This window comes from Arabidopsis lyrata (genome assembly GCF_000004255.2).
Source record: "Arabidopsis lyrata subsp. lyrata unplaced genomic scaffold ARALYscaffold_3, whole genome shotgun sequence".
Classification (NCBI taxonomy): domain Eukaryota; kingdom Viridiplantae; phylum Streptophyta; class Magnoliopsida; order Brassicales; family Brassicaceae; genus Arabidopsis; species Arabidopsis lyrata.
The window spans coordinates 20493403-20629820 of record NW_003302553.1 but is presented as its reverse complement, the minus strand read 5'-3'; the positions used below and the strand labels follow the sequence as shown (position 1 = coordinate 20629820).

At 34.3% G+C, this 136418-nt stretch overlaps 21 protein-coding genes, 1 long non-coding RNA gene and 2 pseudogenes across 35 annotated transcripts in view; 10 read left to right on the top strand and 14 right to left on the bottom strand.

The window, feature by feature from the left end:
* LOC9320016 (protein SPEAR1) overlaps positions 1-198 on the bottom strand; it is a 2321-nt gene extending 2123 nt beyond the window's left edge. For both annotated transcript variants that reach the window (XM_021033167.1, XM_021033166.1), the window contains exon 1: positions 1-198. This exon is cut by the window's left edge and continues 324 nt beyond it. The gene's annotated coding sequence lies outside the window, so the exon portion shown is untranslated.
* A 930-nt stretch (positions 199-1128) lies between these two features.
* LOC110229765 lies at positions 1129-3055 on the bottom strand. Of its 2 annotated transcripts, none has more exons than XM_021030589.1 (2): positions 2279-3055; positions 1129-1916 (listed from the first exon to the last, which is right to left on the bottom strand). In XM_021030589.1, exons 1-2 carry the CDS (start codon positions 2458-2460, stop codon positions 1178-1180), a joined length of 921 nt encoding a protein of 306 aa, XP_020886248.1. In that variant the 5' UTR covers positions 2461-3055; the 3' UTR covers positions 1129-1177. The 2 variants fall into 2 exon arrangements, with proteins under 2 accessions (XP_020886248.1, XP_020886249.1); XM_021030590.1 differs by having other exon boundaries at positions 1129-1910.
* Positions 3056-33108: 30053 nt separating this feature from the next.
* LOC110229631 lies at positions 33109-34092 on the bottom strand. The gene is made up of 2 exons (XR_002333005.1): positions 33686-34092; positions 33109-33466 (listed from the first exon to the last, which is right to left on the bottom strand). It is a non-coding gene; the product is annotated as an uncharacterized LOC110229631 (long non-coding RNA).
* Positions 34093-35320: 1228 nt separating this feature from the next.
* On the top strand, positions 35321-39145 carry LOC9320014 (transcription factor bHLH133). The gene is made up of 8 exons (XM_002885955.2): positions 35321-35834; positions 36037-36313; positions 36430-36513; positions 37092-37157; positions 37272-37337; positions 37695-37754; positions 37875-37919; positions 38656-39145. The coding sequence occupies exons 1-8, from the start codon at positions 35533-35535 to the stop codon at positions 38851-38853; spliced, it is 1098 nt and encodes a 365-aa protein (XP_002886001.1). The 5' UTR covers positions 35321-35532; the 3' UTR covers positions 38854-39145.
* Positions 39146-53935: 14790 nt separating this feature from the next.
* Positions 53936-57304, top strand: LOC9320012 (protein tesmin/TSO1-like CXC 6). 2 transcript variants are annotated; one of them, XM_021032328.1, is made up of 8 exons: positions 53936-54464; positions 54545-54867; positions 55061-55138; positions 55236-55413; positions 55501-55848; positions 55974-56059; positions 56142-56584; positions 56682-57304. In XM_021032328.1, exons 2-8 carry the CDS (start codon positions 54590-54592, stop codon positions 56945-56947), a joined length of 1677 nt encoding a protein of 558 aa, XP_020887987.1. In that variant the 5' UTR covers positions 53936-54464; positions 54545-54589; the 3' UTR covers positions 56948-57304. The 2 variants fall into 2 exon arrangements, with proteins under 2 accessions (XP_020887987.1, XP_020887986.1); XM_021032327.1 differs by having other exon boundaries at positions 53936-54867.
* Positions 57305-57419: 115 nt separating this feature from the next.
* On the bottom strand, positions 57420-59571 carry LOC9322066 (protein CONTINUOUS VASCULAR RING 1). The gene is made up of 7 exons (XM_002883898.2): positions 59203-59571; positions 58714-58766; positions 58510-58619; positions 58261-58428; positions 58068-58165; positions 57829-57955; positions 57420-57719 (listed from the first exon to the last, which is right to left on the bottom strand). The coding sequence occupies exons 1-7, from the start codon at positions 59353-59355 to the stop codon at positions 57628-57630; spliced, it is 801 nt and encodes a 266-aa protein (XP_002883944.1). The 5' UTR covers positions 59356-59571; the 3' UTR covers positions 57420-57627.
* A 588-nt stretch (positions 59572-60159) lies between these two features.
* Positions 60160-62645, top strand: LOC9322065 (26S proteasome regulatory subunit 4 homolog B). Its single transcript, XM_021032015.1, has 6 exons — positions 60160-60829; positions 60935-61180; positions 61525-61694; positions 61798-62014; positions 62106-62246; positions 62323-62645. Exons 1-6 carry the CDS (start codon positions 60356-60358, stop codon positions 62404-62406), a joined length of 1332 nt encoding a protein of 443 aa, XP_020887674.1. The 5' UTR covers positions 60160-60355; the 3' UTR covers positions 62407-62645.
* Positions 62646-62737: 92 nt separating this feature from the next.
* LOC9322063 (toll/interleukin-1 receptor-like protein) lies at positions 62738-64318 on the top strand. Its single transcript, XM_002885951.2, has 3 exons — positions 62738-63456; positions 63626-63698; positions 63786-64318. Exons 1-3 carry the CDS (start codon positions 63023-63025, stop codon positions 64200-64202), a joined length of 924 nt encoding a protein of 307 aa, XP_002885997.2. The 5' UTR covers positions 62738-63022; the 3' UTR covers positions 64203-64318.
* Positions 64319-64534: 216 nt separating this feature from the next.
* LOC9320011 lies at positions 64535-67318 on the top strand (annotated as a pseudogene).
* A 2018-nt stretch (positions 67319-69336) lies between these two features.
* On the bottom strand, positions 69337-70070 carry LOC9322062 (SKP1-like protein 17). Its single transcript, XM_002883896.2, has one exon. The coding sequence runs from the start codon at positions 70046-70048 to the stop codon at positions 69578-69580; it is 471 nt and encodes a 156-aa protein (XP_002883942.1). The 5' UTR covers positions 70049-70070; the 3' UTR covers positions 69337-69577.
* Positions 70071-71667: 1597 nt separating this feature from the next.
* Positions 71668-74115, top strand: LOC9320009. The gene is made up of 7 exons (XM_021031902.1): positions 71668-71853; positions 72155-72241; positions 72321-72545; positions 72641-72796; positions 72884-72934; positions 73026-73172; positions 73537-74115. The coding sequence occupies exons 1-7, from the start codon at positions 71680-71682 to the stop codon at positions 73921-73923; spliced, it is 1227 nt and encodes a 408-aa protein (XP_020887561.1). The 5' UTR covers positions 71668-71679; the 3' UTR covers positions 73924-74115.
* A 289-nt stretch (positions 74116-74404) lies between these two features.
* On the bottom strand, positions 74405-81335 carry LOC9322061 (transcription factor PIF1). 7 transcript variants are annotated; one of them, XM_021031895.1, is made up of 8 exons: positions 80992-81335; positions 76747-76856; positions 75933-76659; positions 75736-75819; positions 75576-75641; positions 75426-75491; positions 74927-75262; positions 74405-74840 (listed from the first exon to the last, which is right to left on the bottom strand). In XM_021031895.1, the coding sequence occupies exons 2-8, from the start codon at positions 76848-76850 to the stop codon at positions 74757-74759; spliced, it is 1467 nt and encodes a 488-aa protein (XP_020887554.1). In that variant the 5' UTR covers positions 76851-76856; positions 80992-81335; the 3' UTR covers positions 74405-74756. The 7 variants fall into 7 exon arrangements, with proteins under 7 accessions (XP_020887554.1, XP_020887558.1, XP_020887556.1 ...); XM_021031897.1 differs by lacking the exon at positions 80992-81335 and adding an exon at positions 77009-77092 and having other exon boundaries at positions 74431-74840; XM_021031896.1 differs by lacking the exon at positions 80992-81335 and adding an exon at positions 76977-77075 and having other exon boundaries at positions 74431-74840.
* Positions 77211-78238, top strand: LOC9320008. Its single transcript, XM_021031903.1, has one exon. It carries the CDS (start codon positions 77471-77473, stop codon positions 78221-78223), a length of 753 nt encoding a protein of 250 aa, XP_020887562.1. The 5' UTR covers positions 77211-77470; the 3' UTR covers positions 78224-78238.
* A 4293-nt stretch (positions 81336-85628) lies between the features above and the next one.
* On the bottom strand, positions 85629-93237 carry LOC9322060 (CLIP-associated protein). Its single transcript, XM_002883893.2, has 21 exons — positions 92649-93237; positions 92414-92569; positions 92256-92318; positions 91906-91974; positions 91590-91755; positions 91337-91498; positions 91103-91200; positions 90703-90777; positions 90554-90622; positions 90378-90463; positions 90188-90305; positions 89858-89956; positions 89428-89782; positions 87526-89318; positions 87340-87438; positions 86880-86984; positions 86693-86767; positions 86539-86607; positions 86374-86442; positions 86155-86256; positions 85629-86044 (listed from the first exon to the last, which is right to left on the bottom strand). The coding sequence occupies exons 1-21, from the start codon at positions 92979-92981 to the stop codon at positions 85886-85888; spliced, it is 4320 nt and encodes a 1439-aa protein (XP_002883939.1). The 5' UTR covers positions 92982-93237; the 3' UTR covers positions 85629-85885.
* Positions 93238-95608: 2371 nt separating this feature from the next.
* On the top strand, positions 95609-96305 carry LOC9320006 (defensin-like protein 172). Its single transcript, XM_021033221.1, has one exon. It carries the CDS (start codon positions 96033-96035, stop codon positions 96228-96230), a length of 198 nt encoding a protein of 65 aa, XP_020888880.1. The 5' UTR covers positions 95609-96032; the 3' UTR covers positions 96231-96305.
* A 63-nt stretch (positions 96306-96368) lies between these two features.
* Positions 96369-99941, bottom strand: LOC9322059 (protein NLRC3). 3 transcript variants are annotated; one of them, XM_021033218.1, is made up of 16 exons: positions 99800-99941; positions 99586-99688; positions 99423-99491; positions 99215-99334; positions 99054-99127; positions 98877-98979; positions 98631-98673; positions 98364-98426; positions 98066-98292; positions 97805-97925; positions 97632-97726; positions 97442-97555; positions 97190-97354; positions 96968-97114; positions 96734-96879; positions 96369-96648 (listed from the first exon to the last, which is right to left on the bottom strand). In XM_021033218.1, exons 1-16 carry the CDS (start codon positions 99861-99863, stop codon positions 96494-96496), a joined length of 1809 nt encoding a protein of 602 aa, XP_020888877.1. In that variant the 5' UTR covers positions 99864-99941; the 3' UTR covers positions 96369-96493. The 3 variants fall into 3 exon arrangements, with proteins under 3 accessions (XP_020888877.1, XP_020888879.1, XP_020888878.1); XM_021033220.1 differs by having other exon boundaries at positions 99054-99110; positions 99800-99940; XM_021033219.1 differs by lacking the exon at positions 99800-99941 and having other exon boundaries at positions 96382-96648; positions 99054-99113; positions 99586-99684.
* A 1711-nt stretch (positions 99942-101652) lies between these two features.
* On the bottom strand, positions 101653-102043 carry LOC110229708 (annotated as a pseudogene).
* A 1738-nt stretch (positions 102044-103781) lies between these two features.
* On the top strand, positions 103782-105845 carry LOC9320005 (tetraspanin-18). Its single transcript, XM_021031703.1, has 6 exons — positions 103782-104283; positions 104678-104777; positions 104902-104982; positions 105062-105166; positions 105268-105456; positions 105569-105845. The coding sequence occupies exons 1-6, from the start codon at positions 103988-103990 to the stop codon at positions 105608-105610; spliced, it is 813 nt and encodes a 270-aa protein (XP_020887362.1). The 5' UTR covers positions 103782-103987; the 3' UTR covers positions 105611-105845.
* A 48-nt stretch (positions 105846-105893) lies between these two features.
* Positions 105894-108812, bottom strand: LOC9320004. 2 transcript variants are annotated; one of them, XM_002883891.2, is made up of 4 exons: positions 108613-108812; positions 106825-108356; positions 106630-106735; positions 105894-106551 (listed from the first exon to the last, which is right to left on the bottom strand). In XM_002883891.2, exons 2-4 carry the CDS (start codon positions 108256-108258, stop codon positions 105998-106000), a joined length of 2094 nt encoding a protein of 697 aa, XP_002883937.1. In that variant the 5' UTR covers positions 108259-108356; positions 108613-108812; the 3' UTR covers positions 105894-105997. The 2 variants fall into 2 exon arrangements, with proteins under 2 accessions (XP_002883937.1, XP_020887361.1); XM_021031702.1 differs by having other exon boundaries at positions 108620-108812.
* A 5154-nt stretch (positions 108813-113966) lies between these two features.
* LOC9322058 lies at positions 113967-116843 on the bottom strand. The gene is made up of 8 exons (XM_002883890.2): positions 116566-116843; positions 116420-116497; positions 116185-116328; positions 115957-116079; positions 115724-115810; positions 115515-115620; positions 115381-115438; positions 113967-115303 (listed from the first exon to the last, which is right to left on the bottom strand). Exons 1-8 carry the CDS (start codon positions 116669-116671, stop codon positions 114278-114280), a joined length of 1728 nt encoding a protein of 575 aa, XP_002883936.1. The 5' UTR covers positions 116672-116843; the 3' UTR covers positions 113967-114277.
* Positions 116844-116964: 121 nt separating this feature from the next.
* On the top strand, positions 116965-118056 carry LOC9320003 (photosystem I reaction center subunit IV B, chloroplastic). The gene is made up of 3 exons (XM_002885945.2): positions 116965-117295; positions 117699-117764; positions 117833-118056. Exons 1-3 carry the CDS (start codon positions 117035-117037, stop codon positions 117935-117937), a joined length of 432 nt encoding a protein of 143 aa, XP_002885991.1. The 5' UTR covers positions 116965-117034; the 3' UTR covers positions 117938-118056.
* A 74-nt stretch (positions 118057-118130) lies between these two features.
* LOC9320002 (monothiol glutaredoxin-S12, chloroplastic) lies at positions 118131-119901 on the bottom strand. Its single transcript, XM_021031334.1, has 5 exons — positions 119567-119901; positions 119342-119415; positions 118752-118826; positions 118546-118572; positions 118131-118380 (listed from the first exon to the last, which is right to left on the bottom strand). Exons 1-5 carry the CDS (start codon positions 119839-119841, stop codon positions 118304-118306), a joined length of 528 nt encoding a protein of 175 aa, XP_020886993.1. The 5' UTR covers positions 119842-119901; the 3' UTR covers positions 118131-118303.
* A 1056-nt stretch (positions 119902-120957) lies between these two features.
* On the bottom strand, positions 120958-123744 carry LOC9320001 (zinc finger CCCH domain-containing protein 21). The gene is made up of 8 exons (XM_002883888.2): positions 123290-123744; positions 123038-123122; positions 122808-122948; positions 122621-122712; positions 121838-122029; positions 121614-121744; positions 121419-121521; positions 120958-121345 (listed from the first exon to the last, which is right to left on the bottom strand). The coding sequence occupies exons 1-8, from the start codon at positions 123458-123460 to the stop codon at positions 121142-121144; spliced, it is 1119 nt and encodes a 372-aa protein (XP_002883934.1). The 5' UTR covers positions 123461-123744; the 3' UTR covers positions 120958-121141.
* A 337-nt stretch (positions 123745-124081) lies between these two features.
* On the bottom strand, positions 124082-133519 carry LOC9320000 (myosin-13). 2 transcript variants are annotated; one of them, XM_021032205.1, is made up of 38 exons: positions 133319-133519; positions 132785-132910; positions 132523-132666; positions 132292-132437; positions 132043-132199; positions 131868-131926; positions 131607-131766; positions 131171-131320; positions 130961-131094; positions 130699-130845; positions 130487-130588; positions 130109-130166; positions 129921-130022; positions 129786-129823; positions 129577-129703; positions 129308-129478; positions 129093-129224; positions 128891-129000; positions 128750-128810; positions 128449-128626; positions 128156-128349; positions 127890-128009; positions 127526-127624; positions 127195-127407; positions 126949-127088; positions 126738-126849; positions 126479-126574; positions 126213-126383; positions 125984-126127; positions 125727-125888; positions 125533-125643; positions 125384-125454; positions 125202-125301; positions 125064-125120; positions 124893-124949; positions 124723-124803; positions 124563-124627; positions 124082-124459 (listed from the first exon to the last, which is right to left on the bottom strand). In XM_021032205.1, the coding sequence occupies exons 1-38, from the start codon at positions 133319-133321 to the stop codon at positions 124342-124344; spliced, it is 4416 nt and encodes a 1471-aa protein (XP_020887864.1). In that variant the 5' UTR covers positions 133322-133519; the 3' UTR covers positions 124082-124341. The 2 variants fall into 2 exon arrangements, with proteins under 2 accessions (XP_020887864.1, XP_020887865.1); XM_021032206.1 differs by having other exon boundaries at positions 126479-126562.
* Positions 133520-136418: the final 2899 nt, after the last annotated feature.

Genomic DNA, 136418 nt, shown 5'->3' with positions numbered 1-136418 from the left:
AGAGAGGGAGAGAGAGATATGATTTTTCTTATTTTGCTTTGAGCTAAGAAATTAGAGATCTCTTTCATGGTGAATTGGTGATCTCTTTTTTTATAAGCTCTATTAAAATTAATTTTCATTTTAGTTTTTATAAAAAAAACCTTAGTATAACTACTGCATCGCTGGATCAGATTGTGTCCAGATTTCAATAGATACGCCACGCACACAAATACATACATTACGTAGATTTTATGCCCTTATTTTGATTTTGCAACTTTCTTTTTATTTATTTATTTAATTTACCATTTTATTAATTACAATGATTGTGCAATAAAATAATATTGATGATTAGCTTAATTTTCTTAATTATTTCTTGCTTTTGGATGACTTCCAACACAAAAGACTTGGATGTTGATTCGATCTAATTATTCAGCTCTTTTTGTCTTTGATATAATTAATTATTTTTTGATAATATATAATTAATTATTCATGCTCTCTATTCGAGAAACTCATATTATATAAGATAAAATCTGGTCTACCAAAAAACTATATGATATAAAATGGGACTTATTACAATACTATTTTCATATTGACCCACGTAACGAATAGTTGAGTGTTTTTATAATATTTTCATATAATCTATAATCTACGTTGTATACTATTTTCGATTTTTGTTATCTCCGTATTATTAGGGGTTGTCATAAATTATTTCATAATAGTAGATTATATCAGGATATTAACTGCTAACAATTGGCAAATATATAGCAAAGCATTTGAAAACATTTCTCAGAAAGACTTATTAAGAAACGGAAAGTATTTAAAATCACCACTAGTTTAGATATATAGACAGTATCAAAATTTAATGTTTTGGTTATGGAAAAGGGAAACTTACTAGATTGACCCAAATAATAACTTTAATTACTAGAATGTCTCATAAAAATATGGGGGTTAGATTGGTTATTTTCATGACGATAATACACTTGCTCTCTTTGTTAGGAAAAAAAAAAAAAAAAAAAAAAAAAAAAAAGTCAAATTTACCCTAAAGTTTTTCCGAAAAACGTGGGAAAAAAATTTATAGATTTTTAAAAGTCTGCTGGATTCGTTATGACAGGTTTATTTTAAATGGCAGACTTATTTATCAACGACAGATTTTTTTTTTTTTTTGGTCAAACTGGTTTTATAGATAAATAGACGATTCTTACAAAGCAGAAGTAGTTAAAACAGGTAAAGAAGATAAGGCAGCCTTTGCCAATGCATCAGCTAACATATTAGACTTGCGTGGAACAAAAGGAAACTTGATAGATGATAGCGAACGACTAAAGAAAGCAATGTCATGGAGAATCCCTTGAAGCTCGTTCGTAGAGGTCTCTGTATTTAGCAGAGATATGAGGACTTGCGAGTCCGAAAAAACTTTGATGGAGGTGAATTCCATTCTAGACGCTGCGATCAGCGCTGATCTCAAGGCCAAAGCTTCAGCAGCTAGAGCCGATGGTGTATGGAGGCGAGTTGCCGAGCCCTGATGGATAACTCGATGATCTTGAGTCTTGAAAATCCATCCCATACCGCAGGAGCCAGAGGATGCGATCCAAGCTGCATCCGTGTAGCAAGAAAAAACCTCATCGCGAGGAATTCTGTGAAAAGGAGCCTCAATAAGAGGTAAATTGAGAGAAGGAGCCTCAATAAGAGGTAAAATGAGAGAAGGATCCTCTGAGTGAGGTAGTGGAGTTGGTATATCCTCAATAAGAGGTACAGCTTGTGCTCTGTTCCGCGATTGGCCATGGACTGCAAGGTTTGCCTCCTGCCATTCATTTGCCGCAGTTATGGCTTTCAAAGCAGTGTCCTCCTCAGAAAAAGCACGGTTTTCAAACACCAGTAGATTTCTCGCTTCTACTTCAAGCAGAACAGTCTTGCACTCAATGCTTCCTGTAACACTATCACTAAATACAAGTGAGGTCGTTGGAAAGATAATAAACTCCATAAAGGAGAGATGAGGGCTATGATAGCCCCAATGAACCAGGAAACCTGGTCGGTTTTCTAAACTCAGAGAACTTTGTCCAAGTTGCGACGAGACAACTTTTAACATAGCTAAATCGAGCCAGAATCTGCATACTGCGGTAAATGATCGCATCAAAACGATAAAGGTGCTACAAGAGAGCACAAATGTAGACACAAAAGTATCCAAGCTCATCGAAGACGAATGAGCTATATCAGAATTCCACAAAACAAGAGCCACAAACTCTACCAACATCCAAACCCTTCCAATCTGAGAAGAATTAGAGGGTGAAGAGTAAGAGCATACCTGGGGAAACTTCTGAGGAGGTAAGTTGATGGCGACGACGAGATTATGAGATTGAGATGGCTTGCAGCGGAGTAGGGAGACGAGACAAGAGAAGACACGATAAAAGGAAAAAGGTGGGCTGAGTCTTGGGAAAGTAAGGCCCAATAAGAAAACCCCACTCTTTTGGCCCAATAAGCAACCATGGCCCAATAGAAAATTATCCCAAATTTGGCCCAAATAGTGAAACCCTAGGTTCACGTTTGAGAAATGTGGAGAGAGGAGCAAGTGACGGCGGCGAGCAAGTACGGTGATGGACAGAGGAGCATTCTTCCGGCAAGGTGGAGTAGTTCTCGAGGGCAGCGGAGATGGGCGCTCGGAACCGATGTGACCTCGTTGAAGACCGGTGGGATGTTGAAGGAGAAGCAGCTGAACAAGAGCATCACCGGATGAGGGGCAGAACTGAAGATCCGGCGGATCCGGTGGTTCAGGCGGAGTTGGTGGGGACGGAGGCTCCGATGGTGGTGCTGAAGGAGATCTCAGACTAGAGAAAGAACCCGAAGACATCGGTACGCAACGAGAGAGGCTCGACATCGGGAGAGAGAAGGTAGTCATCTCAGGTAGTAAACTCGCCGGAAAAACCGCCACGTCACCGGAAAAGAGGTCCACCTGAGAGATCTAACCTTATAAGCAAACTTCGCTCACAAGTGGAGGCTGCCGGTGGAGGAACGTCGGTGGAAAGGGCTCATTTCGTTGAGCTTGGGTCTTCTTGGTCTTCGTGCCTAAAATCCTCTGTCTTTTTAGTTTCTTTTTATTCAACGACAGATTTTCTGTGATAGATTTTTTATCTCTCATAGATTTATCAGGGGTTATTGATTCATGGATTTATAAAGAATTATAAATCCAAACAAAAATCATTTGTTATTCAATAATTGATTTTAAAATCCTAATTAAAATTATGTGTTATTGGTTCTATGATTTATAAATACTAGTTAAAATCCTATGTTATTCGTTTAGTCATTTGTTTTTGGATTTGAGAATCCAAATTATGTTTTAAATGGATTTGTATGGAATTGAAAGAGAAAAATAGAAGGATTCAAATTCATGAGTAAACACATGTTATTTCAAAATCCATATATCTTGATTTCATAATTAATAGAGATTTCCAAATCCTATATGGATTTACAAACTAATAAACCAATAACACCCACTTAATTTAACAGGTTGTGACAGACTTAATTTAACACCACAGACTTTCATCACTTTGACAGATTTATTAAAATTAGTGGCAGATTTATGGTCATAGTGGCCTCTGACTTTTAATTTTCATAAAAATATATGTCATCAAGTGACAGATTTGTTTTTGGAAAAATAATTACTAGAATGACTTAGTAGTGATAACAGATTTTTTTGATGTTATGACAGTTTTTATTTTTTAAACAAAAAAACTGTCGAGTGATAGCAGATTTGCATTACAAAGAAAAAAATTGCTAGATTAACATACAATCGCAAATGAAATATTTCTGTGATGACAGATTTTATTTACATTACGACAGATTTAGAATTAGTTCAAAGAAAACTGTCACATTACGACAGATTTAGTGATGAAAAAAAAAATTGTTGGAATGACTTCATATAGTGATGACAGATATGTTTTACGCAATGACAGATTTTAATTTTTATTCATATTATGACAGGTTTTTTATACATATTTAATGAAAGACTTTTCATGATGGACTACATGACAGACTTTTTAAACACGACAGACTTTTTTATTTTGAATTTCCATAACTGAAAAATAATAAATGACGAGATAATCTAACTTACCTTATTTTCCTAGGGTTTTGGGCTATCCTAACCGGCGAAGACAATTGGAGTCAGATTCTTCTCTTCGTCGGAGTCGGGTGAAACAGAGAAAAAAGTTAGGGATTGTGTTTGTCGGGTGAAACAGAGAAAAAAGAAGCTTAAGTCTACAATTAAAAAAAAAATTATGGTTAATGTTTTTGTGTTTTTTTTTTGTTTTTTTGTTTTGAGTTTTTTTTTTTTCAAGACTAAACAAAATTCAAATGGGTTTTTGGTCATTTTACATAAAATTTGTGTTATTCTAATAAACTAGAAAATTAGAATGTTAATCTAGTTATTAATCTCCGGATTTCTGTCAATCTGGGTAAATTTCAGTATGGAAAATCAAACTAACATTTTTCATTGATTATGGAAAAAAAACATAACTATTATTTTTCTTTGGATTTTTTATCACAAAAAAAAAAAACTATTTTCGTTGGTTAAAAAAGCAGAATCCATTAATCAATCAGTACGAAACCAAAATATCTCTAGCATTTTTTTTGTGTCAACAAATATCTCAAGCATTCTTTTTAGGGAAAATTCCCAAAAAAAACCTCAAGTATTTTTTATTTGGAAGTTTAATGCCCAATTCTTTTTGGTTGGAATAAAAATACATTATTTAAATATTGTTGGTCGAAAAATACACCATGTTAAAATTATTGGTAATTTCACACTTGCGACTTAACAGCCGTTAACGGACGTTACAGAATCATTGATGGTGTTAAAGTTTAATCTCATGAATTTAAATAGATATATTAAACATGTTTAGATTACTATAACTACATATCACCGTAGTCTAGTGGTGACGGTTTGGTTTTGTAACTCATATAATCTGGGTTCGAATCTCACCCATTGACATCTTTTCGTTTTTTTTTTCCCTTTTCTCTTTTGCTGTACCATGACTGCTATATCGCTCCTTCTCCTTCTGCTATTTACGCAAATCTCATCGCTGTCGCATGACTTACTTCCTCCCGCCTTATCTCCTTCTTCTTCTTCTTCTTCCTCCTCACTTCTTCAAGACGCTATATCGCTCATTTATGCTAAATCGTGATGTTATGTAATTCGTTTCACCAATTTGAAGATTCAATTGAAGAATTAGCTACCTAATTCACCCATTAATTACAATATTCTCTGGATTAACAAGTTCAAATTGGATTTAATTCCCATAGATTTCACCACTGGTTCACGTTTCCTTTAAAACCATTTTTAAAAAACAAAGGTTTGTTGGAGAAGAAGATAAGATGATGATGAAATCATGTCCTTCAACAACAAAAAGAAAAAGTTCAGTCATAAACGAATCTCAAGCCCTACGGCAACGGTACAGGTTCGAATCTCAAGCTTACATCGGCGGCGATGTTCGCCGTAGGGGTTTTGTGAAGGAGGTGAGAAAGAGAATATAAAAAAAAAAATCGGAGGATCGAACCTGGGTTCTGTGGGTTGCAAAACCAACCTTTCACCACCAGACTACGGTAATATCCTAATAATACTTACCAAACATATTATACATATCTATTAAAATACGAGAGGTTAAAATTTAACACCGTTAAATGATACCGTAGCATCCGGTAACGGCTGTTAAGTCGTAGGTTTGAAATTACCAATAATTTTAACATGATGTATTTTTCGACCAACAATATTTAAATAATGTATTTTTGTTCCAACCAAAAAGAATTGGGCATTAAACTTCCAAATAAAAAATACTTGAGGTTTTTTTTGGGAATTTTCCCATTCTTTTTATTCGTTTAACTAGTTTTATTAACCCCAAACTAAAGATTTGCAGCTAGCATTAATAGTGGAAGACAAATCGTCGTTGAGTTGTTTCATATAGATTGAGATTCGTATGTTTAAGACTCACGATTTAACAAAGTAAAACTCACTTTATTACTTAAGAAACTAACTCAAAACTTAAGCTCTCTTAAACCACAACTCTCATATTTTAGGTCATGACTCAACCTCTCTATTTATAAGATCATACAAATTCTAATCTCACTAGAATTACATATATATTAGATAACTCCTAATTATGTTTGATCTTATCTCTCTAAACCATAACTCAGTTTAATTTTTGAGATTACTTCCGGTTCAAGCTATCTTTTAGCTTACTCCAACATTTCATTTCATGTATGACTCGATTGGCTTACATGCAAATTGTCTTTTCTTTTCTAATTTTATTTTCGAAGTTCTTATTTGCTGTGTCAGGCCAATCTGTTATGCAAATGCAAGACACTAGATGTTAACCCGCGGTACACCGCGGGCCTATATTTTTACTAAATAAAAAAATTAAAATTTTTAAGATAATCTATAGATATATAGTATACCGCATAACGATATTTTACAACTAAAAATCAAAATTTTAAGTTATATTTGTTTTGTTTAGTGTGTAAGATTGTATAATTATAGTTTGATTATTAATTCTAGGATTTTATCCGTAGTATACCATCCCGTATTAATATTTATCCAAATCCCTCCCACCATATAATCTCATCCCGTGAAATTAAACATCATTTTGTAATTTTCTTTTTAATAATAATTTTATTAAAACATTTCCTAAAGTATTATTTGGCTTTTATATGACTAAATATTTATACGAATAAGATACATGTTATTAAATTACTATCCCAAAGTTTAAAACTAAGTAAGTTTTATTAGTGGGATAAAATTTATACTCATTACTTATATAATTTATTATTTAATCTGAATATAATAAAGTTTTCTTTATTATATAATTGTTTGATAATGCTATATAGTGTTATATATGTGTGTTATAAATGTGTTAAAATAAACCAAAAAGACAAAATTTCGAAAGACAAATTAAATTACTCTAATTGTATAAAAAATAGTCAAATAATGTCTCATGCTTTACCTAAGAAAACAGAAAAAAAAAAAAAAAAAACTCGAAAAAAGAAAACTAATTTATGTTAAAGACGTGTAATTATGTATTGGGCCTTAATTAGGCTTCACTTGTCTTTTCTGTATTTTACCCTTTGGACTTTTAATTGAAAAATCTATGAAAAAACAGAAAATGTTGCATTATAAAATAAAATAAAAATCTCTTTTGAGAACCTTCTCGTCTTCTTCAACCGTTCTTATACGTTTCTGATTTTGGAGTTTTTATGTAATCAAGCTACTTTCACACCCAAGAAATGTAAGCTCAATATGATTATTATTGGTTTGAATACAATAAAAAAACAAACATGAATTTTGTCAAATCAAGTATAATATATGAAAACAAATGGATGATACCTTGTTCACTGTGTCTATTGCTTTTAGTAAAATGGTGCATTCACTTAATGCACCTTAGGCTAAGCTCTACTAAATAGTCAAACATAAGATCATTAGCCAAAGTGAAAGTGAAAATATAATAAACGTATATAAAACAAAACATATAAATTTTTTGAGTCAGAAATTTTAATAAAGTACTCCAGCAATGGCTTTAGCTGAAGAATCTGCCTATACAAATCAGCAGCTCTACTAAATAGTCACATATAAGGTCGTTAGCAAATTGAAAGAATAATAAACGTACGTATAACACAACCAGAGTTAGTCAAATGAGTAATTGCCTGTTTTTGATACAAATTGGTGTCTCTATGTTGGTCTTCATCTTTTGCAGATATTTTATACTCTTAATGGCTACAGTCTCAAATATAAAAAGAGAAAAAGATGTCAAATATACTTCTTTTGTATAGCTTAGATATACACTTTGAAACATAAATAGTTTTTCAACTCACAAAATCTGACATTCCAAATCTGTAAGTGGAAAATCCATATTATATAGAAATTAACTTGTTACCAAAGCATCTAGCATTGAGAGTAGTCGTAACTCATCACCAACATGATCGACCACAAAGAATCTGCACACGAACAAAAAAAAAGTTAATAATATCCAAAGACTCTAGCGATGTATATGAACAAAAGAATTGATGAATATAAAAAAAGAATTGTATCTTTTTCCTCAAATTTCATAAAATGATTGACGTAGAAAATTCAAAATAGATTTATTTCTAAACGTATAAACAAAAATTCAAAGTTTAATCGAATCCAATTTCAAGAAATTAAATCAAACAACACATTAAGATTAGAAATTGGAAAGTTAAAGAATGCAACTGGTGTTTTGTGTGTTCAGAAGTAGTAGAAACAATCAAGTATTTATAGAGTTATGATAGGTTAGTAGGGTTTTGTGTTAGAGAATATCCAAAATCTTGATTAGTAAGGCGTTGATATATTCGAAAATCTTTAAATTATCACAAATCTAGAATATGCTACATATATTCCTAACCATTTTAGGATAATATCTTTAAATATCGTTTATCATGAGAAAATTTCCTAAATCTTTTAGGTGGATTGAATACGGAATTAATATAGTTCATTTTATTTAGGCAAGAAATGTGAATTGCAATTATTATATACGGTTAAAATCTGCATATTTATTCAGAGCATTAATATGAAAGATTTTTGCAATTAAAATAGGCTATTTATTAGGAGTATTAATATCAAAGATTTTCCTTTAAATTCATATTCTCGTAATAGTGCATTAATGTTTTACAATCTATTATAGGAATATAATTTTGATAAACCGTTCAAATAAAGAAAGGATCCAAATCTAATTATTTCGAAATATATATAGAGTAATTAGTTTCTTTAAAATCGAGATTTAAGCAATATTTTAGGAACAATAGTTGAGATAAAGTATGTTATAGTAATTAATTTAGATTGTGAAAATATTCGAAATCAATTTAATTTTTGGAATGATAAGCATTTAAGATAATTTCGAAAATATATGTCTAATTAAAGAATTAATTTCGTTATGGTACTCGAATATATTAGGATTATTCGTATTGTTAGTTTATTTAATTCATAAATTATAATTTGCAGATTTAAATGAAGATCTTCTCGAGATTTTTAGGAATATAATCGAGATTTTAGTAACAAATGTGATCACATTAAATTTTTGAAAGATTTGAAAGATTTGTGTCCAAATTGTTAGAAACAAATTAGGATAGATAATTTTTGGTTAGTATATTTTTTAATATTTTCAAATCTTTAGAATTAAACCCATTGACATTATATTGTTGAATTTATTTTTTAAAAATTACGTAATATTAAATAAAAAATTAAATAACTAACTATTTTTATTTGATGGTGTAGACAAATTATTATTATTATTTATGTAATTTAATTACAAATAACAAATATTAATTTTTATAACAAAATAAATTATTTTCGTATGAACAATTTTTTCCCAAATAAATATTTTACAAAATATTTATTTTAATCACATATTCTTTCTATATAGAAATAAATAGTTAAATAATTATGGTTAGAAGTAGTTAAGGTAAATAACAAATATGGTTAGTTTAGATATATTATATATATTTCCAATTTAGGTGTTAATTAAGAATTAATGTGGTTTTAAGACAACATTCCTAAAATTCCTTATCCAAGATCCGGATAGAGTTAATCCCGGATAAAACCCGGATCCAAAAGACTTTTTGCAAAAATCCCCTGTAAAAATGTATATGTAGATGTGACAAGTTCAGTTACCATTTAAATATCATGATTTTCTGAAGTTATATCCTTGCAATGAATAAAAAAATTAAATACTTCAGTATACTTTATATATATAGCAAATAAAATCCTTTTGCCTTTCAGATTTTAAAATTATCCCATGAAATCCTAAAACCTCAGATCAAATCTTGAGATTCTGTATTCATTTAAATATTTAATTAATATTTTAAACATCTGAACATTTAATTTTCTTACAAAAACAGACAAAATCGTCGATTTCACATATTTAATTGGGATTTGTTCTAAGACCGACAGTTTGCTATATTGGATATGCCCTTCGTCTCACTATTAATTTTTTACATCTATGATGAATGGTCCACAAGATTTCAGAAAATTTGTATATAAGCGAGAATTATCGTTTTAGTAGATTAACAACAGTAGTTTATTTTATCGACCACTATATTTACAAATTGATTTGTATATATTACACTATGACAGTAAAAACATGTTCTAATGTTTGTTTTAAAGATCAATAAATTTAAGATTTTATCAAAAAAAAAAAAAAAACATGTTCTAATATTTCTTCTTGTAATCAACAAATTAATTCAAAGCGATTTCTTCTAATGGTTTGTTTTGTTCTTCAAATTTATATGTTCATTATGAAAGTTCTCACAAAAAAATCTTTAAGTTTTATAATTACTTTTTTTTTGTTAATTGTTTTATGATTACTTTATAAGAGCACCTCCAAAAGAGGTTTCTCAAAAGGTGTCTAAAGAATTAAAAAAATAATAATAATAATTTAAAGTAAGAGAGAGAATGAAAAACGTTTCTCATTTGAGAAACTGTGTCTAATACTTGACATCATTTGATTGGTTAAATTTTTTTTAATTAATTAAAATTTAAACAAATAATTCATTTATTACAAAAATATTAAATTATTATATTTGAGAAACTTCTATAGTTTCTCACCGTTGGGGATGCTCTAAGCAGGATTGTGTAAAGTCCAACCTCTAGGTTGTTTGATTGACCTATCACTATCAAAGCTACGTTCAATAACGATCAAAAGAATATTAATATTGTGTAAACACATTTTTTAGTCCAATAAATTCTTTATAAACTTATGTCGTGAATCATGTGATTCTTCGAACATGTCTTTGCCTTAATTAGCTCTCAAGGGAATTCTGTAAGAAATGTATCAACGAGGAGTCAGTTTTTAGTAAACCAATATTTGCAAGACACGTGTCAGTACTGCTGACGTTGAATATTCTTTTTTTTTTTTTTTGTATGACCCTTAGATCATCCTCATTCCTTTTATTTTGAATAAACAAAAAACTTTCATTCACTTAGGATCCCAAAAGAGGGAAGTTCATACAAACTGAATTTGAGATAGTACAATGGAAATAAAGATAAATGCTCCATGAGGTTTCCAAAGAGGTGCTACGCTTACATAAGCTTGCAGTGTTTGAAAATCTATTGAGGCCATAGCGGATTCGACCATGAAGACGGGCTTCGCGAAATCCTCGACCAAACAGGTGGTCATAGACGGCTCGCGCGATTAACGCATACGAGTTTTTGATAGAATGCTCCTCGAAGAAAGCTGCCGGATAGAAAAGGTTGAAAAAGTAAGTGTTTTACATTGACCAATACTGTCCTAAACCTCAAATAGTAAGTGTTTTCCAAATTAATTAATATTAAAATTAAAGACATTTTATAGGAAGACACTCATATTAATTTTTCTTTTAATTAGTTTAAAATTTTTAAGACATCCATACAAATTATGCAATGAGGGTGTTCTTAGAGCATCTACATTAGAAAATCTCCCATAGATGTTTTAATTATATTTGTTTTTGCAAAATAAAGAAAAGAAAAAGAAAAATAATACACTATTACATTGACCAATACTGTCCTGACACCTAAAGTGTTTTAATGTGTCTTAGTGTCTCTAGGGAAAATACTAATGAGTAATGACCAATCTCCCATGTTCCTTCAATTTTTTTTTTTTTTTTTTTTTTAAATCTTATTATAAGTGAAGCCTCCTATTTTATTTGTCTAATAGAGATGGTCTAATATATGTAGGTCTATCAATTCTCGATAACCTCAAATACGATTGATATTTAATTTTATGATACCACGTAAATAAGAATTTAGTTTTTATGATTTTTTATTGTTTTCATCGATTTCTATTACTGTATATGCCAATATTTAAGTATTTAACCAAGCTAAAACTAAGGGCTTGATCGGTTGGTCTGTAAGTCCACCTTACAGTTTTAATTTTTCTTAAAACCTAAATTATATGCCAATCGTATTGTAGTGATTTTTAAAAAGTTACCACCTTTTCTTTTTCTTTAGGCTGTAGCAGAGTAAATTCCTAAAGCCCTATGTTCTTTGCTGTAGAATTTTTAATTCACATTAATATTTGATAAATATGAAAATTAAAAATTATCAACAAAAATTTAAAAAATAAAAAACAAAGATAAGTTCCAAAACTAAAATTATCAAAGAATACGTAGACTTTTGTGTTTTGACTAGGATTTTTAAAAAAATATTTATTGTTTGTATTTTAGTTTTAATTAATAATATAAACAAGTTTATTTACTTTAAAAAGTAAAAATTAAAATTTTATTATAAATATTATATTTTTATTTTAAAATACCTACATCCAAAAACTTACAGCTACAACCAATTCACTTACAGCAAAAGTTCTACAGCAACAAACACTACAGCTACAGTCAACACAATTACAGCAAAATTTCTGCAGCAAAAACTTTACAGCTACAGCCCAACCAATCACCCACTAAATTCATTATATTATCAAATATCAATCGTTATGGTATGGTTTAGACTTTAGATATATGAGGTAAATTCAGTTCATCTGGATTGAAACAAATATAATGGAACGATCGATAATAAGCATATTAAAACGGTATCAAATCAATCTTCTATAAATATGCTTAGCAAAATACAAAATTCTTGATACCAAAAATAAAATAAAAATGCAAACCATTAATTAAAACAGATTTTTCCTACTTACAAGAATATGTTTATATATATATACTATATGATATAACAAGCTGATAAATGTATACAATGTAAATTAATTGTAAGTTCATAATCGCAATGATTAAAATAAATTAGAGACAAAAAGTGTATCAAAACAGGGGATTATGTTGAGATAATAAGTGATTTGAACCGGGCCTTGTGGCCTAGTGGTAAAGGGGTCACAGCTGTGATTTCCGCCACCAGGGTTTGAGGTACGGCCACTGGCAGGTTTATATAGGGGAATTGCCAGCCTCGTGGGATTAGTCTTTGGGCCTAGGAAACTTTTGGGAGACCCACGGTTATTCAAAAAAAAAAAAAAAAAAAGATAATAAGTGATTTGATGAGTAAGTAAGAGAACATAATAACAAAAAAGACAGAGCATAGTGGAGAGAGTATTTATTAAAAATTCATTAGATGCATATTTATATGAAATAATATCTACTGTAGATTGTGTGCACATGCATTTCCCCTACTACATTATATCACACTCTGTCTATTTCTTCTCTATCTTTACTCGTATATGATTTAATAATACTCAAATTTATTGATTTGTTAAGGATTTCACAAAAAAAATTATTTTTCTCGAATCAAATCCCTTTGATCCTGCTACTTACCTCGACAGCCAATAAGACCTAAAATTCCTTTCTGTATATTATTTTATTAAACCTTTTAATTATACGCAATATATAGCTGTTTGAAAATCTAATATATCAATAAAAAATACTCTCCGTTTCATAATATAAGTCGTTTTAGGTAAAAGCACGCCGATTAAGAAAATGTAATATTAAAAAGTTCAATCAATCATAAAAAAGACTGCATAATATAAATAATCATAAAATATTAAAATATTATAAAATTTGCATCGAAACTCGAAAACGACTTATATTGTGAAACAAAAAACTTTTTCCAAAACGCTTTATATTATGAAACAGAGGGAGTAATAATTAACGCTTACTTTGCAAAAACAAACAGATAATATCTCTTTATTTGTACGTAATCCATATAATTCTGAACCGTTAAAAAAAATTATCCTCTTTCAAAATCAATTTTTAAACTAACATAAACTAGTAAGGAAACTAGAGTTTAATAATCTTTTGGGCATATATAAAAATCTTAAATCATTTTTAGGAAAACATAATACTAATTTCGAAACCGTTTAATATACACTACAATTAATATCTGTAAAATTGAGCGAGATAGGGAATCTACAATCTATGACCATAGACGACTCGTTATTTAGTTCTCTCTCCTCACCACTTTTTGACATTTACTGTATATGTCATAATGACAATCTAATCCCTAATGTATCTCTTTTTCTCTTTCATGTCTCTCTTTCTCTTTCATTTCTCTCTTCGGTTTCTACAGCAATTTAAACCCACAAAAATTCAACAAAAAAATTAAAATGGTTTCAGAAACAAAATTGCAGAGAGCCAAAGCTGGCCGGATAAGCAAATTCGTGAGTTGTGTGGTTGACTTGTGACAATGGTAGTTTTAATTCAGCGAAAACAAAAATCAAGGGAGAAGAATAGATTTTGTCGGTAGAAAACGATCAATGTCACATTCGTCATGGTTCAAGCTGTGTTTAAAAAAGATAATGGTCGATTTGATTTTGTGACAGAGAGAACCGGTCGATTTTGGTTGTTCAGACTTCGATTCCATGAAGGTTGAAACCAAGACACAATGGTAGTTTCAAATCTCGGTGGTAATTTCGAAACCCAGCAGAATTGTGGAATGAATAATTTGTTAGCTGGGTTTTGATGAGGTTTATTGAGCAAAAGAGGGAAACTGGTATCATTGGCAGCAACGACCATTGTCTCATTTTTTTGGGTTCGATTTTATTATATGGGTAACAATTTAATTAGCAACACATACAAAAATGCTAACGTATAAGTTAAACGTGATAACTAAATTATCATTATAAATAAGTATGCTAATATATAAGTTAACGGTTATAATTAATTATTAGAGTAAATAAACAGGTTTTTATATAAATTAGTTGATACCAATCAAATAGTCAACGATTTAATATGATAAATTTGAGCATACGTTGTATAAGTTACATGTTAATATAAATATTATCCATATATCGAATATTTTACCATGTTCATACAAATATTATTCAGATATGTAATATGTTAGCACGTTATTATTTTATATTAACATATAATTTATAACTTATCGCGATACTAAATTATTTAGCATGTGTCATCTGCATATTATCGTGTCAAAATGAACAGTGTCACCCACATATTAACCTTATTTTAATCAGTGGCATTTTAGTAATTAATCCAAAAAAGAAAGATATTTTTGGTTTACATTTTCTTTCTCTTTTCTAATTATCTAATTTCAAATTACCATGGATTTAAATCTAATTATTTGGTTAATTATAGATTTAAATTAATATAGCCCAACGAGATAACCATATCTGTAAAATTGAGCGAGATAACCACATATATAATTATAAATAATAAGCAATTTCAATATCGTATCATGATAACAAGATATAAATATGACTTGGTACAGTTTTTCTTTTATCTTAATTTGAATTGATGTTATCCACTTAATTTTTTTTAATGTTTAACAAGATATTTGCGTGATAAAACTCACAGAAATTTATATAACAACAAATATGATACGTAAAATTTAAGATATGCTGCCTAAGAAAGTGGTACCATAAAATAAGCTAACTCATGCAAATATTATAGATCTTAATTTGAAGAATAATTGTCTATGTTAAGCAGTTAGGATATATATATATATATATTATAATTAGACATAGACCATGGCTTAAAATTTTGTATTGCTCAATTCGTGGATCTTGATATTTGGTTTGGCTTTAAAAAATACTGCAGATATAGTAGATTGCACCAAATATATATATACACATATACATATATAATTGAGAAAATACGGATATAATATTTTTATATCACAAAACAAAAAAAAAACATCGGAGATATACATAATGAAAGATATCTAAGGCATATCCCGTTTAATTGGCACCGATCATGCAGATTAAATTATTTAATAAAATAGGAATATATATGGTCACATAAACACATGTAGGTTATGGTGAATCATGCATGTGTTTTGTTTTTTTCAACAACCATACAAACGGGCTGTTCAAATATTAAATACTTCAACATATAAAACTTTTTATAATCTTTGTTTTGCTGATTTCCATTAATATGCATTTTCCCGAAAATTATGTTTATTCTGATTTTAGTTATCTTTCTGCAGAATCTAATATGCATGCATTGTACTGTACTATCTGAGGAGCAATTTTTTCAGTAACATGCATTAAATCTGACTTAAATCTAATATAGATACAAACTATACTAAGCTATAGGTTAGGTTTATTTGATAAGTAATTTGTTTTTCTTTGAAAACTTGTATATTCTTGTTTATCCTTTACAACAACATGTCGACTATTGTATGCATTGGAGCCATGTCGAGAACAAAAAATCGCCTTGAGCTTAAACCTCACCAGATAAGAGCTTGAATTAGCTTGATCCAAATCTGCTAGCTTGCGGCGGAGGAGCTATTGAGTTTCACGTATCAATTGATAAGTAATCTGAAGCATTAATTTTAAAGAGATCAGTTAGAATAGCAATAGATCCTTTTGTAAGTTTTCTTTATTTTTGTGAGTTATGGTCCTTATGTATCCCTCTCTATATGCCTTATTAACATGAATTGTCTCCGGTACTTCAAAATATGAATTCTTATTGATTACTTAAAAAAAAAACCTTGATTTAATAAACGAATATATCATAATTTTAAGAATATATATATATATATATATATATATATATATATATACATATATTCATGCATTTGTGTGCCATGACAATGTCACCATGTAGACAAATTATATCATATCTTCAAATATAAGATAAGGTGCTTATATAATATGAGCTTAGGAACCAGGGCTGGCTCAATTAATTTAGAATTCATGTACAAATCTTAAAATTTGGCCCTTTCTTCATAGAAAATTTTGTTTTTGGCCTTTTTTATGTTAAAAAAATCTTTAAAATTGATCCTTTTCATACTAAAAATATATATTTGGGCCTTTTTCATACTAAAATTACCTTAAAATCTTAAAAATTATCATTTTTTCTTTTTTTAAAAAAATTAGACCCTTAAATTTACCCAAAAAAAATTTGGCCCGGTGCATTTGCTCCTCTTGCACCTTCTCAACGCCGGCCCTGTTAGGAACTCCAATGTGAGCTTCAAAGAATCTAAAGCCCCGCACATGTGGAGTAATGCTTCTTTTTTGTGAATTTTGACTTTCTTTTAGTTTCTTGATTTTTGCTACAACTAAATTTAATTGGGAGACTTATTAAAATAGACCAAAAATTATAGTAAAATTAATAAAATAGACCAAATCTTATAAAATTAATTAATTAGGTTTTTTTATAATGAAATGTTAAAAAAATCCTTGTTAATTATTCTACGAAGAACATACATAATTTTTTTAATGGGCAAATTATTTTAAAAAATCCTTATTGAAATAAAGAACAACAAACATGATGGAAAAAATCACAATTCAAGAAATTGCCTTCTCGTTGTCTCTTTCTCACGTCTGCATCAACGATAGAGTTCTCCACTAACTCTTTAAAATTTCTAATCTTAAGACCCATAACTTTTCAAAATTAGACATATTCTTAAGATATATCTCAAGTTCGCCATGTGTACTCAAACTTTAAAGGTAAAACAGCTAAAACATTCATATGTATTGTGCTTATCATTTCGTTAAGAGGGGTGTGCCCTGCAAGCTCACCTTTTTTTTTCCTCCATCTCTTTTTGCTTTAATATATACTTCCAAATATCATATTCTAACGTCTAATTTTTCCAAATATTATTATAAAACAGACTGCTTGAATTACTTTAAAAGATCAAGTCAGCGATGGAGCATTGCCATAATGATGATTACACTCACAAGAAGCTACGTTTATGGGTTTTTCATATTTCCTTGCATTTTAGTTGGTGTCATGGTTGATTCCACATTCCAAGAGGATTATAGGAGGACTGACTTTCTGGTTCAAAAAAGCCAAAGAAAAATTTTATCATCATGATCACCAAGATCAACATGATCTCTAGCTAATTTCACCACAAATAGCAAATAACTCATCAACGATCTGAACTTTACGATTCTCCATTCATAGCAAATAAAACTCATTGACGAGCAAAACTGTAAAGTGCCATACGTCTTCAACATCCAATCACCTAAAACTACAATTGTATGTACCATGTTTATGTAAAAATATTATTGAAGAAGAAGATTTTTATTAGTTTAATTCTACACAAACACTCTATCAAACAAAGTCAATATAATAACTTTACGAAAATGACTCTACATAATAACTTTACTTTATAACTTTAACAAATAACTATACTTAAGATCTATATAATAATTGTGTGAAACTAAATTTGTGAGAAAACTTTGCATAACAACTTACCGAAAAACTTTATTAACCAAGGAAACTAAATCTACCAAACAAGTGTGCATAATAACTTTTCCACAAAACCTTACCAAACAAATCTACTTAAGATATTTAATAATTGTGCAAAACTAAATTTACCAAACAACTCTGCATATTTATTTGTCCAAAAAACCTTACTAAACAAATATATACTACTCCCTCTGTTTCGTTTTAGTTGTCGTTTAAGGTTTTTGCACACAAATTAAGAAAAACATTAAATTTTCTGTTTTACCCTTTATTAATATATTTTATAAAAAATTTTATTAGTCAAAACATTAAAACAGTAGGGATAAAACTGGAATTTTCACCAAACATTTGCATTGAAAACCTAAAACGACAACTATTATGAAACAAAATTTAAATCTTAAAACGACAACTAAATTGAAACGGAGGGAATAAAATAATTGTCCAAACCTATTCACCAACTGCCAAATTACTTTACGCGAAAACTTTAGCAAACAACTATACATTAAAATCTGTAGACAACTTTGCAAAATAACTTCACCCAATAACTTTATCAAACAACTATACATGAAAGATCTATATAATAATTATGCGAAATATTGATAACTTTATCAAACAACTACACATGAAAGATCTATATAATAATTATTTAATTTTACACGGTCAACATATAGAACCATTTAAGATTTTGTGGAATTAAATCGGATCATGGGGAAAAAAAAGAGTAAGAGTTTGACAAAGAAAAAAATCGGATCATGAGACCAAGTTAAGTTAAGCAATTGCACTAAAATATTCTTCTATAAAGCTAAATGATAGTAAAATATTATTGAAGTCGACACTTAGCTTCAGCAAATAAGTTCCCAAAATATTGTTTATGAGATGAGATTGTCTAACACAAAACGATACCAGATCGTCATTGGTTGACCCACGTGGACAAATAATATCAGGGCAGTGCTTAGAGTTTTGGTGGCGTAAGGCAAAAAAAAAAAAAAAAAACGAGATGGTTTAGCATTTTCATAATAAATGTGTTATAATTTATAACTAAAACTAAAAATATTTTTTGTAATAAACTAGAGATAATTTAACACTATGTTCTTAATCTATGGAAATAACATTTTGTACAATTAACTATAACTATATAATTTTATACAATTTTTGTATTCTATTTTCTTAGTTAACATTTTTTATCTACGAAACTACTAAAATTCAAAAACATTATATTGTAATTATTAGAGATAAATAAAAATAGTTTTCATATATTAAAAAAAATTTCAAACTTAAGAAAAATAACACAAAAATAAAAATATTTTACTAATATTCTATATAATTATTTAAAATTTGGGGCCAAAATTTGATTAATTTAAAGGGGGCCTAAGACAAATGCCTTTTTTTTTTCACTCATTGTCATGGCCCTGATAATATACATATAGATCATGAAAGATCATTGTTTTTTATATATCTTGGTTAAAGAGATAAGCGAATATAGTGATCTCTGTTCGACGAAACTTCCTCGAATATTAACACATAATAATTTAAATCACTAACAGTTTACTAATACTTCCTCTCTTTTTTTTTTTGAAAGAAAACTAATCCAAGATACTTTACTAACAATTTACTAATACTTACTACTAATACTTCCTTTAAAGTTTAAACACTCTTTTTCCCTTTATCTGTTTTTTTTTTTTGTCAACAGCTATATATATTAGATTGGCTCAAATAAGCCAATGTTGGGGAAAATTGTTTACATAAGTGATATGATGCGGTTGGGTACGAACAGTTCGAGCCAGTTTATCCGCTTTCACATTTGCATTTCGAGAAACTAAAGATAATGAGAATACGTCGAACTCTTTCTTGTCACTCTGAATCGCCTCTAGGTAGGTTGCGAACGCTGACCACTTTTGCGGGGAAGACACCATCTTCACCAGGTCGGAGCAGTCTGTAAAGAAATCTACTTCTCTCTTGTCTTGGCCGTTCATACATCTCACCGCCCAAATTAATGCTTCGACCTCTGTGTGAAGTGAGGTTAAGCTTCTTCGAAGATTAGCAGCTCCCATATCTTGCATTCCATCATTCGAACTAGAACAAAACCATCCTAACCCGGAAAATCGATCGCATCATATCTTCCGTTTCCCTTTATCTGTTGTTTCAACAAATTCAAGATAGGCCGACAAAAGAAGAACAAGATAGGAAGAGTACCTTTATTGGTAGGTTATCAAAAAAGAAGATAGAAAGTACATATTTTTTCTAGAGGTTGATTAAATAATTATGTCATTACCATTACCATGATGCTCTCAATCATTTCTTCTTTTCTATGTATAATTGTACTTTATTTGTGATCTCATTAGCATGTTCCATGATTTTTCTATCAATTAAACATAGTTTTCAATGGATTATGGATATAATGGCCTTGTAGCTTTTATTTGATATTCCTTTCCGGCCCATATCACTCATTCATACCGTTATCTATTTTAAAAGTTGATTGGGCCATCACAATTATATTTGACATACCTTTCAAATTTCACATCTACATAAGCTGAAAAATACATCTATTTTCTATGGTTTTTATGATGTGAAGCATAACCTAACGTCGTTTTGTTTTTGTCGTTGCCCAATATATAGTTCAGGACCTTCAGGTGACACAAACCTACTCCGGCCCATTTTTGTGTATTCGTTGGGATGTACTAGTATGTTGTTCCAAACATGAGTATAATTTTAACTTTTTGTTTCTAAAAATTTGGGACGCGCGGGTATGCCGCATCGGGTAATTCGTCCCAAAATGGACCTGTCTAGTTGTGATTTAATTCAAGTATGAAAACTAGTGCATAATGTGTGATTGAACTTGAATCTATGATCGTCGACTATGATTAATACAAACTATGGAAAAGGCATTTCTAGGCTTTCATGAACTTCTAAGTAAGAAAATGTGTCCAAACATGAAATTTGATCACTGGAATGTGAAAGTGCTCAGTAGAAACCTTGATCGATTTTATCATCATTTTATCAAATATTAAAAACAATTCTACATCCGGTAGCATCTTTACCATGAGGTAATATATCTAGTAAACAAGTCTTATTCTCCTACAAAGCTTCGATCACCTTACCCATATGTCAAATGTTAGCTTCTAATGTTCCATTTTTAACTGTTTGAAACATGCCAAAAAGAAAAAGAAAAAAAAAAGAAAGAAACGAAACGTTGTTTAGACTGATTTAACATACTTGATGCTGTATGAAAAATATTTATGATTTCCTAAACCTTAAATTCATCCTGATGATTAATAACGAAAGTGGAAGCATACCTGAAGAATCCGTAGTTTAAGGTCTGAATTTGGGATTAAATCTTTCAAAACCTTGAATAGTTATAGGTCTATGTTGATGGGGATGCAAAGAGTTTCTTTATTTATGGTAAGAGTTGCTTTGGATACCATAACCTTCTATTTATATAGTGATAATTTCTAATTCGGGATCTTATCGAATAATAAATTACTAAGTGTCTCCACACATTAAACTTCCATAACACTTATGCCCCATGTCATTTAATTTATACCACAATGACCACATAAGTTTTAGCTAATTAAATAATAACTTCTAAATATTGGTTAATACACTGTGACCCCAAACAATTCGTACAATAAAGATAAACTTTTAAAAACATACTCCCCCCGTTCTTTTATAAGTGATGTTTTAGGAGAATACACATAGATTAAAAAATTATTTAATTTTTGTTTATTTCTAAACTAAAACGTCATTTATTATCTAATCAATTACCAATAAAAAAATAATTTACAGAATGTAAATCGTCAAAACCAATAAAAAATAATTAATTTTGCATTGAAAACTGAAAACATCATCTATTTAAGAACAAAATTAGAAGCTTAAAACATCACTTATTAAAGAACGGAGGGAGTATATAGATAGGCTTAATATGATAATTAATCATAAATGAATAGAGAATGAAAGGATTTTGAAGCTTGATATTTGAAGAAAGAAACTTTTTCTCAATATTCCGAAAGTTTTCTATAATATGCCATCAACTAGCTAGGTAATATATGTGCAATCATATTACGTGACAAAAAACTACAATACTTAAAATTCAAAAGAGTGACCAGAAAGGCAGTCGTGTAAGAATCCTATGATCAAATCCAGCATGAACAAGAAGAATACATAAGGGCGACCGCCTTTGATGGGCTATGATATTAGTGTTCTAAATTTGAGGCAGAAAAAAAATCGACAATGACAAGTTTGAAATTAAAAAAATAAAAATGGTCCATTTGGAGATAGCAAGTTTCAAATCAAATTACTAGTTAAAACTTTTTTTAAAAGTTAAAAATCGAACGATCATGAAAGTTTAAAATTCTATTAGCAAACCGAATTCACGGATCACGCCAATACGACAATGTGTCGTCTTTGTATCTAACTAGGATTTAATCCGCGGTACACCGCGGGGCAAAATTGTATTTTATGTATTTTATATAATAATTTATAATTTATTGGATTTTTAAATTGATATTAAATAAAAAAATTCATTTAATTATTTTATATTATAATTAATATCGTCGAAATATGTGTACTTAGAAGAGTTGTACGTGTAGAAATTATATAGTGTTAATATTGGCAGGCATTTATAATCATGGACTATTATAATAATTTGATATTATTTTGTATCAAAACAATTTACCCCGCGATATATTGTGGGTCGATTTTTTTAAACTAAAATTTTAAATTTTAAATTATATTTGTTTGGTTGGTTTAGTATTTAAGATTATATAATTATATCTTTATTTTTAATTCTAGGTTTTACCTGTGGTACACCTCGTTTTCTATTCTGAATTATTTTGGTCTTTTTTATAGTATGACTCTAAACCATTGCTCAATTTTTTAAGCAATGTGAGAAATTGTGCACATATTTAATCATATTATATGCAGAAAAATTTATTATTTTAGTAATTATATGTATTTTATATAAATTCAATATAAATTACTATAAGATCATATAAAAGTGAAAGAAGAATCATACATAAATGTTTAAATTAGGTAGAGATGTTTTAGGAATATTTAGAAACAAAATCAATTTGTTACCATATTTGGAAGCCATAGTTTCTAAAGATTTTTTTCGAAAATATTTTGTAATATTAATTAGAGAAATTGTTAAAAATGCCCCTTTTTCAATACCCCTTTTCAAAAGTGCCCCCTTTGAGAGTCCATTTTTAAGTTTGCCCTCTTTTAATTTTTAATGACTATTTTACCCTTATTTGAAACAAAATTAGGTCCACAAAATATAAAATATTTTTTGGCGGGAAAAGTGATCCCGCAATTTTCTCGCCAAAACACTTGTAAAAACCTTTAAAAAACCTTGTAAAATTTTCCCGTAAAAATTTTTCCCGCCAAAAAATTTTCCCGCCAAAAAAATTTTTTTGCGGGAAAAGTGATTCCGCAATTTTTTTTGCGAAATTTTTTTGGCGGGAAAATTTTTGGCGGGAAAAATTTACAAGGTATTTTAAAGGTTTTTTACAAGGTATTTACAAGTGTTTTGTAAGGTTTTACAATGTATTTTAAAAGGTTTTACAAGGTACTTTTAAGGTTTTATAAGGTATTTATAACTTGTAAAACCTTATAAAAAACTTGTAAAACCTTATAACTTGTAAAAACCTTATAAAATAGCTTGTAAAATCTTATAATATCTTATAAATACCTTGTAAATACGTTGTAAAACCTTTTAAAATACATTGTAAAACCTTATAAATACCTTGTAAAAAACCTTTAAAATACCTTGTAAATTTTTGGCGGGAAAATTTTTCCCGCCAAAAATTTAACGCCAAAAAAATTGCGGAATCACTTTTCCCGCAAAAAAAATTTTTTGGCGGGAAAATTTTTTGGCGGGAAAAAATTTTACGGGAAAATTTTACAAGGTATTTTAAAGGTTTTACAAATTTTTACAAGTGTTTTGGCGGGAAAAATTGGGGGATCACTTTTCCCGCCAAAAAATATTTTGTATTTTGTGGACCTAATTTTGTTATATTTCCTTATATATTTATGATATCTTTTATTAAAAGAAGGGTAATTTAGTCATTTTGTACATAAAAGGGGTATTTTTAAAAATAGACATCCATAAGGGGCATTTTTGAAAAGGGGTATTGAAAAAGGGGCATTTTTGTGAGTCTCCCTATTAATTAATAGATAAACATTTATGATAATGACATTCTTTGTAAATACTTAGCAACTCTAGGATTTATTTGCTAAGTGTACTCAAAAAATGAATATATAGATGTTTTACTCTTCTTTATTTATATTTCATACACACTTTATTTTTATTTGTACAGTTGTACTTCACATTTCACTTATTTGAGTACAGATATAGTTGTGTAAATATTAACAAAAAAAAAACATTGGTGTGTAGATTTATAATAAAAAATTATTTCTCAAATTATCTCCATATTTAAATAATTTAATCATTTACCTTTGAAACGAAAAAAACGATCATTTAATTTATTTATTTTAACAATAGAGATCTACGTACATATATACCACAAACATGGCAAATCTTTTTTTTTTTTTTTGTCAATCACATGGCAAATCTCTTAAGTAACTAAATTATTTAATCCATGTACAATGAATAGCGTTCGAATTTCAAAATTGAAAATATTGGACATGTCTCAAAATCTTCTTAGAAAAAAAATTCAAGTGTGGAAGTCTTCTAGTCTCAGTAAAAGATCAAAAGTTAATTAACGTTCTTATATTATATTTGGGTTTCGATTCCTATAAATTACGAATTATTGCATAATAGTGAAGTGTAATATCCGTAAGACTTGGGGTTCGATTCCTATTTTCTTTTTGTATTATGATAATGGAAAATAAATTATTTTCAAATGATAATACTTCAGACAAAAAAATAATCAAGTGCTTGTTATTCAAACAATTAACGTGTCACTTTTTAAAACATGTTAACTAATTGTGAAATTTCTCATTAAGCGAAAAAGTAATGATACAACATAGTATTTATAGTATCAAGCTAAAGGAGACTTAATACTAAGTATATATTAATATGTTAATACACCCCCCTCAAGCCGAATCATCCGAAGGATTGAAGAGGCTTGACACTGATAGTCGACTGAGGAGTGAGTAGAAAGGACCAGGATGAAGTGGCTTCGTCAATATATCCGCCAGTTGGTTCCCTGTATCAACATGTAAAACCTTCAAGAAGCCATTCTTCACTTGGTCTCGGGTGATATGACAATCGATTTCCACATGCTTCGTTCTCTCATGGAAAACCGGATTGTTGGCTATGTGTGTTGCAGATTTGTTGTCACAAAAGAGTTTTGCTGATGAGTCAATCTTGATGTGAAGATCTCTGAGCATTTGATTGAGCCAAAGAAGTTCCTTCGTAGTCATGGCCATACTCCTATACTCTGCTTCTGTGCTACTGCTGCTGACAATATCTTGTTTTCTTGATTTCCATGTAATCAAAGAGTTACCAAGAAAAACACACATCCTTGAAGTAGAACGTCTTGAATCTAGACAAGTACCCCAATCAGCATCAGCAAAACCATTCAAGCATACCTCTGTGGAAGCAGGATAAAATAAACCTTGTCCTGGATTATCCTTCAGATACTTGAGAATTTGTTGAGCTGCTTGAAAATGTACATCAGTGGGGCAGGACAAGAACTGACTAAGACGATTCACTGCAAAAGTGATATCAGGTCTTGTAATACACAAGTATAGAAGTCTTCCAATAATCTCTCTGTAGGGTCTTGCATTTTCCAAAAGTGTGCCTGTATCTTTTGTCAAAGGGACTTTAGGATCCATAGGCACTGACTTTGGTTTACACCCCAACAAGCCAGAATCTGCTAACATATCCAAGCAATACTTTCTCTGGCTTATTGAAATTCCTTCTGAATTTCTAGCTATTTCAAGACCTAAGAAGAATTTCGCCTCTCCTAAGTCTTTAGTCTTAAACTGATTCCCAAGTATAGCCTTAATAGACCTAACTGCTTCATCATCATTACTGACTATGAGGATATCATCCACATAAACAAGTATAGCAACAATGGACGTACCAGTGACTTGGACAAACAGAGTGTTGTCAGCGTAGGATTGCAGAAAGCCAGCATCAGTAAGAACTTTTGATAAACATTTGTACCATTGGCGTGAAGCCTGCTTAAGTCCATATATCGACTTATGCAACCTGCAAACTGGGTTAGGTGGAAGAGAAGCACCATTTTGTGGTGTATAACCTTTCGGTAGGCTCATATAGATTTCTTCTTCCAATTCACTGTGTAGAAATGCACTAGTAACATCCATTTGTGAAGTGCTCCAGCCTTTCTTAGCAGCTAAACCAAGTAGCAGTTTGACACTTGCCAGTTTTGCTACAGGGGAAAAAGTGTCAAAGTAGTCGACTCCTTCTTGTTGTGTGAAACCCTTAGCAACCAATCTGGCTTTATATCTCTCTATAGTGCCATCTGCATTATACTTTATTGTATATACCCATTTGCAGCCTACTATGTTCTTACCAGGAGGCAAAGAGACCACACTCCATGTTTTATTAAGCTCCATAGAACCAAGTTCCACATCCATAGCTGCAGTCCATTTTACAGAGGCTATAGCTTCCTTGAAATTCTTTGGTTCTGTCTCTTGTGATATTGAGAGAATAAAAGATTGATAGGAAGGAGAGAATTGTGAATATGAGAGAAAGTTTGAAATAGGATAAGGAGTGGTAGAAACCTTTGGTGGTGATGCGGATGTTTGAATGAGAGCACAGTGGTAGTCAGATAAGTAACTGGGAGCCTTAGAAGATCGCTTTGGCCGGGCTATAGGCAATGAAACTGCAGTGGTTTCCTGTATTACAGTTTCTTGTGAAAGATTGTTACCACTAGAGTGATGTGTAGGATGCAATGAATGTGATATATGCGAATCAATGACATGATTTTCTGATGATGATGCAGAATCTATAACAGCAGGAGTAGACAGAGGAAGAACACATTTGCTAAAAATATCAGATTTAGGAATAGAATGAATGTCTGTTTTGAATGGAAAATCTTTTTCATGAAAAACTACATTTCTAGAAACAGAAACAAGGTTTGTATCCAGATGCAACACTTTATATCCTTTGTATCCTGAAGAATATCCTAAGAAAACACACCTATCAGCTCTAGGACTGAACTTATTGCGATCTTTTTGCAAAGTTGAAACATAGCAAAGACACCCGAATGATCTAAGAAAAGAGTATTGAGGCAATTTCTTTGTTAACATCTCATAAGGTGTCTTATTCTTTAACAAAGTAGATGGCATACGATTGATAAGGAAAACAGAGGTTAATATGCAATCACTCAAGTAAGCTAAAGGTATATTTGATTGAAAGAGTAATGATCTAGCCACATTAAGCAAATGCTGATGTTTGCGTTCCACAACAGAATTCTGTTGTGGTGTATAAGGACAAGAATATTGATGAATCATGCCAGTTTGTTCAACTATATCAATAAAAGCTAACTCTGGTGCATTGTCAGTCCTTATTGTTTTAACAACAGCATTATATTGGGTTTTAACATATTTAAGGAAAAGAGGAAATTGTTTAGAAACATCACTTTTATTCCTTAGCATATAGATCCAAGTTACACGGGTATGATCATCAACTATAGTGAGAAAGTACCTATAGCCTTCTACAGATTCAACTTTGAAAGGACCCCAAACATCTAAATGGATAAGATCAAACGGGGATGAAGACATGTGATTGTGTGACTCAAAACTTAACCTTTTTTGTTTAGCTAAAGGACAGACTGAACAATGAGACTCAATTAAAGAACTACTTTTAGACATAGAAAGAGTACCAGACAACAATTTTAACTTGTCAGAAGATGGGTGTCCAAGGCGTTGATGCCAGAGATGTCCATCTACCGCCAAGGATCCAGAGAAATGTTGATGAGCAGGAGATGTGAGAGTGTGAGATGAAGATGCATCAAGCTGCAGTATGTAAAGATTATGAAGTAGAAAGCCTCTACCAATCATCAAGCCCTGAATAGACCCCTGAATATAACAAAAATCAGGGAAAAAATGAGCTGATGCTTGACTATGTTTTAATAAGCTGCTAACTGATATGAGATTAAATTTGAAAGAAGGTACATGTAAAACATCATGCAAAACTAGAGATGTAGATAAATGTATTGTGCCAGTGTGTGCTATATCCACTCTAGTTGCATTAGGTAAAGAAACTGTAACACCAGTAACAGTCACAGTTTCATTGAATAAAGCCAAGTCAGAGCAAACGTGACTTGTAGCTCCACTGTCAATTATCCAACTACCCTGAGGAAGATGATTATAGAGAGAAGATAGACATTGATGTTGAAATGTGAGTTTGTTATTTTCAAAACGAAGAGAGGTAGATGGAAAAGAGACAGTACCAGAAGAAGATTGCGGATCCATAATACCATTCTGTGTAACAGAAGCAACTAATGGGAAAGGTGCTTGATTCTCTGAAACTTGAACATGAGTATTCAGTTGTTGTATTAGGGATTGCACCTGTTCTTTATTCATCTGACTCACATCCAAATTGGTTGTTGATATAGCCGGAGAATTTGAACCAGATGCACCAGTCATGACATTAGCAATTGCATGTGTCGATGGTCTGGGACTAGAGTACTGCGCCCTAGGTTGAAAATTGTTGTTGAAAGATGGATTAGGAGGTCTTGATGCAGACTGAACTTGATATCCTCCATTATGAGTCTGATAACCTCCAGAGCTTTTAAATCCTGGTATATATCCTGGAGGATAACCATGGAGTTTAAAACATTTTTGAATAACATGACCAGTTTGGCCACAATGAGTGCACACTGGTCTTGGTGCTCTAGGTCTGTACTGAGACTGCATTGCAGCATAGATATTGTTATCTAGAGGCCCTTGATATACATGTTGACCAGTTTGTACACTTCCATCATAATAACCAGAATAAGGATGCTTATTCATTGTACTACCAACTGCAGACTGAGAGTTATCCTGAGTATTAAACACCACATTGTCATTCTTAGACATAGGTTTGATATTCTTCTGACGTTCATCCTGAGTGACCATATTGAATACTTCTTCAATAGATGGAATAGGCTTCAACATGAGGATATGCCTGCGAGTAGCTTCATAGGACTCATTTAGACCCATTAAGAACTTTGTTACTCTGCTTCTCTGTTGCAATTTATCCCAAAGAGTAGCAGCACTGCATTCACACTTTCCACAAGTGCATAAAGGAAGCTCCACATAATTTCTATACTCTTCCCATAAGGTAACCAATTCAGTATAATAAGCACTGACATCTAAAGATCCCTGTTGAATAACACTCAAACGTTGCTCAATCTCATATACTCTAGGAGCATCATCTTGTTTGAATCGTGACATCAAACTTTTCCAAATTCCTTCAGCCGTAGATATGAATAACAAGCTTTGACCAATCTTTTTCGAAACAGAATTCATAAGCCAAGTCGCTACCATGTCATTGCAACGAGACCATGATCCAAAATCTCTATCATTCTCAGATGGTTTAAGAATTGTACCGTCTATGAATCCAAGTTTGTTGCGCACATTAAGCGCCATGCGTACTGATCTTCGCCAAGAATGGAAATCTGCGCCTGTTTCAAGACGATCTGACACCAATGCTAAACCAGCATGATCGGAGTTATGAAGATAGTATGGATTATTGTAGTGATCCATTGTCTGACGGGAAGATTCACCAGAAGTCATCTCAAAAACTTTGAAAAACAGATCAAGATTTGTTCAAGATTAGATCGATCGAGAGAAAACGAAGCTGATTCGATTAGCGGAAGAATGAATTCCAAGAAAAGTGATTGCGATGTAAGTAAGAAATATGAAGAAAATTGATGAATAACGAGTCGATGTTCGATGAGCTCGTTGAGGTGATGAATCGATGAATCGATGTAGAAAAAGATGGAGGATGATGAAGATGATGATGAATTGAAGATTGATATAGAAATTTTCTGAAGAAGATGGAAGAAGAAGAAGAAGATCGAAAATCTGTTTTCCGTTAATCACTTTTCCGGGAAAATAGGAATGAGAAAAATATTATGCTCTGATACCATGTTAACTAATTGTGAAATTTCTCATTAAGTGAAAAAGTAATGATACAACATAGTATTTATAGTATCAAGCTAAAGGAGACTTAATACTAAGTATATATTAATATGTTAATAAAACAAACATACTAATATGTGAAAAGAAAACAGCTAATATATACTCCCTCTGTTCCTAGATAATTGATTTTCTAGAGATTTCATATATTTTAAGAAACAATTATTGTTTACTTATTTAATTTTATTAAATATTTTTTTAATAAACTATGAACCAATAGTAATCTGAAACAGTTAATCATTACGTCTTGAAATCTATGATTTATTAATATATATTAATTAACTAAATATAAAGAAAAAATCTAAAAAATCAATTTTTGTGGAACTTGCAAAACACTAGAACATCAAACTTTTAGGAACAGAGGGAATACTATTCAATAAATAAAATAGGAGTGAGGAAAGGAAAAGAAAATAAGATAAGATGAAACACAACATAAAAAGACAGTGAAGGAAGAGAATATAATTTGAGAAGAAACGACACATCGTCTCCGACAAAGATCTTTGGACTGTACGGACAAAGCATGCTTCATTCTTCATCATTCCCCTTGGCCTTAAAAGTTAAGACCTTTGTTCTCAATATTTAATATACTAGTCTCACTAGGTTAATCTTCTACCTCACTTTTGACATTAATTAATTTTTACATCCCAAGCTCACCATGTTTATTAAGAAGATTTCCATTATAAAACTCCACCATATATTGCACTAGCTAGTTACTTAAGAGTTTATAAGAACTAATCCAACTTTTAAATTTAGGGAGATAGACATCGTTCAACAAAACCTATAATTTAACCATGTATGCTTTGAAATATTGCCACAATACAGTAACTGTAAAGCCTTTTCATGGATTTAAGCTAAACCTTTGGATGTGAAAACCGATAACAAAAAGGTTATAGTGTTATAGATTACTGAAGTAAATTAAGTAGTGAATTGCAATCCCTTTAAAATGAAAGTGTAATTGTTGAATGTAGATGTACTTGATTAAGTAAGTGCATACCAAAATCATGATTGGGAGAGAACCAATAAAAAATATTGAATGAAGAGATTTTAGTTTCTGTATACTGATCAAGATAAATAGTACAACAAAATTCGAGATTTGGTTAGACCTTGGAACGAATTAAATTTTTTTTATCGAAAAAGATCATAACGTCAAAAAAAATTTTCTGACTAAAAATCAAACAAACATGAACTGAATTTAGCGTATAACAGGTCGGCAAAGACTTCCATTATCATATCAAAGAGATACGGGAAAATAATACCGCCTTATAAACCTAGACCATGCGTCCTTTTATCAATGCCGGTCCGAGCATTTGTGAGACCCTACACGAAAAATAAAATGAGGCCCAATATATTTATAAGTTTTAGGGCTAAAACTAAAATCTCTAATTGATCAAGATTTGGGGTTGGTCGGCATTATCAAAACGAATCGAGTTTTAAGATAAATAATTTTGAACTTTTTTTTTTTTTTGTAGTTTATACCTGTAAAAAACATTTTTTGGAGAGACAGAGGGATCTCCAAACCCTAGAAATTGATTCCTTCGAGAAATGTTGCCTTCTTGGTGTAAAACGAAAACTAAATTGTGATTTTTTTTTGCAAACGAAAACAAATTCGCCGTTTCCCCTTCTAGTTGAGATTGAATGCGTCACCATGAAATCATGCTTTAATCATATTCTGCGTGAGTGGGAAAACAAGTATTTATAAGTACATAGTACTACTTTTGGGATTAAATATTTTCCTCGATATAAACCAGAGGTGCATAATATAGGTAATTTTAAATATTGATAGTGATTTTTCCTACCCTAACATGCTCAAATTACAAGAAAAAAACGCATATATGGTGATTTAATGATTATGTGAAGCCGATCCTTTAAAAGTTCCCACGGTTTTCGCTCATGACCCTGCCGCATTGTATTTGTTGTATGAACAAAGAGTACATATAATTCTTTTTCAAAAAAAAAAAAAAAGAGTACATATAATTTGAGCATATTGGAATGAAAAAAAAATGATAATGGATAAGCTTTATTAATATACCAAAAAATAAACTTGTTTAAGTTACATGAAGTTAAAAGAGGTAACCATTAAGAATAGTCAACAGAAGAAGCAAAGATACAATTTGTTTTCTTCTTATATTTGATAAATATCCTACAAAAATACAAATTATTAAGCAACTTATCTTATAGGAATCATTGTAAACAATTTGCTTTGAAATGGAAACTTTGCTTAAATTTATGTCTATATATCTATGAATTTGTTCCAGGAATATATGCTTTTTACGCCAATATTTTTAATGTATATATCTGACACAATCAAGTAGACAATTATACCTATCACATTATCAAGAAGTCTATATAGACTCTATACCAATTTATATGTTTAATGTATGTAAGTTTATCACATACTCGATGATATGGTTTATTTGGTAAAGGGAATTTTATTCCCCAATGAATTAATGATATCAAGACACTACAAAAAAAGAGGTGTTTTGTGTCATTTATTTTGTATATTTACATTACTTATAAATGATGCAAATAAGTTTTGCATCACTTATAAAAGTGACTCTGAAAGTGGTGATGCAAATATTTTGAATCGGTTGCATCAAATATTTGCATCGATTATTATAATTGATGTTGTTTTGTATCATTTGCAAGAGACGATGTTAAATTTGCATCGGTTAATAAAAATGATGTAATTATTTGTTACGGTTATAGTAAGTGATGTTAAGATTAATATCATTTTTGATAACTGATACAAATAATTGTATCATTTGTAATAATCGATGTTAAATATTTCTATCAATTATAAATAATTGATTTTAAATTTAATATCAGTTTTCATGATGAACAAATATAGCAATGATATCATTTTCAATAAAATAATAATATATAAATTTAATATTAATAAAATAAAATTAAAAACAAAAACTTAATTTCATGGAAGAAAACACGTTTACACGTTTACAACTTTACATTGTTGAAAATTCAAAAACAAACTCTAAAACCATAAACTACTTTTGTTCCTTAATTAATTCTCAGAAATATCAATCTCGATCACATCCTTTAATTCATGCTGAAAAATCTTTTGGGTCTTTTTCATCAATGGTGCATCCCATGCATCTCTAAATCTTCTTCACGATCCTCACGGTCAGATCCTCATGGGCCTCATAATCCTAGCAACCTCAGTAACATCATCGTCCGTGTGCTTTATTTTCTTAACCGTCTTTCTGTTTCTTTCCGGGTCCTTCAACGCCTTGATGATAAAAGACTGGATCAAAACAGCACAAAATAAGTATGGAGATCAGCCTAAGATCAGCATAAAATCAAAGAGATAACAAAATAGAACTTCTAATTAATCTTTGAAAAGACACATATTTCTAAAGCCACAAACTCTTGTGGTCGTAGATTTATTCTATGAGTAGCTTTTAGCCTTTTACTTTTGTAAATTGAATGACCCAAACAAAATTTAGAACATTAAGTGACCTACAGTTTTGCGAAGAAGACGAGCCACCAAACCTCTGCTTCTTAAAGTAATCATCTTGGCGAGAAGAAGTTATTAACAAAAAAAATATATATCTTAGATATTTGTATTTGGCAAAGAAAGTGTAGATTTTGTAGATTAAAGAAGTTAAGATTCCGGAGAGATTTGTATTTTGATTTACTTAGTTTTGGTGAAAAGGAAAATAGATATTTTATTTCCAACTAAGATTTTAAACTGAGGAAACAAAAAAAGAGGCGGCCAATGAAAAAATTCAAAAAGAAAAGAGAATTTTTTTTTATGATCGTCTAAATTTTGTTTTGTGTAATTAAAGATTTAGTAATAAATAGAGGATGCATGATCAGTGGATGTTAAACCACAAAATTAGTTTTAACGTAATTAGTGTAAACTTATTAAAAATTATATCATTTTTCAAGTGATGTTAATATAAATTAAGAAATACATCGATTGTTTAAATGATGTGAATTTATAAATTTGTATCAATATGTAAAAATGATACAAATTGATCTAGATTTGTATCAATTTTAATGAATTGATGCCACATAAATTAACAATAGCATCAGTTACAACAATTGATGTTAAATTATATTTTTTGTATCAATTATTAATAAGTAACTCAAATTAGTATCGTTTAACTTTTTGATGCAATTTAAGTGATGCAACCTAGCCTTTTTATTGTAGTGAGAGAGCAACAGCTAATTTTGATTTTTTTTTTTCGGTTAAGAAAAAAAACGTAATATTTGCCCCCCAAAAAAAAAAAATTAAAGAACGTACTTTTATATGTTTCTTAAAAGTTTATGAACAACTTGATAATCCTATGTAATGAAGAGTCATGCAAACTTTTGACTCATTTAAACGTAATAAGCTTTGTTAAATGAAATTCCTTTTTAAAGCTAAGTGGGTACGTATAAAACTCTACGCAACGCATGTTGATCCATTTAAGTCACCATCAACAAAGAAATTATATATATCATTGGTTGGATGAAGAAATAATATATGAATTATCAGAACTTACCTTAACAAAAGTTAGTATTTAAATCACAGAAAAGTAAACTAAATAAATGGAATTAAAATGGTTTAAATTACATACGATATTTCGCATGTAAAAAAAATATGCATAGATGCAAAACACTTGTAATATATTCGAATATGTTATACACCGTATAAAAAAGTTTTCGAATATATAACCCCCTTTTTCTGTTTCTATTTAAAAAATTTTGCATCTTGATTCTCAGCTCATAATTCGATGAATTATGATTTAGAAAGAAAAAAAAAAACCATAATTCGATGAAATAACAAAAGCACCTTTTCCTCCCTTACTTTATGAATAAAGCTAAAGCATGGGAAAAAAAATGAAGTATAGAAAAATGAATTACTGATTATAACAATCTTTCTTAAGCTAGTAATTAATATTCTTACATAAACTTACACAACTTAGGTTTATCTGTTTTATGGATAGATTATCGTAAAGACTAGAATATTGTGTTCATGAATTAGAAAACTTATTCGTCCGTTCATCCAAAATTAGTTAATCGTTACATGATGTAACTTACATCGAATATGGTCCATATGGACATCCAAATTTATAGAAGAAAAAAAAAGAAGAAGAAAGATCCAAACTCTAAAAATGAAAAAAAAAAAAAAAAAAAAAAAAGCGAGAGAGAGAGAGAAAGAAAGAATGGTGTTAAATACATCCAAAAATCATCATTGACATCTATCGATTGCTCAATTTGTTTGTCTCTCTTCTTCTTTCCTTTTCTCCAAAAACTAAAGCATCGAGAAACAACAAATCTCAAAATCTTTTCATATTCTTTTAGTAGAAAGTAAGAGAGGCGATGAATAGACGAGTGTTGGAGAGTTCGCCGGTTCAACACCTCACGGCGGCTGGAAACCCTAATTGGTGGAATAACGTCAGCGGCGGCTTGAGGCCACCACCACCGTTTATGAGTCACCAGCCGCCGCCTACAACTCCTTATCTTCCAAGTCTCTTGCCGACCTCCTTCTCTTCTCCAACTTCCTCTTCATCTTCTTCTTCACCTTCTTTGCCTCTTCCTAATAGTAACCCTAACTTCTCTTCTTGGCTTGAAATGAGTGATCTGCCTCTTGACCAGCCATGGAACCTTAGTCAACTCCTCTTGTAACTCCCTTTCTATCCCTCTCCCTGTCTCTCGTAGGATGTTTTCTTGGTTTTGAGTTCTTGGATTTGTTTTGTAATTTAATTCGATCTTATGAAGTTTCTTTCTCCTTTTTTTTTCCATGTAGATATATACATAATCTACTTATATTATTGCATATACATAAACATGATTTAATATAGATTATGTCGTCTTTGAATGAAGGGGTGGATTGATGATGGGAGAGGAAGAGAAAATGGAGATGATGAACCATCATCATCATCTTCAAAATCAACACCATAGTTACCAAGAGAAGAAGATACAGAATTGGGAAGAACAAGTTTTGAGGCACCAAGCTTCCATGAAACAAGAGAGTAACAATACTAATGGTTATAGAATAATGGCCTCACCAAACTCACCTCCAAACAAGTCTTGTGATACAATTCACAACACCAATGAAGAAAACAACAATAACATTCACAATGGTCCTAACTTGTCCGAGGTGGGTTAAAATAGTTAATTATATATCATCAGATCAATATTTAATCTTTACCAAAGATTAAGTAACCTCTCCATATGAATATTTCTATTATTTTTTTTTGTCTGTGTGTCATGAAGTGTAATAGCTCAGAGATTATTGGGTCTTCTTTTGCAAATAAGAAACCAAAACTTCAAGTTCCTTCATCACAATCAACTCTCAAGGTAACTAACTAAATCCATATGTCTTTGTTTCTATCTATTGCTGACATTTTAAATAACAAAACAAATGCACAAACATAAAGGAGAAGTAGAAAAAAACAAAAGAGAATGGGCACAGAATAAGCTGCATGTGTGTGTGATTGTAACATTTTTGTCTTTCTTATGTGTCTTCTTCTTCTTGATCTCATTATTCTTTTTCTCTTTCTTTCCTATGATTCAACGGTAGTTACGCAATCCTTTTTTGTTAGTTTTTATTTTAAAATGAAAAATAGAAACTAAATCTGTTTTTTCAGTTTGATTCAGTTTTAGCTCAGCTTTCATTTTCTAACAAAACTTTTAAAATTAAAATTATTGAAGTTAATTATGTTTTCTTCTTCTTGCTCTGTTTATTTTGTTCTGTCTAAATTGATATTGTTATGTTTGTAACAAAATATATCTTTATTTGATCAGTTATATCAAAATGTGTCCTTTGTCCTTCTTCTTTTTTATTTGGATCTTGGCTCATAGATCTAATTACATTCGTTAAATAACGAAATGACCACATGTAGTATATTTATATATGATCTCTTGTTTTATCAAAGGTGAGAAAGGAGAAACTTGGAGGCAGAATCGCATCTCTTCACCAGCTAGTATCTCCCTTTGGCAAGGTATAATTACTGATTAATTCCCTTTACTAATCACTGGGTTAAGATAATCAAATTTCTAAATCAAAATTGAATTATATTAGTCACTGTTTGGTTGATTGATCCCTTTTATTTCAGACTGACACAGCCTCTGTCTTGTCGGAGGCTATTGGATACATTAGATTCCTCCACAGTCAAATTGAGGTGACTTGTCTTTTCCAAACTACCATGCTTCTTATTTCATTTAGTTCAAGACAAATATTTATTCGAATCTTCCCTCACAACTAAAACAAAAACAATCTTGTGTGAACCCAAGTGTGGATTCTTTGGAGTTATTTTTTGTTCTTTATTTGGATTTTTTATAGTTATAAGAACTTCATAGTATAATTAAATAGTAATTTACTGATGAAGCCATTAGCTTAGGTTTATTTATTTCTATAGCATTGATGAATTAACGACTGTCTTTTGTGAGATTAGTTTTGAATTTGACTCTAAAATTGTAGTTAAAATCTATATAGTTTTGTTGTCTTTAAAAAATTTGTTTGTTTTTCAAAATTACAGGCTTTAAGTCTACCATACTTTGCTACTCCCTCGAGGAATAATATGATGCACCACCAACATGTAAGTATTAAATTAACATACACCTTAGTACCATGTATACTGTAATTTCTACTCATATAATGGGGCATTAAAATGTATCTGATTGCTAATTATAATTAATTTGTAATTATGTGTATACAGGCACAAGGAAATATGAATGGTATATTTCCTGAGGACCCTGGTCAGGTACGCACATATTTTTGTTCATTTCTAGTTTTATACACTCTACTTTTTATTGGATCAATTAAACCCAAATCTTAATTAATTAAAAAAAATAGTTGCCAGCTTTATTCCAAAAAATTACCCTTTTTCTCTACTATTGTTCTCTCAAAAGTGAAATGACCAAGATAAAGTATGGTCAATAAAATAAAAAGATGACATTACCAACTTTCCTTTCCAGTCCTCTATTAAACCTAGAAAAGCCACTTAAATTATTTATTATATTTATTTTCCTTCATGAAAGTAGCTTTGGTCACTAAAGTTTTTTTTGGCAAATGATCGATCTAAATCAACTTTTCAAACCAAGATATCACGATTTACCTGTCCCACAAATGGTTTTATATTTACCTGTCCCACAAATGAATTAACTAGTGTAACTGAAAATTTTAGCAATGTTTTTCATTGCAAAATTTATCGCTATTCAAATTCAGAAAATCAAATACTTAATGATATTACTCACACTCAAAGGTATTAAAACCGCGGATTGGTGTATAAAACAGTAAATATTCACGAACTATCTTAGGTTATCCTATCCATATATATGTTATTTACAAGTAGTACGGGCCAACCCACCGCAAAAGAACTTGGTCTGTTGTGAAGTAGGCCGACCCGTTTTGTAACCAATACTCACACTAGAGCACAGTTTATATATATATTTTAAAATATCTATGCTAAAGAAATCTTTTCTGATTTGGTTGATCAGCTTGTGAATGAGTATTGCATGAAAAGAGGAGTTTCATTGTCATCGACGGACAATCAAAAATCAAATCCTAACGAAGAACCGATGAAAGACTTAAGAAGTAGGGGACTTTGTCTTGTTCCAATCTCATGCACACTCCAAGTTGGCAGCGACAATGGCGCCGACTATTGGGCTCCGGCGTTGGGATTCACTCTCCAGTGAACTATTCACTTTCCGTTATTTTATTTTGGGTCAGCCAAAAAAATTAGTAGATGTTATAACATCATGAGCAACCAATCTATTGAGAAAACAACAAAATGAGTTTCCAAATTTGATTGCTCATGATGCTGTACCAACACATATTGGTTTTGGCGTTTGGCCTTTGAACATTTTCTGTTGACGAGTATGAGATGGTATGTTGAATCATGTTTTCTTGCTTTAATAGGAAACTTTATTAATTCTCTTAAATGTATATGTGATATGATGCTTCTATTTTAATTTTATTATTGTTTTAGTTGAAAGGGTTAACCAGTTAAGATGGTTTCATACTAATTCCACCACTAGGTTTAACCGTTTAAGATGTTTTAAAGATGCAAAGAAATGTTGTTTTGGGAAACGAAAGTCAAAAACATATGTACTTATAGATATTTTCGGTTCTTAATAATTTAGAGACTGTATGATTTCTTCTATAAATTGTTCAAATTAAAGTTTCGTTTGTTTTAGTTGTCTTCTTTAATTTCTCGTGCATGGTAGCTCAGTTTATTTTTAATCACCATGGTACTGGAATTGGTAGTGCTCAATTGGTGGGCTTATTTTAGGCCTTTTGCTCCATCACTATAACTGTGTTAATGGACTTTGAATCAAATTCTACAAGCCCATGTTGATTTTACTATGATGTAGTTTTCAGTACATGGCATTGTCAATATATGAAAATTTCAATGTGGAGAAACTTGTGGTGGCTTCACAAAGACTGCATTTGTTGATAGTATTAGTAGTGGTGCAGATAAGTTATTAGAAATCAATATTGCAAAGGGTAGCTATTTTTAGGTCACATAATGTATAATTTGGTTGGTGCATGGCTTGTAGAGTTCATCAAATGTTAGATTGCTACTTATTAACGGTCAATGTTCAATGATGAAAGACTATAACTCTTGGATTGAGTCTTAGATATCTAAAATGGAATTTAGGACATTAGCTTAGCCTTAATTTCACATGGTCAGTGATTCAGTGCTATGCAAATGAACTTGAGGAAGAAGCATTAGTTGGATTAAAATTTTATGAGAATGCTAATATAAATTTTTTTTTTTTTTTGGTTTTAATGTGAAGATTTCATTCCATAGGAAAATTGCAAGCTAATAAACTATTACAAAAGCTACCCATTATGACAGGAACAAAGGACTGAAAATAGAGAAAAAATTACAACGAGAAACGACTAAAGTATAGACTAAGGAGGGACAAAGAGTGCAAGTTGGGCTCCGAGAAGGAGAGGAGCCAATCACACATGGAACGGTGGATGGCGAGGCGGAGAGAAGCAGCGGTAGAGCTCACAGCGGTGAAGATCCTCCTGTTCCGTTCCTTCCACAAGTGTTAGACGACAGATTGAAGGAGGAGCTTTAAGATGGATTTGAATTTGGTTTGAGTAGGGAGATTATGAGCAGCGATTTTATTTGGCGGATTGGGAAAGAAACTTCCAGCCATTAAGACCCAAACATCGAGAGAGAATGCACACTAAAAAAGAGATGATCGTGACTTTCTATACCACTTGAGCAAAGAACACATGATGCTGGGATACTCATGCCCCATCTCCTCAATCAGTCTCTAGTGGATAAACGTGAGAGCATAGCCAACCAAGTAATGAAAGAGAACCGAGGCACATGCTCTCGAAACCAGATTACCTTAGCCCAAGAGACGATCGGTGACCTGAACTTTTGCAATTCCTTACAGTGAAGAGGCCTTCAACGTATTAGACTATTAGTAGTTGATGTTCCATGGCAATTCCTGATATCTCTGTATTTTACCTCTTTTTAGCACACATTTCTTATACATTTAGCTTAGTTTTCTCTCTGTTTCATTGCATTAATAGTCCTTTTTAAAACATTATTCATCGCTTAGTACGATTTGCATTGCATAGCATAGCATGTTGCATATTGGATGAGTTTCAGGTACTTTGGAGCTTATTTAGGACTTAATGGAGTAATGAGGAACCAACACGACCAAGGAGCTAGACTTGAGATCGAGTTGGAGAGGATTGAAGTCGTTCAAGATGACCAGGGAGCAGACTCGACCAGACGGACTCGACGTCACGTCGAGTTGGACGTCAAGGCGCCACCTTTGAAGATCACATGGACTCGACGTGGCAGGCTCGACGTCACGTCGAGTTGGTCTCCGCCGACTCTCTATTTTGTCTTGTAGCTAATTAGGGCAACCTAGTATTTCCTATAAATAGGGGTACATGCTATTGTCCAGGGGATATTCCTTTTACCCAGCAGATATTCCGCTGCTCTCTCTAAAAACCCTAGTTTTGTAATCGTTTTTCCCTTTGAATTTTTGAGTTTTTGAATTTCGTTTCTTCATCAAAGTTGTAGATCTCCTTCTTATCTATAACATACTTGCTTTTTAATGATTTATGGGTTTGAAACGTTTTCTGGGTTTTTATGCATGATGTTCTTCTGTGTTCTTGAGTAGTGGATTAGGGTTCTTGAGGATGGGTTAGATTAGGTGTGGAATCCTTAGTATATTTAGGTGGTTAAGTGTAGAATTGCTTGATTTCCCTTCTGGTTTAGTAGATCTTAATGCTATTTCTTCTCTGATCAATTGGAAATTGATCTCAGACATTTCCACGCCCACAAGGTGTTTGATGAAATGTCTGAACAAACTTTTCCAGAGATTTGCATACTCTAGCCCAAGAGATTGGATGTTTAGAATGCTTATTGACTATATTAGATTGAATCATAATGCCTGCTAGGTTATATTTCTTCAATGAGAATTGAGTATGAAAGTGATTTAGCTTGAGAATCTCTGTCACGAGAGTGGATTGATTTGTATTCGAATCTATTATCTAGGGATAGCTTGATTGAGTTTGTTAACTACCTGGATAGACTAAAGAGACTGCTATAATCGATTATCCCATTCCTCAGGACCCTTTATCTCTATTGCTTGCTCGTTTATCGTTTCTGTTAGCTTCTGTGTTCTACTCGACCTGCTTGCTTATTACTGCTTAGTTTTGATAGTTGTTTCTCTTTATGCATGTTCATTCCTGTTCCGTAGTTTATTCGTTTTTATGCATGATCGCTTAGGATTGTTAGATAAACAAACCTCTATTCTGCTTGGCTTGACTTAGTTATCTCTGAGCATATCTTGATTGATAGTGAGAGCACCTGATTGGATTGATAACCTCTTATACTGCAATGACATGAAAGTATATTAGGGTAATTGATAGTAAAAATCCTAGTATCAATTCCTTATAGCATGGTTTGAGACTTGTAAAATATCTTTCTTTTCCATGCAATTAAAAAGAAAACCTTTTATAAGAAAAAAAACGTAGTAGTTGGTCTCTCGCAAAATAACGTTTCATGTGTCCCAAATCTAGTGACGATAAGTGTTAACTTTTTTTTTCTATTTAACTTGATCTAGTATATTTTGTTTGTTTTTAAAATATGTGTAATTTCTTAAACAAAATAGGTATTGGCGAGTTCTTAATATAATATTTGATAAAAAAAAGTTTTCAAATTAAAATGAGTTTTACTATAAAATTTTGTGAAATCAAAATTTTCAAAGCTTTACTGGGAAAAATGAGCTTTAAAAAGTTCCTTTTTTTTTTTTTTTGCTAAGAGAGTAAATATCATTAGATGAAATGTAGGTGTTACAATAGAAGACCTAGAACAAATGAACCTTGGCAAAAAAGAATAAAAAACAAGGTTACATTTAGATTATAAACATTCTCAGAAAACGGAAACAGGAGCATCCATTAGGTGAGCCAAAGCGCCATAAGGTTTTTGAATTTCTTCATCTTCCTCCTAGCTGTGATTGAGTTGATAATTTGCCGGTCAATGTCAATGAAGATGGTGAGCGGCGAGATTGAAATATTTTTGTGGAACAGGTTGTTTCGCTGCCTCCAGATCCCGTAGACTAGAGCATGGGTAATCAATAGTCGTAGTGTTTGAGGCGAGTTAGTGTTCTTGACCTTTAGCCAAGCCAATAAGGCTGCCCAGTTTGCAAATACAGTCGGAGCCAAACGCAATCTTGCGAGGCTGAGATTCCATAGTGATTGAGCGAATGTGCAATGCAGAAAGATGTGATCCCTGGTCTCCATTTAGCCAACACAAAAGGAGCAGTCAGTGGAGATTTGAAGTTCCCATGAAGCTAGCCTATCCCTGGTGGGTAGCCTGTTAAGATTTGTTACCCACATGTGGAACGCATGCTTTGGAGTGGCACCTTTGAACCAAACCAAACATGCCCAGTCCGCAGCAGGAGCCTTTGGTCTGAGAATCTCCCAGGTTTTACTCGAGGAGAAACCACCGCACGGCTTGTCTTCAATTAACCAATCGAAAGAATCATCCTCATTTGAAATAGTTGGTAATTGAATAGTAGACAAGTAGATGTGTAAAGCAAGTGCCTGATCAGATCGTGGAGAGGCAATATTCCAACCCTCCAAAGTGCAAGCCGCAGAGACTCTCGCATTCCTAGGAACCCATAGTATGGTAGGACCAGAATCTCCCAAAAACTCTAACATGGGACCAAAAGGAGTCCATACATCATGCCAGAACCAAGCTATGTTTCCACTTCCAATTCTGCAGTTTATGAATCTTTTGGCCAGGCTCCTTAATTTTAGAAGAGATTTCCAAAACCAAGAGTCGGTATTTTTAGCTTTGATATCCCAGAAGCTAATAGAAGCAAGCCCGTGGTGGTAATGCTGCCAAGCCACCCATAACGAGCCACTGTTAGAGAACATGAGCCAAATAAGCTTCAGATTCAAGGTGGTGTTCCAAACAGATAATTTCCTTAAGCCCAGACCGCCTTCATTTTTTGGCATACAGACAGAAGACCATGCAACCTTTGCTTTGGTGTGACAGTCAGTGCTCCCAGACCAGAGGAATCTAGCACATAGAGACTCAATTCGCTTTATACAACCCTTGGGAAGCGTAAAGGTGGATATCCAAAAGTTAATAGTTCCGTATATCACACTGGCAATGAGCTGGGTTCTCCCCGCATAAGAAAGTGACTTAGTTGCCCATCCTCTCAGCTTGTTAGTGATTTTCTCAAGCAAAGGTGAGTATTCAGCAATGGTGAGCTTTCTGGACATTAAGGGAAGTCCTAAGTACCTTACGGGCAGCGTGCCAATGGGGAAATCATATTGAGCAATCGCTGACTCCTCCAATGGATATAAACCAGCATGGAAGAGAGTAGTCTTATTTCTGTTCATTGTAAGTCCTGATCAGCCTGCGAAGTCATCCAGAGCCTCATAGATACCATGCAGGGAGGAACTACTACCATCAAAGAAAACCATTACGTCATCGGCAAACATCAAGTGAGAAATTTCTAACTCAGATGTCATTGGATGGTAAGCAATAGAACCTGAAGCAAATCTTGATTGCATTATCTTTGAAAACACTTCCATGGCGAGCACAAATAGGTATGGAGAAAGAGGGTCTCCCTGCCTCAAGCCTCTTGTACTCTGGAAGAACCCATCAAACATTCCGTTTACTGAGATCGAGAAGGATGGGGTGCAAACACACTCTCGAATCCATCCAATATACTTTTCTGGAATGTTTAAAGCTGTCAGAGTAGCAAGCATGAAGTCCCATCTGACAGAATCAAAAGCTTTCCTTAGATCGACCTTTAGCATTGCTCTTGCTTTTATATTTTTCCTATTGTAGCCTTGCACAATCTCTGAAGCCAACAAACATTTTCTGACAGCAGCCTAGTAGGCAAGAAAGCAGATTGAGCATGGGATATAACAGATGGGAGGATGGACTTCAGCCTATTTGCTAAGAGCCTAGAGATGACTTTATACAAAGTGTTGAGGCAAGATATAGGTCTGAAATCAGATACCTTCGACGCATTCTGAATTTTTGGAATCAACACCAATGTAGTAGCATTCCACTGTTTAAGTAAAGTACCCGAGGAGAAGAACTCAGTAATAGCTGTCGTCACCTCTGCCCCAATCACACTCCAACAACTAGTAAAAAACTCCGAAGAGTAACCATCAGGTCCACTAGCTTTGTTCTTAGGGAGAGAGAAGAAAGCTTCTTTGATCTCTTCTTTGGAGAACATAGAGTCAAGGAGAGACCTTTGAGCATCAGAGCATTGGAAATTCAACAGCGCCGTTATGTCATCCTGCATGAACAGGGGTTGAGTTTCAGAGCTGCCTAGAAGATTCTTGAAGAACTCCACACAGTGCGAATGGATGCCTTGCTGAGTGTCAAAACGATTTCCCATCTCATCTTCAAGGTAGTGTATATGATTTATGGCCTGCCTAGTTGCTGCCATACGGTGAAAATAGGCTGTGTTCTTGTCCCCGTCACCCAACCATGTAATTTTGGATTTCTGGTAGAAGAAACTCTCTTCAGCTTTGGAGAGGATCTCCCATTTTCTTGAAGCCTCCAGCTCAAGACTAGCATTTGCCACATTTGGGTTCGACAACATCTTTTCTTGCATTTCTGATAACACAACAAGAGCCTCCTGTACCCTCAGCTCAATACCAGAATAATTTGATTTGCTAAATTGTCTTATTACCTTTTTGAGCTCCCTTAGCTTTACTGAAACTCTGAACATGTCGGAGCCAGAGATGTTGAAAGAGAACCAGTTTTCGCAAACTAATGGAAGAAAATCTGGATTCTTTAGAAGAAAGTTGAAGAACTTAAATGGTTTTTTCTTTCTGTGGTCAGCCGGGTTAAGGGAGATAGATCCAGGAGAATGATCAGAAAAACATGGGGCTCCAAAATAACCTGTTGAGAGAGGAAACATGGTTTGCCATTCATCTTTTACTAAAATCCTGTCAAGCTTCTTAGCCACAGGGTTCGCTCTTCTCTTGTTCCACCAAGTAAAGGAGCAGCCTCTGTAATTCAAATCCATCAAAGAAGTAGCCAGCATTGAGTCACTGAACTCTCTCATAGCTCTGTCCATATTCATATTTGTCCGAGTAGAGTGATCTGCTGGATTCAGAATCTGATTGAAGTCACCTAAAACCGCCCAAGGTTTTCCGACAAGACTGGGATCTGCAGCTTGACTGACAATCTCTCCCCACATAGAGCTCCTCACAACAGCTACATTTGAAGCATAAACAAAGAGACGACAATTGTCGCAGAACTTCCTAGAAGCTCAACCTCACAAGTAATCATTTGAAGGGATTTGAAAAGGATTACCACCTTCACGCTTGGGTGCCAAAGGATCCAAATTTTTCCTAATTCAGAAAAAAGTAGTTATTATCAAAAAGCCATCCGGGCAGAAGGGCATTCACAAACTTTGCTACCTTTGCCTGCTTGACATGAGTCTCGATAAGACTCCCAAAAAGAGGTTTATTCTTATAACACCACCTCTTGAACCCGCTACAATGCGATTGCTTATTAAATCCGCGGACGTTCCAACAAAAAATGTCTCTATACATAGACATTAATGGAGTTTGGGGCCATTGCCCCTGGAATTTCTCCGATTTCTCTTTGAAACAACTTCCAAGTACTCGTGTTCTTCTTCAGAGGTACATACATCCTCAGAAATCTCTCCTTCTTCACTTGACGAGGTATCAGAGGAGTCTAGCTCAGCCTCAGAAACCTTCCCTTTATCTGTATCTGAATCCTCAACCAGCACTCTCTTTCCTGTAGCCTTACTAGACTCACCTACAAGAGGGACTGAATGGCTAGCAATAGGAACCACAGTCTCAGCTTCTGGAATTGCTTTAGCTACATAGGCCTTGTTCTTGGTAGGTGATTGTTGCACTGCTGTTACCCTCTGTGTCTGCAGCGGAGCCACAACATGAACCTGATTTTCAACTTCCACCTGAGCAGTAACCTTTGCCTTACCTTTCATAGAAGATGGCTTTCTCGCACCATTTCCTTTGATTCGAGGACACTTCTCCGCAGCATGACTAGTAGACTTACAGCTCTTGCATAACACTGGGGCTGTTCGACATCTCTTCAAGCTGTGTCCAACTTCCTTGCAATGCGAACAGATTAGAGGCATCCATGGGCTAGATACCAGGATTCTCTTTATTTCGCCTGTATCGAATTGCACGTTTACAACCTCAGGCAAAAGCTTCCTAGGGTCAATTAAAGTAAAGACTTTGGCGACTTCCAGATTGGTTTTATTTGCAGTTGAAGGATGAAGGAATTTGGGATCTCCAACCAAACCAGCAATGCGCTCGAGACCATCCTCGTTAAAGTACTGCAAAGGGACGTCTCTCAACTCCAACCAGATTGGTGCTGAGGTTAATTCAGGCTTGACTGGAACGATGCCTGGCTCCCAATGCGCAACAAACAATGTCTGGCCTTCCACTTGCCACAAACGCTGGTTCAGAACTCTAAGGCGAGTCTGGGCGTTGGGAATTCGAAAAAGGAAAGCATTCCCCTCTAATTTTGAGACAGAGATATCCTTGAAACAAGGGCTCCAAATACCATTTACGATCGTATGAATCAGAGCTTGCGGTGGTGGGTCGGCATAGAATTGACCGATAATGAAAGACTCCCAAGCCTTTAGATTTTTCTCTATTACAGAGTTTGGGATTTTGACACAAGACTCTCCCGAAGGTAGAACGAAAGCTTTACCCTTTTTGGAGAGGTTCTTTGAAGGCCCTTTAAAGAGACCCAGCCATGGATCAATTTTTGGAGCAGGCGTGGTGATTTGGGTCGCCACTGGGTTTAAGGCTTCAACAGCCGACTTGGATTGAGCAGATTCACCGTCAATCGAAGTATTCAATGGGTCGGAATCAGATTGATTCGGAGCCACATTCACGGAGATTTTTTGACCTAAGTCCGGAGCACCGGCGGCTGGAATCTCGATAATGGCTGAGCAAGTCACTGGGACGGCTGAGGCATTTTGAACTTGGATCTGTGATTGAGGCGACCCTGGAGGCGAGAAAGATGAAGCCTCAGGCAAATACTTCATTTTCCCTTCCAGATTTACCAACACAGTGGATTCTGTTGCAATAACGGCTGAGCTCTTCACATTGGAAGGAACTGAGGCGATTTCGGGAGAGATCGGAGCGATAGGCGACCTTGGAAGCGACTGCCTGTTACTGTTAACATCTGACTTCGAGGTTGAAGACGCCGGAGAGATTAAGACGGATTGGGGATTCTTCCCAGGCGGCTTCTTCTTTGGTTTTGAGGTTTTCCCCATGAGAGGAGGGAGAGGATTCCGACGCCGTGAGAGACGCCGGAGGTGGGAAGAGAACGACGACAATTTCGCCCTTTATAGAGAGAGAAAAGAAGAGAGAGAAGAGCGCCCGAAAAAAAAAAAGTTCCTTTTTGATGTCATAAAATTTTGTGCCATTAAATATATGATTTTACATGAAAATAAGTTTAATTTTATATTCATTTATTAGTGACATCAAATTTTAAAAATAGAATCACAATATTATGTAAGCTTTCGATTCTGAAGTAGGAAGCAAACCTGCAATGAAGCTTTCATGGTACCTAAGTCTTACAAAATTCTTACGCCTAGTTGCAAAGTAGCTTAATGAGTAAAACCTAAAAATTAAACCATCACAAAAGTCTAAACAGTAAAAGCCCATAGGAAAGGATCAAATCCTGAAGTTGAACATCATAGTTCACTCTTTGCGAGTTCAGCATGGAGCTAAAGCCATCAAAAAAACTCTTATAGGGTTTGAGATGATTTACAGAAAAAGGAATTAAACACATAAACCACTCATTACTAAAGAACCAAAACTAAATCGTTTATTATTGATTTAAACACTTTGAGATTTTAGAAGATTAGAACTATAAAAGACTTCTCTCTTTTATTCCTTTAAGAAACTTACACAAAACTTAAAGCTCTCTAATCTCTCAATCTCTTAAAACTCATAAGGTTAACCACAACATTGGCAACTCTTATATAGAGATCTTAGATGACTCCCAAAACAAGCTAGGACTAGGTTTAGATATCTCCTAAACAATATTTAGATAACTCCTAAATATTCTCAATATTATCTCTTCCTTTATTTTAGTAACTTATGGCTCAAGTTACTCTTCAAGCTTTATCAACATTCTCCCCCTTAAGCTTGAAGTCGATACTCAACACGTCTTGAACTCCCACAAGATTTCTCATTTCCTTGAACTTGATTCTTCCAAGTCCTTTTGTCAAAATGTCGGCCTTTTGTTCCTCTCCTGGAACGTGCTCCACTTCTACTTGCTCATTCTCCACACATTCACGAATAAAATGGTATCTCTTGTGAATATGTTTGCTACGTCCGTGGAACACCGGGTTTTTGGCAAGAGCAATTGCCGACTTGTTATCAATCAGTAGCTTCACTCTTTCACATGGTTTTCCGACAACTTCACTAAGAAGTTCTTGAAGCCAAATTGCTTGTTTAGCTCCCTCGGTGGCTGCCATGAACTCAGCTTCACATGAAGATAAAGCTACGGTCTCTTGCTTTTGTGTACACCAAGTGATAGGATACTCGTCAAGATAGAATATATGTCCAGTTGTGCTTTTACAGTCATCTTCATCCACGTTGTGGCTGCTGTCACTATATCCAACAAGTCCGGTCTTTATTCCACGAGCAAATGATAAACCATAACTTTGTGTTCCCTTTAAGTATCTAAGAACTTGTTTCAACGCTGCACCATGTGATTCTTTTGGCTCATGCATGTACCTACTTAGCACACCGACTGAATACGAGAGATCCGGTCGAGTATGAAGTAAATAACGAAGGCATCCAATGTTTCTCCGATATTCTTTTTCGTCAATGCCTTTCTCTGTTTGTGCCTTCGACAATTTCAACCCCGGGTCTATTGGTATATGAACCGCATTGCACTCCTCCATCTTAGCTTCTCCTAAGATCTTTGCTGCATATCTCTCTTGCTTTAAGATTATACCATTAGCATGTTGTATGACTTCAATGCCAAGATAATAAGTCAGCAGTCCTAGATCGCTCATCTCAAACTTTGTCGCCATCCCTCTCTTGAATTCTAGTATCAAGCTTAGGTCTGAACCAGTAACTAATAGATCATCCACGTAAACAGCTACGATGAGGAGATGCTTGCTATCTTGCTTCCGATAAAGCGATGGTTCCTTTGAGCATTTAACAAACTTCAATTCTTTAAGAATCTGATTCAACTTGTTGTTCCATGCCCTAGGTGCTTGTCTTAGCCCGTAAAGAGCTTTGTTCAGCTTGTAAACTTTCTCCTCGCTTCCTTTAGTTACAAACCCTTCTGGTTGAGTGACATAGACTGTTTCTTTCAGTTCACCGTGTAAAAACGCAGTCTTTACATCGAGGTGGTGCACCTCCCATCCATTTGAGGCTGCCAAGGCTATAATGAACCGGATTGTTTCGATACGTGCCACAGGAGCAAACACTTCGTCGAAGTCCACACCATGTCTCTGAACATAACCTTTAGCCACAAGTCTCGCCTTAAATTTGTTTATACTACCATCAGAGTTTCGTTTAATTTTAAAGACCCACTTTAGTCCAATTGCCTTAGCTCCACTTGGAAGTTCAACTAGGTTCCATGTCTTATTTTTTGTAATCGACGAGATTTCTTCTTCACAGGCTTCTCTCCACTCTTTAGATTCCTTAGCCTCATTAAAATCCCATGGTTCATCATTTAGCACCATCAGAAGATGCTCGCACTCGATGCTAGATAACAAGACATAGTCTTCTAAATACTTTGGTTTTGTAATCTGTCGTTGTGAAGTTCTTAAAATAGGTTGAATGGGCTGCTGGATTTGCTCTTCTTCGATGATGCGTTCTGTTTCTCTAGGATCAGACATAGAATTTTCTCCATCTATGGAACCATGATCATCGTTAGCGTGTTCGTCGCTCTGTTCCTCTGTTTCTTCTACGACTCTGGTTTTATTTCCCGCAGCTTCTTCCTCCTCTTCTCTCAAACCATTATTTCCAAAGCTTCCAAGACTGAGTTTAAACGTGCCAGGGCTATCTTCAGTTTCGTTACTTGAGCTGTTCCACTTCCATCTCTTGTTTTCATTGAAAACCACGTCTCTGCTCACTGTTATCCGACGGGTTGTTGGATCCAACATGCGATAAGCCTTTGATCCAGGCTCTGTCCCTAAGTGAACTAGTACACGTGATCGATCATCAAGTTTTTTTAGATGTGGTATCTCAATTTTTGTGTAGCCTATGCAACCAAATACCCGCAAGTGTTCTATGTTTGGTTTTCTTCCCTTGAAAGCTTCATATGGAGTTTGTGTAGCTAACACTCTTGTACCCACTCTGTTTATCAAGTATGTTGCATGTCTCACTGCCTCTCCCCACAAGTAATTCGGTATGCTCATATGTTTCAAGATACTCCTAGTCATCTCCATTAGCGTTCTGTTTCTTCTCTCGACTACTCCGTTTTGCTGAGGAGTATATGGTGCTGTCAAGTGTCTTTGTATTCCGGCATTGTCACAAAAACTTTGGAATTCTTGGGACAAGAACTCACCGCCCCTGTCAGTTCTAAAAGTTTTGATGGTAGTGCCGGTTTCTTGCTCAACCAACATCTTGAACCTTTTAAATTTCTCGAACGCTTCACTCTTTTCTTTTAGAAGTATGGACCACATGTAGCGAGAGTAATCGTCAATTAGAACGAATACATACCTTTTTTGTGCAGCTGTAGACGGCGTAATGGGTCCACAAATATCTCCATGTATGAGTTCAAGTTTGTTGGTTGCTCGATATGCGGTTGCTTGGGGAAACACTTTCCTTACGTGTTTTCCTAGCAGACAAGAAGCACATGTATCCTTTTGAATTGACATCATTGGCATTCCATTTACTAATTCTTTCTTCAACATGGTTTTCATTGTCTCTATGCTAATGTGTCCTAACCTTGCGTGCCAAATCTCCGAGTCACTTAACACTTCTGATTGTAAACACTTCGCAGATTCCAACTCCATGAGTACCTTGTATAAGCGATTCTTGGACCTTCTTGCTTTCACTAGCAGCTTTCCATCACGATCGTGTACCGTCAAGTAGTCCTCTCTCATTCTAATGTCACATCCTGCCTCTGTTGCTTGGCCAAGGCTTATGATGTTACTTTTCAATTCTGGAATGAAATAAACATCTGCCAAGACCTTTTTCTCTTTGTTCTTGCTAATGAAGAGGACTGAACCCTTTCCTTTGATATCTATACGCGAATCATCGCCAAATCTTACCTTCCCTGTGACTGTTTCATCAATCTTTTGAAAATAGGACCTATTTCCTGACATGTGATTACTGGCCCCATTATCCAAATACCAAACATTGCTTTCATCTGATGAAGTTTCAAAGTCACTTAGCTTCACGTTTTTCTCATTGAGGTATACGACCTCGTGCATCATCAGATTCTCAGCCTCTTGTGTATCGCTGTCGTCAACTTCTTGTGCTTCCTGGAGTTTGAGTAACCTGTCGGGACAATTTGATGCATAGTGTCCGGTCTTGTCGCACCGGTAACACACTATCTTCGAAGCATCTCTCTGTTGGTTCCCGTAGCGGCCACGTCCTCTTCCCCGTTGAGAGAATCTTCCTCCTCTGCCTCTAGCAAATCCTTGGTTTCCTTGATATATCTGTGTGTCGGAGCTAGCATACATAAGCTTACTTTGATCGTTAGATTGATCTTCTTCATCGTCACCTATACGTTCTTCATAAACTTTCAATCGCCCGACAATATCTTCAAAACTTGTATTTTTCAGATCTAGGACTTGTTCAAGTGAGGCGGTGATGTGTATGAATCTCTTCCTTGGTAAGCTTTTAAGAAATTTCTTAACTAGCTTCGACTCTTCAATCTCTTCTCCTAAAGTTGCGGATTTGGTAGACAGTTCTGAAAGCTTCCCGGCAAAATCATCAATTGATTCTCCATCTTTCATCTTCAATCTGTCAAAGTCAGCCATCAGAGTTTGAAGCCTAGCTTCTTTAACACGTTCAGCTCCTACATACTTAGTTTTTATAGCATCCCAAACTGCTTTTGAAGTATCATGTTCACCGACTTGAAGAACCATTGACTCCGGTATAGATTGGAAAAGAAGAGCCTTCCCCACGTCGTTCTTCTCCTCATCATTAGAACCGGGATCAATGGTATCCCACACTTTGTGAACTTTAAGAGCTGCCTTCATACGCATCGCCCATACAATATAGTTGACATTGTTGAGCATCGGACATTTTATGGATCCCATACTAATCTCTTTCGGTTTGTCCGGTACAGGTATTATGTCAGCCATGGTATGATTTCACGAGAAACACGTATGAACACAACTTGGTCGTCTCCGATGCTTAAATCAATAAAGCTCTGATACCAAATATTGATTTAAACACTTTGAGATTTTAGAAGATTAGAACTATAAAAGACTTCTCTCTTTTATTCCTTTAAGAAACTTACACAAAACTTAAAGCTCTCTAATCTCTCAATCTCTTAAAACTCATAAGGTTAACCACAACATTGGCAACTCTTATATAGAGATCTTAGATGACTCCCAAAACAAGCTAGGACTAGGTTTAGATATCTCCTAAACAATATTTAGATAACTCCTAAATATTCTCAATATTATCTCTTCCTTTATTTTAGTAACTTATGGCTCAAGTTACTCTTCAAGCTTTATCAACATTTATGAGGAAAGAATTAGTTTTATGTAGAGTATAAATTTTGTTTCTGACGAGGAATTTGATTAACAAAAAACTAAATACTCTTCTAAAATTTACGTATCTATTTTAAGAAGAAAATATTTAAAACAAATCTTCTTATTTTTGGTAACGCATGTTAAAAATGAAATCTCAACTTTATATAGCAAGATAAATATCAAAGTTTTTTTTGTTGACTATGCAAAATAGACCTGAAATTAGTCAACTTTAACTATGCTATTTTAATAACTAAACATTAACTTTTTAATTATTGTCAGAAGATAATTAAAATGTTAACTAAACCTTAATTAAAAGATAAAAATCATTTTCAGTTTCTATAAATCCCCAAAATCAATTTTAAACCTGACTCTTCTTGTTTAAACTACAAAAAAAAAGCTCTTCAAATCCTAATTTTGGGGAAGAACATAGATACAGAAAATCGATTCCTTTTCATCACGCAACATCAACAAATCGTCAGTTTTGATTCTTTTTCTTACGTAGATTTCTTTTTTTCTTTTCTTTTGCTATGTTTTTGAATATTTAAAACTATTGGGGCATTTTCGTGAGGAACCAAATAATTTGGGCCAAAACCGTTATTTTAAAACTTTACTTCTCTCTTGTGTCCTCACGAGTAATAAATTTGCTTTTTTTTTTGTTTAAATAATTTGTGACGATCGGACGGTGAAAGATCAACGAAACTTCAAACCTGATATGAATAGTAATCGTCGGATCAACGTATTCAATAAGAGCCGTAGGATCAAATTGTCAGTGAAATCTAACCGTCTAATATAATCCAGAAAAATTGAAATTTCAAAACATGTATAAGAGAGGGAGGAGAGCAGAGTTAAACAATAAGCTCTCGCGAAGAAGAAGAAGAAGAAAAACCCCAAATTCTCTGTTTTTTTTTTTGATTCCTCTGTGGTTACCAAATCTCTCTTCTTCTTCTTCCTCCGAAGCTAAAACCTTTCAAAACCCTAATTTCATCTATCTATCTCTTTAAGTCTAGATCAAAAATTCGAATTTCAAAATCCAATTTTTGAGTTTTAGCAGTCGCCGATTCGGTTTCTGGGTTTTCGTAGAAACAGGATTAAGGGTAGATTCAGATCTTATAAATTTTGTTGATTTGTATTTGGTGATTATAAATTTTGGGTTTTTTTTTTTTTGAAAAAATAGGGAAAATTTCTGGGTTTCTTCTGAGAAATTCGAAGTTTTTTTGAGATGGGAGAAGGTGAAGAAGGGGAAAAATTCCCGCCAAAAACGGATGAGGTTACACTAGAGTCTATGAAGTCGGCGAGGCAACTCGATTTTACTGGTGTGGAGTATTCACAGTCTAATCAACCTCCGGTTGCATCTTCTTCGACTGCTGCTGCATCAATCCCTTCGCCGGTTACGCGGCCAATTACCAGTCAGGCACGACCGGTTACAGCGACGGTGGGGACTCCGATTCCACCGCCGCCACAATCTCAGGGCATCCTTCACGTCCCAATTAGACATCCGTAAGTTTTCAAAAATTTGAACTTTTGAGAAGTTAGTTATTAGATATGTGTTTCTATATTGCTGAAGTCAGATTTGGGATTAAAGTATAGATCTTTACATAGAGATTATTGAAATTGACATTTTGATATTTCATAATGAATAGGGCAAGGTTTGAATTTCTAGAGTTGACACTTGTTTCTTCTCTTTTGTAAGGCCTGTGGGGGAAGCTAGAGATGGAACACCTCAGAAGAAGAAACAGTGTAACTGTAAACACTCACGGTGCTTGAAGCTGTAAGTCTTCATCATCAACCATTTGATGAGAAACTCTTTGTTTCTTTGTGGACTTTGTAAATATGAATTGAACATTGTGCAATATCTTTTTGATCAGGTATTGTGAATGCTTTGCATCTGGCTCTTATTGTGATGGTTGCAACTGTGTAAATTGTCACAACAACGTTGAAAATGAGCCAGAGAGACGAGAAGCGATTGGATCAACTCTGGAACGGAATCCGAATGCGTTCAGGCCTAAGATTGCTGCTAGTCCACACGGCGGACGAGATAACAGGGTACGTGGTTTACTTATGGTGTTATGCTCTTCAAACTGTTGGTCTTAAGGTTGTTGGATGAGTTATAAATTTTCACTCGATTTGCAGGAGGAGGTTGGTGAAGTTGTGTTGTTAGGGAGACACAACAAAGGCTGTCACTGCAAGAAATCTGGATGTCTTAAGAAGTATTGTGAGTGTTTTCAAGCTAACATTCTTTGTTCTGAGAACTGCAAATGCTTGGATTGCAAAAACTTTGAAGGAAGTGAAGTTAGACAATCTCTCTTTCACGGTGAACATTCCCACAACGTGGCTTATCTTCAACACGCAAATGCTGCCATAACCGGAGCTATTGGTTCCTCTGGCTTTGCATCTGCTCCAGCTCCTAAGAGAAGGAAAGGTCAGGAGATTTTTTTTAACCAAGGACCCAAAGATTCATCCACTCATAGGCTTGGCCAGGTACATCATTTACGCAAAAACCTCAAGTTTATTTGCTTAGTCGTGTCAATATTCTATATGATTTCCTTATCTGCCCTCCTTTGTTAGAGAAATGAGAGATCTTATTGTTTAAGTACTGGTATCAGGCAAATAGTGGAAGAACCACATCTCCGAAAACTGGTTCTCATGCTGGAGGCAATGCGTCGTTACGCCCATCCAAAGTTGTATATAGGTAAATTTATGATGTGTTTACAAAGCTAAATCTTTTCTCTGAGATTGCAGAAACTGAGTTATAAATATGATTTCTTTTGAAGGTCTCTTTTGGCAGACATAATTAAACCGAAGGATGTGAAAGCACTCTGTTCTGTTCTGGTATCTGTAGCTGGGGAAGCTGCAAAGACATTAACAGAAGAAAGGTTAGCAGATCAGAAAGAAACTTCCGTAGCTTCTTCTGTGCAAGATCAAGGACACAGCAATAATAAAGGTACCGAGGGTGAAAAAGCTGCGAGTGGAAATCAAGCTGAGAAATCTGGTCCAGATGGCTCCAAAGGGAGGTCACTATCTCCAGAAACTTTGGCATTGATGTGTGACGAACGGGACACAATGTTAATGGTTGCAGCTTCACCTAATTGTTCGGTGGAGCCTCCCTCACAGCTACCAAATGGGCAAGACCAGGTTTATGCAGAACAAGAGAAAGTAGTATTAACCAAGTTCCGTGACTGCCTTAACCGAATTATCTCCTGCGGAGAAGTAAAAGGTAGACATTTCTTATATCATCATGAAAATGGAGTATATGCCCAAACATAAGATTCACGTTTTCAAACCTAGTTTTTTTGTTTGTTTGTTTGTTGCAGAATCAAATTGTCTGATGTCAAGAATGGATCTAGATACACCTGTACACACTGCTGTCAAAATCGACCCAGTGGTTGATCAAAGACCAGTTGCAAATGGAGTTTCACAAACCGCAAAGCAACCTTCCCAGCTAACCACAACAACAAAAACAACAACAACAACAACAACAATAACAACAACAACAACCACAACAACAACAACACCAAACACATCCTCACAAACTCATCTTCATAAAACTCCAGCTTTGTCTGAGAAGAAAGACCTCTGAATCAATATTTACTCGTTTAGGAAACAATAACTTTACAGAAATGCAGCTGCATCCACCTCCCTGTGCCTGATTTACGAGGTAATGCCACCAACACTTCTTTTTCTTCCTCTTACATATTCTAAAACCGAGGAGAGGTTGCGGCTTCATCGCATTAGCAGGTGCTTAGAAAGTATTACTATATAACTATTCACACAATTTTGATTGTGTTATTAGGCTTTCTTCTTCTTTTCTTTCCTCCAAATTCTTCTCTTTGATTCATAAGAGAGCTGTTTCTTTACAAATTGTTGTCATTATTTGTGTACATTGTTACTTACCATTGGCAATCACAGTGATGCTTACTGTGGAACATACATGCTATTGTCTGATTCTTATATGTTTTAGGAACCTGATGTTAACTTCATCTTGAGATTTGAAGAATAAATAAACAAAATCAAATTTTGGTCTTTTTTTTGATAGAGGATTTAGTCAATTCTTGTAAAAATGGAAGGAATTTCTCAATACTTTTTCAAGAAAAATAATATTTTCAGGAGAAAGATTCATATCTAAGAAGAGAGAGACCTATCTTACATTATACACTTTTCTGAACACAAATGAAATATTACAACAATATTGAAGAGACTCCAGAGACAGACACACACTCATCAACAAATCCCAACAAAAAGAGAATCTTCTACTTGAAACTATAAGCTTGTAGCTCTATCAATCGAGGCCAAAGGTTTATCAAGAGTCGATAGAATCTGTGGCATTGACATTCCACCCGAGACAACAATCTCTGCAGATGAAGAATGAGTATAAAAAGTTCAGTAGCTTTCCACAAATAAATTTGAATGCCATATAACAATAGATGTATCTAAGACAGACAATAGGTTCTGAAATCTCACCAATTCCTTCCCGGACAGAGAGATTTGGCCTGATAACGTCATTACTGTTGACAAGTAGTATATCTCCAATGTACAGGTGGTTCGTGGGAACATATACACAGCAGAGTTCCTCCTCGGTTGGGTAGTTCTGCAAGGATGAAGAGCATTATTACATGGCCACGAAATTGTATCTGCCCTCTGTATCCTTAAGAAGTTCTGAAAAGAATAACCAAATCCTTGAGCCAAGCATTTTCACTCACCTGGAGAACAACAGTTGATGTAATGAAGCCAAATGCGTATTCACCTACACGGGGGTGCCTGATGATTGCAACTTCCTTGAAAGCTTGTGTATTTTGATCTGAAATGAGAAGGAACAAAATGGATAAGAACAAGTTGAGATTGGAAAATTTGATCCACTGTTGAGAAGCAAAATAAGATTTTTTAAAGCTAGACCAGGCGATATGGCCGTGCTGATTTGCTTGGAGGCGTTGTAGATGTGACGAACAAAGGGCATCCGCTTGATAAACCACTCTCCCAAGTTCAGAACCGATGCACCCAACCACGAGGACATGAACACCCCGACCAAGAAGATGAATGCAATGGAAGTCAGAAAACCGAAACCTATAAAACCAAAATCAAACTCGTGTGAGAAACCGATATCAAGTTGTTAATACAATAAAGAGAAGCCACTCAAATTCTTACCAAATACGTTGATCCCAAGTTGTGCATATATTGGAGAGAAGAATCCATCGACAAAGTGAATAAACCACCATGTTATATAGAAAGTAATTGCAATAGGAAGTAGGATAACACTGCACAAAGCAATTGAGATTTAAAACTATCAACACAAGTTTTGCTGAATCTGTGACAACTTCATCGAATGCCAAAATTTCAACTCCTCCTTACCAGCCTGTCATGAACTTCTTTGACGCCCAACCCCTAATGAACAAGCTAAACGTCTGGAGAAAATAGCTAAAGCATCAGACCACAATGCTCTATGTGTTATATATAATTGAAAACATGAATTAGCATAACATAAAGACTCAAGAATCTGACGGATCACAACCAAAACACTTGGAATGCAAATTCATACTCTACCCAATCAGAAAAAGGTCAAATTTTTATAAGCATCTTAAGAATTAAGATCAGTGTTTGGCTAGTTAAAACACTACCAAACTTATCTAAGCAAGTGTTCTTGAAATAGATTGAATCTAGGGTAAAACAAGTTCCCAGATTTTGAACTAAGAGGAAACAGAATCGGCTAAATCTCTGAAGACTAAATCTTGAAAGGAACTAAGAGCTTAAAATCAATCCAATTCTAGTGTTATTTTCGCATGAATCTTGAAATGAGAAAACGAAGAAGATCGTATAAGATTCAATATCAGGAAAGTAGACCTCTTGGCTGGATTGATGCGAAGAAGAGGAAGAAGAAGAAGAAGGCTTTGAAGAAGGACCATCGTCTTTGTCGCCGGAATCAGCAACGGGAATCAGAAGCTCTCGATCTCTTTCTCGATTGGCCATAACAATCGCCGGCTTCTCGTCTCCCATCGCCGAGAAACTCAGGCGACAATGAAATCTAGCCGGAGAAGAAGAAAGAAGGGAGAAATGCAGGTGAATGTGAACGGCGGAGAGGAAAAAGGTTGAGACTTTAGCCGGCGACTGTTCTTCTGTGCATAAAGCAAGCTAGCTAGCTAACTCCAACTTGAAGTTCTCTGTCGTTTTTCGATTTTTCTTTTTATATTTGTCTTGTTTTATTTATCTTTTCCTAATCACATGATTATTATTTTTTATTTTATTTTAAATTAGTGTATACAAATTTTTTTTCAAAAGATGAAAAGATTAATAAATCTTTGTAAATTAATGCAATAAATACATTTGATGTACATAATAAATTCTCACAAATAACACAAAAATAAGTTTTACTACTAAATTTAGCTAACAATCTCCAAAATACCACAAATTTAATAATAAAAAGACTAATATAAAGATTTGATTGATATTTCCGCGATTGTATCTTTCTTTTGTTTTTGCATTTCAAATTGTGTACTTACACAAACAATATGAATAAATTCAATTCTTATTTGAATAAATAAGTTGAGATAATAGATACTCCCTCCGTTTCGTTTTAGTTGTCGTTTAAGGTTTTCTCACACAAATTAAGAAAAACATTAAATTTTCTATTTTACCCTTTATTAATATATTTTATAAAAAATCATTGGCCGAAACATTAAAACAGTAAGGATAAAACTGGAATTTTCACCAAACATTTTCATCAAAAACTTAAAACGACAACTATTATGAAATAAAATTTTAACTCTAAAACGACAAGTAAATCGAAATGGAGGAAGTAATAGGTTAGGTTGAATCCGTTTTGAAAAAATTGCGATACCTCTAGGCCCATTAAGCTTCTCACATCGTTAAAAAGGCCCAAACTAATAAGCCCATTTTTATTCTCTACTCCGCTATCAAATTTGAAGATTTGTTTCTCCGAGAGCAAGAAACCTCTGAGAGAGAGAGAGACGAAGCAAAAGAGAAAGAAGAAACTCCAATGGGTCAAGGACCTTCCGGCGGATTGAATCGGCAAGGAGATCGGAAACCAGATGGTGGTGACAAGAAAGAGAAGAAGTTCGAACCAGCCGCACCACCTGCTCGTGTAGGGAGGAAGCAACGGAAGCAGAAAGGACCTGAAGCGGCGGCGAGATTGCCGACGGTGACTCCTTCTACTAAATGTAAGCTTCGATTGCTTAAACTGGAGCGAATCAAGGACTATTTGCTTATGGAAGAAGAATTCGTAGCGAATCAGGAGAGATTGAAACCTCAGGAAGAGAAAGCTGAGGAAGATAGATCTAAAGTTGATGATCTTCGTGGTACACCTATGAGTGTTGGCAATCTTGAAGAGCTTATTGATGAGAATCACGCCATTGTTTCTTCTTCTGTTGGTCCTGAGTATTACGTTGGGATTTTGTCTTTCGTTGATAAGGATCAGCTTGAACCTGGTTGTTCAATTTTGATGCATAACAAGGTATTGAAGTTCGGGATTCGTTTTCTGGGAGATTGAAATAGGAATTTAGTTGGAAGAGTATCTAATTTTACAATGCTTCTTCTATGTGATATTGTTTTGTGATAGGTACTCTCTGTTGTTGGGATTCTTCAAGATGAAGTTGATCCAATGGTGTCTGTGATGAAAGTGGAGAAAGCTCCTTTAGAGTCATATGCTGACATTGGAGGTTTAGAAGCTCAGATTCAGGAGATCAAGGAAGCTGTTGAGCTACCTTTAACACATCCCGAGTTGTATGAAGATATCGGTATTAAGCCACCAAAAGGTGTGATCTTGTATGGTGAGCCAGGCACTGGGAAGACATTGCTTGCTAAGGTTCGTCTTTTGGCCTATAGTGTATCAAGTATTAGAAGCTTCCTAGTTGTTAATTACTCAATTAAGTCTTTTAGCAATCTTCACTAAGCTAAGCTGTAATTCTTTGTCCCTAGAAAGATAAATTAGTCAGGACAGTGGCTTCTTTGGTTTGATCACCTAGAATTTAGATATTAGATAGTAGTACTTGTGCAGATGGAGGAAGATTTTCAGAGTCATTTTACTGATCTAATGTCTTCGTTTTCTGTTTTGTCTACGTCGCAAGCATGGATTGTTGCTGTGTGGCTCTTTTTAATGTGTCTTATGCTTGTTAAATGAGCAAGTATTATTTCTTGTTATTCTTTCAGGCAGTGGCGAATTCTACATCAGCTACTTTCTTGCGTGTTGTCGGTAGTGAACTGATTCAGAAGTATCTGGGAGATGGTCCCAAGCTTGTGAGGGAGCTTTTCAGGGTTGCTGATGACCTTTCACCTTCTATTGTTTTCATAGATGAGATTGATGCTGTTGGCACCAAGCGGTATGCCTAAATACTACACAAACATGATCCATTGATAACAATGTTCTGGACTTTGCTTCGGAGATGGTATCTAATCAGTGATTTAAAATGGTGGTTGAAACAGGTATGACGCAAACTCAGGTGGTGAACGTGAAATCCAAAGAACCATGTTGGAACTACTGAACCAGCTTGATGGATTTGATTCAAGAGGAGATGTTAAGGTTATTCTCGCGACAAACAGAATTGAAAGTCTAGACCCGGCACTTCTTAGACCAGGCCGGATCGACAGGAAAATCGAGTTCCCTCTTCCAGATATCAAAACAAGGAGACGTATCTTCCAGGTACCACACAATTGGTGATCCTGAACTTTTCTTTAATTTTGTGAGTTTTGTAGAAAGCTCTGATGGGTTTTTAATTGCATTCCATTATTAGATACACACATCAAAGATGACTTTGGCTGAAGATGTGAACTTAGAAGAGTTTGTAATGACGAAAGACGAGTTCTCAGGAGCTGATATAAAGGCGATATGCACAGAAGCTGGTCTGCTTGCTCTTAGAGAGCGTCGGATGAAAGTAAAGATTCTCTGATTCTCACCACTTGATTCATCTACGTAATCTTTGAATAACCTTATTTGGTCTATTGGTTTAGGTGACGCATGTGGACTTCAAGAAGGCCAAGGAGAAGGTTATGTTCAAGAAGAAAGAAGGAGTCCCTGAAGGTCTTTACATGTGAAAGAAGCACAAACGACTATTTCAATCTCTTTTTCGAGTTTGCTCTCTTTTTCTCGATTTTACTATTTCACTCCATGCTTAGCTTTTTCTGATCATATAAAATCGTTTGCTCTTTATTAATCTGCTTAGAAATTAGCAATTTATTAGTTTGCATTCTTCAGAACCACCTCATAGATATATTCATTTGAAATTTCCATTATTTTTACTCTGGTTATTACTAATATAGTCCAATTTGCAATTCTAAGCTTCTGTTGGTTACAACAAAAAAGTTGGAGTGGTACAGAACATAATCGAGTGTGCTTCCGAAAATCAATTCAATCCAGTGAAAACTGATTTGATTGTACTAACATGACATGAAAGTCAGCATAAGTTGCTGTCGATATTTGTCGACAGATTGATGTCTAAATCAAATATTAAATACATACACTTCCAAGAAACTACGAAGAAAGTTTGAAAATTGCAATAGAAAAAAGGAGTTACGTCGTGTGTTTTTGTACTTTAGTAGAGATAATAATTTCTAGGAAATTGCAAAGAAAGTTATAAAGAACTAAAGATGGTTACAGAAGAAGGGAGACTTGTATGATAAAAATAGAAAAATAAATTCATCAAGTCTTACAATGAAACACGATGTGTTCATAAGTTTCAGGGCCAAAGACACTCGTGACAACTTCGTGAGCCATCTCTGTGGCTGTCTACGTAGGAAGCGGATCAAAACCTTCTTATATGACGAACTACCGGCTGAAGAGAGATACGAAGAGTCGTTAAAAGCAATCGAAGTATCGAGAATTTCAGTCATTGTTTTCTCGGAAAACTTTGGGGATTCGAAATGGTGTTTAGATGAAGTTGTAGCCATCTTGAAATGCAAAGAAAAGTTTGGTCAGATTGTGATACCTGTCCTTTACCATGTGGATCCTCTCGACATTGAAAATCAGACAGGAAGTTTTGGAGATGCCTTTGCTAAGCGACGGGATATAGCCGAAAAGCTTCAAGAATGGAAAGATGGTTTTACAGAAGCCATTAACCTCCCTGGATGGAGTACTGCCTATTTGAGGTATATCCCCAATTACTCATATAGCTCTTTTGCATTTTTTTTTTTTTGTTGTTGTTGTTGTTGTTTGTAAACGATGCATTATACATGTTTTAAGCTCTGGGATTAATATTATGATCACTGCTTTCTCTACTTGTAAATAGTGTGCTTTTGCTTATGCTTATATTCCCAGTGATGAGGAGATGTTGGTGAATGAAATAGCTCGGGAAATCGAAAACAAGCTGCTAAGAGCCTCAAGAATGAAGGTCTTTTAGATCAAAAAACCGCCTTGTTACTAACAAATATGTTGGCGAAAATGATTCGAATGAAACTTCCGTCTTTTTTTTTAGCAGATTATAATTGAGTGGTCTCTAGTCATCACAAACCTCATGTTGGAGATAGCTTCTTCTGTTTTCGACCAGATCTCCTCTGCACATAAACCTTTATACGCATTGGTTGCAATGTCAATGTCATTGTTATCATGTCTACTTTGCATCATAGATCTCTTGCACAAAGGCAGAGTTGAGAGAGTTGTGTGGAAGTGGACTTGGCCCATTCCTTGGTTTCACTATCAAACTCAAAGATCAAACAGATTTGGTAGCTTTCCAGAGATGCTTGGCTTGGTTTGCGCCTTGTGCCAAACGACTATCACTGCCGTTAACTATTCATTCATCACACGTAGAGATGACACTCCCATCAAATTCTCGGTTTGGCCAATCATGTTTGCGTTAGGTTTACTTTGTACTTTGTTGATCAAAAGATCTAGATAATTAGTTTCATTTACTTGTTGTATATTATAGATACACTCATTACTTTGTTATAATTTGTTCTCTCTTCTGTTCTTACAATTTTTTTCAATTTTAAGTTTTACTTTAAACATACAAAATTCATATTTATCACATATTTTAGAAGTTTTTTTAGAAGTTAAATCCCCCAAAACAATTTAAGTAACATCATCCATCTTGTGTATGTCAGTCACTATATAATATATATAGGTTCTTTGTTGGTTTTCAATAATTTCAGATTTTTTTTTTACTTTATTAATGTTTTTCATATTTTATTAATGTTTTTCAGATTTTGTTTTTTTATTTTATTAATTATTTCCTATAAATGTGAGACCATATATAATATATATAGTTGTTATGCTTCAATCATCTTTGGTAATAATAGTTTAAGATCCTTTGTTTTCTATGAGGTCCTCCACCAAGCTTATCTTGTTGACTTTGTCAACAATAACTCTCATTTTCGTTACCGAGAGCCGAAGAACCATACCATCAAAAGAGGAAAAAAAATGAGCTAGAGAAACTACTCAACCATATTAATAAACCCGCAGTAAAAAGTTTTCAAGTAAATTTAACTTTTTCTTTTTAAACTTTTGATGTTATTCTTAAACAAATAAATTGTTGAAATATGGGAAATTTCTATGTCCTAATTAAGATATTAAATATTGAATTAGCTCAGTTGTTATGACAGTGTAGGAAAGAACTAAAACAACTCATATTTCAATAATACTCTTTTCATTTTTGTTATTCTGCTCAAATTTGATGTTGTTAAACTATTCTAATTGTTTACATTAGAACCAAAGATATTTTTGCATTTTAGATTTTAAAAAATGACCGAATAGCCACAACTTTTAACCTCACTTTCGAATCAAAATAACATTTTTATAGACCACATCATTTTTTTTTTTTTTTGCTTTGTACGTATTTTGATAGACGAAACATGGTTACATATTGGACTGCATCGACATTCAAAAGCAGCTAGCCTTTGATCATCCTTCGCTCAAAAACCATTCGATTCAGGTTTTATTCTATGAATTACAACCAAAAGCTATTCAAGATTCTTTCTTTTTACTAATGGATTAAATTATCATATACAGTTGAAGCCTACAATTATACCTAAATGGACAAGAGATAACAACACTTCTCAAAAATCAAGTTCTCTGCCATTTCGACAAGCTGACGACATAAGTTGTCCACTTGGAACAGTGATTATTAAAAGAACTACACTTGAAGATCTTATACAATTTCAACGTTTGAAATCCTTAGGGTTCAAGTATCCAGCACCCCAAGACGGGAACTGCCCCGGTATGAACCGTCATCATGTAAGAAACACTTCTTGCTCATATAGTTGAGACCTTAACACCCTAACACATATGTGCTTATATTTTGGTTTTCTCCTTATGATTATCTTAGTTTGCGATAGCTCAGTACTATAAAGACAATGATGGAGCAAGGGGAAACATTAATATATGGGATCCATTTGTCAAAGATGATCAACTTAGTCCAGCAAGTATATCTGTCGAGAGCGGTCTTAAAGATACGTTACAGAGCATCTCAGCTGGATGGATAGTAAGTCAAAAATCTAATAGTTTATATTTCATAATAATTCAAAATATCTATATAATTGAAAAGAACAAAATCCCCCAGGTATCCCCAAAATTGAACCAGAATCATAGTGGCTTATTTACATATTGGTCGGTAAGATCCTCAAAAATATTTAAATTTTGGTAATTTATTACATATATAGTCTAGTTATACTGGATAAACTATCTTGTTTTTTATTGTTTAAAATAGGTAAATGGATATAACAAAACAGGTTGCTATAGTACATTATGTCCTGGGTTTGTTCAAGTAAGCAGCAAGTTCGCTCTTGGAGCTCGTGCCGAACCTGTTTCCATTTATGATGGTCAACAATATCAGTTAGAAGTCAGCTTATTCAAGGTATATATGTAGCACCATTTTTCTCAAACTACTCTCATAAGTTACATACTCCCTCCGTTTCGTTTTAATTGTCGTTTAAGGTTTTCTCACACAAATTAAGAAAAACATTAAATTTTCTGTTTTACCCTTTATTAATATATTTTATAAAAAAATTCATTGGCCGAAACATTAAAACAGTAGGGATAAAACTGGAATTTTCACCAAACATTTGCATCGAAAACCTAAAACGACAACTATTATAAAACAAAATTTCAACTCTAAAACGACAAGTAAAACGAAACGGAGAGAGTAATAGTTAGATATATTTACCAAAAAATGTAATAAAATAATTATTGACCAACCCAAATTTAATAATTTAAACCAAACCACAATTTTGTTTATAGATCGCTGAGTATTATCTTCTTAAACCGCCAACAAATCAAAATTATTTAGTCTAAACCGAATTGAGTATATATATAAACCAAAAGTCATGAGTTTTTGTTTTGATTTGGCTTCATAAACCGAAATTGCATTAAATAAAACCAAAACCAAAAGAAACTACAAATGTTTTCATTATGTTTCAATTTCTATTAATCCAAAAAGAAAATAAAACTAAACAAAACTAAAATCTGAATCGCCATTTCTAAAAGAGTTAATGCTTTTGGTTAAATCAGGATTATTATACAGGAGATTGGTGGTTTGTGCTAGGCGACGAGCCAATTGGGTATTGGCCAAGATCATTGTTCCATTTTGAAGGCTTAGCTAATGGAGCAAATCGGATATTTTGGGGAGGAGAAGTTTTTAGTTCAGTGGAAAACATGATAAGCCCAATCATGGGAAGTGGACATTTTCCACAAGAGGGCTTTAAAAAGGCAGCTTTTGTGAATGGTCTTAAAGTGATCGATCATGTTTCAAAAGAAGTTAGGAGTCCCCCAACTTCGGGTCTAATGTTATTTGCAAACAGTCCAACTTGTTATAACGTCCAAACGATATCAACGGTTGGTGAGGAGTGGTCTAGTGCAATTTTTTATGGAGGACCAGGAGGATGCACAATTAGTTAACAGATCTTTAACATCTTTTTCATATTTTATTAATGTTTTTCAGATTTTGTTTTTTATTTTATTAATTATTTCCTATAAATGTGAGACCATATATATACTTGTTATGCTTCAATCATCTTTGGTAATAATAGTTTAAGATCCTTGATTTTCTATGAGGTCCTCCACCAAGCTTATCTGGTTGACTTTGTCAACAATTACTCTTATTTTGGTTACTGATAGCCGAAGAACAATACCATCAAAAGAAAAAAAAACACATGTAGTACGTAAAAAGTTTCCAAGTAAATTTAACTTTTTAATTTTAAAACTTTTGATGTTACTCTTAAACAAATAAATTGTTGAACGTCAAAATTTATATTATCTTTCTACTGATATGGTCTGTGATACAAGCAATCGTATACGATTACTTTTAAAAGCATATTTTTAGGATGAGTGAAAGAAAAAAATTATAGGAAATTTATATGTCATAAGAAATTAAATGAATTAGCTCAATTATTATAACAGTGTATAGGAAAGAACTAAAAAAACTCATATTTCAATAAGTTTCTTTCATTTTTGTTTTATCTGTTCAAATTTGATGTTGTAAAACTAGGCTATACTTATTGCTTAGAAGTTAGAACCAAAGATACTTTTGCATTTTAGATTAGTAAAAAAAACCCGAATAGCCACAACTTTTAACCTCACTTTGGAATCAAAATAACATTTTCTTTATTAGACCACATCAATTTACTTATTTGCTTTGTATTTTGACAGACGAAAACATGGTTACATATATATTGGACTGCATCGACATTCAAAAGCAGCTAGCCTTTGATCATCCTTCGCTCAAAAACCATTCGATTCAGGATTCTTCTACAAAATACAAGTAAAAACTATTCAAGATTTTCTCTTTTCGTTGATCCTAATGGATTAAATTAGCATATGCAGTTGAAGTTCTCTGCCATTTCGACAAGACGAGGACCTGTTATCCAATTGGTAACTTATAAATAAAAAGTTTAGCACAATTTTAGAATTTCTATTTTTATGGAAAAAATATATATAATTTCTTTATATATACTTTTTTTTTTTTGCTAAAGAAGTAAATATCATTAATGAATGAATGTTTGAGGCTTTACAAGAGAGCAAACCTACACAAGAGCAACCATGTCAAAAAAAACAAAAACATGGGTACAATAACAACTAAGATAGAGATAGAACAATCTAACGAGTCCAAAGCAACATCAGATAACACCAACGCCGCCGAAGTCTTCTGGAAGAGATGATGTTGTGCATATCACGATCCACCAGCTTGAAAACAACTGAAGGAGCAAGCCGTTGAGAGTTGTGGAGGACATTATTTCGCTGCCGCCACAGTATACACCACTGCCTGAGCTGCCACTTTTCTGAGGAGAGAAGGAGCAGAGGCTGAAGCTCGCCGGGACCAGGAGAGTAGTTCTGCCCAGGAGCAAAACAGCCTCTGACGAGGGCATAACCTGCTGAAAACCAAGCGCCAAACCTGAGAGGAAAACTCGCGGAAGAGGAGGAGATGGTCCCGTGATTCCGAAGCAAAAGAACAAATATATACTTATAGTTTTCTTATTATAATATTTTTAAAACTGTTTAAATTTATAATTTTGTTGTATTTTTCTTTTAACAATTTTTAAGTTGTTAAAAACAAAACTTTTGTTTGCTAGATGGCAAAATATCTTATGGAATTATAGGTACAATTTCCTTATAATTAGTTTTTTTACATTTTAAAACTGTTTAAATTATAATTTTTTATAATTATTTTTTTTATTAAAAGGAAATTTTTTTTATTTACACGTTTCAAAATCTGAAATCCATTAATTTGACACGTGGCACGATTCTATGACTTACTAACTATAAAAACTATATTTTATATAATAAGATTTCGTTAATAAATAAAATTTAATATGTGATGTAACACGTGTCATGATCTAAGTTAATGTAAATAATACATTGGGATATATGATCTAAATATGCATTGAAATATCATTTCATTATGAATTTCACTACGTGGCTAAAAGAAATCGTAATTTATAATAAATGTTTGAGAAAAAGATTGGGAATAGAGAAATTAACCCTAGATAAGAGTTAAGACACATGTATTATGATAACTTTTCAGTGCCCAAACGGTGGCGAAGAATTCAGAATCGCCGGAGGATCTTTGGTTGGAAATAAATTAGCAAAAGACATTGGCTTATTATATCTAAGTAAAGATTACTAAACATTATAACACCATGAAATTCAAAAGGAACCGGCCACAAACCATGAAATCAAAGAGACGAAGGCAATCACACACTTAAAGAAAGAGACAAAAGCTAAGTCATCAACAAAGATTAAAGAACATCGAGATCAACACTTAGAAAACGGAACTTTAGGGTTTTAATTTTGATCCTTAAATGCCCATGCTTTCTGCTTGCGAAGCTCTTCTTCTTCCTCAGGTGTATAATCGTTCTCGATGTTAAAGATTTCTCGTATTTCCTCTACCTTCTTATCTTTGATGTAATCTGCAATGGTGTTGCTAGTGAGATCAAGAAGACCTTTGACGTTGAGATAGTCAGCAGCGTTAAGGAGTTTGAAGACTGTTTCCATATCAATGTTTTTCATGAACTCTGCGTCCCAAGTCATCACGAGCTCATTCTTTGCTTCACTATCAACATCATCAACGTGTTTCTTGCAATACTCGATAATGATAGCGAGGATCTTTCCAGTGACGTTTTGAAGCAGGATTGCTTTATCGGCGCAATCTTCATCGATCATGTGCGCTATGATCTGCGATTTACGAGCCACCGCTTCGTCAACCTCGAAAGATTCATCATCGGAGCTAGTCAACACAATCTTGTTCGAAGACATATTTCTTTTGTTTTGTTGGTTAAACGAAGAATAAGATTTTTGAAGAAGCTATGAAAGTCTCTCTTTTTATAATGAGTTGAGAGTGGGGTCAAATCTTCAATTTAGGAAATATATATAACAAAATCCTAATTTAATTAATTAGGCTCTTATTTTCTTTTAATATTTGATCCATATACTACACACATGCTAATAAAATAATATTGATTAGATTTTATAGATGTTATACCAATATTGTAATTTAATTAATATTTAAAAAATTATTAACCATATATTGTTACAATTATAGATAAGATTGAATTTCACCTAAAGTAAAATTTAATTTTTGGTATCTCTTATCAACTCAATGTAAATTTTAAGATATTGTATAACATATATAGTGAGATTTTTTGTTTATAAATTTTATAAAAAATTGTTTCTATGACATTTACTTTGTTCTAATATATTTACTTTTTCAACACTTAGCAACAGTTAAAGTGGAGAATTCAATAACAACAAACCATATTAGTTGGAATCTTCTTTAATAAATATTTTCAGTAAATATGGCAAGTAAATGAAAATATATATTAGTAAAATAAGTCAGATTGTAAAGTTAGCAACTAGTTAATAAACTTGAGCAGTCAAAGCAGGCCAAGAATATAATCATAAATCACTGTGATATATACAACAACTAAATTGTGGGTTATGATAAACAAATTATACATGAGACGTTTTTACATGATGAAGGTGATAAAAGAAAAGCGGGATATTTTAAGAACAACACAACGGCTTTGTGTGGAGTTCTGACGAACGGTCTATATGTGCTGGAAGGAGAAACTGTGATGCAGGAGAACTGTAATGTTGAGAAGAACAGAGATATAACACTGCATTATGGCACAACAAGCTTGGACACTTAAGTTTCAACAACATGAAGATATTATCTAGCAAAGGCCTGCTTGACAAGAAGGATGTCAAGAAATTAGGTTTCTGTGAGCACTGTGTAATGGGTAAGTCCATGTTACAGTTTTATTTGTTTGTTATATTTGTGTTACATTATTACAGTTTTTTTGTTTGTTATTAATGAAAATGAGTTAGAATCTATGATTGAACTCAAATTAATTCTTATTTTGTAGTATCTAGTATGTGAATGAAATAAACCTAAACTGGAACTCTTGTCATTGAAAGTTTGAGGTTGATTGGTTGGGACTTAAACTTACATGATCTTAATTTAAAATTTTTAGACTTTAAAATAACTAAGACTTTTGATTTAAAACTAAAATAAAGTCATAAATAATTGGCTTCAAAAACAATTATGACAAGAAGAAAAATGGATGTCAGTATTAAGAAAAAAAAAACCTTTGTTATTAAAAATAAAATTAATTAAAGTGTGATATTGGGAAAATATGTTCTTAAAGTTTTTTTACTTTTTTTTTGTAAAAATCTAAATCCCCTACAATTTTAAAAGTCCATCGTCCACCATTTGTCTTTCCAATGGTGGACGATGGACTTTATTTTACTTTATTAATGATTTTCATATGTTATCTATACCTCATTAATTTTTTCAGATTTTTAATTTATTTAATTAATAGTTTCATATTAATGTGCACCATATATATAGTTGCTATGCTTCATTCATCTTTTGTAAAAAACAGTTTATGATCCTTGATATCATGAGGTCATGCACTAATAAGCTTATCCTTCTGACTTTTTATACAATAACTCTCATTTTAGTTACAGAGAGTCGAAGAACAATACCATTGAAAAAGGAGAAACAAGAGCTCGAGAAACTACTCAACCATATTAATAAACCAGCAATAAAAAGTTTCCAAGTAAATTGAGCTTTTTTCTTAAACTTTCTATGTTGAACGATAAAATTTATGTTGTTTTCTACAAATACGGTCTGTGATATAAGTATTTGTTGTTGTAAACTATTTTAATAAAGCTATAGTATTTGTTTTGAGCCAATTTGCATTTTGGATAAGAAAAAACTGAAAGGTCAAAACTCTTAACGGCTTTGGTTCTCAGTAATATTTGAATCGACATTGTTTTTTAAAGAGTGCAACAATTGAAGTTGCATTTTCTTCCTTTTTCAGAGCACATTAATGTTCTTTTTACCTCGTATATTGACAGACGAAACATGGTTATATATTAGACTGCATCGACATTCAAAAGCAGCTAGCCTTTGATCATCCTTCGCTCAAAAACCATTCTATTCAGGTTTTATTCTACAAAATACAAGTTAAAGCTCTTCAAGACTCTTTTTTTCTTCCCTAATGGATTAAATTATCATATGCAGTTGAAGCCTACAACCATACCTAAATGGACAAGAGATAAAATCACTTCTCAAAAATCAAGTTCTCTACCATTTCGACAAGATGAAGACATAAGTTGTCCGCTTGGAACAGTGATTATTAAAAGAACTACACTTGAAGAACTTATACAAATTCAACGTATGAAATCTTTAGGGTTTAAGTATACAACTTCAGAAGACAATAACGTCCTCAATATGACCAGCCGTCATGTAAGAAACACTTCTTATTGAGATTGTTGAGACCATTTAATACCCTAACAAGTGCTTAGATTTTTTTTTGTTTCTTTGTCTTTTGATTATCTTAGTTTGCGATAGCTGAATACTATAAAGACAATTATGGAGCAACGGGAAACATAAATATATGGGATCCGCCTGTCGAACCTGATCAATTTAGTCTTGCAAGTATATATGTCGAGAACGGCCTTAGAAACAATTTACAAAGCATTTCAGCTGGATGGATAGTAAGTCACAAAACCATATTACTTCAAAATTTCATAACAATTCAAAAAGAAAACCTGTAAAATTGTAAAAAAATAAATATCTCACAGGTGTCCCCGAAACTAAATCAAAATCATAGTGGCTTATTTACATATTGGACGGTAAGTTCTTCTAACATATTTAAAGTTTGATAGTTCACTACATTGTCCAGCCAAACTGGCTAAATTGGTTTTAAATTATGATTGGAAACAGGCAGATGGGCATGAGAAGACAGGTTGCTACAATACAGTATGTCCCGGATTTGTACAAGTGAGTAGCAAGTCGGCACTTGGAACTCTTGCCAAACCAGTTTCCACTTATGGTGGTGAACAATATTATTTAGAAGCCATCATTTATCAGGTATATAGCACCAATTTTCTCAAATCCCATCATATTGACTAGTAACAGTTTGGTATATTGACACAAAAAAGGTAATAAAAATATCGACCAGCCCAAACTGCAATACTTAAACCAAACCCAATGCAAATTTGTTTATAGATCGATGATTATATTTGTTTACTTATAACTCAACAGGTCGGAAACAACCCAAAATTAGTTTTGTGTAATCGAATGAAGAATAAACAAAAATTTATGAATTTTGGTTTTGATTTGGTTTCATGAACCAAAACCAAAGAACTACAAATGTTTTCATTTGGTTTATAAAACCAAAAAAAAAAAAAAAAAAAACTCTAATCCAAATCTTTACTGCTTTTGGTTTAAGCAGGATAATGTTACAGGAAACTGGTGGTTTTTGCTAAAGAACGAGCCAGTTGGGTATTGGCCAAGATCATTGTTTCATGTTGATGGTTTAGCTAATGGAGCAAGTCGGGTGTTTTGGGGAGGAGAAGTTTTCAATGCAGTGAGACAGAGCACAAACCCAATCATGGGAAGTGGACATTTCCCACAAGAAGGTTTCAAAAAGGCAGCTTTTGTGAATGGTCTTAAAGTGATCGATCGTGAAGTAGAAAAAATTAGAAGTCCACCAACTAAAGATTTAATATTATTCGCAAACACTCCAAAATGTTATAAAGTCGAAACAAAATCAGGGGTTGGTGAGGAGTGGTCTAGTGCAATTTACTATGGAGGACCAGGAGGATGCATAATTACTTAACAAATCTTCAAGTGTATCTTCTATTTTTATGTGTTAAGGAAAGAGTAAAACAGATGTTTTCAAATGCTATAAGCCTATAATGTTAAAACTTCTTTTTACATCTTCTTTATTTAGCGAATACAATATTTCATATGCATGTTTCTCAAGTCTTATTATGGTCATGGAGATATCAAGTCTTAACGGTTTGAGAAATTTGTTTGCTTTTTTTCTTTTAGCTTTATTTTTTGGATATTATGTTCATGGAGATATCATATTAGTTGACATCACTACGTTTTTAGATGAAGAAATCCTATGAAAGAGAGTACAAAATGGGCAATGCTTGTCCAATTGGATCATTAACTTTTCATACTTTTGTTTGTTCGTTTTTTTGTCAGTCTATTTACATTTTTGTGTCAGCTTAGTTGCAAGGACTAAACATTTGTTGTTGGATTTGTTTGCGCATGCATTGTATCGTTAAATCCATGGGAGTGGAATATATGTGTATATTAACTGATATTGATTCCTTAGTAGCTTATCAAGATTTGCTTTGTCAAAAGTAATAATAAGAGACGAGAAAGAATAATGATCGGGTTTGTTGTATATGAACCTAACTTTCTCATCTATTCTCTGCACTAAGCCTCTGCAACCTCTATGTATTGATTCCTAGATCTCTGGATCATTACATGTACAGCTCTCTAAGTATAACAACCTGAGAAGAGAGAACAAAACAAAACAAAACAAAACAAAACAAAACAAAAACAAGAAACAGATGGCAATATACATGTTAGGTCTCTCTGTCAATTTCTCAAAATTGTGTTTGCTTGTGAAAACAGATCATCTTGTTGCTCTAGGCATTAACCTGTTTTGTGGTTTCCTTGATCATCAGATTCCTTGGTACTACTTACCCTGCTCGAACTTGGGTACGATGTTGCTTGATTCTACAAGAAAAAAGATAAGATCTTGTGACTTGTAAACAAAGGAACTAGGCTATTGTGAAACAGACGAAGGGTGGTAAGTAAAGTACCTGAAACTGAGGTGGTTGGGTCGGGTGGAGACCGCGGAACTGCTGATATGGATCCATGTAACCAGGATACTGAGGCTGGCCCGAAGTTGGATCATACTGCTGGTTCGGTACAAAGACTCTTGACGGGTCAGAAGCATGAACAGGGTATTGCGGTGTTGAGCCGCCCATCTGAGTTTGTGTAGGCAAAGGTCTTTGAGCCGCTAACATGTTTGGGAATGGCATAAAGGAAGGAGGAGGAAGAGGCTGGTTCATACCCATACGCATTGCCATGTGAGGCATGTACTGTTGCATACCGGGATACATCATTGGCATCATTCCACATCCCATTGACATCACCTGCATTAATCTCATGGTAAAGTATAAATTTTCATGAACTTAAACAAAAATACAATCATCTATTGGTTCCTAAATTTTTACAACTGAAAAACTTCAGAATCATTACTCAAGGATCGTGTACGGTTGGGTGGACTAATAAAATCACATGTTCAAGAAAATGAACCTGTATTTGAAGCTGTAGAGACTTCATGTACTCAATAGCTTCATCTAACATTGAAGCTTTATCCGACTGAGAATCAAAGAAACAACAATCAGCAACAAATTTTATGTATAAAAACTAACTTGATGAGAAAGTAAAAAGATCGTCGAAGACCTTATTGCAGCGAGGTATGAGTTCTTGCAAAGCTTTCATCCTCTCATTGATTCTATCTCTCCGTTTCTGTTACCAAATTCGCGTCATTCTTTAGATTCGATGTCAAATCTTTATCGAAAAAGATTACAAAAACATAAGAAAAACAAAAAAAAACACAAACCCTTTCAGAGAGATTATGAACTTCAGCAGCACGAGATCTCTTGGTAGATGTTGTTGATCCACGTGCTTGTTTTGTTTCCTGCACCTCAAGAAAAACACCACCAAATGAAAACGTTATTTTAAAATGCGCTGAAATCTATGAAGCCAGACTAAAATGCGCCGAATCTTACTTGCGCACGATAGTTTCAAATGACTCACCTCGCTACGGCACTCAGCTTCCTCGGTGGTGGCTTCTCTCTCTTTTCGTTTCTTGTCATCGAAGTTCGTCTTCTCCGGTTCGATTTCGCTCTTTGACACTACAGAAGACGATGTACCGGTAATCTCAATCGCCGGCGCCGTCATAGCCACTGCTTTTCCTTTCCGATTAAGTCCGGCGGAGCTATCAGTACCATCCGTCCGCCGTGTTAAACCAGATTCACTCGCCGCCGCTGACGACGGTGTTGCGCTAGGACTTACCTGAGTCGATTCTCTCACAATCGTCTTCGGTCCAGATTCACCTCTACCGTTACTAAAATCCCCTCTCAGCCTCGAGAAATTCATGAAATTCCTCACCGGTGGCCTCGACTCATTCGACGAAGACGGTACTGGTACTGGCGGTCTTACGGCGGTGACCACATGACTCGTCGCACAGGGAGGAGTTGGTGCGGCGGAGAAGAGGAGATCAGAGCAGAAATCATCGTCACGAAGAGGATAATGAAGCCAAGAAGTCATTTCATCTTCTTGAATAAAAAGATTCTGATCTGACGACGGTTGCTGCTGCTGCTGATGATTATCCATAGAAGGAGGAATCGGAGGTTGAAGAAGCTTCGTCGGAAAAGAAGAAGAAGAAGGTTTCTTCGTATTGTTATTGTGGAGTCTCTGGTTTTGAACAACAACTTGACCGTTCTGCCATAAAAGCTCCATAAGATCATCATCATCTTCACCCCTAAAGTTTTCAATACTATAAAAACTCAGATCTTCTTAAAATATTAATAAATAAAAATCGAAAAAAAGTTTGAGAAAAAGAACTTACATAGTAGTAATGGATTTTCTAGGAAGATGATTCAAAGATGAATTATTATTGTTGGTGTTGACATAATCATCATCGGTATCGAAGTCAGGGACGAAATGATGCATATCTCTCTACAAAGATGATGATAATGGTAAGTATTAAATTAAAAAAAAAAAAAAAAAAAAAACAGTTATCTTCTTCTTCTGGTTTTATAACCAAAAAAAAAAAAAAACAGAAAGATCCAAAAGTACTAGTGACTAAGTGTACTACACAGAGAGATTACTAATCAGTGAAGTAATCTCTAGGAGAACTGAGGTGGGTACTGGATGAGCCACAGGCTAGAATGCCACTAAACCAGAAAAATGAATCAGGACTGCCATTTTTGAGTCTGAATGCCATCCATAGAGTGGATAATACCCTTATACCCTTAATGATTTATCTGATTTATTTTTTTTTTTTTTAAAACAAAATTGAAATCGAGCTTCGCCGTGAAAACTCTCCGGTATCGGAGAACAAAAACGACGAACAAGAACAAGATTTTGCTGGAGTTGAGAGATCTCTCGTGTTCTTCTCCGTTTTGCGATGCTTGGCACGGTGGTGCAGTGGTGGTTAACGTATTATCGTTTAAGATTTGGCCGGAAAAATCGAGAAAGAAAGTGGTGATTCTACTCTCAAGCCTTCAAAATCAAAAAGCTTAAATTTTTTTGTTTCTTGTTCTGTTTTGCAATTTTTTTATTCCACGGAGATGAGCCAAAAGAAACTGACGAGGACTCAATCGTCGTTACTCAGATCATCTCCGACGATTCGATCGTCGATTCAAAGCCTTTCTTCAATCACTGAATGTGATGACTTCAACGAAATCTCTTACCCCCGCCGTGAACAAGATCTAGAAGCCGGTGAGAAAGAAGAGAAACAGAGGAGAAGAAAACCGGTTCAATCATTCGGGTCTATTAACCGAATTAAACCGGGTCTCGCATTCACACTCGCTTGTCTCTCTTTCCTAAGTCTCTCGTCTTTCTTACTATTCTTCGTTGATGAGATTTTTACGTCGGAGAATCTGTTACTAGGTTTGATTTTCGTCGCTCTTGCTCTGTTCTTCGCATCGAGAAACATGGCGGTTATTAACCAAATCGTAATCGCAATCAAACAGATTCGCGTAAGGTCTCGAATCAAACACAAACCGAAACCGGTTCAATGGTACATCGGAGATACAAAACCGGAACCGATCAAAGAAGAAGAACAGAGACTGGTCGTCAAAGAAGGAGTTCAATATTTTAGCAATGGAGATTTCTACGAAGGTGAATTCAACAGAGGGAAGTGTAACGGAAGTGGAGTGTACTATTATTTCGTTAATGGAAGATATGAAGTAGATTGGATCAATGGAAGATACGATGGTTATGGAATCGAGTGTTGGTCTAAAGGAAGTAAATATAAAGGAACTAAGAACATATTTGTATATGTATGTGTTCGTCGTATATGTACAACTAGGTTCGACTGAGTACAACTAAGACCATAAATGTATACGTATTTCTTCTGTACAACCATGTTCGACCGGGTACAACTAGATTCGACTGGTACAACTAGGACCGACTAGTACAACTAAGACCATAAATATACTGGGTACAACTAAAACTATAACTATAACCATATATGTATCAGTATATGTACTTGTCGTATTCATACAACTATGTTCAACTAGGTATAATTAGGTTTTGACAAGGTACAACTAAGACCATAAATGTATCCGTATGTGTATTCAACAAATAAGAAAAACGATAAATTAGAGTTAACAAGGATTCCAAAAACATGTTGAACTAAAAAAGAAACAATTTTAAATAAATAAAACTTGAATTTATCATTTTCCTAGTGCATACTATTGTTTTCATATGAAACACTCCTTATAGTACAAGGAACACTTTGTAGGTGATCACTTCTTTTGATACAAAATAGGTGAAAATTATGATTTCGTACAAATTGTATTATGAAAACTTCTTAGATGATAATTAATAGTGTAACAACATATGTCCAACTTAAAATTACTAATTTTTATTAAAGTCCAACTGAAAATACGCAAAAATCGCCAAAGTCCAACTATGAACATGTGAGTACAACTGGACAACTAGTACAACTATGTTTAAAACAAAACAATTTACCACACGTGTGATGATTTAAAAATAATATCCCGCCGCCAAAATGATGCTTACGTGGATTAAAAATAATATCCCGCCGCCAAAAATGATGCTTACGTGGATATATATATATATTTTTTAATTCTTTGAAATTTATTAAAAATTGTTTTTTAAAATGTTATTTTTAATTGTCTCAGTTGTACCAAAGTGATCTAGTTGTACTTTCTTATAAGTAATCCATACACATAGTTGTACCTAAATAGACTAGTTGTACCTACAAAACCAATTGAACATAAATATAATCTAAATATTTTTTTGGTTTACAAAAATACGAAGTCATATGTTCTTAATCCACAACACAACAAAATACAAAAATGAAATACAAAAACATAAGTCATGTGCAATCTTAATCCACAAGTACGTGCAGACTTGACTTGTGCGCTTTCTTTCCAGTTCTTGATCAAGCTCTTCCTTCCATTTATCCTCTATCTTTGACAGAGCAACACTACAAAACCAAAATATACCAGTTGTACCTAAATATACCAGTTGTACCTAAATAAACGATTGCATACAAGACTTGACTTGTGCGCTTTCTTTCCATTTCTTGATCAAGTTCTTCCTTCCACTTCTTCCCATGAATAGAACAGCACACCTCAACGCCAAAATACAAAAATTTAGTATGGCGTTTACAGTTTTTACACAAATACGAGGCAAGCATGTCAACTACAAAATTTGTAGAACAAAGGATTTCATTGTTAATTAAAAGAATAGTTCAAAAATAGACATTACTAAATAACAACCCTAAGCAAGTTATATTTTGTACAAAACATTTCCGCAGCTAGTATAATATAAAACTTCCAAATAAACGGCTCACCAATTCATATTTGCTCTGTTTGGAAATCCCAGTGGTGTTTGCATCAGCATTAATCCTTAAGCCATACGCAAAATCTTTTATTGGACCAACATTAACTAGTGAATCTCTCACTGCAAATGAAAACGATTTCTGCAATTATTGGAAAAGAAAACATAAGAAAATTCATGGAAAGGAACAGAGGATTCTTAAAACATGTGAAACAACGGACATTAAATTCTATCTAATTGGCATGACCATGAGTGCACAATGCCAAGTAAGAACGCATACCTCATTTTTCAGATCACCTTCCATAGAATATGCAGGTTGATTGGATCGTCGAGGCCAGCTCCAAGAGGCTGCTGCTGCTGACGCATGCAACGCTTCGTGAGGAGACTATCCCTTTTTCCATTACAATTACATTTTCCGTTTCTCTGGGAGGTTCTTCTGTTTCTGGCCCATCTCTTCCTTCTACTGCGTCTATGGACGCTTCTCCTGAACCATTCAAGCCACCAACTCCTTCTGTTGGATCATTCTCTCGCTCAGCCTCTCGGGCTAACTCGGTCTTATCGATTTTAGTTTCTTTCGGAGTTTCTTTTTCACTCTCGGAATCCTCTTCCATGTCGGAGGTACCTTTCCGACTCTCAATCTTCGATGCATCTGTTGGTGGTTCTATCGGATCAACTTCCATCTCCGCGGTTCCTTTTGGAGTCTCAAACTCCGAAGCATTTGTTGGTGGTTCTTCTCCGGCGGTTTCTTCTCTCCAACGCCTCTCCGTCGACTCGTATACCAAATCATCACCGTCTTTACACGAGCCATTACTATCGGTGGCAGGATTCTCAAAGGATTACTATCGGGGGACGAACACTCCATTAATTTCACTCCCACGGCGACGAACTCGACGAAACAACACTCCCACGGCGACGAACTCGACAAAATTTCAATTCGATTCCACGAATTCGAGAAGATTTTTGTTGTTTTTCGATTTGGGAAAAAATGAGAAATTAGGGATTTGATTTTTGAGTAAAAGGGGAAAAATGAGAAACTCAAAAAACGATTAAGTTTCGAATCCTCTGTTCCAAGAGCAAAGGAAAAAATGAGAAATTAGGGATTTGATTTTTGGGTTTTTGGTCTTTTCATAATTTTCTGATTTAAATTGTTTTATTTTTAATTCTCTCAGAAATAAAAATTAGATGAGTGGCATTCCAGCATTTTTTTTTCTCAAAAGTGGCTTTCCAGCCATTGATTCGTACTGGATAGACTTTAAAAAAAAAAAAAAGTTATCACCTTTATTTTCTGGGGAACTAGTATTGGCTCTTGTCTTTTTTGTTACATGTCTCTTGTTTTTGCCTCTTCGTGACTCTAGTGTGTGTCGCATTTACTATTGTAGTATCAACTAACTTTAAACAGTAATAAAATCTCTATTTATTTATGTGTATGTGTGTGTGAATAGAAACTTGTGCCGATTTTTTAACCTCTGACTAAAAAAAACAAGTTGAACAATAAAGACAAAATGTGTGAGATCATTTGTAGCTGACGGAGATAAAAATAATCAGCCTCTTTGTTTCTCATCCGTACTATAAATTGTTTTCATGGCATTATCTTCAAGTCTTAATGGATATAGATACCTAGTTTATAGAGTTTTTTTTTGTCCGTCTGATATATGTTTTTTTTTTCTCAACATCTATGAAGTGAAATATTCGACCCAAGTTTAAACTAGAGGTAATATTTACAATTAGCATATAATATATTTCCAGGGTTGATTGGTGAAATAAACCAAAAAGTACAGAAGTAGCATGTTAATGACATTAAGTAGCAAGTGTTGAACTATCAAAATGTTTTTCGGTTACTATAAAAGTGTTGACATACTATAATAGTGTTAGACTGACATGAAATGTTTTTTTGTATCGGTCCAAAACCTTTCCAATTGATTTTTACGGTGCTTCTTCTATCAATTATTTTTTTTATCCATATAAAGAAGGTATTTAGGCTCATACAAAGTGTTTTGGTTATAATAAATTTTTTTTGCCTAATTCTAAATCATTTGAGTGTCATATAGGTTAATTTTTTTGAGAATTTCTTCAAACTACCATATTTTCAAATTTCAAGTTTTGTTGCCAAAATATCACTATTAGTTTAATGTTCTATAAATATCACCAAAAGTTTTGTTCTCCAAAAATACCACAAACAAAAAAAATTGATTTTCAAAGGTTCATAATTTAAAAATTTTAGATTTGATCAGTTGACTATTTCAGATTTTCTATATATCTTTTATGGTGTAGTTTTGAAGGTTGTAAGCTAAACTTTAGGTTTATGGTATATTTAAAAAACCAAAACTTATGTGATATTTTTTGAAAACCAAAACTTAAGTGGTATTTTTGAAAATTGCTTTATTTTTTATACCCCAAAATTATGGATTTAAAGACTACGTATACATATCTTGCAAACATGATATTAAAGTACGTTTTAGCTTAAGTGAGTCGCCTCTTCTACAAAAAGAACTTGAACTAATTGGAACCTATGTTTCTGTATATTTAATTTATCTCTTAATCCTGATGATTATCTGTTATATCTACCAATGTAAGCATTTTATCATTTTACTTTGGATAAAGAGCATTTATCATTGATATGGGAATACACACACACATACATATATATATATATATATAATTCCAAGTAGGGAAGAAAGAAAATACATATGAAATCGCATATTCTATATCTAAACTCCAATTTCATATCAATTATTATTTTAAATATTGTTTAACGACTATTAATTTAAATGTGTTTTTAAACGTTATTTTTATATATAATATATATCTAAATTGATTATCGGTTACAATATAATAAAAGCATTAACATAAACTTGTAAACTATAATCTCCATCTTGTTCTGTTCTCCTGTCCTCCTATTCAAAGCTTCAAACTAGTAATTTTTAACATTTGTGCAAATAAATTATAGATGTAATATATATATATATATATATATATATAGCCTAGACTCATAGACTACTAATGTTGAATTAAATAACTGCTAGAAATGATTGACAACAAAATTTACAAGTAGAAGAAATGATGATGAATTGGTTCACAAAAAAAATGATTACGAAAATTATATTTGATGGCGACATGTCTATATTTATATTAATAATAAAATAAGAAATACAATAAGATAAGGTGGACCCAAATATTAGTAATTATTAAAATCTTGGATCTGACTTTATAATATTCTTATTTAGAAAAATTGCAAATGATTTCGGCGGTGGTTGGGGACTCATTTGCCCACACCTTCTATTTCTAGTACTCTTTTATTTATATATGCCGAGAAAATAAGAACTATGTTATGTATACATTTTAAAATTTATCTCATAGCAGAGAAAGCAAAATATTTATGTGAAAAATTGAAAAATATAGATAAGTGATCAGTTGTGAAATATATTTGTAAAATAAGTAATTTAGCAATCGATGAATAGAAAAAGCAATATCGTTGGGAAGACAAGCAGATCGCTGTCTCATCGTGTTATGTTCCTCCACGAGAGGGTAATAATTGGTGATCCCCAATCCAACGCAATAATTTCTCTTTCTATTAGATATAGGAAAACTATCATATCTACCATGGGTCCCTTATGCAAAATACCACATTTTCAAAAAGTTATGAGATATGCCACCATTCTTGTGGTAATGAAAACGTGATCTGACGAAAATGCCCCCATGAGAGAAGGAGAATTTTGGTTTCTATACATGGTGAGCTGTTAAAAAAAAATGATGTTTTTATAAAAAAAAAGAAGGTGAAAAGTAAAACAAAAAAATCAGTTAATAATAATAAACGTATTTTTCTTGCGTATTGAAATAAAGTCACAAAACAAAAAAAAAAAAACATTTTGTGTATAATTAAAGTAAAAAAGTAAGAGAGTTATATCGTGGACAATAATTATACTGTAAATATAATTGAAATGACTAAGTTTGTCCATTAAAATAAAATAATGGCATCGGGTATAGATATCGTAGACAACATATATAGTGAATATACATAGCCAGAGCCGGCCCTTGACACAGGCAGATGAAGCATCTGCTTGTGGCCTCCAAATTATATAGTTGATATTCGGCCGAATTTTTCTGAAAGTTTCATTGGTTTTACTGGTTAAGACTAAGAGTTACTCTTCCAAGGGTCAAGGGATCGAATCCCCATTTCATTTTTTTTTCTGTTTTTCAAGTCTTTTTCAAAAAAAGTAATGTATAGTAGGCCAAAAAAAAAAATGGGCTTGTGGCCTTAATATCTTCAGAGCCGGCTCTGTACATAGCATGGACTAAAATATCGTATATACAGACCGTAGACAATAATATTTGTGTTGTGGACAATAATTATACCGTGAATATACATGGCAACTAAAAAACCATATATAGAGATTGTAGACAAAAATATTGTGTTGTGGACAATAATTATCAACAAACCAAAGCTCTTCACCTTTTTTGGAATTTCTATATTCGTTTTTGTTAGTTTTGCAAAAGTAGTAGAGAGAGGAGATGAAAAAGACATTGGTTTTGTGGAAAGAAAGAAGAATGGTAAAATTGTCTTACATCGTGGATCAACAATCGTTTGTAACTTCTGCTCATAATCTCTAATCGGGTAAATGGACAAAATTTTTAAAGTAACAAAAGGTATGGACAAGAATACATTTTTGGTTTTATCGTAGACATCTTATTTGTCTTTCCTCGTAGACATCTTTTTCTTCGTCTTCAGTTTTTTAGTAGACATCTTCGTCTTCGACTTCCTCGTAGACAACAAACACTTAATCTGCACAGTTGAAGTGGAATAACCAATTAGAAACAAAATCAAAACCAGTAATTATGATATTTAGATGCGAAAATGAATTTGATTTAGATGGAAAATCAAAAGGATGTATTCTTGAGGATCACAGATCTGAATTTTTCGATCTAGAAAGAGAATAAGACGATGGTGGGTATGCAAAAAGATCTAAACAATTGAAAACAAATTTTAGATCTAAACAATAGTTGTAAGAGAGACGAAGAAAAGAAAGGAAGAGGAGAGATAGAGCAAGGAATAGGAGAGAGAGCATGAAACGATATAGAAGAGAAGAAGATGAAGATATTTGTTTGTGTTTGTAGAGAAATAAAAGAAGGGTAATCATGTCTTTTCAATTTTTGCAAAGTGGTATGAGAGAAAACTTTTGGGAAATGTGGTATTTTTGTGGGATAAACTTGGAAATGTGGTAGAAGTGGCAAATTTCCCTTAGATATATCCGACCATTTTACGTAAAATATTTCAGGAAAATTATAAAAAATCAAAATCTTATAATTAATTCAAAAGATGTTACATACCGTTTAGGAAGAATTTTTAAATGATTTTAGTAAACCTTATTAAACTTTAACCATTATCAAACTTAAAGTTTATGCTATTTTCGAACGTTTTCTACAAAAAAGAATTATTGTTCAACAGAGGAATTTTTTTTCCTTCTGTTGAAATGCAAATTTAGTTACTCAACAAAAAAGAATTATGTACAAAAGAAATAAAGAATAGAATGGATAGAAAACATTGGTTTAAACAAGTGTGGAAATAAATTGAGTGGGTTTTATATATGAATGTAAACCAACATATGAAAAAATCACTAAAATTGTTTGCATCGTGGTAACAAAAAGAGCCTATGCGATTGCGGATAACCTTGTTAATAGAACGAAAAAGATAAACGGTTGGATGAGACCCTTGTAGTATTTATAGGGCAAATTTGCCATATATAAAATTATTTTTAACGCCCATAATATTTTAGTTATAGACTAATATGATTTTGCCCAAAAAAAAAAAGATTAATATGTTAGAATTTGATTGAATTTTATACGAATCATCAACTTCGGACCAAAAATGTTAAGTCACGGCAAAATGAGAAGTTTTTGTAAAAAAATATACATTCGTTTTGTTCACTAATAAAGGTATTTTAGTCATCAGTTGCAAAGTTTTATAAAATTTAGAAGATACATTTTTTAGTCCTACGAGAGAGGAAAGCAATAAATACATTCCCCCAAAACAAAAACAAAAAATAGACCACACACGTTAACAGAACGGAAAAAACCAATTTGCAAAATTACACCCAAAAAAATGAAACACACCCATATACAAAATAAACAATAATGAATATGAACCCAATGAACCAAGAAGTACACGCCGTTCGTCAGGTGTTTGCATCGATAGGAGCACCGGTTCTAGCCTGCGAGATCCGGTTTGCATAGATAGTCACTAGACGAACCTGCGTGCTGTTTAGACCTTCCAAATACGGCAAAAATGCTTTCCCAAGCATTATATATATGTCTACCAGACAGAACACAACCGTCTGCAATAGACAACAAAGAGCCTCATAGAGAGTTATTACTTGTCCAATTTCATAAAATCTAAAGTTACTGGTATGAGTAGAAAAGTCAAGTTTTTATTCAATTTGTTTACCTTGCGGACATCTGCGCTTTGGCTCCCAAATGCTTCAAAAACCGCAGGCAAAAAAGACGACAATTGATCCATTAATTCCTCTTGCGAGAGCCTACCCACAAGCTGTACACAAGAACCAATGATACTGTTTCAGTGAAACCTGATGATTATATCTACATGCGACTTTGTATTAACAATCTCGGAAAACCACAAATATACCGTAAAATTCAGAAATCTTACCTTTGTTAAACAATTTATGCAAGCGACAAGAGTTTTCTCATCTTCCGTCACCAATAATGGGACGATAACCTGAAGCAAAGACATGTCGCTTAGATTACATCAACTAAAAGAAACGAAAGCATAAAACCAAAATGAGGCCGTGAAAAGTGGACCCTAAGTACATACACTTAGGCATCTGAAAGGATCGTATTGGGACAAGACCGTGGTCAAACATTGCTCAGCTTCAGTGGAAACCTGAAAAGATATTATCATATGAGATCTGGAGACATTCAGAAAGGGGTTGATCCACAAGGATAAGGTTTGAGCGTGCAATCGTTACTTTTGGAACAGTGTCCTTTGAGACATGAAGCAGCTTTTCGATCACTATTTCAACAGAATCTTCCATGGCATCTTTCTGAAATTAATAAGCAAGATATATACAAGTAAGAAAAGGTGTTCGTAATTTCACAGAGCCACCCATAATGTGTTAGAGATGATTGATTGACGAGTCTAAGTAAGGAACAAACCTGGCTCTTTAACATTTCAGAAATCAGTGAAAGAGCAAGCTCTCTGATTGAAAAATCTTCGTCATCGAGCACTTCAAGAACCACCGTCAAAATTTGATTGAAGTACTGGGAATAGAAAAGTAGGAGGAATATCCATTAGGATTGATAGACAAGTGTACATGGTAAATCCACTATGAACAATTGACTACTTCTGATTCAGAACAACAAAACGAACGAGAATCACCAGCAAAAATCACAACCAGTGAATCCATGGCGTGCTAAGTTTTTAGTCGTACTACTTAAAAGTTCAGATCCATTTAGAATTGTGATATTTATCCCACAACAGGTTTGTTTACCAACACATATTTTTCTTGTCTTACCCAATCTTAATTAGCCTAGTAAGTTTCATAGCCTTACATATACGATATAAATGTCAGGACCAATTATTCCAACTAGTGGAACCAGGGTTCATTAGGTATACCTTGGTCCAAACTGATTCCTCGTTAGCTACAGAGGCTTCAATCAATTGCTGGAGTCCAGATTTCTTGCTCGAAGAAGGGCTTCCATCACTCCCGTTGATCTGTGAAAGCATAATCATCAGATATGCTTTTTAGTACCAGAGAAAAAAAGATAACGACATTTAGCAGAAGTGAAACTAGTTACTAACCATATGTAGAATCTGAGGAATGCTAGGTCCAGATTCCGGTGTTGGATTGACCTTTATAGATGCGAGCATGTAGTGACCTAAATCTAATTCGCGGGAGACCTCATTATCATGTCTTCCTTCCAAGGAATCAGCGCTTGTCAGATTCAGACCATTTTTCTCCAAATGTGGTGGAGATAAGCCATCCAAGATTTCGATGTTGTCTGAGCTTCCATTAGGGCTAGTTCTTGATATCAAATTCTGACCAGCTGAAGCAAATGTATAATCAGAATCCTTGGGGTTCAACAGATCACTAGCTGAACTGATCCCAGTTCTGAGGTTCTGATACAGCTTTTCCTGGGTTCCACTGGAAACATTTTGACCAACACCACCAGTGATCATTGTTGGCTCCTGGGAAGAACTCCACTTCCTGCCACTATCACTGTCAACAGAACCCCCAGAATACCGGCCAAGGAATATATTCTTCTTGGAGGCACCAGCATATCCTTCCTCAGATGATGTCCCAATGGCATCAGATGGGTCATAAGACTTTATTCTCTGTTTGTCCTTTTTACTCTGCATATAGTTTAATAGGTCCACCTCGATGCGGGGAGTATATTGTTTGAGGGCTCTTCTCAGAGAGTTTTGCTCCTCAACCGACAAACTAAGAATGTAATTTAGCAGTCCCGCAGAATCATAATGATTGTAAACAGATATGATGCAAGTAATGGAAGCTTCTTTCAACTTGGTATTTTTGTCGCGGGTTAATGGCGTCAACTTTGCCAGCCACAACTTTAAGATCCCACTATTACCCGAAATTTCAGGATTACCAGCGTACCTGTTGAAGGAGTTGATGGCAAATTCAATCACAGCTAATTTAGCCTTTGGTGATCTCTGCTCATCCAGTGAACGAAGCAATGCAGGCAAAAGGGAATCCACACTGTAGGTTTTGCTGACAATTTCCAAGGTTGAGGAGCAAGGTTGTCTAACTACCTCTTTAGGATCGATTAGCCGTGAAAACACATGGGGTAGGACTCTTTCCATGTAGCTCTCAAAAGGCTTTCGGCAAGATGATATAAGATCTGCGAGTGTCGACAGTGCTGCTTGTGCGACCTTGTGGTGAGGATCATCCAAATGCCGGAGAAATAGTTTCATTACTTTCTCAAAACTTTGAATTACTTCTTGAGCACCTTTTGGGCCTTGCTGCAGCAGAGTTTGGAGAAAATTAAAAGCTGCAACTCTGGCACACCAATCAGAACTTGAGTTCAGTCCGTCGTTAAGGGCCTCGTTCAGGGAAGCTGGACCATCAACATAATTTGCTATGTCACCAATTTGCAGTTGGCTATCATCAAAACTCCTCCTCCTGCCAGCGGACATTCTTCCCCCAACATTCTTCCTCAAAAGTGGCCTCTGGAAATTCGGAACATGGCTAGCATTTGATTCCCTGAAAGTCAAATCTCTATAAGCAGTATCCATCTGCTGTCGGTCAAAATGACCTGCCACAAACCGCCTCGCCTCTCTGGCATCATTGCTTTCCTCAAGAGAACTTCTCTCATTTCTCTCTGAGACCCGTTTAGCTGTCAAGGATGAAAAGGTCGGATGAGACTCGGACAACAGATTGCCACGGTAAGATGATCTTCCTGAGTCCTTTGAAGCTTGAATTTGGGTGATGATATCTGACAAACCAAGGCCACCATTGCGATTATTGCCTTTGTTGATACTATGTGTTGATTCAGCAGCTGCACTACTTGTGTGATTATTGGATGCTGGAACAGCAGCATGGAAAGGAGGATCACGAGACGATGGAGGGTCAACTCCTGCACTAGGGGAAAAAGAAGACAATTTAGCTGCGCAAGGATATCTTAGCTCATGTTAAAGGACGTATCAAAAACAAACTATACTCTCATAAGGAAAGAAACTCAATACCTAGATCCAAACTACTTGAACGAAGGGCTGCAGGATTTTGCCTGTCAGATATATGCAGTCCTCGGAGCATACTTTCAATTGCACTGACCTTCTGCTTGCTTGATTGTAACACACTTTCCAGACTACGTTCAGAACCTTTATTGACATCCTTTGATTGCGAAAGGAGTAACCCAGAAGAAAGTGATCCTCCAGATGATAAATTTGAACTTCTATCCATAGCGACTATAGCTGATGTTCCATAGCCAGGTAGATTAGAAGGAGCAGACGTCTGAGAAAATGAAGGCTGGGAATGTCTCTCACGGACAGATGGTGAGGCGTGTCTCCTATGAATTCCACCATCTTCTTCATTTATTAGCTGAGAACATATGGAATGCCTTATCAAGCCTCATTGATGCTAATAAGCAGAATATAGAGAGTTGAGAAGCCTTACCCTTTGAATGACAGGGTCAAAGGAGGAAAACAACCGACGAGAACGATCCGGCCAAGTTTTTGCAAACATTCTGTAGCACATTCTAGCAGTTGCCCGTACCTGTTATTCAATATATTAACAGCTTTTAATGGCACATAGGAGAGAGACTGCTGGGCAATACAACAAATACAAATTATTTGATACTATTGATGCAAAACATGCATCCCATTAAAACTTGCAAGGAATCCTAATCATTGCATTACCACAGAGATAAACAAGGAACCATAAACCTACTTCATAGCATCTGCAACATAACATCTAGTATTATGGAAAATGGTACCACAAACCTACCTCACTCATAGCATCTGCCACACAGCATCTAATCAGATCTTCATATAAATCAACTGATCGTTGAATTTCTGGAGCATCAGGCCAATGTTCGAGTGTTAACAATGCATATTCACAACATCTGTATACAAAAAATGGGATCAATTTCCAGAACATCATAAATCTTACGTTTGATACAAATGCTCCAGTTTACCTTGCTCGCAGAATTGCATTACGGTCATGTTTTGCTGATTCAGCTATGCGAGGAAGTACACGGGCAGCTTTGCAGTTACGCAGCATCTGGAATAGCAAGAAACCATCTGTGTAAGCGCAAAACTTAGCCGAGCAGGCAAGGTTCTAGAAACCAAAATAAGCGAGCTAATAATTTACCGTTTTTATGCAGTTATCAGCAGATTCTGCAATTACAAGCACAGTAATCACAACCAGCTTGAAAAGCACCTGATTACCATATACTAATATTAACAAGAATGTGTATGTGTTGAATGTCATAGTAGTAAACGACAGGAGGTTAAACTTACTGGAATAAACATCTCAGCGCATGCCTCAAAATCTCCCAGTAGTTCTTTTGATAAGAGACACAAGAGATGACAGGCCTACGAACACGAGGAACAGCATATGAAGGAAAAGGCAATGGCAAAAATGGTAATCGAAACTACATAAGATAGGATGCATTAATCTAATATACCGTTCACCCCTATTGAAACTGTATCTACTAGCAAAATGTGTTTTCTGGCTAAAATGAATATAAGTTTTACTAAGATGAAGGGTGTTGGCATAGAAAAAGATGTACTTCCTATAAATTAAGTACTCAATGAAAATGGAATACCTCACCGAGTTGTCTCCATTTCCAGGAAAAGAAGAATCACAGTACATTCTAAATCCTTATAATGAAAATAGCAAATCGAAAATTTAGCTAACCTGCTTAACAATGGTAGATCTCCGGTCAGCTAATTGTGTACTTAAGGGACCAACAAGTTGCTTCAGGAGACCTCGAAAGCAAGAGTAATCGGTCGCACCTTAAACAGAAAACGATTCCATGAGATGAAATACAAGAATATTCCTCCACTACTGGCAGAATATATCATGGATAGCAATCAAAGCAAATGAAACTTAGTTTCGAAGATAAACAGACAATAAGTATTGACTTAGTACCTCCTGCAACGAGTCCCTCAACCCTTCGCATAGCTGAAATACGCATTGACCAATCTTTCTCTGGGACGAGTGTTGCAGCAATTTTCTCGAATTCTCGTATCAGCTCCTTCTCTGAGTACACTTTGATGGGCTCAATGGGTTTCTCAGTGATGTCGGCATCTCCTGAAATGAAAATATACGAAACCAATCAGCCGAGATGGAAATATTACAACACCAATTTTTAGACTTTAATCCTTGAGAAAAAGATTTTCACCCCCAAATAAAGAGTTCTCTCGCGTGGGAGCCTTTGCCCTGGGACTGCTCTTTTTGGGATTGACACTTGATGCCTTAACCTCATTAACAACATGGTGACCACTACGGCTATCGGTAGAACGCTGTTGTGGCTCAATACGTTCCAGTCTAGCATTAATATCCTTCACCTGATTAAAACAGAGAAAGAGTTCAAGCAAGGAGCTCCCCAAGACTGCAATCATATTATTCTTTGTCAAAGTACACTAAGTTATGGAAACTACTAAAATGCTATGTGCATTCTCACACTGTATATGGATTAATCGTAATCTGAGATTTACCATATATGATGGAAGATGGTGGCGTTGAAGCTCTTCTCGAAATTGAGACCCACCCTGCATATACATTTCCTGAGAAAAACAGAATTATGATTTAAAATCAAACACGAAATAGAGCATCTGAATTCTATGAATTATCTAGAACAAATAAACAGGTCTCCACGGAGGAAGTGAAATTCTCTACTCAAACTGCACTCAAATTTGATTGGGTTCACTACTATCTCAGTCATAAAAATAGAATTAGCTGTGAGAGTCTGCCTTAATGAATAATTAAATAGAAAGCTTCTGCAAAGAAGAAATCATCACTTAGAGTAGTTGAAAACGAGTTACATAAATGATGGTACAAACTTTACCTCAATGCACAAAATTGCAGCTTCCCTAACTGCTTGATTGGGATCATTTAACATCTGAAGTATCTGATAAACAAACAAATAACCGAGATCAAATTCAATCCGATACAACAAAAACATGATTCATTCAAACCAAATAGCTATCAAAGGGAGATAGATACCGGAGCAAGTATAACACGCTGAAGAGGAAGTTCCGTAGATGCAAAAAGACCAATGGCCGATGTAACAGTACGCGCAAACTCTTCCCTAACTCTCCAACTCTTATGCATCCAAGCATAAGAACCCGCTCTTTCAACTATAATCGTTGAAGAAGAAACCTAACAAAAACAAAAGAAACTCTTCTAAGCAAACACAAACCAATTCAAATTCCATTCAAATTAAGTAAAAATCTTTCACCTCCATTAGAGTCGTCAACAAACGTCTCGCAGCATCCCTAACAGGTTGTTTGCTATCACCGAGCCGCTCGACAACAGCAGGAACAAGAGCATTCAAATGAAGCTTCAAATGCTCACCAGCAAGAACAGCAGCAGAAGCAAGAGCTTGAAGCGCACCTTGAGAGACTCTAAAATTACTATCCTTAAGGAGATCCAAACAAGAATCAACAAGTGACGTCACTTCCGATGGACTCAAACTCTTCCTAGAAGCTTCGAGAAGTTGATGTAGCCTTTCAACAGCCGCCATGCGCTCTTTTGTATCCTTGGCTCTCGCCATTTCTAAAGCTTCCTCCATTTTTTACCGAAACCACCGACGGACGATTCCGATCTGACGCTCCTCCGTTCAGATCTGCTGAAATCTCTAATCAGAGGTATCGGAAAACAACACAAACCGAAATCGAATCGATCCAATGATGGATTCGATGAACAGTGAGAGAGATTGAGAGAGAAAGTGTTGTGTTCTCTGTGTAAATGTGTTTAGAGAGAGAAGTGTCGTTTAATTTTTTAGTACTAAGAAAGAAAAAGAGTAAAGGCGAGACTAGTAGAGAGACTAAACTCTCATTTTGAAGAAGATAAACAAAAGCATGTGGTTGGCTGGCCAATTTTGGAATTGCCCTTGTGTTTCTTAATAATTACTGTTACATGCCACTATTATGTAATGGTCTGAACTTAACCGCCGGTTCCGATTCGGAGTGGTTTAATCCGGTTAGGTTAGTAACAAAAGAATTGAGTTAATTACAGGAATTTTAACAATTATTTTATGAAAAAATGATGATAAAATTCTGTACTTTGTTAGTTATCTGAGAAACTATGTGTAAGAATTTATTTTTCACGTTAAATAATGTGTATTAATTTGGAGTAAAACAAATAATTTTGATTTTATCGACCAAATTGTATGTTTGAGAATAAAAACCAGTGTTTAATTTGGATAACTCATATGATATGTTTGATTGGTGCAATCGAACCACATCATATAATAACAAAAATAAAGTGAGTTTTAGTAAAATAAACTAAATCCGTGGACAAAAAAATACTTTTCATTAAATTTAGAGAATGTTTAATTCATTAAACAACATTAATTAAAAAAAAATCTCATGTCTATCACCAACCTAACAAAGCTGGAATAAATCCAAATTATGTAGCATCATCAATTTCCAGTCATTTGGAATTTTAAAAGACTATAATAAATAAGATAGTATGTTATAATAATAACTCTAAATTCTAATCAATTATTGTGAAATTAGTTTAATTAGACCATTCCAGTGATAATATATAGTACAAGACGTCGGTTCATAGATTGATTAATTATAAACATGAAAGTGGTATAATTTAGTTAGATACATTAAACTCTTTGTAAATTAATACTCAATAAATTAATACACTATAAAATAATAATAAAAATTCGGTCTCAAATCGGACCAATATGAAAATTAACAAAACTAGATAAGATAATAATTTTTTTTGAATTTTTAAATAACTATATGGACCTGTTTATTTGATGAAATTCTTAGAACTTAAAAAGTTTTTGAGGATTAACTTTTAGATTTGAACTAAAGTTGGAGATTCTTGTCGTAGCTCATATCACCCATTTTCCGTATTGTTTTTTTTTTTTTTTTTTATAAACCCTATCGGTTAATCCGGTCAACCCCGGTAAAAACGCACTGAAGTGCTTCAGAGTGGACTTCTTCTCGAAGGGCCACCACAATGTCTGTCCCGAGTTTGGAAATGTTTTCCGACTAATGTCAGGGGGTAGCCAGATCGCCTGTTACTGGACTACCAAGTAAACTACTTGGGCCTTTAGCCCAAACCCAGACTTTCCACACAGATGTGTTTTTTGTTTCCAGCGTGGATCGAACCTGGGTTAGTTCCTTCAAACTAGGCCTGGGCATATGGGTATCCCGTTCGGATTCGGGTAAAACCCGTTCGGGTTCGGGTTAAATGGGTAATGAATTTACGACCCATTCGGGTATTTCTAAACATTCGGTTCCGGTCCGCTTCGGGTATCGTCGGGTTCGGGTCGGTTTGGGTAAAAAAATTTAGACTCTATAAATACCCGAAAAATATGGGTACCCGTTCGGTTCGGGTGTTTTATATGTAAAATGTCGGGTTTTATACGTAAAATATCGGATACCCGAAAAAACCTTAAAAATTTGTTAAATTTTAAGAAATTTAGTTATATTTGAATACATTTTGCTAAATTTTGGCAAACATAACAAATAATTTTTGGATAGTTTGGTTGTTTTGCGTATTTACCAGATTGTGTGTCGTAACTTGGAGGACGTACACTTCTTATTCATAAATTGATTTCTTTTGCTGCAAAATACATAACTTGATAAATACACAAAATAACCCGGCAAACGTGAGAGTTTGTATATATATTATATATTTTTATTTTATTTGCATCCCCTCTCGTTCGTATAGTTTATCAAGTTCAATTTTTTTCTTTAATATTCGCTGAGAATATAGAAACTTGAGATAATAAAGCATATACACACACACGTGGCCAATTGTTGTCACGCCGGCGATCTTAAACAGCTGGTGCGGGCCAAAGTGGCGGAGCGTAATTGACAAGTAAATCATGCCTTAAAACTTTCCCACCTTTTTTTTTCTTTTTCTATTTGTTTTTCATTTCCCAAAATAATCATTTACTTTGATGCTGATTAGTGATTACAACATCACTTACAATTGGATTAGGCAATAAAATGATAAATTATGAAAATAAAGAATTACGACTCTACTAACAGATTAAATTTGAACCGTGTAGACAACTGAGGGTAAAGTTTAGGTATTAGTGACTTTGGTAGCTAGACAAGAACATGACTGATATATACAATAAATCAATAAAAAAAGTTTATCATACACTTGAATAACATACCAAACTAGCATATTCAACATGATATGAGTGAACTTCCATATTGATAAGTTACAGTCAAACAATATTTGTGGTCAAATGGTAAATATTTATATTCCTGAAATTGGTCACCTCACAATTCTCTATATATGTCTTTTTAGGTCTATCAGATAAAAGCACTATTTGTAATTTTTGTTTATTTGTTTGATTAAGCAAACAAATATGGCGAAAGCAGCTTCTACACTTGTTCTCCCAATCATCTTCCTTGTTATGTTTGCCTTAGGTATACACTTATCTTCATGTTTGTTTATGAAATTATGTAATCCATAATCTAGTTTCGCTCTATTCATTGTCAATTTGTCATATCCCGCAAATACTGTAGTTCCTCGCTATATTTACCTCTTAAAGTTTTCACTTAGCAATTTTCAAAAGCTTTCACATAGTGTCTAGGTGTTATTCTTTCTTTGGTATAACATCTCAAATGTTGTAGTTTAAATGGTTTTGTTGGATGTAGTTGAGCAAAATATGGGATGCACAGCGAGTATGGGACTGTGCGAAAAGGATAAGAGCTGTAGTGCCAAATGCAGAGCTACGTTTGGAGATAAGGCTAATGGCTTCTGCGACCACAGTACTAGTACTGGTGGTGGTGGAGAATGTATTTGCGTCTACCCTTGTCCGCCTCTGGCGCCTTGAAATATCCAAATTACGTATAAGCAATATCTAGTCATCGAGTTTTAATAAGAAATGAAATAAGACCACAGCTCCTCATTCCCTATTTAATGATTTAAATCACTGCTCTCTGACTATTTTTTTGGGCGACGCTTTTAGATGTTTTGGGATGCTATTTCATGTGAACGTTGAACCAACCTAATGCACATACATAACCAATGAATTCACCAGTAAACAGAACCAGACTAAAGGATAAACAACAAAATTGACAGGTATAGAGGAATTATCTACGGGTCATCATCATAAGGAACGTGTGAAACCGAGGATGAAGGTAAAACGAAGATGGGTTCTCCGTTGTGTTGAAATTCACGGTGTAGGGAAGAATGGTCAGCTTCATGGCTGATGCAGCTATTCCCGGTCATGTCAAGACGTTTGAGATCACCTGAACACAATCATCATACGTTTAGTAACGCAAAAAAAATCCGCAAATGGCCCAAGAATCAAGCTGATCCCCAGAAAATCCTTACATTTTGCAGTTCTCAGGGATTCACATAGCATGAGCAAGGCTTCGGGTGGCATAAGATTGTAGGATGCGTCGATTGAGATGAGTTTTGGTGCCAAGGGTATGAGCTTTGACATGAATCTAGCAGTCTCTAGTCCTCCACGGTTTTTGCTATAGTGGGAAACCGCAAAACGAACGTGAGGACACCAAAGGTAAACCAATGTATACAGAAAACAGAGGATATGGATTTGCTTTGAACCTTATATTGATACTCAGGAGCTTCTTCAACCCTTTTTCAAGTTTTCTGCCTAGCGCAAGAAACCCGAGAGGACCTAGTCCTACACCCGAAATGTTGAGAGACTCGATGGAGACTGTGATAGAGTTTACTATAGCCTCCGCAACCTCACTGAAGAACAAGAACAATAAGAAAATAGACAAACTTCATATCGGTATAAAGTGAAGAGTTTGACTTTATGAATACCTTCCGAGGGCATTATCTGCAACAGATAGGAACTTTATAGGCTTCTCCAGCATTGAGAGGGTATCAAGAAACTCGATAACTCCACAACATGACAGCTCACAGTTTTCCAAATCCAAATCGGCTAAACGAGAATCCAGATTCTTTGTGAAGTAAGATATTAAGCTTCTGTACCACCCAAGAAAAGCATGTAAGAGAAATGCAACTCTGTTGATTTTCTCGAAGACTAAAAAAGCAGGAACTTAGACGACACACCTGATCCCACTGTCTTCAATGGGGTTCCCGCTCAGGTCAAGAGATTCCAAGCCGGGCATATGAAGTAGAGCATGTGCAAGATTCTCTGCATCATATCTGTCGAGTTCATTTCCCCTAGAAACACATTTCTTGGTATCACAAGGTTTCCAGGCTTAAAACTGTTAAGAATTGTCTCTTTACTAGAAAATACCTTAAGTTGAGCTTGCACAGGGACTGTAAAAACTTTCCAGATGACAGAGAACCAACAACAGATCTGCAGCTAAACGTAGAAAGCCATCCTGAAATCTATATAGCGTAGGTTGGTCAGTCATGAAAAGCAAGCCACACATCAATTTGAACAAGAAGAACCGCGGTGGTACCCACATTGTTTTCAGAGAGGTCAAGGGACGAAAGGTTTGAAGAAGAATCAAGAAGTGTAGAGAAAACCATCCTCGCGATATGCCTATCGAGGTTGCTATCGCAAAAATGTAAGGAATGTAAGGTCCTGAAAGAAAAAAAGATGCTCACTAAAAGAAATCAGAAAAAAAGAAGTGCATAATAATATTACAACGTTTATGAAGAGAATTTGATAGCAAAATGAGCAAACATCTAACAAGACACGCTTTGGCATCAGTTCATACATACCTCACCGACATCAGGAATGAAACGAAAGCAGAAGGCGCAGCAAGTGGATCTATCTCAATGCTAGATGTCTTTATACAGAAACGTTGCATCCCAGTTGTGTGGATACCCTTTTCATGAAGAGAAGCGCATATTGCACTGATGGAACTCGAAGAAAGCTTGCAGTGAATAAACTCAAGCGAAGTTAACGTGTCTCGGGTCTGGATCAAGAGCTTGCACAAGGGCTCAACCTGGAGTATCATCGATAAGAAAGGAATATAATTCCTATAACCTATGAGACTAAATATAGAAAGTTCCTTACATGCTTCTCGGATCTGATCCAACGTAGAACCAAACTTTGCAATTTACTTGTCATCAATAACTCCTACAGTAACAAAGCCTAAAGATTATTTATGTCCTTCCTCTAGAGGTTGAATGATTGATTCATCTACAGAGATACAAATTTGAAGTTCTAAGAGAAAGGTAAACATCGAAAGCAATACAAAATAGCACGGCGATCAGTGATACTGAAACAAAAATAAAACAGACGACTTTATTTACAACGTCAGAGCACAGTTTAATTGCTTACAGAAGTTTCTGTAACGCAGAGCACATTCAGAAGCCTCAGACACCTGCAACAGGTAAGAATGAACACAAAGAAGCATAAGTATGATAGAGTGTTAAATCAGTCCAAACCAGATATCTCACGCACAACCAGTCATGAGCGATATAAAACTTCAGCAAGGTGAAAGCAATACAGTGTATCCGTATATACAAGGAACGTGTGAGGCTATGAAACGATTAATAATCAGAGAAACATGAAATGTTACTCAACCTAAGATACGGTCCAAAAGTTTGGAAATGAAAAGATAGTTCCTTGCAGACACATTTTTGACAACTCATATGCTCTTCATGGCAAATGTATCTCAGTATGTTATCTGCAACAAAAAAATGAATAGTGATTCTTACACAACTGACAAATCAATCCCAAGAAGTTAATTAGAACACATACCTGATACATTAATAGAACGAATCCGACCACTAAATGTCGGACGCAGAGCAACCTCAGCTGCTTCATCAACACAACTGTTACTCGGATTAACATAAAACTCAAAACGAAGCGAGATAAAAAGAAAAAACAAATCATCGGTCAGTTCATTAGAAGTAGCATACTTTTGCAGATGCTTTTCCCAGTAAAGCTGTTGCCAATCAGCTGGTGATTCCACACGGTCAACAAAATCAGGCCACCGCAGCTTAAACAACATCTTCCAAGAGCTACCAAGTGGATCATTTCTGCAGATGAATATAAGTTCAATCTTTCTCAGTCTGTCTTCTCAAATTCGAATAACAAAACAGAAATCAAAAGAAGAATTCATCAAACCTTGAACGTTTTCTGCCATTAATCAAGCAATCATCTCCAGATTCATAATCATCCAAGCAATTAAACGGCCTATACCAATAGAAAAATGTAAATAAAATAAGAGTTGTATCATCTTCATCCATATAATTTGTAACCCTAAACCAAAGAATCTCTTAGTACTGACATGTTGGTCTGAAAATTCTGCAACGCAAGAGCAGGCAAGTGAGCGATAACAGCATCAAGTAACTCCGATGGAAGCTCGTATAAATCTGGAATTGGATTATCGCCTGGAATTATACAACAAAACCCAAACTCAAAATCAGTATATTTTGAATCAAATTGGCGCAACAAAAACCTGAGAGCTTTGTTCGAATATAGTGAATATCTACAACAATTACTTTGAAGGAGCTGAAGTTTGAGAGATTGGATGCAGAGAAACGCAAGAGAAGGAGCTTTCGTCATCCTAACAAAGAGAAGAGAGTGTGAATCGCTCTACGCAACCCAAATCTTCCCGCTGCAAGCTGATCTCGCTGTTTCTTCTTCCAAAGAAGCAAAGATGTATAATAATAATGGGCCAATTACTATGGCCCAATTCATAATTATGCATAGATAGAAAAAAAAAAAAAAAAGAAGAAGATAATTTAACTTTATAAAAACTTTGGTAAAAGACTATATTAATATTATATGGAAATTTATTTACAGAAAAAAAATGGAAATTTAAGGAAATTTTATTGAACAATAACAATTTAGACGAGTTAAAAAACTATATGAGAAATTTATTTTTTGTTTTTTAAACAGAAAGTTCGTTGGAAGATGATCATAAGATCAAATAACACAAAATAATTTTCATAATTTGACGGATGTTACACATCAATAATCTTTTTATAACAATGAAATTGAAATGCTTTTAGTAAATCATAAATATTATTTTGAGCATTGTCATCTAAAATTAAATGATAAAATTTATACTATATAAAAGTCAAGGCTATAAGCCTCTGAGACCGTCCACCTAGGATTTTAAACGACCAATCGGGATTGGCCATCTTGCTAATTAACATTTTTTACCATCTCATTAATTAATTTTTCTAAGTTTTACAAATTTTCTATATTAAGATATTTATTATATGGAAAATAATATATATATGGAAAGAAGAGATATGTAAACTTTTGAAAATATAACATACGGAAATAAAAAAATGTAAAATTTAATTATTAAAATATGCAAAAAATATCTTTATTAACGAATTTAAATTTATGAATTTATAAACAATATCTTGGTAGAAAGTATATATATATATATTCACACAAAAGACATATAAATTTTGTTATTGTAGTAATATCTAAAAGTCGAGGCTATAAGCTTCTGAGGCAGTCCACATGGAATTTTAAACCATCAATCGCTGTTTGACATATCATTAGTTAACGTTTTTGAAATTACTATTATTTTTTATTTTTTTAAAAAATTTTTGTAAAATGCAAAAAGCAACATATGGAAATAAAAGAAATATTCAAAAATATGGAAAATTTTCTAAATATTTTGTCATGACAAAATACATAATATAAAAATTATCAAAATATAAATTATATATTTTTTTAAGTTTATACAATTTTAAACGAAAATACAGAATTTATTTTTAGTCTCACTACATTTATTAGTAACTTCATTTTCAATAACAATAGCCATTTAATCACAATAGCTATCTCATTGAATGATATTTTAAAAATTTATGATTTTTATTCTAAAAGTATTTATAGATAGGAAGAAATATGACAATATATTGAAGCAAGATGTATATAAATTTTGTAATTTTAATACATAAAATAATTTATATTAGTCTCACAAATTTGATTATATTTTCATATTTTCTAAACGACCAATCGCAATTACTCATCGTTAATTAACATTATTAAATTATAATATTTTATACAGTAAAATATTTATGAAAAAGAAATATATATATATATATATATATATATATGAAAATAATAGAAATGTAAATGTTTAAAAAACAACATATGGAAGTAAATAAAAGCAATATATAGAAAAAATAAATGTAAATTTTTGAAAAACAATATGTGGAATACATTAAACTTATATTCTTATTTTTCTAAGTTTCTTATTTTCCAACCAAAAAAAAAGAGTATTAACAAAAACTATATTCGATTAACCCTACATCTTTTCATTATAAATAATAACCGGATGCATCCTATTCTATCATAATTTTTAAGTTATATATTTTGAATCGTCGGTAACAGGTAGGGTTGCTTACTACTCTTTATTAGGGATAACAATAGCCCACACTGGAAGTTGAGTAGAATTTTAATATGGACCTCTCCACTCATAGCCAATTGGTTTTGAGTTCGAAGCCCAAAGTCTAATATGGTATCAGAGCCCGATCCGCACATGCTCAACCCAATCTACATCGGCCCAACCAAATAATTGGTCCGCCGATCAATGCCCGAACATATCGAGATCAATGGCTAAAAGAGCCATCATCTCGAGCGGACGTATTAGGGATAGTAATATCCCACACTGGAAGTTGAATAGGATCTTAAGTGGTATATATAAGATATGAGTCTCTCCACTCATAGCCAATTGGTTTTGAGTTAGAAGCCCACAGTCTAATACTTTTAATGGCGCATATTAAATTTTTTTTTATCGCTTTTGCCACTTGTAGCATTTGGACTTCTATTTTTTTTTTCTCTCATACTCATAATTTAATATACTCACAAGTTATATATTTTTTTTACTCTCATCATCGATTGTTACGATCGTTTTTTTTTTGTGTGTGTGATTCACTCGGCATTACATCCACATCTAATGGATCTAACTTTCCTCCTTCCGAGATGCTATATCCCATAGAAATCAACAACTTTGTTACTTGGATATCTGCACCACCACCTAATATGTATATTATACTTCTGTTTGTTAGATTGTTTGTCATTTGAGACTGAGAGTAGTTTTTATTGTTTTGGTGAGAGTAGTATCGAAAGAGTCCGGCTAAGTTTGTGAATGGTAGATGTGCTAATGAAATAGAGAATGAAACACATGAAATGAGTGCTTGCAAAAAGATAGAAAGAGTGATAGCTTTCTGGAAAAAATTGTGAAGACGGAAATTCATATACACATTGAAAATAATGAGAAAAATATGAATTGTTAAAAATAAAGTATAGATAAGCTTATGAGTACACTTCTGTATAGAATCTTATATTTAGAAGAGCTACACTAACCAATATAGTAAAGATAGACAAAGAACAATAGTGAATTTGCGTATACCAAAATGAGAAAGTCGTCAAAGTTAGTCCCCATACAACAATAAATCTAGGAAAGTGGTGGTTGCGGTGAGAGTTGAGAAACATACATCTAAGACCGTGCAAGGAAGCTCTCTTGGGAAAAGTGTCTAAGCCAATATTGTGAAAGATGTCTATGGCTAATGAGGTAACTTATTGCGTGGTTCTTTTTTGAAACTTAGGTTGTATATTTCTTCAGTTGGATGATATCTAACCAGAAAAAAGATATGAAGACTTGTGTTGAAATTATCGAAAAAGTTGTTCTTCTTAGAATACCAATTTCAATCAAAAACATGAATTAGCAAGACGTAAGAAAGGTAATAAATTTAATTGATGAGATCAGTTTCCTTGCATTATGAACAATTGGCGTCATAATTAGGTAACAAAGAAGGTTGATCTCCAAGTAAAAAAATGAAAGAGAAAGAGAGAAACGCGGTTGACATCATAACTCCATAAGACAAACTTGGATTATCAAATATGGAAAGAAAGTGAGAAAACAGTAATGACATGACCTTTTTATGGTAACGTTTTGTTCATATGTAGCTGAAACTTGATGGCGAAGTTTCTCATTGTGTTGGGATGAGCCATTTTTGTATAAGAGATGCTCTGATGATCTTTTAGGATGAATGAGGCCATTGTCAAAATATTATAATTATTTTCCTAATAGCAAAATCTTTAATAGTATAAAAAAAGTAAAAGATAATGACACATCATATTTGTAATATATTTTATACTAAATTTTACCCTATAAACTTTTTTTCTTATTAAAACAAAATTTTAAATAACGTAAAGGATACTAAAAATATAAATAAGAACATTTATGTTAAATAGAATAAATAATAAACATTATAGTATTTTTGTATTAGTAATTTTAATGTATAGCTAATTAAACAAATACTAAAACCAAAAAAATATTAAATCAATTAATAACAACAAACTAATAACCTAGTTATTTATAATAAAAAGTCTAAGAAATATCACGATCATGTAAATCATTACACACATGCAGCCAAAAACATAAGTGTGAGGAGCAATTAAAAATTTCCAAAAATTTTAAAAACACTTCCAATAAGCATCATCAACAAGATAAGAGCAAAACAAATTACAAAATAGAATCACAATAATGTCTTCCAAGCGTCGACTAATGAGATATTTTATAAGAAAACAAAAACAATAATTATCGAACAACGGCGACACCTTTAGAGACAAGACGACCATCGTTGAAAGCTTCTCAGATTTTCTCCTTATCCCCAAAAATTCAAGCTTTTTCTCTTTTGGAAAAATTCTGAGCAAAAATGCGGCGTAATTGCTGCCATGTTTCGTTTGCTTCAACTCTCAAGATCCTCAATTGTGTTCAAGCTTTCATCGGTGTTTCCATCATTATCTACTCCATTTGGATGCTCCATGAATACAACCGTCACCTTCCCGTCGACCCACCTCCGGCAGCTTCATCAAGCTCCGGAACCGAGATCGCTACTAGTATATCTGAGCCCTTGAAGAATCCTATTGAGTTCATGGCGAGTATCGTTCTCGGGTCTAATGGTGGTGATCATGGGTTTAATCTACGCTCGTTGGATCTTCCTGCTCCATGGTACTGTTTTATCTCTTGTAAAGATTCCGATTTTAGAGATTCATGTTAGTTCACTTAGTTTCCAAGTTTAGGGTTCTACTTAAAAAAGTTTCTACATTTTAGGGTTTTAGTTAGATTCGTGGTAATTCAGCTGGATCTAGTTTCTATAAATGGAGCTCAAGCTTGGGTTATTACTTGTAGTTCTTCAATTTGTTAGTTCAGGTCAAGGCCTCAAGCTTGGTCTTTGACTTCTTTTCCATTATTAATGAAGTAGCTAAAGAAAAGGGCAAGCTCTAAATGCTTGAAGATGACTGGTCTCAATTCAGCTGAAAGAACTTTTGCTAGATTTATCATGTTTGCAAGTTTTCAGCTCATCTGTTTGTTGATTCGGTTTTTGTCATGCTTGTTTATGCAGGTTCATCTACTCTTTCATGGCGGTTGGTATATTGGTCTGCATTGTTACCTTCATTGGTTTCATAGCAGCTGAAGCAATCAATGGCTGTTGCTTGTGTTTTGTATCCTTTATACAGAGACCTTACTTCACTTTTTTCCTATCGCTGTTAATAGATTGAGTTTATTAACCTGCATGAGAGTTATTGGAATGGGTTTGTTGCGGTTTTTTCCTTGACAGTTTTAAAGTACTCTATCCTCAAAACTCTGCTCATTCTACTCGAAGCTGCACTTGTTGCATACATTGCTATTGACCGTCACTGGGAAAAGGTGAGATCTTTCTTATGTTCTAATCTTGTTTCTTGTGTCCTTGACTTGTTTCTAACTGTTTAGTATCTGTCTTCTGTAGGATCTTCCGTATGATCCAACTGGAGAACTCAGTAGTCTTAGGGCCTTCATTGAAGAAAACATCGATATATGCAAATGGGTCGGGATTGCTGTGGTAGCCATCCAGGTAACTCAAATCAGTCCTTTTTAACTTTGAGCATTTTCATGATGTATATTGTTTTTAGAGAGTGTAAGGACAAAACATGAATCTTTCTTGTGTTTTTTCAGCTACTGTCGTTGCTACTAGCCATGGTTCTCAGAGCTATGGTTTCAACCCCAAAACCCGAACTTGACGAAGAGGAAGATTATGAGAACCCGAGGAGTAGAACTTGGGACCCACTTCTTGGTTCGCAAGGAAACCAAGCGCCTGCTGGGTCAAGCAAAATTGAAAACTGGAGCTCCCGAATCAGAGAAAGGGTAAGGCTGATCATTTTTTTTTTTCATTTTCTTGATACTATACGCATCAGATAATGCTTTATGAATCTGTTGATGATTACAATGGTTTCGTTTGGAAATTTTCTTTTTGCAGTATGGTTTGAACCAGAGTCCACCGGTGAACCCGAAAGGTTGATGAAGCCAAATTAACATGTTTCTAAAACTGCATGTGTCAATATGGTCTCTCTCTGAAGCTCTCTTTCTCTATGTTTGCTCTTTGCAACTTCTCGAGTGTGCATAACATTAAACATTTACTCAAAACGGTGCCGTGTTATGTTTACACATAAGCATCTTCGTTTGTGTGTTTGCTTGTATAAACAATCCTGTGAACAGTTTGAAATTAGCATTTCCACTAGAAAGTTTCGATTCAATTTATGATGAAAAAAAGCAAAACTAAAATTTGAATTGGACATCAGAAACAGATTAAAGTAAATATATAATATAGGTTAAACTCTTTCTTAGATTATATCATCTATATATGTTTCATTATTACAAAAGCTTATATTAATGTATATACGTTGTTTCATCGAGTAAGATCAAAGACTGCTTCTTCAACTAGCTCTTGCAGCAATATCACTTCAATTTCAATCCCCAAGTTGTTTGTTTCGACTTGTAGACCATAACTCCACATTTTTCCGACAACCTCGTCACTCACCGCCGAGTCCTGTAACGCTGTCCAAACATGTTCCACCATGTTAAATCCCTTGGTCAAGCCGGTGTGCGCAAGTGTTGATGTTGTCTCTGTTATGATGGCATTAACACAGTCAAAAACGAGTTTGCAGGTTGATCTCTGTTTCCTACGTTTGATGAGTTCCTTGTTGGCAAATTTGTCTCTTAATGATGGGTCTAGTGGGCTCTCCGGTGAGTGCCAACGGGTCATAAGCGAGTCACTACCGCTGAAACCAGACGCTGTTAAGAGCGTTTTGACGAAGCCATACCAGTTTTCATCTTCCTCGATTCCCATTGCGGGTTTAGTTGTGTTTGTGTATGACTCATCCTCCCATGAGAAAACCCGAGCGATTGATCCGATAGGAGGCGATTTGTCAATCAGATTAGATTTCAAAGACATTTTATCTCCTGTGGGATGTGACAATACCAAAGTGTTACAATTGATAAAACTCTTAGAATGTTTAACACCAGAGAGATAAAATTAACCTTGAGGGGTTCTTGGCTTTGCTGACACAGAACATTCCTCTTCAAAAGCCGGCTGTAAAACCGAAACTGGACTCGGCTGGTCCTGGTTTTCATTTTCCACATCACCCTGCAAACAAATCAATGGCCAATGATTAAACCAAGAATGATTTCCGAGCATCTTCTGAAATTCACAACCAGTTTTGGATTGTGATTTACCTCGCTTGTAAAAATATTTTTTTGTTGAAATGCATCACGGTGTATAGCCAACTGAGAAGGTACATCTGTCTTGTCCTTGTATGATTTTTTATTCCGGAAGAAGAACAAGCTTGAAACTTTCCATGATGACTTTAAGCTTCTTGACTCAGTAAGCTCTTTGGGAGCTTGTGCTTTTGAAGTTCCACCATTGAGCCTAATCTCAGGGACTGATTTTGACCTTTCAAGGGTATTCAGAGAATCACTTGTGCTTTCTACTTGATCTAGACCACTGCCTATGCATGAGATTGATCGTCTCGTTTCTTGCTTCACTTTGTTGCTCTCTTCACTGGATCCGGTAGGTACTTTCGTCTCTGAAAGTGCAAGCACTTCGCCTAAGGCCGTTGAGACCTTTGGGATGTTTTTTGGTTGTTGTGTGTCTTCGTTTAGTGACATCATTGCCCATCTCTCAGAAAGCCGTTTCTTTGCCTCTCTATAGACAGATGAGTCTGGAGAAAACGAGACTCGGCTGAACGAAGAGGAAGAAAAAGGACTCTCAAACCTATTTGCACAGTCCCATGAATGCCTAGATGATGTTGACATGATCTCAGAGTTGGTAATGTTTCCCACTGGATATTCGTAATTTGACCTGTTTAACGAGCAATCATCATCGATATAGCCATTGGACAAGACTGAAGAAGAAGAAGAAGAAATGGTCTCGTTTCTGCAGTGACCCTCAAAAGTTTCACGTATTTGACGTGTAATTTCCTTTGCCACTTGTCTAGTCTCAGCATCTCCAGCCTCATCAAAATAAGGAGGAGATGAAGCAATAGCCTTTATATCTAGAGACTTCCCAGGACTAGGCTTGAAGACAACTATTCGAGTTGGCTGCACATCATCGATCCATCCAGTTTCCTGATTCAAAGAAACTGGTTTCTTACTATCTTCAACCAAACATTTTTGAACACCAACAGCCTTTGAAGGTCTCAATACCGTAATGCGCTTAGCCTCTGGATGAGGAAGAACAGGATGATGAAAGTCAGAAAGATGCTGAGATAACAAAGAATTTGATTCCTGGAGAAACTTCACGAATAAATCTTTGTTAGAACTTAAAACTTGGAGTGCTTCTTGGAACTCACTGGACCTGTGAAGCTTGTCATCTGTCACTTCCATGAACTTTCGACGAACAAGATCCATGTGTTTATCACTCATACTTCCATCACACTTTCCTTTCCTCGCCTTCTTCTGATCCCAGATTTCATCTTCTCTATGATGCTTATGAAACTTACCAGCTTCATTACTACTACCCACACAAGTCAACGAACAGCGTGAAGAGCTTCTGGATCTGCTCCTTGGTGTAGAAGTCTCTAGACCCATTAGTTTAGCAACTACATTATTAGAACTCTGTCTATCTTCAACAACCTCGTTCGACATTTCTCGAGCAATGAGCTTTTTCATAGATTCAGTACTTGTCCTCAAATCAGGCTATAAACTCAGTGAAAGCTTCTCAATTCAGCGTCAGCATCAGATCGACTCTTCCTAGTTACTCACAGAATCTGCATTTTACCAGATTTCGAAAATCATGAAATTGAACAATGAGCTCGTGAAATGGGTAACGAATCTTGCTAAATCGATGTAACAAAGCAAAGAAGCTAATGTGCAGATAAAGGGAACAGAGATCAGATTCCGGCAACGAGGGAAACGGAAAAAAGCATCGGAAAGTGAGATCGGAGCTATAAGTCAGACAATTTCTGCTTCACTCACTGAGAAAGAGAAAGAGAAAGAGAAAGAGAGGGAGAGGGAGAGAGAGACCTCTTACTCTGTTAGTAGGTAGCTTGATTTAGAAACATTGTCAAGCTCTGACGCCGCCGGAGAAATAGCTTGGCCGGAGAAGATTTATGTGTGAATCTAACAGGAAGAGCTTTTCAGGGGATGATACCAAAAGGGCTTTTTTATTATTTAGAGGGAAAATCTGCAAATCACCTTTTTCCATGGCTTCAATTCTCTCTAATTTTAATATATAAAAAATAATTGTTAAATAAAAAAAAAAAAAGCGATTCTTCTTCGGGTGAATTAAATATTTATACACGGATGACCAAAAAATTAGATTTCAGAACATGATAATTTCAAAATTAAGTAATTATGAAAGATAAAGAAACTACAAACCAAAAATATCCTTCTTCTGTTGATTTATTACAAAAGTGTCATTGAATTAAAAATTGTTTTATTATTTCAGTTTCTCATCGATACTGTTCACTTAGACGTCGATGACACTGTTCATTTCGAAGTTGATAATACTGTTCATCGTAGGATATTGTAAAACATTTGTGATTTGTGTAGATAACTATTTTATTACCTGATAAATAATATAATATCGTGATAAGTTAAATGATTATCTATTGGTTTAACAGGATAACAAAATATATATCAATAAGTTTATAAATATATCGTGTTAAAACATATTGTATCTCGATAAGTTTATAATTGATATGATAAAGTTTATATTATCATAGAAAATATTTATGGTAAGATAGTAGATATATAGATAATATTTATATTAACGTGTATAACGATGTTAACATGATAACAATAAAAGTAACAAGTGTTACTCTAGTTCTGGTCACCGACGAAGCAAACCCAGAAAACAACATAATTAAGTTTTTTGGCCGCCACTGTCAAATCTTCAATCATCACAGCTCCTCCGTTCCTATCTTCGTCTCAACTCACCACTCCATTTGATCCAACAATAATTGATAACGAGGTTAACGTAATAACGATGAAAATAACTAGCAATAAAAAATAACAAGTTTTGTTGTAGATCTGCTCACCGATAAGATAGACGGAAAAGGCGATGATTATAAAACTCTTAAGCCATCTCACCTTCACCGACGCCATCACCATAAAATCCCTTTAGCTTCTCGCACCTCTCTGACGTTATCTCAATCCACGATTTTATTCACAGCACCTTCTTTTTTCCCAAACTCACCACCACCGATAATATAATCATCATCACTATCGTCGTAAATACCATCTCCACCATCGTTAAGAACCCAATAGTTTAAATAGGAATAAGCACCACTTACAATCACCACCGCAGCGGCCGTCACTGAATCGGAATAGAAACCACCACAAAATCAAATCGACTATGCATCTTTTAAACACACAAGTTTGTCTCCTCTCTTCCTCCTACATCATCACCACCGTCTTCTACTCTTTTGTTGTCATCACCATCAAGTTCTACAATTTTATTTTAGAACGATTTATTGAAAATTGTTTGTATTTGGCTGTTAGAATTTTTGTTCATGTCAATTTTGATGAACACTTCGACAGAGAATGGGAAAGGAGAGAGAAAAGCTGAAAAATTAAATAATTTTTTTAAAAAAAAATGAGGACAACAACGTAAAATCCTTTACACAACATCTGACAAAACAGTGTTCATTTGTGTCAGTTAATTTTTGAGTCTTCTATGGGTACAGATTGATAATACCCTTCTTCATTTAATTATTATAAAGTTTTTAAATGAACTAGTAATGATATACAAAATTAAATAATATTCCCTCCGTTTCACAAAAAGTGTCATTTTGACACATTTCACACAAATTAAAAAAACATTGAATTATACATATATGCTCCTATTTAATAAGTGGTTAATGATTTAAATTTAATAAAAAGTATCTTTAAGGTAAGGGTAAATTAAGAAATTTTGTGTAAAAGTTACATTGAAAATGTAGAATAACACTTTTTGTGAAACAAAAATCAAACTCTAGAATAACACTCTTTGTGAAACAGAGGAGTATATGGTTGAAGTACATCAGCTTGTTGGCAGGGATGCATATTATATGGTTTGTCTCAACTAATGGGCGAAATTAGGAAGAGGATGCATTTACTAAAATTTTGATTCTAGTTTCATTACTATAATTGATAAGTCTTCTTATTTCTTTTTCTTATGGATTAAACTTTTTTTTCACTAAATCGATAAAGTTATGTACAATAGATGGTCTTCTTCGCACCAAAACAAAAAAAAAGAGACGTATGTCTCTGCGTGTTTACGATGAACATAATTACTATTAGTACGTAGAATTTTGATATGTTTATCGTAAATTTATTGTTAATTTACGAGAAAATAAAATAAAAATGTAGTTGGTTCAAACCGTATAAACAATGAAAATAAAGAAAATTATTGAAATATTTTATTTTTTCTTGCAAGCTACAAATAAATTTAGGTGGCATTATATAAAGGTTAAATATCACAATTGCTAATAAATGATCCAAGAATCGATAAAACAATAGCATGTTATATGTTTTATCATATATACGCGAGCAAATATAAAAGAATAATGATAATCTACTCTAATATGTAATTTCATATAGTACCCAATATAATTGGGACCAGGAATATCTTAAATGGACCAACTAACTTATTCTCTTAATGTCTTTTCTCTTGTCCAAATGTAACCCCCCAAAAAAAAAAACACGTTGAGATGCAATATTTTTTAATTATTTTGAAATTTAGTAACCCAGCATTCTACAAGATAAGAGTAATTTCACCCAATGATCAAATTTAGGAAACAATCATTTTGTTTTTGTTCAAGGACAAGAGTGAGTTTTGAGCATTTTGGATAATTTTATCTTTTTCATTTAATTGTCACACCTATAAATAATGATTGCATGTCATTTTTATTTATACCTACTATGTTTGTAAACACATCGATCTCATCTTAGTTCTCTATAGTTGATATGCTAGACTCCGTTTAGAAATGTTTGGTTGGATCTCAAAATCATTTATTTCTTTTTATAATTCCGTTTATAAAGATGATTTTCTTAAGAAAGAAAGAATGTATGATTATGTTAACGGATTAAGTATTTGTGTTTTTTTAATAGAAATGTCACTTGTGGTCTACTTATTGTACTTATCACTAATTAGTAGTGGTACTTATCTAGTTAGGCTATTGTAATCTACAAACAAATAGGTTCATCAGAATATTTACATGTTAACATACAAACATTGCTTATACATGCCATAAAATAAGATATCATGTCATATCTACAATTTTTTTTTTTTCTGATATCCTATCTGTATCTAGGGATCCCTCTGTATCTACAACACTTAGGGCTTGATTGGTTCTTCCGCTAGCATCCTCCTAGCGGTTGCTAGCGGTCGGTTGCGGTTGTTAGCGGTTGGTACCAATCATAGAAACCGCTCCGTACCGCTTCAAACTGTTCGAAATCGCTGAATTTCAAAAGCTCCTTCCCGCAAGCGTTTGCGGTTGCGGGCGGTGCGGTTGGATTTAAAAAAAAAAAAAAAAAAATTCAAACGTTTACTTATAATTATTATAAAATATATTAATCTTATATATATCTTTCATCTTTGTATCACGTTCTCATCAGAAACCCTAATCAATATTCTAAAACCTTATTTTCTCAATGTCTTCCACCCAAACTGATGAAAATCAATTTGAATATTTTTTTATTTTCATTATATATTGCTTTTCTTTTTGATTGAATATATGTTTCGATTTGTTTTCTCGAATAGAAAATTATTTGCTTTTTGATTGAATTCAACGTTATTTACAGTTTGTCCCATTACTTGATACAATTTTTGGTGTTAACCCAACATAAAGTACTATCTTATTATAAAATTTCTTTATTTTTGAATAATTATTTAGTACTTTATTTATGGTTTTAATTATTAAGCATGTTCAATTTTTCTAATATTATCATAATAATATATTGGTGTTTTTATTTCTTTTTTTTTGTAATATTTTTTATTTTTTTATTTAACTGCTACCGCACCCGCTGGTTTACCAGTCATAAAACTTCCGCAAACGCATCCATTTTCAAACGCTAAACCAGTCGTTCAAAACGCTTGGTAACGCTTGAAACCGCAACCGCCCGCTTCCGCAAACTCCCGCAACCGCAACCGCCCGCTTCCGCAAACTCCCGCAACTGCAACCGCTGCGTTTAAACCAGTCATGCCCTTAAAGACTCTTAAGTCTTAACATTTCGATAAGAAAACTTTTTGCTATTCTCCCAAAGATAACAGCCAAACATATATATCCCAAAGTATTAAAAACTATAAAACCTTCTATAGCATAATAGCAATATAGAGTGTAGACAACGTGGACACATATCCACGCTTTGATTCTCGTTTCTCTGGTTAGACTTCACATCACGTCGAACCGGGTTTTATAACCAAACGGCCATCAAACTTTCAACTATTCAACCGGTTCGTAGAATTTCGGTTCCGTTGCATTAAGTAGGAGCTAACTTTTTGACCCAATTCTATGTCCTCTTGGTCAAACTAACTGTTATTTTTGGTTATAGGGTGTTTGTATTTATGAAAATTAAGAGTATAACTATAAGAAATAAATATAAATTAACTGATTCGGGTCAGGAAGTTGTCAGCAAACGAGAAGATGGTAATGATGTGGTGGTACATTCACACGAAGTTGGGTTAAGAAACTAGCTGTTTTTGTTGTACTTATAATTTCTATATAGTTTGTTTTGTTTTTGGGATAATGCGTTACTATTCTTCTCTTAGTTTGAATATTGAAGATTGTTGCGACAAAATCATAAACATTAAAGATGGTTCTAAGTGTCTCGGATCAGTTTTGTCAAAGCAAGAAACATATTGCACTCGAGAATTTCTTTTGCAGAGGCTTAAGAAGTTTTAGTTTAGGAACCTGAAGCTTCTTGTTTTTGAATATGCATTGTGATCTACATGACTAAAATAAATTTTGTCGAACCAAATTGTGTAAGCCAAGTAATATTGTCTATTAATTAGTTCAGTCTAAAAATCAATTTCCAATGGACACAACTTTAAACACTACAGATTTTCAGCTGACCATACACACAAAAGAATTCATAATTACAATATTTATTGGGGAGAGTAATGATAATTGATGTGAAATAAAAGTACCATCAAATTAAATTGAATAGGGAAAAGCAATTATTAAAGAACCAACCATATATATCTGCATTTACATATTACATTCCTCCTATTATTCATTTTTTTAAATACCACCTTTCTCAATCTTCTTAGTGATTTTTTTTTTTAAGAAAATGAGTTCCAACTACTTCGGTGTAGTTGAGAAGGGTCTAAGAGGTTCATCAAAAAACAGAGAACAAAAACAAAGAAATTGTCAAGAATGGTGACCAATTACTAATGTCCCCATGAATAACTTTGGTATAAAGATCTTTTAACATCTCAACCATATAATCAGTCTATGTTGGTTTGATTCATATCGTTCATCTACACCTCTTTCAATCAATTCATCAGTAATGTAGTTCGGACAAGATCTGATACTATCGATTCCTATGTCTTCTAACATAAATGTGTTACTTAAAGGAGTGCAGAACTATGACATGCCACACAATCTTCAAAAATCAGTGTTAGTAAGTAAGAGTGATGCTGACCTGTGGCAATCAAACTCGGTTCAAGTAGTTCTTCTTTTGCTGCCTTAAGCTCATAGCCACTCTATGAATCAATCCAAACTTGAGGTGACTGAAACTGAGAGGGGATCCAGTCATGAGACTTAAAACGATCACTCTGTCTAGGACTTGACGCTTCCAACATATTTGAATTGCTGATGCTGGAAAATGGAAAGGATACTATTTCACATCCAGGGACTTTAAAAGGACAATGATCCACAGGAGAGTTTGAAAGATTATGATAGTTTATGTAGTCTCTTGTTAAACAATCTGAGCTATTTGTGCGGTGAGATGTGTGGAGATTCTGGTTTGCAGCAACCACGTCTTCGTCACCAATAATATACCTCTCGAGTTCATCATGCTCAAAATGGCTGGCATGGTTCGTTGCTGGTAAGAGGAAACTGCCTGAAGTGTAATGAGAGAGCAGAGGTAAAGGGTACAGCTCTTTCGTAACCAAATCATGGGATGAAGAAAAGTCAGAGTTCCATGGATTATCTGTCAAAGATGAGGATGATGCAGTTGGATACGTGATGAGTCTTGTGCGATAACTAAGTGGAAAATCATCTGTCTTTCTGGTGCTTGCGGTTTCAGTATTCCACTCGAGAAGTAATGCCGATGAAGGCTCTCTATGTTCGTGTGATAAGTCCTCTGAGCTGTATCCAGTTTCTCCTCTGTGATAATCCATTGAAAGAGGCTTGTAGTTTCTAAAATGGAGGCTAGATATGGGAGAACAGTCAAAATTTTCTTCAAAAGGAAGCGACAGACACGCCTTCTGTTTCAACAGTAGAGGTTGATAAACCGATTCCTTAGGATATAAGATGGGAAAGCTAATCTCTTCGGGATCTCTTGGGATGAAACTGCTCTGAACATGACCTGTTGGATACTGCAGCCTCGGGGTAATGTTATTTTCCAGCCATCCCTGCCAAGAGATCAATCTGTCCCTATCCATTTGCAGACTGTGGTCAACTTCTGTATAGCTTTCATAAGACCTCTTGAGAAACTTTGAGCCAGGAGAATCAACAAACGTTCTTCTTTTAACTCTATCCGTCCTCTCCTTGGAAAACCTAGAAGGCTGAGATGAAATAAAAAGTGCTTAGGATTGATCAAGATAAGCAATTGACAAGTACTCAGGGATTCTATCAAGCTTACCTGTGTCTCCTCCGTACTAGGGAACAGCCGAGTTAGGAGTATAGAAACTAAATCATGCCTGAAAAATGATTATTTTCTGAGTGCATTATAGAAACAAGTATTGAGATTAAGATAGATTAACAACTATTTCGTACCCGTTTGAGGTAAGCTCAGGGATTTCAGAAAACCATGTATCTTTGACCAAATGATGCAGTTTCTTTCTCTTCACAGAGAATATATCTCCTTTCTCTTCACTGATTCCTGATAATTCAAACAACAAAATTATCTCTCTTAATTTTTGACTAGTATGTTTTGCATCTTTGAAATGTAGATCAATCTAAGAACTAGGATATCAAAAATGTACCTCCACTTCCAGATCTCAGGTTGTTACCACTTGGAACTGTGTCCTTATCTCCACTGAATGATGAAGAAGATTTCCCATTATCTCTTCCTAAAAAAAAAAAGAAATCAGAAGAATGTTTATGGATCACTACTTCCCAAATACCTGTAAGAGAGTATAAACATGTAATGGAAACAAAATTGACACATGCATCTTGATGAGAGACAAGAGATCATATATATATCATGTGGCACAACCTCTATCCCTCTGAGTCAAGTTGGCATGTGACATAGACGACCCACGTCTGGCACTATGAATGGGTGTGGAGAAGCTATAGCTCTTGGATCTATCATTATCGTCGCAGTCCGTTCCTGCATGTTCTGGTTTATGAAACAGTAGAGATGAAAATCCAGGGGAAAGCCAAGCAGACACTATCACCATCATCACAAAGAAAAAGCTCAAAAAAACCCTTTGTGGATTTTTACCTACTGGCTTGACTCTAGATTCGAAGATTTTAGGAATTTTCTGAACTTTATTTGATGGTTTAGAATCATAGGATTCAGAGCAGTGACCAAAACCAGACTTTAACTTGTTAAAGAACGCAAACTCCGAGGTCTTGGCATCAATCGCTGCAAAAAACCAATACCAGGCGATTTACAATCAAATTCAACATTCTAAAAAATCTAAGCTTATTCAGGTGAACTAGACGCGAACACTTACATCCTCCGGCCTGATATTCGTTCAAGGGACTCCGATGATCAACATCGTCGAAACTCACCCTTCTCCTGCGTTTCAAATCTAAACCAGAAGGATACAAAATTCAAACATACACACTCACGAAATCGAAATCGAGGATTTGAAATTACCTGAATTTGCTCGAGAGCTCCAAGGATCAGTAAACTTGAATCCGATTTGTGGATCGGTCTTCTTTAGGGTTTCGTCCGCTTTCGTTCGCTGATTCCTTCTTCTCATCACCGAGTATCTGATATCGTTCTACAGAATCGTGGCGGAAGGTGAGATTTCACATAACGCGTCCATGGCGATTCATAAGAATTTGAAATCGGAGAAGATAGAGAAATGAATTTTGGCGGCAAAATCAATTAACCCTAATTATAGATTCTTTGCTCGAATTAAGTATTTCATTTTTAAAGGTTACCACGTCATCACATTATCCAGATGATACTGATATGTGATCACACGTGTCATATCACAAGTGGTGAAAACGATTCGTTTTAACCCCAAACAATCTAAAGCTTTTTGTCTTCATTTTCTCTTTTTTTTTTTTTTGCTTAGCCTTTTCGGATCACACACACAACTGCCAACAATCACACACAGATGGCGATGACGTCAGCAGCTACCGGATTTATTCTGACGACCAACGCCCCGGCTGCAGTAGGCGGCGGTTCTTCAAAGAGCGCCACCGTTGTGTCTTTCTTGCCGATGAGAAGCTTCGGTTCGAGGCTAGTAGTCAGAGCGGCGGAAGATGCATCTCCGGCAACCGCCTCATCGGAGGGTTCTTCCACCACCGCTGCTCCGGCGGAAGCTCCTGCCGCGAAACCTAAACCTCCTCCGATTGGCCCAAAGAGAGGATCCAAGGTCACCTCTTCTTCACTTATCCATACATAATCTATGATGCATGAGCTGTCAAAAAAAAAAAAAAAAAAAAAAAAAAAAAAAAAAAAAATCTATGATGCATGTTTCTACTTCGAAATTTTGAGTTAATTGATAGACAAGTTTGGACTATTTAGAATAATTTTATAATTATGGGGTTAATGTGAAACTTATATGAAGTTTTGGCCCCTGTAGATCATTATAAGGAAATAATAATCCTTGTGGTAGAAGAAAATTCAAGTTTGATTAGATGTTATTAGAGAAGATTGGACTAATATTTCAGCCAAATTGGGTGTCATCAATAAGTTCTGTGTCTATTTTAGGGCATCTTAAGAGCTATGGGGTTGGGGCTAATGTGAAATTTGTATACAATTTTGGGGACTTACAGGTCAAGATTCTAAGGAAAGAATCCTACTGGTACAAAAACGTTGGATCAGTTGTGGCCGTTGATCAGGTAATGCATCTATTTTCCAAGTTTACATTCGATTTCGTTTCATCTTACACTCCGGTTTAAATTGACAGGACCCGAAGACTCGATATCCGGTTGTGGTTCGGTTCTCGAAGGTGAATTACGCGAATATATCGACCAACAACTACGCATTGGACGAGGTCGAAGAAGTAAAATGAGAGACATGGTTTATCTCTGAACCAGTTAGTCTGTTTGTAATCTTGAACAAAACCGTATGTACCAAAAAGTTTACCAACAATTCATCTCTATCTTTTACAATCTCAAGATCGATTTCCAATATGCATTTAGCCACCGAAAATCGATTGCAAATTCCAAGTGGCAAGTACTGTTGATCAAACTTAGCAACTCCGGTTTAGTAACAGAACCCGGCCTGACTCACTGACTGTTTATTACGTACCACGTAGAAAGAAACACATGATTCTTATTGAAAATCTCTATATAGACAGTGAATTCAAACACCAATCATCTCGACTTTAATAAGGAAACATGAAGAAATCACCAACCAGTTTCATCAGTAAAAATCTCTAGGTCTGACCGGTTTTTCCATTGGCTTCTGCTAACATTGCCTCCAGCTCTCCTTTATTGTACAGCTGCAATGTATCTGTTCAACAATAATGATATGCAGATCAAGTTACCAGAAAAATCACAAGACATCGAGCAAGATCTTGAGTACTATCTTGGTGCCAATATACACAAAGAAAATCTCATTTACATAATGAGATAGAAAAATCTGGGTGTTGAGGTAAGAGAGGAAGAGAGAGTGTACCTGAGCAGCCACCAATGTGCTTGCCTCCTAGTCATGAACAAAAACATGATATCAAAATCAGATTTGTTAAGTGATGGTCATAGCAAATGCAATGGCTAAGATTTGATCGCAGTTTTGTGTTTGAGAATGTTTTGTTTTCAGGCAAAGAATCAAGAAAAATTATCAGAGTGTAGTTAGTAACAGACGCAAATGATGAAAGAACTAACCGATGAAAACATTAGGAACAGTGTATTGTCCAGTAATTTTCTCCAACACATTTTGTAGCTGCGGCCCCTCTGAACCTGGACCAAAACATTTGTAAATGTTTCAGACCAATATCATGAAGGCAGAGATGATTTACCCAGAAAAACTAAACAAGACAAGAAAGAACAAATGTTTATGGAAAGTCACCAAATCTTGAAACGAGATAAGATTACTAAAAAGATAGCAATTGGATAACAGTTTGTAAGAAACAGAAAGATACAGTCAAAGATCCAAAGGAAGGCAAGTGTATCTTCAATATCTAAGGTTTAAGCCATTAGATGTACTACCCTAACCACGTTGATTCTTCATCAACAAGCCAATCTTTTGTCCAATCAAAACTACTCGAACTAATTTTTGTAACAGAAACTCCAAAATGTAATCAAGGGACATTCCTAACCATCAATCCTCCATCACAATCTAATCCAGAAACATGAAGAAACCAAATCAACCGGAAGACGAACAAGAAACAAGTATCAACTTCATCTAGTATATAAATGTTGAAACAATAGGTAGGTACTTGTAACAAACATTTCCTGCAGTGATGTAAGCATACCGAGTTCATCCAATTCAACAACCAGTGGCTCAACTTGAAGACTCTTGAACAAGGACTTCACTTCAGACGAGTATCTTCACCACAAGAACAAACCCATTTCAAATTTAAGCAAAAGTACCAATATTGATATCGGGAAATCAAACTAGGTCATCTATAAACAAAACCCATTACTCTAATTGAACAAAAAAGCATTGTGATTTATAATATAAACAAGTGTGAACCTACGAGCAATAGGTTTTGGAGTAAACAACGACAGGGTTCTCTGCCACAGTCGTTTTAACAGTCTCCTCCAATGTCGATCCGAATGAAGACATGGCCCTAACAGAAGAACAACGTTGTGGTGGCCACGACGCGATTCCGATTACTGTCGGCTTTAGACATCTCCTCAAAGGTAACATGCCCAAGCTTCTGATTCCGCTTAACATGGAGAAAGAGATTGCTGGATTTGAATTTACCGACGTCCATGTCATGTTTGCGAGGTTAACTGATGCGGCTACCATGGCGATTTTCCGATGGAATAGGATGTGCTTTCTTTTTTTATTTTGCCCTCAAACTCTTTTACCTCATTTTATAGGAGACTAATCTCAATTGCTCATCAGAGTCAAAGAATTAATCTACATACTCTCCTCTAATCCACATAACTACCCCTTTACTAGGTATAGGTGGTACAACTGGTATCCTAGTTGTACCACCTCCTAATTGTACCAGACCTTAGTTGTACCACCTAGTTGTACCAGACCTTAGTTGTACCACAACTTAGTTGTACCCGAATATTCCCTAGTTGTACCAGTTACAACCCGTATAAAAGGATTCGAACCCTGGGGGCGCGCGCGTGCGCATGGAGCTCGCAACCACTGAGCTATTGTGTTTTTCGTTGAACACTTACCGATTTAATTGTATTTAACCTTTATCACCCGAAATCAACCCTCATTAAGGGTAATTTTGTCTTTCTACCATTGAGGAGTATTTGAGACAAAATTTGGAGCTTGAGGAGCCCCTGAGAATTTGTTCCCATTTTATATCAGCGATATTTTTAGTGTTAAATACCAATAAAACTCAATATGTTTTTTTTAGTCCTCGGCGATCGGTTATCGGTTCGGTTCCATTCGATTTCGGTTCTTTCGATTCTAAAATTTAGTTTTCATTTGGGTATTTTGAAATTTCGGTTAGATTCCGGTTCTTTCGGTTTAAAAGTTTAGTACCCATTCGGTTATTTTGCTTTGGATATTTTCGGATATTTTTCGGTTATTTTCGAGTATTTTTACATATCTTATATATATTTTCAAGTATTTTTGATTATTTGTCTATAAATAACTAATATTTTTGAAAATATAATTGTATCTCGAGTATTTTCGGCTATCCGAAATATTTCGGTTCGGTACCGATTTCGATTACAATTCTTTCGGTTATAGAATTTAGTATCCATTCGGATATTTTCAAATTTTCGGTTCGCTTGGTTCTTTTTGCTTCGGTTTTGATTTGATACATTCGGTTTAGGTTATTTGTCCAGGCCTAGGTTTTTTTAAAAGATTTTTGTAGTATTTCATCGAATAAGTTTAGACTTTTACACAGTATATATCATGTAACATAAACAACAACAAAAAAAAGATGAAGAGGATAGGAGAAAAAGATACTACTAGTTCTTTGATGAGACATTTAAGACTTTAAAACAGTAACAGAGATTATTCAACATCCCAAATTGGGATTTGTGTCTGCAAAATCCAATCTATTGAAAGTACACAAAACAAAACATGTGCTTTCTCTCCTCCTCCACCTCTTTCTCTTAGACCATTTTTCATCTCAAGATGACCCTTCATTGTTTGGCTCACGAATCTGGATCGATGTTTTCGACAAGCTTGCTTCCAATTCATCCAGCTCATCCATGTCTAGGTCATCATCATCATCGTCTTCATCTTCTTCTTCTTCTTCATTGACTTCTTTCGAACTCTGTTCAGCATCACCACTACTCTTGCTTGTCCCTGCCTCCGTTTCTTTGTTCTTTGCCTGAAAAGCAAAAAACTCAAGATTCCATTAACATGACTTGGTTGGTTTAAATGGTGAGTGAGAGAGAGCTCACCTTTTGTTCAGTCTCTTCCTGCTCTCTTTCCCTCTCGTATTCTTCACAAGCCTCAGCATCATCCACAAACAAGCTTGCATTGGACAGAAACAGCTCCCGACCACTGAGGTTACAAATCCACACAATGGATCAGCTTACAAGGACAAAACAGAGTCACATTGGATGGGTATGGAACAGAATGATGAATGGGATTACCTCATACGGTCGTTCTTAGCTCTCTCCGCTTGAGAAGCAGCCAAACCGGCATCTCTCTCAGCTATTTTCTTCCTCTTCCATTCCATAAATAGTGCAGGAGTCATTTGTGTTGCGGTTTGCAGTTTTGCACGCTGAAACATAGAACAAGAAAACATGGGTCTCAAAAATCAAGTACACGGTCCTAGCAGCTATGACCGGATTGGGAAACCAGAAGGGTATTAAACCTCGTTTTCGATTTCGTCCTCAACTGCCAGCTTCTTCGATGACTCCTCTTCCAAGAGGGCTTTCATTTGAGATTTAAGGACATATCCAGGAGGAAGCGCGTGTCTGTAATGACACTCTTTGCCACCATTGGGGCATGACCAGAACCACCCATACTGTTTCTTTTCCACGGCATCCAGAAAATACTTGCAAACCTATTATATATCATTAAACACAAAAACAATTACAAGTCAATAAACTCAGCGAGACAAATAATTCATGTGTTTAGGATAGGTTTATGTAAGATGATATATTGAGATAACACGCAGGGATATTACTTCTTTTAGCATAGAATTAGCTAACTATATAGTTAAGAAAAAATTATTTTCAAATTATGATTAGCACTATCATCACCAAAAGCATGAGTTCATGTGAGCATGATCCAAACGAGCAGAAAAACACAAGGGAACAACGGGAGGCAAAATAACATCTTAGACCCTAATGGCTCCCAAGATGAACCGTGCTATTAGCTAAAGGAAGCACATCATAAGGTGAATCCATATCAGCTAAAACTTTATCACAACAAAACGAGCAAATGCAACCAAAACTAATGCATCAGTTCACATAATAAACGTTAAAGGCTGTAAATTTGAACACAAACCAGTTCAGACTTTTGCACAGTGCATTAAAAAAGAGAAAAGCTACTGATAAGCATGTGTTTATGAAACAGGAAGCCCTCAAGCAGCATGTCCCGGCAAGTATACAACAAAAAGTCTGAGAAACAGAAAATAAGAGAAACAACTTACGATATCTGTTGGCTTATTCTGATTATATTCATTTTTCTTTGATTCCACAACCTTTTCAAGGGTCTCTTGATCCCACTCATCCATATCTCCATCTAAAGCCATATAAACAAAAGCAAAATAAGTCCATCATCCAAAGGACCAAAGGGGTGGAAATATAAGACACATTGTGCCACACAAGCACTTTTACCTTCATCACGCGTATCGCTGTAAATATCAATCTTCTCACCCTTCCTTTGAATGTTCAAATCGTGAGAAAATTTGCACTTGAATCCCTTTTGACACTGCCCGGCCTTGAAAAACTCACACAGTATAGACTTTGGATCCACACCTGCCAAAAACCACACACCGTATTCAATAAATACTATCGAAACAGAAGTGAACAAACCAGAGAAACAGTATCAACAACAACATACATACCTACAGGAACTTTCGGCTGACTAATAGCTACCTTGAACAACTCATTCAATTCCTGTTCTCTCGCTTTCTCTTCCTCTTTCTTTTTCTGTCCTCACCAAAAAAAAAACATTTTTTTTTGTAAGAACTTATTCAAAAAAGATTTGTCTCTCACACTCACTCATTAGACATATTCAAAACATCTAACTCTACTATCGAACTAACTTCAAATCCATCAAGAAAGCTCAAAACCCATTTCAAGATTCAAGGGTGTACCTTAGCTGCAGCTTTAGTTGCATCGGGTTTAGGCTGCACAGATTGCTTGAGACTCTGAACATACTTCTGAACATTCTTGCTCTTGTTCTTGTTTTTCAATCCGAAAGTTTTGTCTTCCACTTGTTTCTGCTTCTTCGCCAAATCAGCCTTTGGTTGTTGCTTTGGAGGCATCTTCAAACACGTTGAATCGATAATAGAAAAGAAAAAAAAAAAGCAAACTTTTTTAATGTACACGGATCGATGGAAGGTTAATGTATCAAAATTAGGGTTTCTAAGGTTCTGAGTGAAAAAGAAAACCGGTAGAAAACGAAGAAATCCCAGAAATCTGTATTGAAGCAAAACGGCGGAGATTCAGAAAAATTGCCCAGAAACAGAGAGACCCTAATGAGAAAATTACCGATCGAAGATAATAGGAGATGAGACAAAGGTACAACATTTGCCTGATATTAGCAGCCATTTGTCTACTGATACAAACACTAGCTTTTACTATTGTTGGGCTCACCTTTATATAAATGGGCCTACCTTAAGGCCCATTTATAGTCATATTTAAGGCCCAACTTTAGGTCATTCATCCGCTCATCGTCGGACTAGAGTGAACAAACATTTTTTTTTGGTGAAAAGAGTGAACATACATTTGTGAATGTGATGAGATTTCCAAATCTGAAGAATGAAAAAATGCAGTAGGAAGTATGAAAACAAATAAAGACAGAAAATGTCAAATTAAAAAAAAAAAAAAAAACAATTATGCATTTTTTTCTATTAACTTTTTTTCCTTTTGTACAAACCATAACATAAACAAAAAAAGAGAGAAAGACTGCACAACACCAACAAGAACAAACCAATTAGCCAAGCTTGTCTCTTTTTGTTTACTCCCAGCAAAACAACATATATACTCTTTATGAAATCTCTGGGATGATTAGAGAATTACATTGATAAACAAATAAACAAATCGGCGAATCTAAAAATTTCTTCGCAGCTATTTTCTCTGAGATTCTTCTTCATGTTTTTGGATGGTGTTCTTGAAGGGTGGCAGTTTTGGTTTCTCTGAATTACTATTGTAAGAAAACGAAAGATGGATTTTCCAGAAGTTCTTCAGCAGGTTTCACTTGGGCAAAGTCCTTATCTTGCATTGAACTACATAAGTCATCGATCGAGAAGGAAATGATGTTGCTGCGAGTTGCCAAAACGAACGGTTTTGTTAGTTTCTAGTAAGAAAAAGTTCATCATGACTTTGAATCATCGAAGCAAAAGATAGATGCAAAGCCACACTTACCTAGAATCCTCTTTTAACAAGAAGTCGCTGCTGTCTGTCATAACTCCTGTCATGCTTGCAATTACCTATTGATTGATGAGCGAGCATTAAACTACTAGAGCAGATGATCTTAAAGAGAATATATGTCAAGAGAAGAGAACTATTTTCTCAGAAAGCTTACATCTTGGGAAACACTCTTTGTGTTGTAGATTTCATCCTTGTACAGAGTACACAGTTTAAAATGCTGCTGTATTTGAAGGTTCTGAGAGAAGGAAAACTGGTGTAAGCATAATCACAATGTCAAAGTTCACCAAGTTATCGCTAAAAGAGTTGGTTGATAGAGAGACTTACTGGACACAGATCATTTGCAATCTCATCGTATGAGATGTTGTATTTCTTATGGATGAGCTGTTGTAGACGCAAATGCAAGGGGGAAATACGTGAGAAACGCAAACTCTTACTTAGATTCAAGTAAAGTTTAAGTTAATTTGCTTAAACGACATTTCCTAATTTCAAACATACCAAGAATCCAACAGCTTGTCTGGTATGCTTGAGTTCGTCCCAGGATGAGCCAGCATACTATCAGAAGAGATATTGTGTTATGTATAAACCCAATTGACGATAAAGAAAGAAGAGAAAGGAAACTGTACTTGGGAATACCTCTTCTTTTGTTTCGGAGCACCATTTCTCTAACTTTTCTAAACCAGATTTTAGATATTCTCCATTGATAAATGAACAGTTATCTGGACGCGTGACAAGGCTGCATATATGAAAGACGAAGTCGATTAGAGTCTGCTTATCATAGAGATGCATATTTCATATAGACAATAACAATTTCTCACCTGTTACATAGTTGGACATTGATGAGTGAGAAAGCCTGAGAGAATATCTTTTGGATAAGAACCGGAGGAACCTGTAACAATAATAAGTTATAAGAATTTCTTGACATTTAGAAAGATAAGAGCAGTGAGTGGAAACGAGTTTCACATACAAAGCTCTCTTTTAGTGTGCTTAGCAGTGCATCGAGGCCTTCAATAATGTCTTGCCAGTATTTAGCAGTGGTTATAGATATTAGCGCATTCCCCTTAAATGTTTTTGGTGCCTAGAAAGATTCTCTCATGTCAGCTTACAACACATACATACAAAGGAAAGATGAAAGTAGAGAAGCATTGTGGATCATAGCACCTGGATGCAGAGAGCAAGGACAGTGTTCAACTCCTTTTTCAGGTTATCCCAAATGATTCCAGAAATCTTTTCAACATATGCTTCAAGTTGCTGCTTGAAATGCAAAGCTGGATCCTTGGCATCAACTGGTCGTATAGCTTCAGCCGCTGGAGAACGGAAACCCTGTAAAATATAAGGTAAGGATTGTTTAGTTTTTGGAGCAGAAACTCATCAACACAAGATTATTAAAAAAAAAAAAAAAAGAAGAGTATATTTACCTTGGTCATCCATCGGACTAAGGAAGGTGAATGTCGAAGTGGAGTGGCCCCGGTTCCACCAGATTTCAGACTTTGTTGGAGCATGAATAATAAGGTTGACGTATTAGATAACCAATATGCCAAATTTGTGTCGTTATCTTCATCCTGATAATAAGAATCACTAATCATTCAACTCTGATAATAACCAGATTTATACAGACGTAGACAAGACAGCATCTCATTTTAGTACCTTTATAGCAGAACCAATCATTTGAACGAGACGATCAAAGACATTGGTTCTTTCTGCTTCAAAGGATTTCCAATGAAGAAGACATTTGTAGATGGTAAATGCCGCTACAGGCTTCCCCTGGCTGAATCCAACATTCTTTGTGACAGAGTTGATAAGGGCATCGACATCCTCCTTTTCGAAAAAAACAACAAATCTCTCTTCAACCAAAGAGGGGATATACTAAAGATGAGAGGCACATAAAAGAGTAATTTAACGAAACAACATACATGTTGAGGATCAGTATGGGATCCCCTTGACTTAGTGTCAGATCCTGATTCTTGTATCCTTGGCGGTGTTGTAAACTCCGCTCCCTGCAAAGACGGCTTTTATAGATATATTAAGAAATGGAGCAGAACTTCAAATAAAAGTAGACAGAAAAGGAAAGACATAATTTACAAGTACTGCACAAAATAAGAGCAATATTATAATTAGGATGATTGAGAGAGTCAGATGTAGACATCCAAATATTTCTCTGGGCATGTCTACCTTTAATGGAGTAGAAAGGAATCGTCCTGATGCTGTCTTAACAGGAGTGGTTAAGACAGATTCCTTCAAAAAGTTATTCTCAAATTTCACCTCCTTTAATTTCTCTTCAAGACTGCAATGGAGAAAAAGCACATATGTTGACTGTCAGTGGATAAAGAAAGCCTTAATATCTCTGAGGAAATTCAATAGTCAAAAGACCAATAGTGCATACTTGTGCATGGCGGTCTTCAAATTATCAATTTTGTTTTCAGCGTCTAAAGCCTTCTTCAGCCTCTCCTCACTAATTTTCTTTGTCTCCTCAAATTTTTTCTCTGTTTCATCAATCTTCTGCTCCAGCGAACTTACCAGGGACTGCATATGAAAGAGAAATGAAATTTTAAATATTTCTTTGTTTTCCACAGCTTTGAAATCCTTAGTAAGAAGCAAAAGACAAATATATAATAGGCAAACTCTCTACCTTGAGTTTTTCGTTTTCACTTGTGAGTTTCTCCATTAGCTCGGTGTCAACAACAGGAACCTCCTTTACTACAGGAACAGTTTCTGCAGTCTTTTTCGCAGCTTCCACTTCCTTTAAGAGCGACACTTTGGTTTCCTCGAACTGGAGTTGTATTTCTTCCAATGCTAATTGCAGTTCTGCGTTTTCTTGGGCTCTACTTTCTTCCACGTCCACCTACAATGTAAAAGCCACAAAAGAGGTGAAGGATGTGTTGAATCAGAATCAAGAGAAAAGAAAACGTTTGAGGATGGGTGAAAAACCGAAAAAGATAAAGAGCTGTGTTTTATCTGACCCTCATGCGTTTCTCTAGCTGCAGTCTCCATGTGAGTTCTTCCACTTGCTTCTCAAGCTTACTCTTGGCAGCTTGAAGGGCTCCAGTTTCCCTTGCAGCCTGCAGGAAATATGAAGGCATCATTGCTGCAGCTTTTCATTTTTGGGAAAAAGCGTGCATGTTCCGTCTCTGTGTTCAAGACAATCAAATGGAAAGGGCAATTTCCAGCTGCTAGTTACATCATGTAAACTCATCTAATCCCATTGTTTAAACTCATCAAAAGACCAAACATTATCTCAGGTGTAACAATTTCCATGTGAAATGCTTAGAATGTAACGTAAAAAATAAACAGATACAGACAGAAGTGAGAGGTAGAAAAGCACACCGTCTTAAGCTTTCGCAGTTCTTTACGGGCTAGCCTTGCTCTCCATGCACTTTGTGTCGTAATTGCTGCTTTTTTCAGCTTCTTGTAGTGCAACTCGGCCTGGAGTCTACGGCAATGGCTCTGGTATATGCAATGAAAAATTAAAAATCAGAGTCTAGAAGAGATTTTGACGAATGAGAAAAGCCTGCGAAGCTCAAAGATGAAAAGACAAATGAAGCGACATTTTTTGTTCCATTAATTTTTCCACTAAAAAAAGATTTCTCCACCTGAATCACAGTTGTGGCCTTGGTCTTCCTTCGTAGTACGACACGAGCAGCCATACCGCGCAAACCTGACTGAACTGTAACAACAGCTTCAATGTAAGACCTCTTCCTATCAAGGTGGATCCGCAAAGCTCTCTGGATCTTCAAAGCAGCAGCTTCTCTGCGCAAGTTCTCAAATCTATATCGAGCAACTTGACCTGTTAATGATGGATAACAAAGCAGATAATAAATGAAACAGTCACATTTATTCGTCTGAATGGTTAAGTTAACTTATATTCTCTACAACTTTTAGATACCTCTGTACGCAGCCTGTATATTTATTGCAGCGTTGCGGAGCATAATAAAGCTTTGGCGGGTCAGGTAGGAGCGGAATTTCCACTGGATAATGCAGGCTGCTCTTCCTAATACCTCAGTTCTCCGATCATCTAACACAGCCATCTGCCCAGCCTTGAGGAAAACCTTTGTCTTTCCAATCTGTGAAAACAAGAACATATTAAGCTCCACATAAAATCAGGATAAATCAAACAAAGGATTCATCAAATTCCCAAACTTGGCTGCTCAGAAAAGTATTCAACATGATGTGTACAATATAAGTACCTGGTATTCTTGGAGTCCAACTGTCTCCAGAAGTTTCTTGCACGCTGCTTTCTCATCAGAACTAATAGGAACAAGCCAAAAGTCAGAAATTTCAATACAGTATTGGGTAAGCTTTCAACCTCTGAATTGAGAGAGGCAAACCTCTTATCCAAAGTAGAAGGAGCTAGGATACCAAATCTGTCCAGGAATTCATCAAAATGTTTTCGTGTAGGATATCCAGCACGACAAACCCTGATTGTCTCCATCACACCCTAAAATTATGCTTACACGGTATTTTTAAACTCGCAAAGAATAATAACAAGCAAATGTGCACAGACAAACCAAAAATGTAAGTAAATCTCACCCCACAACGTAGCTGTTGCAGACTATTTTGGTTCTCAAAGATAGAAGGCTTCAGGAGATTATTGGGCTTCACGCAACGAATATAGTGAGGCTCAGTAGTACTAAGACCTTCAATCAATGATGCCAATTGTTGCTGCATAAAGTAAGACAGTGAATTTAGTAATCCTGTGATGGAACGAGCGATTTTTACATAGAAACTATCTCATTTAACGGCACCTTAAATTGTGAAGCTATAGAAGAGAACTTTGACTGTTTGTTAGCATCTTCCATTAGAGGAGGAAATAGATCTGCAATAAAAGTGCACATAGAAGCACCTAGCAGAGCCTGATGCTCAGCAACAACATAATCTTTGTTCTTTTCCAGAAACTGCTCGGTCTGATAAGTGACCTGAAAAGATAACTCAATATTTTTAGGATATATATAAACAACTCGTATTTCAGGACATGATTGCATTTTATAAATGCTAAAACAGGTATTTTACTCACATCACCAGCATAGTGGCAAATTGTGAAGTCAGTTCGAGATAATTTTGGCTTGCTAAAGTACTCGTTATCTTTCAATGTTTCGTACAGCTTCTGAGAAAATGTTTTATGTGTTGATCTTGGGAACATGCTGCAAGATACAGGTATACAACTTCAAATCAAAGGAGAGACAAGATATGCGGAATAATAGCAATTTAAGCTCTTAGGCTTACCAAGCCTCGTCCAGAAGAGCGATAATACCACCACGTTTCTGAAACGTAAGAAGACAATGATGAACATGCGAGTTTGACTTAAAATGGAAACTATACACTAAGAGCGCGCAGGTAAATCGTAGTGAAACTGGTTACCTTCTCAATAAGTTCCAAAACATCTCGATTATCTGGGAAATTAATGTGGCTCCACTCAATTTCTTCTTTCTTGTACTCGTCTTGTTCCATTTTCAAGACGTGCTGCCCAGAAAAAGTGTCATGGATAAGAAAGGAGTAAGGCTGAATAAAAAGACACTATCAGAAGAAGGAGCAGGCCTCAGACAAACCTTAGTAAAATGTTGCTGAAGTTTCTCGTTTGTCAAATTGATGCAAAATTGCTCGAAACTGAAAAAAACCATGCATTAGTATGCATCAAAAGCAACATGCACTTGAAAATTTTCACCTTTCTTCCATATCAGAATGAAAATATTCTTAACAAAAGCAAACACTGTCTTATGAATAAAGGATTCCAAAAGTCAAAAGTCTCCCATTTTCCATTTACTTGATATACAGTAATACCAATGAGAATAGTGACTTTAGTACCCCATTCCAAAACAAGAGATTCATGGCATGTGCCTGATGTTTCATGTGAGCCTTTGTTCCATCGTATTTCACTAAACCGGTTTCATTGCATTAACCAAACATAAGGCATACCGATTAAGCACCTGTTTGTCTTAAAACTCTCAAACCCATATATATCCAGCACTCCGATCATGTGTTTTGAGTCAGGATCTTGCCCAATTGAATTATTGATCTTGTTTACGATCCTACAAGAGCAATAAAAAAAGTTAGCAAACAGTATTGAAAGTAACTTTTGGAAACAAGTAAGAGAATCATCCAGCTGCAAGAAATTATATGAAATACTATATATATATACCAATCAAACAATCTTGAGTAGACAAATTTTGCCAAGGCATCTCTGCTGAGTGCCGCAGAATTTGGATCCAGACATCTGGAAATTGTTTCTTCAGGTGTCACCATTACACGTTTACAAAGAGAATCTTCCAGTGCCTGCTCATCACACCTGCAGAAATTCATGGAATCAGGAATGAGTTATTTTCACATTGTCACATATTCGATAAACCAAGTATCAGAAAGGGTGCATTTAACATTAAAATTCAACTCAGTTAGTTACACACATGAAAAGCTCAGCCGCAATCTTCAGGTGTTTCTTAGACTCATCAGTTGGAACTGAGGAGTCTGGTTCTTCTCCTATTGCAAATTCTATGTTACCTAGATGAAGAATAGCTGCCACAACTTGAAATATAGCTTCCTGAAAAGAAAGTGATATCAAATACACTCATACACTAATATCACCATTTTTACTAAGAGAAGGGTAAGAAAACTACCTGCTCCTCTAAACTTATCCCAACAATGCCCATTGCTTCTCGGGTTTTAGTATACTCCTTCGAATCATCCACCCCCTCTAACTTAATACAATGAGATTGATTCAGATAACGGAATTCTGTTGGATCGTTCAACTTTAGTTTTCTTTTGTCCTGTCAAATAATGAAAGGAAAATGAGAAGCATCAGGACAATAGTTTTCAGAGATTTGGGCTTAGAAAACACTGCCAAATTTCAATGCAGTTTTCAAACTTTCAGTAAATGGGAACAAGGATACAAGAGACTGAAGATAAATGGAATTTTTTTAATATTTATCAAAATAGTTGTTCGTGAATAGTGTATCCTGATGATTGATGGATATATCAAATATTGAAGCTTCCAGATAGAAGAATCTCTGACAACTCTTGGCATGTTAGAAAAGAAAGAAAAGCCATATGTACCTCTGGCGGTGCAGCACAAAGCATGTAAAAACAGTGATAGTTTCTCTCGGGATCTGACACTTGACAAACCCGTGATCTCTCTAGCAAATACGTTCTGATAGCAGCTCCTGATATCTTTCCCCTTTGATCGAACTGAATCTCAACGAATTTACCAAATCGACTGCAGCATGATAATGAAAAAGTGATGAAATATTTGGTCAATGAATGTTAAGTGATGAAAAATTGTGAGTTTGTGTGCATGTGTGTCTGTGTTACATTCACCTTGAATTGTTGTTCTTGACGGTTTTTGCATTTCCAAATGCTTCTAAAACAGGATTGGACTGCTCACAAAGAAAACATAAACCATTCATGTCAAAGAATGATCTTTTACTAAACTCTACAAATCCAGTCTTTGACAATCCACAAGGTCTATAATAAAATCTTTGCCATTAGTTACCTCCAAAACTTGATCTTCGACAGTCCTTCTGTCAGAAACAGCTCGACCTCCCATTTTCGCCAGATATTTCATAAGCATTTTAGCAGTCTCAGTCTTCCCTGCTCCACTTTCACCACTTACCAAGATTGATTGACTAATTCCCTCATTAATCATTTGTCTAGACCCAACAGAAAACAAGAAACCAAAAATGTCAAACAGGAATCAACCAATGATGAATGGAACAAGAGTTCAAAGTTGAATGGCAAGCACCTGTAAGCTGCATCTGCAACTGCAAACGGATGGGGACTCAATTCTCCCAACGCGGCTCCTTTATATTGTGCCATCATATGGTCATTGTAAAGATCCGGTAGTTGTTTAAATGGGTTTACCGCAATCAAAATATTTCCTGTATAAGTCTAGTAAGCAAAAAGAAAGCAATTTTTAGGCCAATCTTACAGAGCAAAAAGAAAAAGAAAAACCAGCGAACAGAAGGAAGCTCACATATATTTCGTCTATATAATATCTTGATTTCAAATTTTGTAGGACTCCTGGTTCATGTAAATACGCTAGCGTTGTCATATCGTCCACTCCAGAAGGTGGAGCTTCCATATCTTTTGGATATGTGTTTGAACCTTTGACAACAACCTGAAAAAAAATTCAACAGAAAGTTATGAGAAACAAACCCATTAACATATCAGGGACAAACATATACAGATTCCATCCTTAAGCATAGTCAAGTACATCTAAATTTGGTTATACATACCGTCTTCCCTGAGGTACATTTGACCTTTATATCTTCTCCATTAACCTCAACAACTTCACCATCTATCCATGCCTCCTCCAGATCTTGCACCCAAACAATTGAGCCAACTTTAACTGTAGAACAAGCCTGAAGAACAACCAACAAATCAAATACATACTACCATTAGGAAATATAAAAACTTCAAACTATGTGAGAGGACACAAACAGCATTCAATAGTCCAAGAACTAAGACCCCACAAACTTTGGTTTCTGAATAAAGAGAATTTAATAATAACCATGAAAGCAACAAATGATGAAACCTTAAAGACCATTGTTCAATCTCTGTATAAACAACAGAGCATAATTAAATGAAGCCCAGAAGAAGCAAACACACAAAATTTGGAAGAAAAACTCAAAAGAAGATCATTCAATTCTGCACCAACAAAAGTTAACACATTTGCCGTTTGAAACAACAACAAAAAAAAGTAAAAAACAAAACGAAAGAAACGCTCAAATGGTATTGAAACGGTGATAAACCCAGAAAATTACAAGTACCATTTTCACCGGAGATGAATCAAATCAGAAACCCAAGAGATAGAATCCTGTAGCAACAAAGAATCATTCACTTGCTTGAGCTAGAGACGAGTTCTATATGACTCAAGAGTGTGAATGCAAAGAATAGATTCTCAGAGAAAGAAAGAGATTTGTATCTTATAGAGTTTGAGAGATATGTGTGAAAGCTTTAAATTAAAACCCTTTGAGCAAATTTATAGAAGAAAAAAAAAAAAACTAATGAAGAAATCATAAATCTTCATCTTTTATATTTTTCACCTATTTTTTCTGTTTTCTTTTAATTTCTTCTCTCTTTCTACTTCAGTGAATAAATTAGTTTTTCTAGAGTAAAGTAATTAAGGCTAATTTAGCATTAATTAACAGTAAATTCCAAAAATAACCCATTTTGATTCTAATCACTTTTGTTATTTTCTGGAAATAAAAATGGGAAAATCCAAATTTAACAAATCCGAAAATATCTAATTCTTTTACCATCTTTTGCTTCTTTTACTTAAAGTTGATAACTTTTCCCTTTTACACTCTAACTTATCAAGTTATTGTCTCTAAACTAAACTCTATGTGAAACGTCATATTCACATAATTTTAGACTAATTAGACATTTGTAAATGCTTAATTAGAAGAGAAATTTTATTTATGTCATAATGTTTAAATAAATATTTTAGTAAAAAATCTCAATGGACCAATGAAATGATAACATGTGACTTGATTTAAAGGAAATGTATGTATTAGACAATGTTTGTTAAAAAGAAAATATATTATCCCATTGGAAAGTTCTATTTAAATGACTTAATTTAGATTATTTATTTTATCATTTATTCATGATTTAAATAAAATAAAAACACTCAAGTTATTTTAAAATATATGTTAATAATAGTGAAAAATTACTTTTAAGATAAAGTTAACAAACAACTAATGGTGAAGAGGTGCTTGTTAATTTTATGTTGATTTTCTACTTTATTAGCATTAAATTGAGTTAAATTTTTCTTTACTAATAAAGAAAACTATGTGTAACTAATTAGTTAATTTTGTATTTATCTGATTTAAATTTATTGAATAACAATTTCTGTAGAAAGTTTGTCCATTCATTTCCAATAATCATAAATAAGTGTCTTATATAATAGTTTTATTCAAATATTGTTCCTCTACACATACTGTACATAGAAAGTTAGGAAGCCATACATTTTAATTTTGATTTGATTATTGAGCAGAAGAAGATTGAACATCAGGTGCCAAAGTGTCTGGTTAATTAGTGGTTTAACTTAAACCATTTGCCTACATAAACCTTCCACGTTTTATACTTATAAATTTATAATATGTCCACGAAATTAGGAAACTTATTACAACAACTGTTGTGAGGTCCTTTTGAATTGTAAACTTTGTGTCTATTCTTTTATTTAATCGCAAACCCCTTATCATGTGAAACTTTTTGGCATTTTTCCGTAAACAGTTCTAGGAAATTTATAATTAAAATCTTCTAATTCGAGAACATGATTTTTTAAAAAAAAAAAAAAAAAAAATGTTGTAAATTTGCTAACTAACCATTAATAAATTTTTTTTTTTTTGACAGCCACTAACCATTAATAAATAAAGGTTATCGTTGTAAAATTTATTATTAACTAATAAAAGAACGCCACGTGTCACCATGTTGACTTTTGTTCGTTTACAAATTGAATAGTTCGGACCGATACTTTAACGGTTGACCCGCCCGAACACAACTCTTAGGCTCGTGACGCTCGTCTAATCACGGATGGGGCAAGATATAGATGTAAATAAGAGTAGTAAGGAAAACACGACAAATATTTTATAAACTCTTTTAACAAATTAAACTTATGACAAATAAGAGAAGTTTGATTATATATATATATATTTTTAATTTACTTAGCCTTTTTTTTCATATTACAGTGACATATACATGTGCAACAACAAAGGCTGATATTTTTTTAATTACAAATTGTAAATTTATATTGAAAAATAAATGATGTTATTATAGTGAAAATAACACGTTTATACCTTATTTTTGTTGTTTTATAGTTTTTGATTTTATTAATTTCATAATAAGTGCATGATAAATTCTAGTTTTGTATTCAAGGTTTAAGTTTTATTTAATATATAATTATAATTATGTGTGGTACAATACTATTATTAAAAACTAATATAGTTATAACTACAGATAATATCCTATATATTGTTTAAGGAATCTTAACATAATATTGAGATAGTTGTTAAGAGAATATTCTGTATTTTGTTAAGAAAATCTTAAAAATATTATGTATATCGATTAGGAAATAGGAAATAACTCATTTGTAAGATCCGTTACCCGCAAAAAAATAACAAATGCATCTTGTGTTAATTGACTTGTTAATTAATAAACTTAATTAATTTGGTCTTCGAAATTTTATTTATGATGGAAGGTTAGTTTTTTAAAGGTACTTCCGTAATATTAATATAGAGATAAAATTTGAGAGATATAGTTCTTAGAAAGTAGTATATTGTTTTTAAATTAAATGAGAGATGTGTTTGTGTTTTTGGTTATGCCAACAATTTTGTTTTTGAAATCTTAAATTAGACTGAAACAAAATGAGAGATGCGTTGAGGCTTTTATGTTTAACAACAAGGTCAAGTTCATACGAGTAGAGACGACACCTATCACTCACAATGATCTCCTTTGACATAAACTCTCTTTCAATATGCTCAAAATTGTATTTGAAGACAGAATAGCAAATAGAAAACATAAGCTACCAAGGATTAAAATAAGATGAGATACATTATTGTCGGTATTCAATTTCTACCAAGGATATTGATTTTACCGATGGTGATACGGGTTCTGACTTTGAGACACTTCATCGTGATCAAGATTTAGAGGCAATCGTTAAACATCTTACGAACCTGGTCATCACATTGTTGTACACATTGTCGTGCTCAGGCATACTAAGGCTCTAGGCGAATTAGAAAAATGTAGCATTTTTATTTTAATTTAAAGAACTAATATAATAATAGTAATTTCTCAGAATATACGTAATAGTGTTAATAAAAACTAATTAAAACAGAGAAATTCTCAAGCACAATTCGTATAAAAATAACA

Bases quoted from the DNA above. Each gene is read 5' to 3' on its own strand.
- LOC110229765 (XM_021030589.1), bottom strand. From the start codon at position 2,460: ATGGTTGCTTATTGGGCCAAAAGAGTGGGGTTTTCTTATTGGGCCTTA. The intron at 1,917-2,278 runs GTATGCTCTTAC...ACTTGTATTTAG, and splicing joins CTCCTCAGAAGTTTCCCCAG to TGATAGTGTTACAGGAAGCA.
- LOC9320014 (XM_002885955.2), top strand. From the start codon at position 35,533: ATGAATAGACGAGTGTTGGAGAGTTCGCCGGTTCAACACCTCACGGCG. The intron at 35,835-36,036 runs GTAACTCCCTTT...CTTTGAATGAAG, and splicing joins AACCTTAGTCAACTCCTCTT to GGGTGGATTGATGATGGGAG. The intron at 36,314-36,429 runs GTGGGTTAAAAT...TGTGTCATGAAG, and splicing joins ATGGTCCTAACTTGTCCGAG to TGTAATAGCTCAGAGATTAT.
- LOC9320012 (XM_021032328.1), top strand. From the start codon at position 54,590: ATGGGAGAAGGTGAAGAAGGGGAAAAATTCCCGCCAAAAACGGATGAG. The intron at 54,868-55,060 runs GTAAGTTTTCAA...CTCTTTTGTAAG, and splicing joins CACGTCCCAATTAGACATCC to GCCTGTGGGGGAAGCTAGAG. The intron at 55,849-55,973 runs GTACATCATTTA...TACTGGTATCAG, and splicing joins CCACTCATAGGCTTGGCCAG to GCAAATAGTGGAAGAACCAC.
- LOC9322066 (XM_002883898.2), bottom strand. From the start codon at position 59,355: ATGGGAGACGAGAAGCCGGCGATTGTTATGGCCAATCGAGAAAGAGAT. The intron at 57,956-58,067 runs GTGAGTGAAAAT...TCATCCTTGCAG, and splicing joins CATCAACTGTTGTTCTCCAG to AACTACCCAACCGAGGAGGA. The intron at 57,720-57,828 runs GTGAGATTTCAG...CTTCATCTGCAG, and splicing joins CTCTGTCCGGGAAGGAATTG to AGATTGTTGTCTCGGGTGGA.
- LOC9322065 (XM_021032015.1), top strand. From the start codon at position 60,356: ATGGGTCAAGGACCTTCCGGCGGATTGAATCGGCAAGGAGATCGGAAA. The intron at 60,830-60,934 runs GTATTGAAGTTC...GTTTTGTGATAG, and splicing joins CAATTTTGATGCATAACAAG to GTACTCTCTGTTGTTGGGAT. The intron at 61,181-61,524 runs GTTCGTCTTTTG...TTATTCTTTCAG, and splicing joins GGAAGACATTGCTTGCTAAG to GCAGTGGCGAATTCTACATC.
- LOC9322063 (XM_002885951.2), top strand. From the start codon at position 63,023: ATGAAACACGATGTGTTCATAAGTTTCAGGGCCAAAGACACTCGTGAC. The intron at 63,457-63,625 runs GTATATCCCCAA...TTATATTCCCAG, and splicing joins TGGAGTACTGCCTATTTGAG to TGATGAGGAGATGTTGGTGA. The intron at 63,699-63,785 runs GTCTTTTAGATC...TTTTTTTAGCAG, and splicing joins TAAGAGCCTCAAGAATGAAG to ATTATAATTGAGTGGTCTCT.
- LOC9322062 (XM_002883896.2), bottom strand. From the start codon at position 70,048: ATGTCTTCGAACAAGATTGTGTTGACTAGCTCCGATGATGAATCTTTC.
- LOC9320009 (XM_021031902.1), top strand. From the start codon at position 71,680: ATGATCCTTGATATCATGAGGTCATGCACTAATAAGCTTATCCTTCTG. The intron at 72,546-72,640 runs GTAAGAAACACT...TGATTATCTTAG, and splicing joins TCAATATGACCAGCCGTCAT to TTTGCGATAGCTGAATACTA. The intron at 73,173-73,536 runs GTATATAGCACC...TGGTTTAAGCAG, and splicing joins TAGAAGCCATCATTTATCAG to GATAATGTTACAGGAAACTG.
- LOC9322061 (XM_021031895.1), bottom strand. From the start codon at position 76,850: ATGCATCATTTCGTCCCTGACTTCGATACCGATGATGATTATGTCAAC. The intron at 76,660-76,746 runs GTAAGTTCTTTT...TGAAAACTTTAG, and splicing joins AGAAAATCCATTACTACTAT to GGGTGAAGATGATGATGATC. The intron at 74,841-74,926 runs GTACTTTACTTA...TTTTTCTTGTAG, and splicing joins CCCAACCACCTCAGTTTCAG to AATCAAGCAACATCGTACCC.
- LOC9320008 (XM_021031903.1), top strand. From the start codon at position 77,471: ATGAGCCAAAAGAAACTGACGAGGACTCAATCGTCGTTACTCAGATCA.
- LOC9322060 (XM_002883893.2), bottom strand. From the start codon at position 92,981: ATGGAGGAAGCTTTAGAAATGGCGAGAGCCAAGGATACAAAAGAGCGC. The intron at 90,306-90,377 runs GTAAACTGGAGC...TTTTGTATACAG, and splicing joins AATGCAATTCTGCGAGCAAG to ATGTTGTGAATATGCATTGT. The intron at 89,957-90,187 runs GTAGGTTTGTGG...ATTGAATAACAG, and splicing joins TGGCAGATGCTATGAGTGAG to GTACGGGCAACTGCTAGAAT.
- LOC9320006 (XM_021033221.1), top strand. From the start codon at position 96,033: ATGGTTTTGTTGGATGTAGTTGAGCAAAATATGGGATGCACAGCGAGT.
- LOC9322059 (XM_021033218.1), bottom strand. From the start codon at position 99,863: ATGACGAAAGCTCCTTCTCTTGCGTTTCTCTGCATCCAATCTCTCAAA. The intron at 99,689-99,799 runs GTAATTGTTGTA...GTATAATTCCAG, and splicing joins CAAACTTCAGCTCCTTCAAA to GCGATAATCCAATTCCAGAT. The intron at 97,926-98,065 runs GTATGTATGAAC...TTTTTCTTTCAG, and splicing joins TCATTCCTGATGTCGGTGAG to GACCTTACATTCCTTACATT.
- LOC9320005 (XM_021031703.1), top strand. From the start codon at position 103,988: ATGCGGCGTAATTGCTGCCATGTTTCGTTTGCTTCAACTCTCAAGATC. The intron at 104,778-104,901 runs GTATCCTTTATA...ACAGTTTTAAAG, and splicing joins ATGGCTGTTGCTTGTGTTTT to TACTCTATCCTCAAAACTCT. The intron at 105,457-105,568 runs GTAAGGCTGATC...TTCTTTTTGCAG, and splicing joins GCTCCCGAATCAGAGAAAGG to TATGGTTTGAACCAGAGTCC.
- LOC9320004 (XM_002883891.2), bottom strand. From the start codon at position 108,258: ATGAAAAAGCTCATTGCTCGAGAAATGTCGAACGAGGTTGTTGAAGAT. The intron at 106,736-106,824 runs GTAAATCACAAT...ATTTGTTTGCAG, and splicing joins AAAATATTTTTACAAGCGAG to GGTGATGTGGAAAATGAAAA. The intron at 106,552-106,629 runs GTTAATTTTATC...CACATCCCACAG, and splicing joins AAAGCCAAGAACCCCTCAAG to GAGATAAAATGTCTTTGAAA.
- LOC9322058 (XM_002883890.2), bottom strand. From the start codon at position 116,671: ATGAGAAGAAGGAATCAGCGAACGAAAGCGGACGAAACCCTAAAGAAG. The intron at 115,621-115,723 runs GTACATTTTTGA...TTGAATTATCAG, and splicing joins CCTGAGATCTGGAAGTGGAG to GAATCAGTGAAGAGAAAGGA. The intron at 115,304-115,380 runs GTAAGCTTGATA...ATTTCATCTCAG, and splicing joins CTAGTACGGAGGAGACACAG to CCTTCTAGGTTTTCCAAGGA.
- LOC9320003 (XM_002885945.2), top strand. From the start codon at position 117,035: ATGGCGATGACGTCAGCAGCTACCGGATTTATTCTGACGACCAACGCC. The intron at 117,296-117,698 runs GTCACCTCTTCT...GGGGACTTACAG, and splicing joins GCCCAAAGAGAGGATCCAAG to GTCAAGATTCTAAGGAAAGA. The intron at 117,765-117,832 runs GTAATGCATCTA...TTAAATTGACAG, and splicing joins CAGTTGTGGCCGTTGATCAG to GACCCGAAGACTCGATATCC.
- LOC9320002 (XM_021031334.1), bottom strand. From the start codon at position 119,841: ATGGTAGCCGCATCAGTTAACCTCGCAAACATGACATGGACGTCGGTA. The intron at 119,416-119,566 runs GTAGGTTCACAC...CTTGTGGTGAAG, and splicing joins TACTCCAAAACCTATTGCTC to ATACTCGTCTGAAGTGAAGT. The intron at 118,381-118,545 runs GTACACTCTCTC...ATTGTTGAACAG, and splicing joins GCACATTGGTGGCTGCTCAG to ATACATTGCAGCTGTACAAT.
- LOC9320001 (XM_002883888.2), bottom strand. From the start codon at position 123,460: ATGCCTCCAAAGCAACAACCAAAGGCTGATTTGGCGAAGAAGCAGAAA. The intron at 122,713-122,807 runs GTAAAAGTGCTT...ATATGGCTTTAG, and splicing joins CAGCGATACGCGTGATGAAG to ATGGAGATATGGATGAGTGG. The intron at 122,030-122,620 runs GTAAGTTGTTTC...GATATATAATAG, and splicing joins AGAATAAGCCAACAGATATC to GTTTGCAAGTATTTTCTGGA.
- LOC9320000 (XM_021032205.1), bottom strand. The intron at 128,010-128,155 runs GTGGAGAAATCT...TGCATATACCAG, and splicing joins AGGCCACAACTGTGATTCAG to AGCCATTGCCGTAGACTCCA. The intron at 126,384-126,478 runs GTATGTTGTTTC...TTTTTCGAAAAG, and splicing joins CCCATACTGATCCTCAACAT to GAGGATGTCGATGCCCTTAT.